The sequence below is a fragment of the Triticum aestivum genome, chromosome 6D, assembly GCF_018294505.1.
Source record: "Triticum aestivum cultivar Chinese Spring chromosome 6D, IWGSC CS RefSeq v2.1, whole genome shotgun sequence".
NCBI lineage: Eukaryota > Viridiplantae > Streptophyta > Magnoliopsida > Poales > Poaceae > Triticum > Triticum aestivum.
This window is the reverse complement of record NC_057811.1, coordinates 104,441,809-104,585,987: the sequence shown is the minus strand read 5'-3', so window position 1 is coordinate 104,585,987 and position 144,179 is coordinate 104,441,809. Positions and strand designations below refer to the sequence as shown.

Here is a 144,179-nt window from a genome sequence, read left to right as displayed (position 1 = left end):
TTCAAGGTTTAAAATGGACTTTTTCCTTTTCCTGGTCCGTGGACCAAAACGTCTACTTTTTGGCTGAGCCGTAGACTAGTTCACGAGTAACGTGACGGCCGTCAGCGACACGTACTGAACGTCCCGTGCGTGTGGTCAAAGTCGCCCACATCCGGCTCGAGAGTAGTCGAGTCATTCTCGAAGCCTGCCGCCGCCGCGGACGGCTTGCCCAAATCCAGCAGTTTACGGCGAGCTGCGGTAGCTCCGGCCGGTGAGCACCGGAATACGCTGGGCTCGAGTTCCTGCTTGATGTCGTAGACAGGTAACTGAATCCGGCCCGAATGGAGATCTAGCGAATTCAAGGATTTATTTGCCACAGCGGCGACGGCTGACGCCGAGTCCGGCGGCCCTTACTAACCTGCAGGTTTCCGCGGTCCTCTGGCGGCGCTCCCGCGAGCTCGTTTCGCTTCTGCTGCTCCGGCCTACTCAAATGCCAGCTCAGGTTGCGGGCAGAAAAAATCGCCGGCGACGCCAATCTTCTCCGACAAGGTCTGCTGAATCGACGGACAGGGTGAACCCCGAGGCTCCGGGTTTGACAAAGTGGTACGCCGTCAATCCTTGCTCTTCCTATTTTTTGCAACTGCTGGGATGGTTTCCTCCAGTTCTACGCGCTATGTCTTCTGCTAGTTAGTTGTCGTAATGAATATACAATGAAAATGGACTTGCTAGTTCACATATGTAGCTCAGATCAGCCGGCGCTTCAAACCAACTGCGGTTCCCCTAATTTGAGGAGGCATAATTAGATGGGTTCTTGTTTGTGAATTCAGATTACGACTTACGAGTGCGCCACCAGACAGAACGCCTTGTGCCCTTGTCCATCTAGGATGAGTGCATTAGAGCAGTATACTGGCAAGTATGCAGAGGAGCCAACTAAGAGTGTAGTGCAGTCATAACTAGGCTTATTTTCGACTCGCTCGGTGAGGCGTGTGACTTCTACAATTTGTATTCTTGGAAGATTGGGTTCGAAATAAGATATGGAAAAAGCAGGTTGAATGTCGAGAGAACCAAATAAATGCAGGTTGAATGTAACGAATTCTGATTAGTGCTCCCTCCGAATCAAAATAAGCGTCGTAGTTTTAAACTACTGTGGCATTTATTTTGGATCGGAGGGAGTAATTTCTTTTTCCCACAACTGTAAGGTTGTACAATTGATTTACTAGTGTGATCCTTGACAGTGTTATTTATTCCCGTGCAGGGGAGGGAAGCCCGATGCAGAGAACATCAGGTCGTGTAGGTGCGAATGCTCCGCTTTGATATGGCTCCAATGTGCGCCTGAGAACAGTTGACACATAACAGAACATAATGAGAGCCACAATCATTTCATGTTTCTCACGATCATAGTGAAGGTGCACTGGCTGTCTCACAAACACATCGATGTTCACACGAAAGACCTGATTAGGCAGCTAAGGGAAAACAATGTCAACCTTGGTAAGGTGTATAGCATAATTGGAAGTTTCTTTGGCTCCGTTGAGAAGGTACAATTCACCAAGAGGACGCTCAGGAACATATGCGGCAAGATAAGCCGTAGGCAAGCTGACTTGTACTCAAGAAATATGTACTCAGAATCAAATGTGATAATTGTGTTTTAAATTCTGTAACATGTACTCTGACGGTTTTCTGGTGTGTTTCAGTGAGCACTGCCCCACGCTTATTCCTCATGGGACGTGAGGCTGTACCTTGCCATTGAGTAATCTTTGTTCTCAACTTGTGTGTGTGACGGATCTGAAAAAATTCCGTACGTCTGCAAATGGTTGGGATATAGCAGACTGCTATCACATGTTGTATGTTAGAGCATCTCCAGCCGCGCCCCCAACAAGGCCCCTCAGGCGATTTTTCGGCCGCCGGCGCCAAAAAAACGGTCCAGTCGCGTCCCAAGGGTCCAGTTTTCGCCGGCTCGGGCTGAAATTGGCACCGGCGGACCCAACCCGAACCCGGCGCGCTGGGGGCGCTCGGGGGCGCCGGGCAAATCGTTTTTGGCGCGACGAGCCGCGGGCCCCCCTTGCCAGCGACTCGATTCTCTTCTCGCCGCTTCGTCGTCCTCATCGCCTCGTTCCCCGCAGCGAATCAATGCCAAAGCTGCGCGCGCTGCCGCGCCGGTCAGCCTCCATTGATGCCGCACGGGCGGCACAGTGAAGGCCGGGCGACGCGTGTCCCCTCGCCCGCCACGCGTAACGCGCCGGCCACGCGTACTACGCGGCGCCTCCGCCTATATAAGCCGACCACCAGCGCGCCGGAGACACGCACAGATCCTCCACCGCCGACGGCCCATTTCTCCCCCTTCCTCCCTCGCCTCCTCTCGCCGTCTCCAGTGCAGAAGAATGGCCGATGTAGCGACCATACCTCAAATGGCCTATGCTGCTGTGCACCAGTGTCATCCCTGGATCAGTAATGCTGACACGCATAGTACAAATGGAGGATTTATAACAGAGTAGCAATCACACACTTATTACATCGAATAACTCCGAAGAGTTTAAGTATGATAAACATGGCTTAAGGCCATCTAATAACGATAACAGCGGAAGACTTGGAAGATAAGTGAGTCCATCAACTCCAGCGGCATCACTGAGTATAACACCACGACCTAAGGCACCTTACTCGTCGTCTGAAAAGTCTGCAACATGAAACGTTGCAGCCCGAAAACGGGTCAGCACATAGAATATGCTGGCAATGTAACACATAGAGAATAATGAACAATAACAATGCTATACTACATGCATATATGGCTGGTGGAAAGCTCTATGGTTACAGTTTTGCGAAAAGCCAATTTTATCCTACTTCAAAGGAATAAATTTTATTTAACTATCATGGTCGTTGTGAAACATTGAGATGGTTGACAGCATCTCAATCCCAATTAAAAAGTCATCAATAACCCAACAAAATTAATTAAAAGTAACATAGTGTTGAGATTCACATGATATCCAAGTACTACATACTCAAGTTGTCCATAACCGGGGACACGGCTAACCATGATTAGTTTGTACACTCTGCAGAGGTTTGTGCACTTTTCCCCACAAGACTTGATCTCCTCCGTTGGATTACTCGCACTACATGGTGTTTGAGTAACGGATGACCAAGACACAGTCTTTCAGAAGTGTTTGCACCTTACGTATGGGTAGACAGTTACACCTACTTTCCCCTACATCTGCTAGTCTACCACTGTAAGAGTTCACACAACTTAGTCAACTATGCTAGAGCCCATAATAGCTTGTGGCTGCACACGGAAGTTTCTAGCATGAATAATCTCATGATCCCTTTGAACCTGGGTGGCGGTCCAAAAGAAAAACAGGCAATCCTGGAATACCCAGGTACCTCAATCCACCCAGATGTGAGTTTAAGTTGCCACCTTAAGTAAACCATTAATTAACAATCTCACATCTGTCATGAATTTCACTCAAACCCAATCCACGTCTACGAGCATAGCATGGCAATAATAAAAGCAACGTAGAAGTAACTCCCAAGGGTTTGAATAGAAAACAGGTAATAGGTGCTACCTCAACTACTTCCCAATACCCACAATTTAATTAGATCCTAATCATGCAAGTGTTTGAAAGAAACAGATCTAATGCAATAAAAACTGGGTATGAACGGGATATGATCAAAGTGTTACTTGCCTTGCTGATGATCCGCAAAACCTAGCGATTCGAAGTAACAAGCGGCACACTCCGGGTACTCTATCGCAAACAAACAAGCATACAATCAGTACTCATCTAATGCACAGGTAAAACTCGAATGAAAGATCCAACCAGAAAGTTCAACTTAAGAACTCCGGTTTGAAAAAAGAATCAACTCGAAAGAAGCAACGAAAGTCAAACGGCGAAAGAAAGAAACTTCGTTTGCTAATCTGGATCTAGGTCAAATTTTACTGTAGCAAAAACTTGTTTGAGTAGGTTAAACGGAAAGAGAATTTCGAGACGAAACTCTAGGCGCTTGAATCGCCTGATTCCGATAAACGAGCGAGAAGTTAAACAGATTCGAAAATTCGATCAGAAATCGAATCTGAGATAATCGCAGAAAAATCCGACGAAAAAGAAGAACGGACAAAAAGTTAAAGAACGGACGTTCGTTAACAGAGAAAAACCGACGAACTCGTTCGTTAAGACGAACGGTTCGATGAACGCTCGAAAAATAATAAAACCGAAAAAAACCGATCTAGGGTTTTTTTTAACGCAGGTTTTTATAAAAAAACGAAAACCGGTAAAGTCAACGGGCGGCGGGCAGTACCTCGTCGGGCTCCGGCGGGGCGGCGAACTCGGGCGGCGGGGTGCGGGGTTCGGCGAGGGGCAGGCGAGGCGAGGGCGGCGGCTCCCGGCGGCGGCGGCGGCGGCGAGGTGTGTTGCGGGCGGCGGCGGCGCTCGGCGGTGAGGGCTCCGGCGGCAGTGGTGGTGAGAAAAAAGAGAGCGGGGTGGCGGTGCCTTGGGGAGGGGGCAAGGGCGGCGGGCGGCGTAGCCGGCCGGGACTCGGGCGGCGATCCCGTCTCCGGGGCGGCGGGGCTGGGCCGTCGGCTGGGCCTTTGGCCCAGTCGGCGCGCGGGCGGATTTTTTTAAATAAGTTCCGTGGAAAATATTACGTAGAAAAATAAATAAAAATCAGAAAAATATGAAATAAATTTTCCCCGTCTAGTGAGAAAATCTAGAATAGGGTGAACATTTGTTTTAAATCAAAATAAATATTTTGAAAACATGCATTATTTTTAATGCAATAAAAATTGCAAATAAAATCCAAATAAATTCCAAATAATGATTTTAACATTTTTCCTCCAGTATTTCAATTGTTTTGGAGAAGTCAAATTTTCTCCTCTCGTTTATTTAAAATGAAATATTTTTCCGGAGAGAAAAATATTTAAAACCAAAATCCTCGTCTTATTATTTGATGAAAATCAAATTTGAGAATTCGAGAAAATCCCCAACTCTCTCCGAGGGTCCTTGAGTTGCTTAGGATTTATCGAGGATTTGTCAAAATGCATTAAAACATGATGTGCAATGATGATCTATGTATAACATACCAAATTGAAAATTTGGGATGTTACAGCCGAGCGCTTCCCAGGCGACGGCGCGGCGACGAATGGCTTCGGGCGCCGCCATCTTCACGAGGACGAGGCTCGCCTCCTTTTCGAGGCCGAGTACCCGGTCCCGCCGGACATGCGGGTGCCCGGGGCGTGGAGGATCAGCGTCGGCGGCGTGCCGGTGCCACCACCACCCCCAGGGCGGCGCGGCGTGCGGAGATCGCACGTATCCGCGCGTCCCTGCCGCGGGCGGCGAGGGAAGGCCCGCGGTACACCCCCGACAGCCCACTCTGGGAGCCCTACTTCCGCTTCCGCCACGCCGAACAGCTCGAGGCGACGAACGGTGTCGTGCCCTCCGGCAGGCTCAACTCCGAGGGCTGGCGCCGGTGGTGGGGCGTGCCCGGCCGCACGTTGGAGGCCGTCCTCGAGTACATCGAGGGGGGCAACACGCCGCGCCTCGAGTACCCCTCTCCCCCGTCCTTCTCATGCCGCCGTGGGAGCTCCTGGACGCCGAGGCGCATGGAGCGGCCCGGGGCGTCCTCCTTCTCGCCCGGCCGCTCGTCCGGCTCTCCCTGCCTCCACCCCGGGACATGCCTGTCAGCGCGCGCACCCGCAGCAGCGACTCCACCCCCCCCCTCCGGCCGCTTCGTCCTCGTCGAGCCCAAGCCGGAGCCCGGCCTCCCCCCGGCGTACGAGGAGATAGCCCGGCGCGGCTTCTCCGACGAGGAGGCCCTACAGTGGGCGCGGGACGACTACTACCGCGACGAGATGGTCCGGCAGCGCCGGGCCCTGGAGGAGATAGAAGCCCGCAAACGTGGGCGCGAGGACGAGCACGCCGTCGTGATCCTCGACAGCGACGACGACGAGGACGCCCCCGGACCGTCCAACCCGCCGCGCCAACCAGGGGAGGGATGCAGCAGGGACGGCGGCGGCAGAGGCGGCGGCGACGACGACGGCGGCGGCGGCGACTACACGCGGTTCTACAGCCTCCTCGGCATGTAGAACTGCAAGGGCGGGCGGCGGGCGGCGAGGAGCGGCGATGGAGACGGCGAGGAGCAGCCCCTAGTAGTTTTTTTTTGGTAAAATATGTTTAAATTTGAACGAACTCGCCGATGTTTGCGTTAAATTTGAGCCGTGTTTGCGCCGTATTTAAGTTTTTCAAAAAAATGTGGGCGCCTTGACTGGGGGGCATCACGCCCCCAGCGCACGGTTTAGCTCCGGTGCGGCTCCAGGGGGCGATTTTTAGCCCCTCCTGAGGGGCCAACGGCTGGAGATGCTCTTAGGCAGGGTGTGTTGTGGACATGTGGCATCGCTGGTGCTAACCATATTGTCCAAGTGTCAGTGCGGGATGCTTGTGCGTCGTATGGTTCAAATTTTGAATTGCAGGTTATGTAAATTCATCAGGAAAAGTGCAGGCATTGCCATCGGTCAGGCACTATAAGATTGAATGGCATGGTGATGCTTTGGTAGGCAGAGGTAGGCATTTCAAACCGAGTAAAGTATAATTCTTGAAATGGCACCGTCCAAGACAGAGGAAGCTGCAAGTGAGACGAATGTGAGTGCTGCCGGCGCCGAGAAGGATGCAAGGCCGGAGCAAGCAGGCAAAGCTGTGTGCAAGGTGATTATCGGCGTGCTTTTGTTTTTTGTCAAACTCGGGCAATATCTAAAAACTGGATAAGCTTGCGTAGGTTCTTTTTTGAGGATAAGCTTGTAGCTTGCGTAGGTTTCGGTGCGGGGGACGAGCCGAGCGAAAGTTCTTTTTTCCTTCTGAGAAATCGCCGAGCGAAAGATGATGGGGACGGGCCGTATGGTGTGGCCGTTAAGATGTCCTGCAGTCGGGACGGCTCAGCCTGGCACAGGAAAATGTATGGGCCGCGCCGATTTTCCTGGCCCGTGGACGACTTAACGCCTGCAGTTACATTAAATGCGTCAGCTTTTCCTCAATTTTCTGGATCGCTCCAGCCCGAATACTGCGTTGAATACGCTGAATCGCACTGATCCACATGTAAGCGAACGGGAGAGATATCGGGACCATCTAAGCCCGGGCTCAGAATCGAATTATCCCAAAAAATGCTCTATCTTCTCATGTGCCCATGATTAAAAAATCATTGATGTTGTGTATGCACAATGGAATGGAAAATCCTACAAGGCGCACGTTGTGCCAAGCTGTCGAGGCTTCCCGTAGGTTTCACGAGCGAGCGACATGATCTAGGCCGGCCCATTAATGGTTGCAGCGATCCCGGTTTTGGGAACCTTCTAGAGGTTCCTAGACGGTTTTTCTGGTTATGGGAACCTTCTAGGAGGTTCCTCAACCTTTTTTTTTTCGTTTCTGCTTCCTTTTTCCACCTTTTTGTTTCGTTTTCCTTCAGTTTCTGTTTTTTCCTTTTTCCAATTGTTTGTTTATATGTTCGTGTTTTTCAAAATTATTCACAAAATGTCTGCGTTACCAAAAATGTTCATGTTTTCAAATTTGTTCAGGAGTTTCAAAAATGTTTGCGTTTGCAAAAAAATATTTTTCTTTTAAAAAATTGTTCGTAATTTCTAAAAAATTGTTCGTGTTTTCAATTTATTTGGGGGAGTTTCAAAACAAATGTGCGTGTTTCCCAAAAAAAAATCACGTTTTCAGATTTTGTTAATAGTTCCAAAAATGCTCCAATTTCAAAAAATGTTTATATCTTCAAAACAATGTTCATATTTTTAGAAATGTTTGAGTTATTTCAAAAATTGTTCACAAAATTTGAAAAGTGTGCACATTTCGTGAAACATTCTTTTTTTGAAAAAAATTGATTTTTTTATAAACATGAACAAAAATTGTTCGTGTATTCGAAATTTGTTAGCAAATTTCAAAAAGTATTCATGTTTCTATAAATTGTTCACATGTTCAAATTTGATCGGGAGATTTAGAAAAATGCTCATGTTTGCAAAAAATGTTCAAGTATTTCTAAATTTGCTCATAAATTCAAACAATTTTCGGGAATTTCGAAGAAATGTCCGTAAATTTGAGGAAAAAATGTTCTCAAAATAAAATAAAATGTTCAATTTAAAAAAATGTTCGCCTTTTCAGAAAAATGTTTAATTTTTTTAAAAATTCATTTTTAAAGACTTGTAAAAAACATTTCGAAATTTGAAAGAAAAGTGTTTAATAAATGCAGTAGCTACAGTACTCCTAAATGTTTTTACTTAGCTACAGCATGTCCGTACGAGTAGATAGTTCTTAAAGGAAAGTGCTACTTATGCGTCAACAAAGTTTGTTTGGTCTGTTGGCTAGCATCGTGCGCACGACTGCTGGGTTTCATACCGCACAAGGGCACAACTTTTTTGGGTTCTTGATACCATGCTAGAGTGCATACTCACTACTGGGCCGTCCCAAGGTGGACTCCCCTGTGCGTTTTTGCTCGACAATACGTCGAGGAGGTCCCTAATGGAATGCCCAAGATCAACTCTGCATCCATTGAAAGAAACGTTTGATGCCCCAAATCCTCCTTCCACGTAGATACCATGTGGCCCATAAAAGAAATGCACACACGTAGGGCCTTATCAGCCAATTATGCCAGTTTTGACCCACCATGCAGAGAATGGCCCAGGGTGGACTCCCCTATGTGTTTGCTCGACAATACGTCGTAGAACACGACACATAGGAGGTCCCCAATGGAATGCCCAAGATCAACTCTGCATCCATCCATTGGAGGAAACGTTTGATGCCCCAAATCCTCCTTCCAGGTAGATACCATGTGGCCCATAAAAGAAATGCACACACTTATGGCCTTATCAGCCAATTATGCCAGTTTTGATCCACCATGCAGAGAATATATGTGGCGTCATGGGGCCTTGCTCACACGTTTTTGTGTCTTTTTTCCCACTAGTTTTGCGAAGGTTTTGGAACATTTTTTATTTTTAAAACCCTAAACCCTTGAGGAAATCTGGGAGCAGTTTTGAAATCCGGGACTTAAATTCATGAATATTTTTGAATTTAGGAACATTAGTAAATATTATCCGCCCAATATTGCAGATAAAGGAGGAGCAAAAAGAGGCATTGATGATGGGGACAAAACTTGTCGAGCATGTAGCAAGTGAGATATACAAGGCGTCACATGGATGGAGATATGGTGTCCGCGAGCTCGGTGTCTAAAGATCGAAGATGAAGGCTTTGTTAATGTTCATGCTAGAAGCTCTTGTAGTGTTTGTTTGGCTCCCCGTTTCACCCTTATCTTTTGGTGATGTATATAAACTATGCTTTCGCTGGAACCTGGTTAAATCTCGATGTCGTCAGTTGCCCCGCTTGGCTTTGCTGGGGCTAGTCTAGCTTTTGGGTTCATCTTGTACTCGGGCTATTTGATGTAATGGATGTTAAAACACTGGATGCTGCTGTTTTCATTTATTCTTTAGTTTGTTATTAGGAGAACCATATGGCTTCATCAATGGAAATCGGAGGGGAGGCCCTTCTTATGCTAAAAAGAAGCACCGGCTGCACCACGCCCATTGTCTTGTCAGACATGCTGGCTCCTATTGATGGCGAGTGGGCGAGATCGGGGGGTAGTCGGCAGAGGACCTAGCATAGAGGAGTTTAATCTTTCGATTGCATATTTTTGAAATGATATATTTCACTCTTTTAAAATAAACTTCCACACAACTTTCACAAGTTGATATTTCAATTTCATATTGTTTTCATTTTCAGAACCCACATTTCATATTTCACTCTTTTGAAACAAACTGTTACACATTTTCAAATAATCAATTTCACAAATTGAGATTTCAGTTTCATATTTGGGGTAAATAGGTTTGGAGTGAAATAGGTTGGTTTCACATTTTTCTAGTGAAAAAGAGGTTTGTTTTACATTTTTCTAGTGAAAATAGGTTTGTTTCACGTATAGAATGTGAAATGTCAAAAATTAAACGTGTTTCAAATGTATCAAGGATTGATCTTATTCTGACGGTCTTGGCACATGGAGTTCAAATATATAAAAAAATCAGAAGCAGGTTTTTTGTTTAAGAGAGATACGAATCATCCAAAATATGGAAAAGAAAATTAAAGTGATGGATTTCACAAAGAGAGCGAGAGTCTGTGCTTCAGCTAGAAAAGAGAGAAAAATGTGTCTTTTTTCTGACTATGGTAGAAGCCGCACAGTGATTTGACTTGAAATACGTACAAGGTGAAATGCGCAATACATATATATATACAGTGGACCCCAATCGCACAGATCTTAGAGAAAATGAATGATGAAAGATGTACCGATAGGTAATGTTACCGTGCACCCCAGAGAAAAAAGGTAATGTTACCGCGCAAAGTGACTTTGCGGTCACGAAGAGAAGTAGGAGCCCGTCAACTGAGGATCGTCTCCACCCAAGTGGCCAAGTGGGAAAGCGCGAGGTGGACTTTTCATAGAAAACAAACGAGAAGATTTGGAGTAGCTCGGCGGCTCTCAGATAACGAGAGCTCTCAGGCCTCCAAAAAAATCCTAAAATGGAACGATGACAGTGAGTGTGAGTGGTAGGTGAGCAGCTGCAATCCTGAAAGAGAAGATCGCATCCGAGTAGGAAGGAGGGTGGCAGCAAACTTTTTACACCAACAGCCACAGCCACAGCCAACGACCAACGTGCGCCGCCGCTATCTGCACGTGATCCACACCCACCCACACGAGACTTTCCTGCCTGGGTACCGCGAGACTTTGCTGGGCCACGACCACCAGAAAGACGACATCACCGAAGAAAATCTATTCAACAGAAATGGCAAGTTCCCTTTGCCCACGATAGAGGTTTGGTTGGATCAGAATGAGCACTCCCGTTCTCAACTTGTCATGCTCTTCCTTCTTCATTAGACCTCACCGCACAACAAGAATCTGGTTTCCACGCTAGCTTTCACCACAACACCGTGCAGCCAACTCTGCTCTCCACACAGCAGTTTCACCAAGAAATTCCTTCCACATGCCTTCCCTTGGCTTGGCTCTGATGCTGCTGGCCACTTTGATCTCTCCGACCAGCTCCTGCACCGAGCAGGAGAAGGGCTCCCTTCTCCAGCTCCTCGCCGGGCTCTCGCGGGACGGCGGCCTCGCCGCGTCGTGGCGGAGCAACACTGACTGCTGCACATGGGAAGGGATCACCTGCAACCAAGTTAGGAAGGTCACCGATGTTTCGCTGGCTTCTCGAGGCCTCGAGGGGTCCATCTCGCCGTCCGTCGGCAACCTCACCGGCCTCTTGCGCCTCAACCTGTCGCGTAACTCGCTGTCCGGCACTTTGCCGCTGGAGTTGGTGTCGTCCAGCAGCATAATCGTCCTTGACGTCAGCTTCAACCGCCTGACAGGAGCGCTGCATGAGCTGCCATCCTCAACCCCTGCGCAGCCTCTGCAGGTACTCAACATCTCAAGCAACTTATTCACAGGACAGTTTCCATCCACCACATGGAAAGCAATGGAGAATTTGATCGCACTCAATGCCAGTAACAACAGCTTTACTGGGCAGATACCAACGACGCCATGCGCGAGTGCGCCATCTTTGGCCGTGCTTGAACTCAGTTTTAACAAATTCAGTGGAAATATCCTTCCAGGGCTCGGTAATTGCTCCATGCTGAAGATGCTCAGCGCTGGCTACAACAACCTCCATGGGACTCTTCCACGCGAGCTCTTCAATGTCACCTCGTTAGAGCACCTCTCTTTGCCTAACAATTGGTTAGACGGAGCGGTCAATGGCGTCGGCAAGCTAACAAATCTGGTCACCCTTGATCTTGGGGAGAATGGTTTCAGTGGCAATATTCCAGAGTCTATAGGTGATCTGAAGAGATTGGAGGAGCTGCATTTGGAACACAACAATATGTCAGGGGAGCTGCCAGCAGCTCTAAGCAACTGCACAAATCTCGTAACAATTGACCTCAACACCAACCGCTTCAGTGGAGAACTTAACAAGGTCAAGTTCGCGAGCCTGTCCAACCTAAGAAAATTAGATCTTCTTTTCAACGACTTCACCGGCACAATTCCAGAAAGCATATACTCCTGCACCAACCTGACTGCACTACGGCTATCTTACAACCAATTCCATGGTCAATTGTCAGAAAAAATAGGCAATCTGAAGTCCCTCTCGTTCCTATCGCTTGCTAACAACTCTCTTACAAATATCACAAGAACACTTCAGATCCTTAGTAGTTCCAAGAGCCTCACCACCCTTTATATTGGATGCAACTTCCTGGATGAGACCATGCCACAGGATGACAGCATTGATGGTTTTGAGAATCTTCAGGTTCTTTCCATGAGTGAGTGTTCATTGTCTGGAACAATACCTGATTGGTTATCAAAGCTCACAAATTTAGGGATGCTATTTTTGCAAAGCAATCAACTAACTGGACCGATACCTGACTGGATCAGCAGCCTAAACTTGCTCTTCTATCTAGACATATCAAACAACAGCTTTACAGGGGATATTCCAGCTGCCTTAATGGAGATGCCAATGCTGAGATCAGACAAGACTCCGCCAAAGGTCTTCTTTGAGCTGCTTGTTTGGAACGAGAACACATTTATGCAGTACCTGATGCTCAGTGCTTTTCCTAAGGTGCTTAATCTAGCCATCAATAATTTCACTGGTGTGATCCCAGAGGAGATCGGACAGTTAAAAGGACTCATTTCTCTCAACCTGAGCTCCAATAGATTATCTGGAGAGATGCCAGAACAGATCTGCAACCTCACGAACCTGCAGGTGCTTGACTTGTCTGGTAATCAACTCACTGGTACAATTCCAGCTGCACTGAAGAATCTGCATTTCCTTTCCAGATTCAATGTTTCTAATAATGACCTGGAAGGCCCTATTCCAAACGTGGGCCAGTTCAGCACATTTCCGGATTCTAGCTTTGGTGGAAACCCAAAACTGTGTAGCCCTATGATCACAAACCATTGTGGTTCGGCAGAAGCAGGTCCAGTCTCCACAAAACGCATTGGTAATGAGGTTATCTTTGCGATCGCCTTTGGTATTTTCTTTGGAGTAGGAGTCCTATATGATCAGATAGTCTTAGCAAGATATTTTGGCTAAAGCCTTGTAATTGTTCTCACCGCCCAAACCATGTGAGCTCAAGTGGTTCTCAGTTCAGCAAGACAATGTCAGTGGCTCCTGCCCCAGCAAGATCAACATCCCTGGTAAATCCAGTATCTCGAGTTAGGCATTCAATCTGTACAGCATGTAAATGAAAATAGTTAGCGAGTGAGGAAATATCAAGAGTGTGTGACCTACTAATATTTTTGTAGAGAATATATAACCAGTCTTTCACTATTTACTTTGTTAAAGGTGATTGAATGTTCATCCAGGATCAGTGATGAATATATATCATGCAAAATTGCCAGGGGCACCATACAACCATGAGAAATTTGCAGTTAGCATACTAACATGCAGTTGAGATTTAACCAATAAAGCAGACTGGCAAGTTAATTAGATTAAATAATTCATCATGGACAAAACAGGACGGAATCCTAATAGCGATACAGTTGCCATCTAACTCCAATCAAGTCGAGGATCGCAGTTCTCCACAGCAAACAACAAGCGCTGAGAGAATATTTCAGAAATGTACACGAAGTTACGAAACAGAGATGCTCGAATTGGTACTACAATGTTGCACGAATTAAGCAGCTGCTCCGTGATTTGCACAAGAGCTTAATTCGAGGCATTTACAGCCGGGTGACAGGACGTGCCCACTGGCCTGTGTCAGCCCTCCTGCCTGCCTGGTCTCCGATCAACGATGCTGGAGCGCCAGCGGCACCGAGCCGCCGCACTGGGTCGCTGCCTGCAAGGATTTGCCTCTGCTTTGTCTTCATTTTTTTTTCCTAAGAGGATTCTTCTTCATCTTCGTGTGATAGGAAGTGGGCCGAGCTATGAATATGGGCCAAGACCACTGTTTCCTTTTTTCCTTTTGAACTCTACAAAGACAACGTCATTTAATCTTAGAAAAAAAAAGGCAACACTATTTATTTATTTTATATTGTGCCGAAACACCGACACTTCCGTGTAATTTAGTGACGTGGAATGAAGCAACACGAAGAAATAATATCAAACATCATGGACAGCAAATTTCATGACCAACCTTTCAGCCAAAAGCTGTACTAACAATACTGCATGGCAAATTTCAAAAAGGAAAAAAATTGCACAGAAAATTAAAAATATGATGATAAATAGTTGAGATCACTTGAGAAAGACCCCAGCAAGATCAAGATCCCTGACAAACTTGATCTCCTGAATCCTTGTTCTGTGACCAACCTTCGGTCTAACCTCTGGATTTAATAAAAAAAAGGTAGAAACTGGAACGAACTGAAGCGATGGACCAATCGGCGGATAGGTGGAAATAATCTTTAACCATGTACTTGGGAATTGATTAGAAGGTGGGCAACTTCAGCGCTGTGTAATGATTTTCAGTTTCAGAGGTTGTGCAACTCTTTATTCGATGTTTCTAATTCAGCCACAAGTTTACTTTCTGTAATATGTAATTCAGCTTAGTACTCCCTCCGTCCGGAATTACTTGTCGCAGACATATTTTTAGTTTTAGATACATCCATTTCTATCCATTTCCGCAACAAGTAATTCGGGACAGGAGGGAGTATCATGCAATCATCTGAGTTGCATCTACAGTAAAGAAATCAAAGCAAATGACAATACATCATGTAGTCCAACTATGTGACTTCTGTTTCTCTTTTCACTGAGTGACGCGGCTTCTTTGGGTTTGCAGGGATTGAACTTCAAGAACTTAATGAACCTGTAACACTTTGGATAATGGAGTTTAAAAATATTGGCAGATAATACTCTGCCATCTTCATGTCAGTTCAGTTTTGTGGGTCCTACTCAGTGTGTACTCACAAGGAACAGAGTGCCACCCACTTGAAGCTTCTCTCAATCAGAATAGAAATATTATTAGCCAAATATGCACTGACATGTTTTTTTAAAGGACAGACCCAGTGCATAGAAGATCCCACACAAGGTGGGGTCTGGGGAGGGATTATAAGAACCTAGTCTTACCCCTGCAAAGTGCAATGCAGAGAGGCTGGTTCGAACCCAGGACCTCTTGGCACAAGTGGGGAGGACTTCACCACTGCGCCAGGCCTGCCCTCTCACTGACATATTTTTTTTCTCAACCATAAATGAAACATTAGTGGCCATGTGTACAGTGATATTCCTCTTTCTTTGTCATTGTACACTGATCACTGACAGAAGAACAGGTAGGAAGGAAGCCCAGATTTGACAAGATAATTATCACCTGGTCCACCCTAATCTATTGATCTGCTTGGACTGCACTATACCAGTGGACTAATCAATCTTCAACATCAACGTCAATGAGATTTATATTATTAACCCTAATCTATTATCAGCTGGGCATGCCACTCACCTTCAACGTCAATGAGATTTATATAGACTACTAATTAGTTCTTATTAGATCGACTACAACTTATATTTTGGTCGGCATTCTACCATAAAGTTGAATGAGGCAGAAGCAAGAGATTAACTGGAAGTAATATCTATTTCCTTTTCAAAAAAATGCTTCGAGAATGAAGAGAAAGACGCCATTAATTTTGTACATTAACCTATTTATTTAATATAGATGATGTATTTAAGACACTATATTCTTGTATTATAGTATATTCTATGTCGTTGGGTGAGCATTGTTTTCTTTGCCCCCCTCAAGGTCAAATCCTGGCTCTGCCCCATGAAGGCGTGATTCCAGGCCATTGCTCTTTGGTCGTTCATTGTTGAAAAAATAGGATTAGCCGATTAGGGAGAAGGGAGAACCAGAGGTATGTCTGTATCTGTAGGTTAGCTTAACTCCTATGTGATTTTGCTATGACAATTGATAAATATTTATAAATGACAATTAATATTGAGTCTTCATCGTTGCAACAGGGTCACTGATTGGACATTGTTTAGTGTGGATATTATTCGTATTTGTGAGTTTGGCGTGATAATAAGTAAAATTTTATTGAGTTGATTCATTAACTTTGTAGCTTTGCGGTAGTTTACAATTGCTTCATAATTAGTAAGATTATTATTTTGACGTTCATATTAAGGGGCCCGTGTTTCTAGTTTCACTCTGGTGTTGGTGTCCCGGATTAAGGGATGCACACCACGTCGGTCCGTCATTCATGGGCCAGCCCGAGGACCCATCAGTAACTGAAGAATGGGCCCCGTGTGCCCTGGCACTCGGCGTGAGCAAGATGGAGTTCTCAGAAGACTTGGCATACACTTCAAGGCGTATTTAAATAAAAGGCATGTTTATCCCTAGATGGTAACCGACCATGTGTAAACCCTAGATACACCCGGTGCCTATATAAACCATGGGGTTTAGTTCGTAGAGGCATGATTTCAAGGTCTTAGAGCTTAGAACTCATTCATACGATCTCGAGGTAGATCATATCGTACATTGTACCCCATCACAATCAATAAATAAGAGCAGGACGTAGGGTTTTATCTCTTTGAGAGGGCCCGAACCTGGGCAAACACCGTGTTCCCCTTCTTCCTGTTACCATCTAGCTCAGATAATCAACTAGGGACCCCCTACCCGAGATCTGCCGGTTTTAGCACCGACATTGGTGGCCCATGCAGGTCCTGCTGCGCGATCATAAGAGCTCGATGCCGAATCTTCGGATCAATGATAGCATTGGCTGTGGGGATATCTTCGTCCCCAACCAGCTTTTCGCCTTTGGCAGCATCTTGTTGCACCCCGACTGGACTGGCCATCTGAGCCAACTTGAGAACCTCGCCCCGGGCCAGATTATCCGATTCGGCAATATGGAGTACGTCGCGGATCCACGCGGCGAGCTCGCCTTCTCAGGATGGGTAGCAGACCTACCTGAGAGCTCCACTGATGTCGTCGACCGAGCACCAAATTTGATCTCAGAGCAGGTTCATGATGCAATTTGTACCTCGGATTCGGCCTCAAGCTCGGATCCAAATACTACCTCGCTGGCTCAAGCATTAAGCCCTACCAGCGTAAACCCCGAGGCTGCGTCAGGCAGTACTTCGGCTAAACTCCAGATCAGCCCCGCCTACTGTCAAGAGATGGGCAAAGCCGACCTCACCGCTCTTAACAAGATGTTGGATTGAATCCAGAGCCTTGGCACCTCAGACGAGCAGATCGGATGTAAATCCGAAGGTGCGGAAACTTTCGTCCCACCCACCTAGTCGCTACGGTCTAAGACTTAACCGGCGTATTGGACTACACCTCCGAGGAGGCCATCGACATGGACGAGGATGCCGATGATATGTCATACAAGGCATCACCCTCACCAACCGGTTATACCGGCAACTGGGCGGCTACTTCCACCCACGACGTCTACATGCTAGATACTCCTAAGGATGATCAAAAAGATGAAGAGCCCCCCAAACGCCGACGTTGAAGTCGTAATAAAGGCACGGGCAACGGGGCCACTAGCCATTGAGCTACTGACAACGGGGACACTACCGATAACAATGCCACCCCAGACGGCGACGACACCGGCGACGGTCCCGGCGACGGCGCCGCATCCAACGGGGACGATGACGACCCCGAGGACTACGACTACTATCCTGAGTCCGAGGAAGAATTAAGCCTCGGACCGATGAATTTGATATCCTCGAGGAACCACTAGATGATCCTCGGCTCCAGGCTTTCCGCCCGCGGCTAATTAGCACCGCCAAAAGCATGAAGCAAAAGTCCCAGAAGCTTCGAGCCTAACAAAACAAACTGAATGACAAATGGACCTAGGTCCTCGGTGCCAAGCAAGAGCTCGAGGAAATAATCAATATGCTCCGCGAAGGGTGTTGCTCCCAGAATTCGACGAGGTCACTGGAAGACCGCTGTCAAAGCGTGATTGGGCCAAAAATCTCGACCGTCCTCCTCGGGGCCAAGACAGGCCAACTGGTGGATATCCTACCCCCCCCCCACCCGAGATACCTCACCGTCACGACAAGGATCCACTTCCGCCTCAGTGTGATTCACATAAGAAATCAGCACCAATGCCAGCCGCCCCGCCCCGATCCATCTACAGATCAAAGGAGCGTCCACTAGCCGAACAGGCACGATATCTGGCTTGGTTGGCTAAATACGGTAATCCATGTGATTATACACGAAATCGAACCGCGACGACATCTGACGTTCGGCATGCTACCGCTCAGATCCGAGGAGCAGCCCATCCCATGTGCTTCACAGATGAGGTGATGCAGCACCAGTTCCCAGATGGGTTTCAACCCATCAACATCGAGCAGTATGACAGAACTACAGACCCAACGGTATGGATTGAGGACTTCCTCATGGCCCGAGGCGATGACCTCCACGCCATCAAATACTTACCCTTGAAGCTTAAAGGATCGGTTCGGCATTGGCTTAACAGTCCACCTGAGAACTCAATTGGCAGATCGAAGGACCTTGAGGACGCTTTTCGAGCTAACTTTCAGTGGACCTACGTCTAACCTCCAGATACCGATGACCTCAGTCATGTCGTACAGGAGCCAGGGGAGTCAGCCAGAAAATTCTGGAAACGGTTCTTGACCAAGAAAAACCAAATAGTCGACTATCCGGACACGGAAGCAATAGCCGCCTTCAAGCACAGCATCCGCGACAAGCGGCTCGCTAGAGAGCTCGGGCAAGAAAAGCCTCGGTTGATGGCAGCCTTCACACACCTAATGACTCGATTTTGTGCAGGTGAGGACAGCTGGCTGGCTCGTCGAAGCAACCACACTGGCAATCCAGGAACCTCCAAGGTACGTGATGAAAGCGGTAACATGATATATTGTACTCAACATGATATATTGTACTCATGTCAAAAAGGGAAGGGTATGGTCACCCCGCTACATCAAGTCAGCACTGCTTAGACACAACAAATGGTCGAAACTCCGATCACGTTTGACCAACGAGACCACTCGGCAAGCCCCCGTCAGCAAGGCACGACCGCATTGGTACTGGATCCCATTGTGGACGGGTTTCATTTAACCTGTGTCCTGATGGATTGCGGCAGCAGCCTCAATCTGATCTATGCCGACATTGACAAGGAAATGCATATCGATCCGACAAGCATCAAACCCAGTAGTACCATATTTAAGGGTATCATGCCGGGAGTGGAGGCATGCGGCTTGGGAAGCATTACATTGGAGGTAGTATTCGGCACGCCGAGAACTCTCGAAGTGACGAGTTAATCTTCGAAGTAGCACCCTTTCAAAGTGGCTACCAGGCACTCGGGCGAATCTTGGAACATTTGAGCTCTCGAGAGGCTTGGGCGGTGGAGAGGAGAATGGAAGCGTAAATGGAATCAATTACCCTCTCCCTCTATATAGGTCAGTAAAAGGCCAAGGTCACCCTGCCTCGCAAAAAAAAATCGCCAGTTCCCAATACATCATGTAGTATACGCGCGCGTGGATTAAGGCGTTTTCGTTGGCTAAGCTAACGGAGACTTCTATCCCGTTGAATGATAAGTTAGGTCAAGGAGGCTCTTGTTAAAAGATATCCCCTATTTTTTGGGGTCAATTGTCACATAAATACACACAGTTACAATAGAGAAAGCCAGAAGGACCTCGAAACCAAGCATGTCCTTGGAATCGAAAGCCGGCGTAAGAGACAAAAGTCGTCCACTAAGCCAAAGACTTAAAATGATGAAGTTGTTCCATGGAAGACACCAGATGTCCTCGGCTTGAAGACTAGTTCAGGGGCTACTGTTGGTGTCCCGGATTAAGGGGTGCACACCACGTCGGCCCGTCATTCATGGGCCTGGCCGAGGACCCATCAGTAACTGAAGAATGGGCCCGTGTACCCTGGCCCTCGGCGTGATCAAGATGGAGTTCTCCGAAGACCTGGCGTACACTTCAAGGCGTATTTAAATAAAAGAAATGTTTATCCCTAGATGGTAACCGACCCTGTGTAAACCCTAGATACCCTCGGTGGCTATATAAACCGTGGGGTTTAGTCCGTAGAGGCACGATTTCAAGGTCTTAGAGCTAGGAACTCATTCATACGATCTCGAGGTAGATCATACTGTACTTACCCATCACAATCAATATTACAAGAGTAGGATGTAGGGTTTTACCTCTTTGAGAGGGCCCGAACCTGGATAAGCACCGTGTCCCCCTTCTTCCTGTTACCATCTAGCTTAGATCTTCAGCTTGGGACCCCCTACCCGAGATCCACCGATTTTAGCAACGACACCTGGGCCGTCAAAATGTCAGGTCCGGCCCTGCCCGTCGCGTTCCAGGCAAAGAGAAAAATATTTGATGGGGTTAACTGCATATACCTCTGTGCTAATTAGCAACTGGAAATGAATTGAAGTGACGCTACACATACTGAAGAGCATCAAAACATTATCAACCAAAACACTTGAAAGCAATTTAAACCCATAGGAAATTTTCCTATGCTGGTTATTTGATTTGTATGATTATATAATCTAAAGAAAACACTAGGAGTATTAAAGATTGTCTTGTCCTTATCATGGATTAGAATAGATGAGGCTGCTTCTCATTCAATCTTTAGAAAAAAAAAAAGTAAGACACCACTTGTTTGTTATACACAATTAGATAGATGGAGCAGAAATTTAACCTCCAGCAGATTCAGTTGCAACTACTAGATGCTATTGTTTGTGTTTAAGAAAAAAGATGTAACTCTCATTAAATAGGTTATAAAAAGTTCAGGCCAGAACAAATCAAACCCAATTAACCCCAACAATATACCTGATGTTGATGTTGTGGGTAGGTGTGCATAGCTTCAGCATTGTCTTTATACATGTGTTAAAATATAACGACATGACACTGACTAGATGAAATTAGAAAGCTAGGACAAGACATCTGGGGAAATCATGTGATCAAGCTAGCTTGCATGGCATCTACCTTGCCAATAGAAGTGATGGTAGTCCGGATGCTGAGAAGAAGAACTAGGTTTTGAGCAGCATAAACAGGCTACGCAAGGCCATATGGAGATAGTTACAACCCATTATGCCATGGTCACTTGCAGATCATAGTTACAAGAAACTATGTGCAATGACCACTCACTGCAGATAGCTACTCCCTCCTGTAACTTTTCATAAGAGCATGTTAATAGTACAGCCAACTGATGGCTATATGATGTTGTCATATCATCTGTAGCCAACCTTATAGCCGGCAAGTACAATATTTAGATATAAAGATGTGCTACTTTATTAATACATGGCCCACCTTTCATCCTCACATAGTGCCTAGGAGCACGTGCTACAGCTGGCTCTTATTCTGTAGCCGGCTCCTCTTCTCTCTCCTATTCTCTCCCCTCTATGTCAACAAAAAAAATATTTTAACTCTTATAGCCTTCTTACATAAGCTTATTGTACTTGCTCTAAGACGTTTTTAGAGTCCATGAGGTATAAAAAACGTCTTATATTAAGTTACAGAGGAAGCATTTTTTACTGTGGTTGCACCTATTCCATCGACATGATAACCTAAATTGTAAAAAACTGCATACAATGTTCAGTAAGAACCCTTCACGGACCTCCACATGCTCTTGTCCAAATCATGTACGTGTATCGACCCTGACATTGATGACAGAATGTAATTGTAAAACTGGTTAGAAGAGGTCAGATTAAACATTAGCACACCAATTTGTGCTTGGAAGTCAAGCTCACAAATAAATTACAGTGGATATACAATACGCCAATACCAACTAATTCTTGACTCAAATTGACGCTAACATCAATGATGGAATGTAATTGTAAAACTGGTAGTAGAAGAAGTCAGATTAAGTATTAACACACCAATTTGTGCTTGGAAGTCAGACCCATGAATAAATTACAGTGCATATGCAACTCACCAATACCAACTAATCCTTGACCCATTCCCTCAAAAAAAAACTAATCCTTGACCCAAATTTTGTTTTCATCATGATGACCAGAGCAGATCTAATGAAACGGAGACCAGAGCTTTCTTTCACAAGAAACTAGTGCTTTATCTGGCAGACCAAAGCTTAAGCCTCTGGTTTCCATGCTAATTTCTTGAGAACACCATGCAGCTACTCAGTCGCTCAAGCTGGAATAGATTTCCCATACCTTTCGTCGGTTTGGTTATTGTGCTACTGGTCTCCTTGGCTTCTCACACCAGCTCTAGCACGGAGCAGGAGAAGAGCTCGCTTCTCCAGTTCCTCGCTGGGCTCTCGCGGGACGGTGGCCTCACGGTGTCTTGGCGGCACAACACCGATTACTGCACATGGAAAGGGATCACCTGCAACCAAGATAGGAAGGTCACCGATGTTTTGCTGGCTTCTCAAGGCCTTGAGGGGTTCATCTCGCCGTTCCTTGGCAACCTCACTGGCCTCTTACACCTCAACCTGTCGCGCAACTCGCTGTCCGGTGGCTTGCCATTGAAATTGGTGTCATCCAGCAGCATCCTTGTTATTGATGTCAGCTTCAACCGCCTGACAGGAGGCCTGAGTGAGCTGCCATCTTCAACCCCTCCACGGCCTCTGCAGGTACTGAACATCTCAAGCAATTTGTTTACAGGAAGGTTTCCATCCACTATATGGGAGGTGATGAAGAGCCTGGTCTCACTCAATGCCAGCACCAACAGTTTTACTGGACAGATACCAACTACCCCCTGTGTTAGTGCGCCATCTTTTGCTGTGCTTGAACTCAGTTTTAACCAATTAAGTGGAAACATCCCTCAGGGGCTCAGTAATTGCTCCGTGCTGAAATTGCTCAGCGTTGGCTACAACAATCTCAGTGGATATCTTCCAGATGAGCTTTTCAATGTTAGCTCGTTAGAGCACCTCTCTTTACATAGCAATTGGTTAGAAGGAGATCTCAATGGCATCAGCAAGCTCATAAATCTGGTCACCCTTGATCTTGGGGGGAATGAGTTCATCGGCAATATTCCAGAGTCTATAGGTGATCTGAAGAAATTGCAGGAGCTGCATTTGGACCACAACAACATGTCAGGGGAGCTGCCAACAGCTCTAAGCAACTGCACAAATCTCGTAACAATTGACCTCAAGAGCAACCACTTCAGTGGAAAACTTACCAAGGTCAACTTCATAAGCCTGCCCAATCTAAAAAAATTGATCTTCTTTTCAACGACTTCACCGGCACAATTCCAGAAAGCATATACTCCTGCAGCAAGCTGACTGCACTAAGGCTATCTTACAATCATTTTAATGTTCAGCTGTCAGAAAAAATAGGCGATCTGAAGTCCCTCTCATTCTTATCACTTGCTCATTGCTCTCTTACAAATATCACAAGAACACTTCAGATCCTTAGGAGTTCTAGGAGCCTCACCATCCTTTATATTGGGTTCAACTTCCTGCATGAGATCATGCCAGAGGATGACAGCATTGATGGTTTTGAGAATCTCCAGGTTCTTTCCGTGAATGATTGTTCATTGTCTGGAACAATACCTGCCTGGTTATCAAAGCTCGCTAATTTGGGGATGCTATTTTTGCAAAACAACCAACTAACTGGATCAATACCTGACTAGGTCAGCAACCTACACTTGCTCTTCCATCTAGATATATCAAACAACAGCCTTACAGGGGAAATTCCGAGTGCCTTAATGGAGATGCCAATGCTAGAATCAGATAAGACTGCACCAAAGGTCTTCTTTGAGCTGCCTGTTTGGAACAAGAACACATTTATGCAATACCTCATGCTCAGTGCTTTTCCTAAGGTGCTTAATCTAGCCATCAATAATTTCACTGGTGTGATTCCGGAGGAGATCGGTCAGTTAAAAGGACTCGTCGCACTCAATTTAAGCTCAAATGAGTTATCTGGAGAGATCCCTCAAGCAATCTGCAACCTCAGGAACCTGCAGGTGCTCGACTTATCTATTAACCATCTTACTGGTGTAATTCCAGCTGCACTAAATAATCTGAACTTCCTTTCTGAGTTTGACATTTCTAATAATGACCTAGAAGGCCCCATTCCAACCGGGGGGGCAGCTTAGCACGTTTCCGGATTCGAGCTTTGATGGAAACTCAAAACTGTGTGGTCCTATGACTCTAAGCCGCTGTGGCTCAGCAGGAGCAGGTCAAATCTCCGTTTCCTACAGAAAACAGTTCAGATGTAAGGTCATCTTCGCGATCTCTTTTGGTGTTTTCTTTGGAGTCGGGGTGCTATATGATCAGATGGTTTTAGCTAGATATTTTGGCTAAACCATGGCAATTGTTATCACCGCCATGAACTGTGACATAATCTAAGTGGTTCTCAATTCAGCAGGACCAAGACAGTGGCTCCAGCTCCAGAAAGATCAACATTCCTGGCAAGCCTGGTATCTCTAGTTATTGGCATTCAATCTGTGCTCCATGTAAACGAAAATGATTAGTGAGTGAGAAACGTCAACAGTGTGTAACTATTTGTTCAGTATTACTAAGATACATATTCGAGGAGTGATAGAGTGCTTTTCCTAGGCTCAGGGTTGGATACATAACACGCAAAACCGACACTGACACCGGAACCATACAGCCATTGGCAATTTGCAGTTTAGCAAACTAATTAGCATGAAGTTGAGATTTAACCAATTAAGCAGACCGTGCATTAATAGATTATAATTAATCATAGGCAGAACAAGATGGAACCCTAAAGCTCGATGGAGTTGCATCTAACCCCAACCCAATCCAGGATCAAACAACATGCGCTGAGAGGAAAATTCAGAAATGTCCACGAAATTATCAAACGGAGATGCTAGATAGCACTACAATGGCGCACGAGTTAGGCAGCTGCTCCGTGATTCCTGCAGGAGATTATTTCGATTCATTTACCTCGAAATTCGGGAGCAGACCAGCAAGCAAGGGTCACGGGATGCGCCGGTCGGGCCTGCGTCGAACACCTGCGTGCTTGGTCTCCGGCCACCGCACGCGGACGCAGTGGCGGATCCACCACCGGGAAGAGCCAGGCGGCCGCCCCGCCTACCTACCATCCGGTGGCGAGCAGATTTCATGGCGGCGGCGAGCAGTTTTCATGGCGCCGGCGTTACTTCCTGCCTCGCGAAGCGATACGTGAGCAAGGGCTGTTTATTTTTTTCTTTTGATACAAGGCAAGGGCTGGGTGAGGGAGAGAAAGGAGTCTGGGCTGGGCTGGGCTGCAGCGTCTGGGCCCAAATGGACACGCTGCCGGACACCAAACATCGATCCAGTACTCAACATTACTGTGTCTCAAAAACAAAAATACTCAAAATTATCACCCACTTCCTTGGCGACAGTGAGAGAACTACCATGTCGTGCCGTCAATCCCCTCAAAAGAAATATGTCGTGGCGTCAAGAAAAAATTACTATGTCATCATTTTTATCATTAAAATGGATATTAATCCACTCTTCATCAATAAGAAAATATCTTTTGGTTCTAAGAAACAAATGAGAGAGCATGGATTAAAAAAAAATCCCTCCTTTTTTTATCTTTTAGTTCTGTAGAGCGAACATTTTAATGAAAGAAAAATAAAAGGACTTAGCTTATATTGACCAAAAAAAGGTTTTCACCCCGCTTTATATATAACGCAAACCGCCACAAACACAACCAGTTCCAATATAGGCAGCAACAAAGCACACGGACAGAGTACACACACGAGTCATACAAAAGGGGGTTCTACTAAGGCATCAGCTCAACAAGCCCTAAGAAATAAAAGCAATACAAGCCGCGCAGGGGCTCCGTGGAGCTAATCCGGGTTTGGAGGTGGCGACGGAAGCGGAGGCGTCAAACGAAGTGCCAAGGATCTAAAGCCGGCGGTGATCGCATCGATGGCAGCTCTCTCCTGGTCGCGGCTAAGCGACTTCCACAATAGGAAGAAGCCACGGTTTATAGATCGCATCAGAGGGTTGCCGCGAGGGAGCGCGCTCAATTAATTACAAGCTTGTTTTGGATCATCCACAACGTCCAAGCTAGCACCCCGATCGCCAGCCACCTAATATGGCGAGATCCATGGGCGGAACCTTGGAGCTCCTCATATAGACTACATCATTGATGGCACGCGTTGCCACCCCCATCAATTTGGAATGTTCTTAAATATAGAAAGACATGAATCATGAGCTTTAACTACATTTGCAGCTATGACCCATATATTTGTTAGCAGAAGAGAAGTGAGTTGTGAATTTAATTGGTTTGTAAAGTATTGCGTAGTTTGGCGGTACATGGCTTTTTCTTTCATCTAATGGGCTTCAATTGGTGCGAGCAATTGCATAACATAACAACATGTGAAGAGCTGGCCAAAATGAAGTCATGGGTATTGTGGTTTGAGATTTGGGAATAGTATTTGTCAAACTCACATGTAAATCAGATTAGGTGGGGTCTTGTAGATATGTTCATTGATTTGAATTGGGGGGATGAATTATTTGATTATTTACAATTTGCCTTCTATATTATTTGTGATTGTGGATTTCAATTATTCAGAATATGTTTCTTTGACTTGTGAATACATTTATTGATTGTTGTCCCATTTCTAAATCTAAATACTATTAACTTGTGATTAGTACACCATGTATCAGTACAAAACGGAAGTACTCAAGTGAAATCTTGCAACAAATCAATAGTATAGTCCAGCTCTTCTATGTTAAGGACCTAAAATATAGCTTTATTGATTGGCTTATACAGTGTCCGAGGAGATCATCTCAAACCTCTATATATAGTATAACATGTATTCAAATCATTTCTCTAACCTCATCCATCACTAGCCTCACTTTATGGCCTCCTATCACTTCTTCCTTCCATAACTGAAAATGAATACGAGAGCCGTCATAAGAAATTTATAATTTCATCAATCATAAAGTGAATAAGGAAGAACTTCAAATATAAATATGGCATTATCTGAATAGTGGGCATTTTCTAAAGGTATACGTAGAGACAGATGGGGGCCACGACTTAATTGAAATAAATTGGTTTGATGATATCAGAGTCATTGTGAACCAACTGATTAGTACTCAAATCCCGCCTTCAAAATGGAGTGACCAAGGCAAGCTCAAATTTGTAGACTCCTTTTTTTATCACAACCTGTGGAACTTTATCGACATCCGCAAAGAAAAACCTTTTTTTTGCGATACCGCAAAGTAAAACCTGACTATGAAAGAAAAGAAATCTGTTGTTTAGTCTGAATCAAGAGATTGGTCCTACACATTCCATATCATGCGAGTATGGCACACCTTGAAAACATGGAGCTGTGGCATAATAATTGATTGATGTGGATACCAAATATCATCAACAGTAATCACGATATTTTGTGGACGGAATGTGAAAATCATTTCAAGGAATTGAGACCAACCCTGGGAATTCTCCTACTATCTTCCGTATCATGAAAGTTGAGATCACATTTAAAAACTGCAGATTAGTAAAATGTGTATTGGGCACCTGGCGGTTAGAAATTGACTCAGCACAGAGTCCCTCTCACCCTTTGATTTATCACTACGGATAGTAGAAGTACCATACTGATGTGATAGGGTTCAAGACAGCTGATCACACATCCTCTTCGTGGAGCAAAATATAATGACCTTTGATCCAGGCTCCCGTGATCTCAAGACATGATCAAGACGCCTCCCTTTCTCGATAGGTGTGGCAACTTCCACATACCACAAAGTGTAACAAACTAGGAGTACTTCTAAACAATGAGGCAAAATATACCTCAATCAAGAAGATAGCATTTTTTTCCTTGCAGAAAAATTCATTTTTTATTACCTGAGTGATTGACTTATTTGCAACCAGCTGATCATTGTTCCCAATGTTAACCTGGACAAGGTTAGTGAGAAAATCTGAAGATACTTTCCTCACCTCTTTTGGCCAAGTGGCAATGAACATAAGCGTTTGCCATTTAGGTTGCACTTGTTTCACATTTTTTTCTTAGTTGTGGCTCAAAACCCATATCAAGAACAAGATATACTACTTGACTGAGGCTCGCTTTTCCCATTTCTAGAATATCATTCAGCCTTCCAGGAGTTGCAACAACCATGTCAGCACCATGCTCTAAATCTCTTAGCTGAGGGCCTTTTGGAGCACCACCATATAGACACTACCAAAGAAATTTTATGATTAAGACGATATTCTATTATGGCTATATATATCTATGTAGTTTACAAAAACGGAAATACCATTTCTTAGGTACGAGTAACATTAGCATCTAGCAATGTGGATAAACAAGTGTATTAGGTGGTCTAAGAGTAGAGCAATGTAGTGCAGACATAAAGATAGAAGGAACATACAGTAGATGACATTCTCGATGTGATCTACCAAACTTGATTGCTTCATCTTGAATCTGTGTTGCCAATTCCTTGGTTGGAGGCAGAACTGACACGGTTGGCCAGCTGGCCATCCCGGGGAGAGTACACTGAAACCTCAGCATTACAGTTTTAAAATTGTCAAACATCCTACTGACATGTAAATTATTGGCATGTAATTCAGGAGCTGTAGGAATAACTGTGAAGCACAGGTAGCCCCGGTGTCATATCAGTCGATGATGATGGGCTTGTTGTGCTCCACGGAGGAGGCGAGCGCAATGTCGAGCTTGTCCGTGATGTCGATCTCCCCCATCTCCGCCAGCACCGGCGAGTCCCAGAAGTATGCCGCCTCCACCCTCACCACTCTTCCTCCCGTCCCCGGCGCACGAACGCCGCCTCACGGGTGTGCGTGCGGTGTTCAGAGTTAAGGAATCTGTCCGCCGTTGCCATCTCCTCTCACAGTCTCTCTCCCTCTCGATGGTGACGGCCGCTGCGGTAGGACGGTTCCATCTCTCGCAGCGGCCGATCCCGAGGCCTTTCTCGGGTAACGCTCGGTGAGAGTGTGTCAGTTACTTGGGCCGGGAGAAAAGGCCCAATCAACCACATGGCTCATATTGTGCCCGTGGAGAAGCAGCCCTCTAGGATGGCTGGCCCAGGAAAAAAACATTCGGTGTAGGCCGGAATAAAGAGCATATCTAACGGCTGAAATCATCCAAATCACGTAAATGGATGGTTAGAAAGGCCTAGGTCGTGAGAGGGCTCGAAAAGGGCTCGGTTTTACTGTCCTAAATTAGGGAAGTTAGAGTGGCACCACCCGCCATCAAGAACCTCCCTGAAGCAGCTCCAAAGAAATTGAGCTGTAGCGCACGAGAAAAAGATGTGGTTGAAATCCTCCTTTGTGTCGCACAGAGGGCGGTAGCCGTCCCGGGGCCATTGCGTTTGAGAATATCCATCCCTGAAGGTGTGGCACCCAAGTTTTTATTTGGATTTTTTTTGAAAAGATTTTATTTGACTTGAGGGGAGTGATTTAAAAATTTTTCTTCAAGAGAACTCTCCCTCTCATATATTTTCTTTATGGCAAAAATTTTATTTGGATTCACCCAAGATCTGCCTTTGACCTTGGGAGTTCTTGCTCTTCATTTGGACTCAAGACAAAATGTTTTTTTTTCATTTGGGAAAAGAACTTTTGAAAACCTTTTTCTGAATTTGCACTATGGCTTTTGGAAGGTACTTTGCCACTTTCAACTATTCCTTCTTGCCATGGCATAAGTGCAAATCCTCTCTCCTAAACACTCCCTCACCTCTGGATCATGATTTACATCAAATCCAGCAAGTTGAACCTCCCCATGTATTTATTTTCCATTCAAATTCTATTCAAATATTTTCTGCCTTCTATTCTACCTCTTGGAGATTTACAAAGGAACTCCATTTTCTGTTTGGACTTTTACCACCAAACTTCTTTCCCCTCCTAGTCCTTTGAACCCTCAACCTAGAACCATGAAGATCCACTGGTCTCCAGTTCAAAATTTTCAAACTACATCAGCTGCAAGTTTGGACCAGATTTGGCAAATTTGGTGAAATTCATTCAAAACCTTCTCCAAAAATTCCAAATAAATTCATGCAGCCCCTGGGTGCTTTGAGTAGTCATCTCACCAAGTTACAGCTCCAGCAAAATTTACCTCTTTACCAAAACCTACTGTCGAACACCTGCAATGCATGGTCACTGTCAAGTTTCAGTAACTTCAGAGTTTCAGTTCAGTGCTTGCTGTCGTTTTCTTCAGAAACGGGCATCGATCTCGCCAGTACCGCCGCGTCGCCTTGCTCCTCGTCCTCGCCCACTTGTTCCTGCACCGCACGAGCGCCTGGCACCTTGCGGGCGTCGGCGACGGGCAGCAGGAGGTGCGCCGCCCCGTGACCGACGCCGGCGGCGGCTTTGCGGACGCCAGCGGGAGATACGGCGCCGACGACTCCACCCAGCGCCGCCCAAACCACCGGAGCCCGCCGCGTGGCCGTCCACTCCCCCGAATGCACTGCCGCTCTCGTCGTGAACCGCAGGGCGCGGAGCGCGCTCTCTGCCGCCGTTGAGCCTGTGCGGTCACCTCACCGTGGGCAGACGCCATTACGCCAGGGCCAGCTCCGTTTAGCTGCAAAACGAGTCCCGTAACATCCACCGATGCTGCCCGACCGCTCAAACCCTCTGCCAACCCACTGCTCCGCCGTAATCGCTCGCCGGAGATTCTCCGTTCACGGCCACCCCGTCGATCTGCCTATAAATAGAGGTCCCGAGCTTCAACTCGAGCACCCACCAGCCCTGCACTTCCTCTAGAGCACGCCTAGCCACTGGAAGAGCCCCGAGGAGGTCTCCTTCCTCGACTCCGGCCGCCGCGACCCGCCACGGGATCCAGCCCGATTCGCCCCCGTGTGTGCTCCGCAGCCTCCATTCTCTTGCCAGTAACTTCACCATGCATCTCTCGTTCTGACCCGCACTTCAATTTGAAGCTTGCAGCCCTCCACCGGAGTTCCCCATCCTCACCCGAGCCGCCGTCCGCCGGAGATAGTGTCGCCGTCGACGTGGTGCTCCCCGTTGGACGAGTCCACCACCCACCGACGCGGAAGAAGACACCGAAGCTCTTGGTACCCTCCGTTTCTCCTAACTCGCCGTGGTTCGACGCCGGCGTCCACCGCCGTCTTCGGGCGCCGGCGAGCCTTTTCAAACCTGACATGCGGGCCCCGCGTGTCAGCCTCTGTTCTATTTCCCCGAACCGTTTTCTGTTGACGCCTTCGGGCAAAATACGTCTTCTCTCTTGCGCTTGCGCATTTCCAAACGAACCGTTTTCTGTTTTCTCAGTTAAAACCCTGGAACTTTTCTGTTTCATTACAGAAAGGTCCCTGGACAGAAACCTTTATAACTTTTTAATAAAAAGGTATTTTTGAGTGATTCTTTTTCTGACATTCTTAAAATTTTGTCTAGTTTTTTATGGGATTTATTTGGGAAATATTTGGCAAAGTTTCTGTGCATGTGTTGGTTTTCACGTTAGTACCCGTTTCGTGATTGCCGTAGGTTCCGGGAGAGGTGACGGAGCCGCGAACTTCGCCGAGCTAGATTCCGACTTCTCCGAACCAGGCAAGCATGTTTGGACATTTGATATGGCAGAAGTTTTGCATGTTCATGTGAAAGTTTGTGTGTGGCATATGAGTGTCGGTAAATATCTCGTTGCTCGTAAGGCAACGACCCGGTTGTTCCGAAGTTGCGATGACCTCTGATGAGAGGTGGCCTAATCATGTAGTGACATGAAGGGCAGCAAGGTGGTACTGTTGTAGCATGCCAGCCTTGCGTCATCCGACTTTCTTCGACGTTAACATGGTTGGAGCCACGTTATCGATCTTTTCCCGCATGTTCCAAAGTTGCGATGACCTCTGATGAGAGGTGGCCTAATCATGTGGTGACATGAAGGGCAGCAAGGTGGTACTGTTGTAGCATGCCAGCCTTGTGTCATCCGACTTTTCCGACGTTAACATGGTTGGAGCCGTGTTATCGTCCCTTCCCCTTTCCGTGCTACCACATGTCTCATTGCCAGGATACGGTTTAGTAAGTTGGTAACCTCTTTCCGTGTACACACCAAACAGAGAGGCCGGGATGATGGTACCTTGGCCCAGGATTAAAGCCAGTCATTCGGTCAGGGGGCATGGGTGTTTCCGGTTGGGACCGAGAGGGGGGGCACCCCCTTATAGCGCGCGTATAGAAATTTGATCCCATGCTACGCGAGGTTGTAGCCTCCCCGACTCAAGGTTTTTCTTGAATGTTGCCGAGGGTGATCCCTGGCTTCGGATGGTTGAATTGGGTGTGTACTGGTTAGACGTGTTCCTTCCAGAACACCGTAGACGGAACTAGTCCCCGTGACTACTGAAATCCGTTGGCTGTGGTTAAGTACAAACTCTGCAGAGTCAATTCTTTCCAAATCATCGTATCCATGATCAGTAGTGTATACATTATATCCATATCTATCCATGTGAAAAACTTGTCCCCGGTGAACAAGCTCAAGTGGTAAAATCTCAGGTTTTATTGTTATTCCAGTGGATGGACAAGCTTTATTTTGTGTCTCATGCTTGTGATAATTTATGTCTCCGAGCTGTTGTAATAATGAAATGTGATATAAGCCCTTTAGGTGACGTCGCGCAGACGTCCGACTGTGGCGTGTACTCGTTTCTCACTTTCGATATAAGCCCTTTATGTGATGTCGCTCAGACGTCCGACTGCGGCATGCACTGCCTTTACTTTCTGTTATAAGCCCTTTATGTGGTGTCGCCCCGACGCCCGACTGTGGCATTATCATTCCGCATTTTCCGCTCGAGGAGTCTTTCAGACACTCGTTTGGCACCTGTATTATTATTCCGCATTTTCCGCTCGAGGAGTCTTTCAGACACTCGTTTGGCACCTGCATTATTATTCCGCATTTTCCGCTCGAGGAGTCTTTCAGACACTCGTTTGGCACCTGCATTATTATTCCGCATTTTCCGCTCGAGGAGTTTTTCAGACACTCGTTTGGCACCTGTATTATTATTCCGCATTTTCCGCTCGAGGAGTCTTTCAAACACTCGTTTGGCACCTGCATTATTATTCCGCATTTTCCGCTCGAGGAGTCTTTCAGACACTCGTTTGGCACCTGTATTATTATTCCGCATTTTCCTCTCGAGGAGTCTTTCAGACACTCGTTTGGCACCCGTATTACTATTCGGCAGTTTCCGCTCGAGGCGTCATTCAGACCCTCGCTTGGCACCCAGTATTTATTATCTCTATGTCTGATCGCACTGGTTAACTTATTCATGTGTTTCATGTTTGCATTTGTTATACCTTATGTCCGAACTGTCTTGCGAGTACTTTCATAGTACTCACCTGGCTTGTTGATTTGGCCAGATGTTGACGAAGGCGATCTCTTGGATGAAGAGTTTGATAGCGCGTCCGATGCCTAGAGGAGTCCCAGTCAGTCCTGCGCGATCCCGGATTTTGGTCACTTGTATTGTATACGCTTCCGCCACCCGCAATAAGTCTTCTCGAGTCTCACTCCGACGCTCGAAGAGCTGTAGTCTTCTGGAGACATATCACTCGCCTCGCGGTGATATCTCCACCATCGTCATTATCGTGAGTTAGTAGTCTGCCACCCTATCCGCCGTATTGTTTTATCGGCGTGCATGTAATAAATTGTTGGGCAGTCTCTGCTCAACTTTGTATTATATTTAGTACTCCTGGTATTTTTTTCTTCTGTGACCAATGTATTGTCTATCAGTGAGAAGGAATTCTTCCTCGCTGGTCCGTAACAGGGATTGGTTTCTCAATAATTATTTTATTGAAAAACCGGTCGTGACAAGCTTGGTATCAGAGCCAGGCTGACTGTAGGAAGCCACTAGGTGCGACCGCTAATCAGTGATTAGCGTCTTTTGTGCTTCTTCAGCATTTTGCAATTGTAGCTATTTTCTGTTGGTCATCATAAAATTTATGACATGACTACTCAGAATTTTTGCCTACTTTTGTAGATGGCTGGCAACAGCTGTGAGAATCGAGTGTTCACCAACGTGCCCGAGGGGTTTGTCAAGCTCCTCGTCTCCATCACCAAGCTCGCGATCGGGCCAGCAGCTCGCCCGGAGTTCACCCTCTATCAGCACAAGCTCAGTGACGACGTGTCTATGCACCAGGCTGTGGTGCAGTTCAAGGGAGGACGTTCAGCTGCACGCCACTTCCGTTTTGTGGGAAGGGCCATGCCTACGGAGAGGCATGCCATGCAGATGGCTGCCCGGGAGGCGATAGCTCGCCTTCGGGACATCCTTCCTACGATGAAGACTCGTCGCTACCGCTACCTCCCATGCCATGTGCCTTACACCAGCCACTATGCGTTCGCCTGCCATCGGGGAGAGCGAGATGAAGCCATCGAGATGGTTGTGGAGTATCTCAAGGCTCTGGAGGAGTCTTTCGACAACCTCGTAGATGATCTTGTGGCTGCCCGCATGGACTTAGTCCGGGGCGGTCCTGCCAGCAGGAAGGAGCTTCTCCACACGGCGCCGCCTCTGACATTCGTCTCGTCTTCAGCCTCGTATGCACCGGCCGTTTTGGCCACTGCTCGCCGTCTGCCTACCACTGAGGAGTTCGACCGAGTCATCGCTCCTACTCCAGTCAGAGCCGCACCGCCTGCCGCACGCGCTCTACCGCCAGTCGCCCCCGCACCATCACCGCAGCGCAGCGTCGCACGCCAGGAGCCAGCTAGAGAGGAGGAGGTTGATTCTCCTGGACCGCTGAGCCTTGCCCTCGGCAAGGGGAAGGAGATCTTCACCATCTCCGACTGAGAGCACCGAGTAGCCGCGTGTTATGCCTGCTTGTTTGATGTGTTGTTTTTATCTGTACGCTAGTTTGTGTTGGTGTGTTTGCTGCCTTCCGGAGTAGTACGCTAGTTTTTAATAACATGTCAGGATTGTGTACGCACAACCTGAGTGCTGTATCTTGTGTTTGCTTTCGCATGTAAGATTTGTGTTAAGCACTTCTTCTCCGTGAAAATCATTTGTGTTTCTTGAAAACCTTGAAGCCTTTTTGATTATTGCCTTTGCAAGGGTTTTCCTGCGCTACACGGTTTTTCTCATGGGTTTTGCAAATGATACCCCAGACTGGAAAAATGTCTCGCCCTTGGACTCGCTCTATGCCCAATCAGCCAGAAGAGGTTTACGGAACACAGACCAGCAACAATTTCACTCAGGGTCAGTCCAGCCAACAGGACAGCGAAGCGGCACTATCTCAAGTATGCCGTCTCTTCGAGCAAAGCCAGCAACAGCACCAGGAGATGATGAACCATGTCATCAATATGGGAAACCACCGTGAACCCTATCAACCACATTCCAAGTTATCTGAGTTACAGAAGACTCGCCCCTCAACTTTTGCTCACACCGACAGGCCACTGGAAGCCGATGATTGGCTTCGCGAGATTGAAAGGAAACTGATTATCGCTCAATGCTCAGATCATGAGAAGGTGCTTTATGCACCACACTACCTTACTGGAGCAGCCGCAGCATGGTGGGAAAACTTCCTACACATGCACCCCAGGGAACACAACATCACCTGGGAAGAATTCAAGGAAGGCTTCCGTGGGGCACACATTCCCAGGAGCATCCTAAAGATCAAGAAGAGAGAGTTTGATGACCTGAAGCAAAGAGGCATGACCGTCACAGAATACAACGGCCAGTTTACCCAACTGTCTCGTTATGCCTACGACGAGCACATGACAGAAAACAAGAAGATGGAAAAATTCCTGGACGGCCTGGCACCAGCATTAAGATGCCAACTGATTGTACACACCTTTCCGGATTTTAAGACGCTGGTGGACAAGGCCATCACCCTGGAGAATGAGCGCCGTAGTCTGGAAGATATCCGCAAGCGGAAGAGGGACAAGACGACTCTTGCCCGCAGCAACCGAGGCAAGACTGAGGTCCCAAGGACAGACACGAGGAGATCCACGACTACTGAGCCAAGACCCGTCGGACAATTTCATGCCAGAGACAAGGAGTTCACATACCGTCCAGGGGTCACCTGCTATGCTTGTGGTCAACAAGGGCATTATGCTAAACAGTGCCCGAAGCCAAGAGACTCGGCACCCAAGCCGAACAATGGTGGAAACAATCCAGCCCCCAAGCGCAACAACTTCAATCCCAGCAACAACCACAGGAAGGGTCACTTGAACCATGTGACCAGGGAAGAAGCGCAGAATGCCCCAGACATCGTGCTCGGTACGTTCCCTGTCAACACAGTACCTGCCACGGTTTTGTTTGATTCTGGAGCTTCCCATTCGTTCGTTTCGAAGAGTTTTGTTTCGCAACATGGTTTTCCGATACTCCCCTTGGAAAAATCTATGATCATCAAGTCCCCCGGAAATAAGCAAATTGCTCAGGGTTACTGCCAAGGAGTGGTCATTGAGTTCGAAGGACTACCATTCCACGCGAATCTCATCGTGTTGGAAAGTAAAGGACTGGATGTCATTTTAGGAATGGACTGGTTGACCACCAACAAAGGATTCATCGACTGTTTCAATCGGACAGTGATTCTCACTCACCATCACGGCAAGACTATAAGAGTTTCCGCTCAAGAAAGGCCACGATCACAGAAACCAAAACTGAACAAGATGGACATCGCAGAATTAAGAAAAGTGCCAGTGGTATGCGAGTTCCCTGATGTGTTCCCGGAAGAACTACCAGGCATGCCACCAGACCGAGAGATCGAATTCAGCATCGAACTAGCACCTGGCACCGCTCCCATTTATAAGAAGCCATATAGAATGGCACCCTCAGAATTGGTGGAGTTAAAGAAGCAGATAAAAGAATTATTGGACAAGGATTTATTCGAGCCAGCTCCTCACCTTGGGGTTCGCCTGTGTTGTTCGCCAAAAAAAAGGATGGGACTTTAAGGCTGTGCATAGACTATCGAGCCCTCAATATGGTCACCATCAAAAACAAATATCCGATGCCACGAATAAATGATTTGTTTGACCAGCTCGCACAGGCCAAGGTATTCTCGAAAATTGATTTGCGATCGGGATATCACCAATTGAAGGTACGGACGGAAGATATTCCCAAGACAGCTTTCACTTCCAGATATGGGTTATACGAGTTTACGGTGATGCCGTTTGGACTAACAAACGCCCCCGCATATTTCGTCCACCTCATGAACAAAGTATTCATGAAATTCATGGACAAATTTGTGGTGGTATTCATTGACGACATTCTGGTTTACTCAAGGACACCAGAAGAACATGCTGAGCACCTCAGAATTGTTTTGGGAGAATTGAGGAAACATCAGTTGTACGCCAAATTTAGCAAATGCGAATTTTGGCTAAGAAAAGTTGGTTTCTTGGGCCATATATTGAACCAAGAAGGCGTGGCCGTAGACCCAGAAAAGGTCAAGGCCATACTGGACTGGAAGCCACCCGCGAATGTTACAGATGTACGGAGTTTCCTAGGAATGGCCGGATATTACAGGAGATTTATTGAAGGATTCTCCACTGTGGCAAAACCTATAACACAGTTACTCAAGAAGGACAAGAAATTCGTATGGACGGAAGCATGTGAGCAGAGCTTCCAAGAACTCAAGAAGAAGCTAACAACCGCACCAGTCTTAACCGTACCAGACATACACAAGAGCTTTGAGGTGTATTGTGACGCGTCCCGAAAAGGTCTCGGATGTGTGCTAATGCAGGATGGCAAAGTTGTCGCATATGCCTCCAGACAGCTGCGAAAACATGAGGAAAATTACCCAACACATGACTTGGAACTAGCAGCAGTTATACATGCACTCAAGGAGTGGAGGCACTTTCTGTTGGGAAATCGCTGTGAAATATATACAGACCATAAGAGCCTCAAATATATTTTCACACAGCCAGAGCTGAATTTACGCCAACGACGCTGGTTGGAACTGGTCAAGGACTATGACGTCGGTATTCACTACCACCCAGGGAAGGCAAATGTAGTGGCCGATGCCCTTAGTCGAAACCCCAGCCCGGACAGTGACGGTCAGCAAAGTTTGAGGCCTGAGTTTCAGCGAGAGTTCACTCGGCTCAACATGATGTTAGTCTCTGAGGGCACCATATCGAACCTGGAGATACAACCCACCCTAGTGGAACAAATCAAGAAGGCCCAACAGGGACACCCCAGTATCGAAGGCATAAAGAAGAAAATGAACCGTAGTAAGACTTCAGAATTCGTCACGGACAGTGAAGGAACATTATGGTACCGGGACAGGCTTTGCGTACCTAACATTGAGGAACTCAAGCAACAGATCTTGACGGAAAGCCACACCGCCCCATACTCGATCCATCCTGGAGGAACCAAAATGTACAAGGACATCCAGGAAAGATTTTGGTGGCACGGTATGAAAAGAGATATAGCCACATTCATTGCTTGTTGCGATTCATGTCAGCGCATCAAGGCCGAGCACCAAAAGCCAGCAGGGCTACTCCAGCCTAACAGGATACCGGAGTGGAAATGGGATGAAATCGGAATGGACTTCATTGTCGGATTACCCCGATCGCAACGCGGAAATGACGCCATATGGGTCATCACAGACCGACTAACCAAGGTTGCACACTTCATTCCCGTGAAGACTACCTACTCCACACAAAGACTGGCAAAACTCTATCTCTCCCGTATAGTTTGCTTGCACGGAGTCCCAAAGACTATAATATCTGACCGAGGCACCCAATTCGTCTCCAAATTTTGGGAACACCTACAACAAGCTCTGGGCACACAACTGGCTTTCAGTACAGCATACCACCCTCAGACAGATGGACAAACAGAGCGTGTAAACCAAATCCTAGAGGATATGCTAAGAGCCTGTGTACTCACCTATGGATCCAGTTGGGAAGAGAGTTTGCCCTATGCCGAATTTGCGTACAACAACAGTTACCAAGCCAGCTTGCAAATGGCACCCTTTGAAGCATTGTACGGACGGAGGTGTCGTACCCCATTGAATTGGTCAGAAACAGGTGACAGCCGTATCTTCGGCCCAGATATGCTTAAGGAGGCCGAGGAAAAAGTTAAACAAATCAGGGACAGACTCAAGACAGCACAGAGCCGACAAAAGAGCTACTATGATCAGAAGCATCGTGAGGTCAGCTTTGAACCTGGTGATTCCGTATACCTCCGAGTATCTCCTATGAGGGGTCTGCAACGGTTCAAAATAAAGGGGAAACTAGCCCCAAGATTTATTGGACCATTTTGTGTGAAGGCACGAAGAGGCACGGTAGCCTACCAGCTAGACCTACCCAAGGAGCTGTCAGACGTCCATGACGTATTCCACGTCTCGCAGTTGAGGAAATGTGTAAGCAACCCAGAAATACATGTACCTCATGAGGACACTGATATACAACCAGATCTCACCTACAGAGAAAGGCCAGTAAAGATTTTAGAAGAGTCTGAACGGAGGACCCGTCAGAAAACGACAAAGTTTTTCAGGGTTCAGTGGAGCAACCACACTGAGGATGAAGCTACATGGGAAAGGGAGGATTTCCTTCGAGTAGAGTATCCATATCTATTTGAGGATCAGCAGAAATCTCGAGGACGAGATTTTTCCTAAGGGGGTAGGTGTTGTGGCACCCAAGTTTTTATTTGGATTTTTTTGAAAAGATTTTATTTGACTTGAGGGAGTGATTTAAAAATTTTCTTCAAGAGAACTCTCCCTCTCATATATTTTCTTTATGGCAAAAATTTTATTTGGATTCACCCAAGATCTGCCTTTGACCTTGGGAGTTCTTGCTCTTCATTTGGACTCAAGACAAAATGTTTTTTTTCATTTGGGAAAAGAACTTTTGAAAACCTTTTTCTGAATTTGCACTATGGCTTTTGGAAGGTACTTTGCCACTTTCAACTATTCCTTCTTGCCATGGCATAAGTGCAAATCCTCTCTCCTAAACACTCCCTCACCTCTGGATCATGATTTACATCAAATCCAGCAAGTTGAACCTCCCCATGTATTTATTTTCCATTCAAATTCTATTCAAATATTTTCTGCCTTCTATTCTACCTCTTGGAGATTTACAAAGGAACTCCATTTTCTGTTTGGACTTTTACCACCAAACTTCTTTCCCCTCCTAGTCCTTTGAACCCTCAACCTAGAACCATGAAGATCCACTGGTCTCCAGTTCAAAATTTTCAAACTACATCAGCTGCAAGTTTGGACCAGATTTGGCAAATTTGGTGAAATTCATTCAAAACCTTCTCCAAAAATTCCAAATAAATTCATGCAGCCCCTGGGTGCTTTGAGTGTCATCTCACCAAGTTACAGCTCCAGCAAAATTTACCTCTTTACCAAAACCTACTGTCGAACACCTGCAATGCATGGTCACTGTCAAGTTTCAGTAACTTCAGAGTTTCAGTTCAGTGCTTGCTGTCGTTTTCTTCAGAAACGGGCATCGATCTCGCCAGTACCGCCGCGTCGCCTTGCTCCTCGTCCTCGCCCACTTGTTCCTGCACCGCACGAGCGCCTGGCACCTTGCGGGCGTCGGCGACGGGCAGCAGGAGGTGCGCCGCCCCGTGACCGACGCCGGCGGCGGCTTTGCGGACGCCAGCGGGAGACACGGCGCCGACGACTCCACCCAGCGCCGCCCAAACCACCGGAGCCCGCCGCGTGGCCGTCCACTCCCCCGAATGCGCTGCCGCTCCGTCGTGAACCGCAGGGCGCGGAGCGCGCTCTCTGCCGCCGTTGAGCCCGTGCGGTCACCTCACCGTGGGCAGACGCCATTACGCCAGGGCCAGCTCCGTTTAGCTGCAAAACGAGTCCCATAACATCCACCGATGCTGCCCGACCGCTCAAACCCTCTGCCAACCCACTGCTCCGCCGTAATCGCTCGCCGGAGATTCTCCGTTCACGGCCACCCCGTCGATCTGCCTATAAATAGAGGTCCCGAGCTTCAACTCGAGCACCCACCAGCCCTGCACTTCCTCTAGAGCACGCCTAGCCACTGGAAGAGCCCCGAGGAGGTCTCCTTCCTCGACTCCGGCCGCCGCGACCCGCCACGGGATCCAGCCCGATTCGCCCCCGTGTGTGCTCCGCAGCCTCCATTCTCTTGCCAGTAACTTCACCATGCATCTCTCGTTCTGACCCGCACTTCAATTTGAAGCTTGCAGCCCTCCACCGGAGTTCCCCATCCTCACCCGAGCCGCCGTCCGCCGGAGATAGTGTCGCCGTCGACGTGGTGCTCCCCGTTGGACGAGTCCACCACCCACCGACGCGGAAGAAGACACCGAAGCTCTTGGTACCCTCCGTTTCTCCTAACTCGCCGTGGTTCGACGCCGACGTCCACCGCCGTCTTCGGGCGCCGGCGAGCCTTTTCAAACCTGACATGCGGGCCCCGCGTGTCAGCCTCTGTTCTATTTCCCCGAACCGTTTTCTGTTGACGCCTTCGGGCAAAATACGTCTTCTCTCTTGCGCTTGCGCATTTCCAAACGAACCGTTTTCTGTTTTCTTAGTTAAAACCCTGGAACTTTTCTGTTTCATTACAGAAAGGTCCCTGGACAGAAACCTTTATAACTTTTTAATAAAAAGGTATTTTTGAGTGATTATTTTTCTGACATTCTTAAAATTTTGTCTAGTTTTTTATGGGATTTATTTGGGAAATATTTGGCAAAGTTTCTGTGCATGTGTTGGTTTTCACGTTAGTACCCGTTTCGTGATTGCCGTAGGTTCCGGGAGAGGTGACGGAGCCGCGAACTTCGCCGAGCTAGATTCCGACTTCTCCGAACCAGGCAAGCATGTTTGGACATTTGATATGGCAGAAGTTTTGCATGTTCATGTGAAAGTTTGTGTGTGGCATATGAGTGTCGGTAAATATCTCGTTGCTCGTAAGGCAACGACCCGGTTGTTCCGAAGTTGCGATGACCTCTGATGAGAGGTGGCCTAATCATGTAGTGACATGAAGGGCAGCAAGGTGGTACTGTTGTAGCATGCCAGCCTTGCGTCATCCGACTTTCTTCGACGTTAACATGGTTGGAGCCACGTTATCGATCTTTTCCCGCATGTTCCAAAGTTGTGATGACCTCTGATGAGAGGTGGCCTAATCATGTGGTGACATGAAGGGCAGCAAGGTGGTACTGTTGTAGCATGCCAGCCTTGTGTCATCCGACTTTTCCGACGTTAACATGGTTGGAGCCGTGTTATCGTCCCTTCCCCTTTCCGTGCTACCACATGTCTCATTGCCAGGATACGGTTTAGTAAGTTGGTAACCTCTTTCCGTGTACACACCAAACAAAGAGGCCGGGATGATGGTACCTTGGCCCAGGATTAAAGCCAGTCATTCGGTCAGGGGGCATGGGTGTTTTCGGTTGGGACCGAGAGGGGGGGCACCCCCTTATAGCGCGCGTATAGAAATTTGATCCCATGCTACGCGAGGTTGTAGCCTCCCCGACTCAAGGTTTTTCTTGAATGTTGCCGAGGGTGATCCCTGGCTTCGGATGGTTGAATTGGGTGTGTACTGGTTAGACGTGTTCCTTCCAGAACACCGTAGACGGAACTAGTCCCCGTGACTACTGAAATCCGTTGGTTGTGGTTAAGTACAAACTCTGCAGAGTCAATTCTTTCCAAATCATCGTATCCATGATCAGTAGTGTATACATTATATCCATATCTATCCATGTGAAAAACTTGTCCCCGGTGAACAAGCTCAAGTGGTAAAATCTCAGGTTTTATTGTTATTCCAGTGGATGGACAAGCTTTATTTTGTGTCTCATGCTTGTGATAATTTATGTCTCCGAGCTGTTGTAATAATGAAATGTGATATAAGCCCTTTAGGTGACGTCGCGCAGACGTCCGACTGTGGCGTGTACTCGTTTCTCACTTTCGATATAAGCCCTTTATGTGATGTCGCTCAGACGTCCGACTGCGGCATGCACTGCCTTTACTTTCTGTTATAAGCCCTTTATGTGGTGTCGCCCCGACGCCCGACTGTGGCATTATCATTCCGCATTTTCCGCTCGAGGAGTCTTTCAGACACTCGTTTGGCACCTGTATTATTATTCCGCATTTTCCGCTCGAGGAGTCTTTCAGACACTCGTTTGGCACCTACATTATTATTCCGCATTTTCCGCTCGAGGAGTCTTTCAGACACTCGTTTGGCACCTGCATTATTATTCCGCATTTTCCGCTCGAGGAGTCTTTCAGACACTCGTTTGGCACCTGTATTATTATTCCGCATTTTCCGCTCGAGGAGTCTTTCAAACACTCGTTTGGCACCTGCATTATTATTCCGCATTTTCCGCTCGAGGAGTCTTTCAGACACTCGTTTGGCACCTGTATTATTATTCCGCATTTTCCTCTCGAGGAGTCTTTCAGACACTCGTTTGGCACCCGTATTACTATTCGGCAGTTTCCGCTCGAGGCGTCATTCAGACCCTCGCTTGGCACCCAGTATTTATTATCTCTATGTCTGATCGCACTGGTTAACTTATTCATGTGTTTCATGTTTGCATTTGTTATACCTTATGTCCGAACTGTCTTGCGAGTACTTTCATAGTACTCACCTGGCTTGTTGATTTGGCCAGATGTTGACGAAGGCGATCTCTTGGATGAAGAGTTTGATAGCGCGTCCGATGCCTAGAGGAGTCCCAGTCAGTCCTGCGCGATCCCGAATTTTGGTCACTTGTATCGTATACGCTTCCGCCACCCGCAATAAGTCTTCTTGAGTCTCACTCCGACGCTCGAAGAGCTGTAGTCTTCTGGAGACATATCACTCGCCTCGCGGTGATATCTCCACCATCGTCATTATCGTGAGTTAGTAGTCTGCCACCCTATCCGCCGTTTTGTTTTATCGGCGTGCATGTAATAAATTGTTGGGCAGTCTCTGCTCAACTTTGTATTATATTTAGTACTCCTGGTATTTTTTTCTTCTGTGACCAATGTTTTGTCTATCAGTGAGAAGGAATTCTTCCTCGCTGGTCCGTAACAGGGATTGGTTTCTCAATAATTATTTTATTAAAAAACCGGTCGTGACAGAAGGTAACCATTCGTGGATCCATTGCCACATAAAATTTAGCTCATATTCACGAACCCACATATTTTTCGGCTAAGGCACGAGTCATTTGTCAAAACTAGTGACAAGCACAGAACCGTCGAGGCCATCTACCTCGAGAAGCTCGTGTTGTTTATATAACTACATTTTAAAGGTAATTACCATCTTATCAGAATATATACTCTCTCCTTCCATCTATATAGGGTCTAGTGCGTTTTTCGAGGCTAACTTTGACTAAATGTTAGAGCAATAATATATGGCATGCAACTTACACAAAGCATACCCTCAATTTCGTATATGAAAGGAGCTTCCAATGATATAATTTTCACATTATACATCTCATGTACTATTAATCTTGTCGATAGTCCAAGGCGGTCTTGAAAAACGCATTAGACCCTATATAGATGGAAGAAGGGAGTAACTGTTATCATGCTTGTGCTAATACATTCATAATTTTGTAGGTCTCGTTTGAAATTGTGAGAAAGTAATATGGTATCAAGTGAGCATATCAAGCGACAAGAATCCATGTGAATAGTTTCTAAGATCTTTTTTACGTTCTTGGTAGTTGAATGTCATGAGTTTTGATTAAGTGGACCTATATTTGTACCTAAAAATTTGACCTTAAAAGCTCGCCCGGCTAACTTCATTTCCTCTATCTGCCACTGCGCGTGGGTGGGAGCGTGGGTGGCGCCGAGACATCGCACCAGGTCACTCTGTGCGTGTAGATTTGCTTCCATTTCGTCTTCGTGTGATGTGGCGGTTGGACCTACATCGGTAGATTTGCTTCCGTTTCGTCTTTGTGTGATGTGGCGGTTGGACCTACATCGGTCCACCTACCTCTGTCTACTTGGTCTCTGGACAATGGACTGGGGGGGCGACGAGCCGCTGCCCGCCGCACTAGGTCGTCGCGTGCATTGATTTCCTTCTGCTTTGTCTTCCTAATGATTATTTTAGGGATAGCTCGGCACTGGATGTGGGCCAGGTCTGAATGTTTGGGCCAAGACCACTCAACTGTTATTTTTCTTTCTCTTTTAAACTCTATACATACCCCAAAAAAAAAACTCTATACACTAGAAGACAATGATTCTATTCTGTGCCCCCAAACAGATCCTTTCATGGCACTTCCGTGTAATTTGGTGACGCAGAATGAAGCTAACACGAAGAAATAATTACAAACACGCTGAACTGTAAGTCTGTAATTCATGCCCAAAACTGTGCTGATAGGTGATAGGCAAATAGCTGAGGTCATTTAGCAACGAAGCATGCACTTTTCTAAAAGACCTAACATAGGGGAACATGTTAGTAATTCAGCAAACAGTCCTTTTTAAATCAATTCAGCAAAGAGTTTGCCCAAATTCTTTAAAGTGCATGCGCACTTTTTAGGCGAAACGAGCGGTCTCGCTCTCACAGCGCATGCATGCGTTAATTTATTTGTCTGCTAGTGCATATAGGCGTGCTATTAAATGTGTTCACACTGCTCCTTTAGTTTGAGAAAAACAGATCCATCTGTATTTATTTTGGGTTTTCAAAAGTTCAAAAAGTTATATCTTTCAGACCGCCCGTTGGAATTCAAATCCGCTTTCATCATCGGAATCCTTGCGGCGAGATATTTGAAACTAGATCCCGCATGGGTATGTTTCAACAAATTTTTTTCGATACCAACTTTGGGGCTATATAGTGCAACTTTAGTACTGCATGGTGCAACTTTTTCCAAAACCAATTTTAGAGCTGCATGATCCAACTTCCGATGAGGCTACAACATAACAACCATAACAACCGACTTTTGTGATGTGCAACTAGTCTACTATCCCGGCCAACCACCTTGTAGAGATGTGCAACCCTCCTCCCTACTTGTGGATGCCTATTGTTGGCACACCCTGCACCACCTCCCCTACCAGCGATATGTGCAACTTAGTATGTTGTTCAAGCCAACTGTCTACTTGTCGATGTGCAACACTTTCCCCTGTCTACTTGTAGATATGTAGTTTCGGTTGGCGGGGGCAACAAACGGAGTTGCACATAGCTTGCTATGCAGTTGGCCAAAAGGTGCACATCTCATAGGTAGGGATAGTTGGATGGTGTTCCACATTAAGGATAGTGAAAAGTTGCATATAGACATGGCGCTAGAGTTGCAAATCTCACTAGTAGGGGTGATTTGGACCGGTTGCTAGAAGAGAAAACTACACATCCATGGGGTGCGGTGAAAAGTTGAACAACACTGTTAGATAGTTGGTCGTGGCAGTATTCGGAGTTGCATATCCACTGCTAAGCAGTTGGCGGATGCAGCAAACAGTGAAAGCACATTCACATGCAGGGGGAAAGTTACACATCAATTACTAGGCAGTTGGCCTGAGCAATAGACGAAGTTGCACATGTCACTGGAAGGGGTAGTTTGAGGGGGTGGTGGTGACATCAATGAAAACCGCACGTCCATGGGGTAGGCGGGAATTTGCACATCCACTGTCAGCTAGTTGCACATCGCTTCTAGGCAGTTGCACAAAATGAGGGACTAAATTGCACACACAAAAATTCATCGAAACATACCCATACGGGATCTAGTTTCGAAGAGCACGTCAGGAGGATTTCAACAGTGAAAATGGATCTTAATTTCGATGCACAATTTGAAAGTTATGGATTTTTGAATTTTGTAAATCATGAATTAAATGGTAGAAAGCCATCCGTGCCCATGCAGTAAAAGAAGGCGCAGCGGATGCATGTGGATCATTTAATACACATGTTCGTTGGCTATTTCTTGTTTAACTAGTTGGGACCTGAAGAATCTTTCCTAATCAGTACAAGGGGACAAAACACTTTCCATAAATTATCGGCTACCGCGAAGCGACAGCGAGCCAACAGCTACTCGCTAGACGCGTCCAAGAGTTTGTTGTCTGTAATCTGTAATTTTAAAGCTGCATTGACAGTGAAGAACCTTTTTCCCCAAAAAGAGATACAGTAAAGAATGTGTTCACATAAATTAATGGTTATGATGATAAATTGTAACTTAAAAAAGAAAGATTGATAATTTTGATTTGATTGGGGTGCGCTAGACCTAGGTGACACTTGAGGGCCCCTTTAACAAGCTAGTATGATGGACTCTTTCTCATAAATAATAAATTTAATACCATAAATAATAAATTTAATATCGTTGTAGGCGTATAACCCATAAGAATACATGTACTACACTTGATCTTAGTCAAAAGGCCGAGAAAGGTATTCTTTGAAATGATGCTCTGCCTCTCCAATTATAGCACTTGCGACCGACTGAGTTATTTGCACGGGCGATGTGGGACTAAGCAAATTGGAAGCAGCATCCTACCGTTTACCGTTTGGAACATGGAAGCCAACAATACGGTACCAGCCAGCTTTTTGTGCAGCCCAGTAACTTCTCAGACAGATTGTGAAGCGAACAATATGATACCAGGCAGGCCGTATGAGATTCTCAAAAAAAAAAAAGGCAGGACATATGCACAAGGTTGCATAGTGCCAGCGACTTGTTTGTTTCCTCTCCCTTGGAATTGAATCACAAGACATCGATCATTTGCCTCAAAGAAAGGGAAAAAAAAGACATTGATCATCGACAGATGAGCAAACTGTGAAGAAAATCATAGGCTGCTTCCATGAAGAGCGTCAAAACGACACCATCTGAAAATTCGGACGTCTGAACTATCACCCCCAAGTAAATACAAATTCTTCAGACCAACTGTTCAGCTAACTGGCAAGCAACCAACCTATCACAATTCACAGCCAGTTATCCGGCTACTACAAGTCTTCACACGTTACCCGGTCTGACTGAGCCCGCCCCGCCACGGCCTCTGACTATGACGGCAACTGCACCCGCGAGCGATGATCTGTTCTAAGTGCCGTAGACGAATGCTTCTTGGCGGAATAAATGGTATGACACGACCTCTTTTTGCTCCATATAAACGAATTTGAAAAAGGAAGAAGGCTTTAGCTCCAGTTGCTCCGTGCTCAGGACGCTCGAGCACGAGCTGGGCATACCCATGTCACACACCGTTCTCGATCACTTGGCAGAGTTCGCCGTCTGTGTTGCCACGGACTCGCCGGTGACTTGACGTCCTGAGGTCGAGCAAGACGGTACAGCTGGAGCAAACTGCGTTCAAATTATCTGTAGCAAAGTGAAGTGAACATATATTGGTTAAATGCAAACACGTCTACATTATGGTCAATCACAAATACTTGTACAGAGACTACGAAGGAGTCGGCGTGCAGCTACACATACAGTAAAGATCATCAAAACTGGATACAATACTATTCAGCTAGATTTTCAATCCCCGGATCACAACCGGATTGTGTTCAACAGACCATGTCTACGGTCCACATAAGCATCACACCAAGTCACCAATCAGCCTGTCACTACTATTCCTCGGTCCTCACGCGATACAGAGGCCCACCCAGATCGGTTCCATGGCAACCACAAATCCCAGTCCAAGGTCAGTAGTGAGTAATAATGCACCAGTGGAGACGCCAAGACAGCATAATCGAAAACAACAGCAACAGAATCCTTGACCCAAACTACTTCGTAACTACTACGGCTGCAAGGGGCAAAACCATATAATGGGAGCAAGAGCCTCTTCTTTGTTTGTCTCGTGCTATTTCTCCATAAGGCCATTGATGCCTTACCTAGCCAGTGCACAACTTAAGGATCTGGATTCCGTGCTAGTTTCATGATAAACCATGCAGTCACTCCATTTTTCATTCAAGACACACAACACCGAATTGCGCATACGTTCCCTTGGCCTTGCTCTTGTGCTACTGATCTCCTTGGCCTCTCCCACAAGTTCCTGCACGGAACAGGAGAAAACCTCATTTCTCCGGTTCCTCGCTGGACTCTCATGGGACGGTGGCCTTGCTGCCTCATGGCGGAACAACACGGATTGCTGCAAGTGGGAAGGGATCACCTGCAGGCAAGATAGCATGGTCACCAAAGTCATGGTGGCTTCAAGAGGTCTAGAGGGGCACATCTCGGAGTCCCTTGGAAACCTCACTGGGCTGCAGTACCTTAACCTCTCTCACAACTCGCTGTCTGGTGGTCTGCCACTGGAATTGGTGTCGTCCAACAGCATCACCGTTCTTGATGTCAGCTTTAACCAGCTCAACGGAACACTCCACGAGCTGCCATCTTCAACCCCTGCATGGCCTCTGCAGGTACTGAATATCTCAAGCAACCTATTTGCAGGACAGTTCCCATCCACCACATGGAAAGCAATGGAGAATCTGATAGCACTCAACGCAAGTAATAACAGCTTTACAGGGCAGATACCAACTCATTTCTGTAGCAGCTCACCATCCCTCGCCGTGCTAGATCTGCGTTTAAACAAATTCAGTGGCAACATCCCCAAAGAACTTGGTGACTGCTCCAAGCTGAGAGAGCTCAGGGCCGGGTACAACAACATCAGCGGACAAGTCCCAGATGAACTCTTCAATGCCACTTCGCTGGAATGCCTCTCTTTTCCTAACAATGATTTAAATGGACTTATTGATGGTGCGCACATAACCAACCTCAGAAATCTAGTAACACTTGATCTTGGAGGGAACAACTTCAGTGGCAAGATTCCAGATTCCATAGGCCAGCTCAAGAAATTGGAGGAGTTCCATTTGGACAACAACAATTTGTCAGGGGAGCTGCCATCAGCTCTAAGCAACTGCACAAATCTTGCAGTACTTGTCCTCTCGAGCAACAAATTCAGTGGACAGCTCACCAAGGTCAACTTCTCCAACCTGCCAAATCTAAGGACATTAGATGTTTACTACAACAACTTCACCGGCACAGTTCCAGAAAGCATATACTCTTGCAGCAATCTGACTGCACTGCGGGTATCTACCAACAAATTAGATGGGCAGCTTTCACCAAGAATAAGTGATCTGAAGAGCCTCACCTTCCTATCACTTTCTACAAACCGTTTCAGAAATATCACAAACGCACTTCAAATCCTTAAGAGCTGCAGGAACCTTACCACTCTGCTTATCGGCGATAACTTCAAGCAAGAGTTCATGACTGAGGATGACAGAATTGATGGCTTCGAGAAGCTCCAGGTTTTGGACATCGAAGATTGCCAGTTGTCAGGAAAAATACCTCTATGGATATCAAGGCTCACAAATTTGGAGATGTTACTTTTGAATAGAAATCGACTCACTGGACCAATACCAGGATGGATCAACTCCCTAAGCCATCTCTTCTATATGGATGTGTCAAACAACAGTCTTACAGGACAAATCCCGTTAACCTTGACGGAGATGCCAATGCTAAAATCAACTTACAGCACAACGCATTGGAACCCAAGCGTCTTTGAGCTGACAGTTAATAGTGGTCTATCACTTCAATACCGTACCATTACATCTTTCCCAAGTGTGCTGAATCTAAGCAACAACAACTTAGCAGGTGTGATTCCCCCACAGATTGGTCAGTTGAAAATGCTTGGTGCACTTGATTTCAGTTTTAACAAGTTATCCGGGCAGATCCCACAAGCGATTTGCAACCTCACAAACTTGCAGGTGTTAGACTTGTCCAACAACAATCTTACAGGTGATATCCCAGCTGCATTGAACAGCCTGCACTTCCTTTCAGCATTCAGCATTTCGAACAATGACCTACAAGGGCCTATTCCATCTGGAGGCCAGTTTAATACATTTCAGAATTCTAGTTTCGATGGGAACCCAAAGCTATGTGGCTCTGTTCTCACTCAAAAATGCAATTCAGCGGAAGAACATCACATTCTGTCAGCAAAACAAACTGACTACAAGGTAGCCTTTGTGGTTGCATTCAGTGCATTCTTTGGTGTAGGAGTGCTGTATGATCAGTTAGTCTTGTCAAGGTATTTTGTCAAGTCCTAATTCGCTTCACACATTGGTTCAGTGCATTAATATTAGGCTGTTACTCAGGTTTAGCAACACGTCCAACAAACAAGCTTCTCCTGTAGGTGTGAATCACAATTAGGTTAGCAAAAAAATATGCCAGGGCGAAGAGCGATTTCATTCTGCGGAGGTGTAAAAGTATGTAACAATGTAAGATGATTTGAGCTGACGCACATATGATTCCATCGAAAACTCAACCATGTCAGCATTCCTATAACATAGTCCATCACATCAGAATATGTGCTCTTCAATCTTTATGTACTAACAGCTTTAATTTCATCATTTGCTTTGCTTCCTGGACAATAAACACACAGTTGAGACTTGAGACTTAACCAACTAAGCAGATTGGCAAGTTAATAGATTAATTAATCATGGGCAAACTAGGATACAGTTGACATTTCAGGTATAACTGAACAGGGTTGACATACAAGTTGGTATTTCATCGATAAGTGCAAAGTTTCGCCTCAATCCAATCCAATCCTGGATTGTGATCCTATAACTGTATCAGCCCTATAAGGCTATAACTTGATACAATTGCCATCTAAACTCCAATCCAATCCAGGAGCGCAATCCTCCGGCAACCTACATGCACCGAAAAGAAAATAAGAAATTTCCTGGGAATTGTCAAACAGAGATGCTAGATAGTACCACAGTGCCGCACGAATTAAGCAGTTGCTCTCTGATTTCTACAAGAGCTTAACTCGCACCTCAGAAGCCGGGAGCAGAGGGCAACCAGCAAGCAAGGGGTCACGGCATGCGCCGGTCGGGCCTGCGTCGAACACCTGTGGGCGTGCTTGGTCTCCGGCCATCGGACGCGGGCGGAAGCGCGCCGGTGGCGGCTGGTGCCGACCCGTCGCTCAGGGCCGCCGCGTGCGCAGATTTGCTTCTTTGTTTCTCTTCGTGTTGTATAAGATTTTTTGTTGAGAATCTCTTTTTTTTTTGAGAATCTCTTCGTGTTGTAAGATGAGCTGGGCACTGGAATTGGGCCGAGCTCTGAATATTTGGGCCAAGACCACTGAACTTTATTTTTTTCATTTGAACTCTACAAAGGACCGAAAAAAAGTTCTTAAAAAGAAATTGTCTCAAAAAAAAGTTCTTACAAAGAAAAATAATCATTCTTTTTTGTGCCCAAATACAGATCGTTTCATATAGACTTGTTTTATTATTTTTTCAGTTGGAATTACTGGTCTATTCCCTCCGTGTCTAAATATAAGATTTTTAGAGATTTCAATAGGGGCGTAGGAAGCGGAGTTTCTGCGCTCGAGCGCAGGTGAGCGCATTATCTGGTCGTACGTTTACGTTCATTCGAGACGATGCATTCAATGTTGCGGGCCAGTGCGGTCGGGAGGTTATCCGAGTAAGCGAATGGTTACGCGTGACAGTGAACCTGGGCGGTGGGCCATGTAACAGAGGACGGACGGCCGCCGTAACGCTCCTGGAGTTGAGCCGTGGACCTGGAAGCTGCCCGACGTCCTGTTCCGTGGTTCGGGAAAGTACCTTTTTCGTCCAGCCCACGTACAGTAGATGTTAGTTGCTACGGCGAGCGGTGGGAGCTGCCGAGTCCATCCACTCACCCGAAGAACAGAGCTGGCGGCGGAGGAAGCTGCCGTCGTCCATCCACTACACCCACTTCTACGATCCAGTCCGAGTAAGCTGCCCTCGTGGCGGCCATGGAATTCGTGATGCAACCCATACGCAGGTGAGGGGCCGTTTCTAAGATGCTTGAGGGTGTTTGTGCGAATCATTGATTGGATTCTTGTAGCGACTAATCCTCTTTTTGGTTTGTGCGTCGTCAGGACAACAGTGCTATAGGAGGTTAACGACAGCGAAATTCCCCTGGAGCCACTGAGATACCCGGTGCCAGTGCAGCTGGTGGAGTAGCAGCAATCGATGGTGGAAGCAGGGAGCGCGGATGGCCAGATCTGCGCTAAGCAGGGGAGGATGGCGGCGGAGGGAGCGGATCCTCCACCAGCGTCTGGACTGTCGGCTTGAACGGTGAACCCGCAGGCCCCAGGCTAGCGGAAAAAGGTGTGAATCTGAACCCATTTTGTTCAGTGGTGGTGCTGTACAGATCTACCGGTTGCTATTCGGTTAGTTGATCTGCAAGATTATGCTGCCTGCTTTAGTGTGTATGCTTGGTGGTGACAGTGTAGGATTCTTTGGATTTCAAACCGCCGCCTGTTAAATTTGGTTTCGATTTAAGATAGTTTGGTTGCATTAACAGAGGGAACAGGGGATATAGGTTTGTGGTGGGTGTCTGAGCCTGATTGCAAGGGTCATCCTGTATGATGGAACGCCAACTTAGCATTTGCAAAACAACCCTGGAGCACGCGTGGGGATTTTTGTGTGTGCTGCGTTTGAAAACAATGCGTAGGAGCTATTAAACAGGGCCTTCATAGTGATGAAAACATACAGGAGGGAACACTTTCTGTAACTAAGCATAGGTTAATACTTAATACATGCAATTACTCTGTAACTAAGCATATGTTAATACTTAATACATGCAATTACGATTTACCTGTATCTCATACGGCACTTCCGATAAGATTTTCAGAAATTTGTGGCTGTTACAGACATGGTCGAGTACCCTCCTGATGCAAAATATGGATTTTCTCTGGCTGTTGTTGGTGTGCAGGGTGCGAGTTGGTGCTGCTGCTCCAGGAAGAACGCGTGTCCGAACCGCACGCCAGCATTGGAGAAAACGATCTGGCCTTTTGAAGATAATCCGGGTAATAATGTGGTCGTTCCAGTGCTAGGAACGAGTTTTGACTCGCTGGCGAAGTGTATGATTTCTACACTTTGTACTAGTTAACTGCCCGTGGATTGAAATGGGGCCATACATACTTTATTTTTTTATTCTTTATTTTTTGCGGGCGACATATTTTAGGGGTTTAACATCAATTGTGTCAAACATGTACCTCATAATACAATCCAATCTTTTTTGATAGATATTATATTTAAGGATTGAGAAACAATTCATAAGGAAATATAAATATACTCTTCAGTTATTTTCACATTAAGAGGATGGCCACAGCCTGGATAGAACTAAGAGAATTTACCTTCTAGAAATTTTGTCAACATAGAAATCGATGGATTGGCATATCAAAGAAAAGTGAGCCTCTTCTGGAGATAGATAGAACATAAACTAATTTACAGTCTCAAATCTCTTCTCCAGATGAAGCATCATCGGAATGACTTGGTCCTAGTGTAAAAAGCATCCAATGTGAGGCGTTGAGTTAACTAAACAAACCTACAAAGTCAATTGTCTATCGACCAACAAAAGGGGGAAAGGGAAGTACCATACTTTTCATGAAGAGGCATACATTGCTCATTGTCCCTCAAATAGTTCCATTGTGGACCATCTATTCCATGTTTTTGCATCTTTAACTTTGTTATTATACTCGTCCTATAGACCAATGCCAAGCTTTTTAAAGCAAGATTCAACATCATCCTGACTCCTGTGAAGGTGCGACTTCAGCATCAGAGTCTTCTTGATCAATTCCATCAGCAACTGATGGTTCTATTATTTGTTAGACACTTCGTTCGTTTTAGCCTTTTCTACAAAGGAATCAAACCAACTGCTCCAGCTTACACCTTCAGGTTCTTCAGGATTTTCTTGCATAACCATATTTTGTTGACTCTTCTCATCCTTTCTAACCATGTAGACCATTCAAGAGCCCCCATCTTCTCCAGTTCTGTCACTGCCACTATTTCAAACCGGCAAAGATTTACAAATATAAAACCAAGTTCAAGCTGAATTATAGTTGTTGGTTCAGGTCAGCATTTTGAGTACCCCGTGGATAAATTCAGAACAAGAAATCATAATGGCTATAATAAGTTCATGCAAAAAGAGGGGGGGATATAGGCTGGGCACAAGCTGCAGATATAGCATGTACTGCGTATTTGTAAGACTTCCCTACATCAGATGCTTTGAATCTGGAGAATTCCCCTTGGCATTGAAATAGTTATTGTTTCCATAACATACAACCATCAGGGTGTTCCATAAGTATTTTATCCATTTACGAAAGAGACTCTCGGAGCTATCATATGACTTCGGTCGACAAAGCAGCAATTCCACGACATGCTGCTTTATGTCGCTGAGTAGTAGCTACTTTGTCCTGCAATTCAGAAGCAAAAGAAAGTGAAAAGTACCTATTAAGGCGGAAGAGGGAAAGGTGGACTAAAGTAATACTTTAAAACAAGGTTGGATAGTTTAAGGTTCTGTTTGACACTTAACTGTATGTTGTAAAAAGGAATCAAATATGCAATATGCATATCGCGGTGAAATAAATATTCTTATGAATTGGTGAAATAAAAATTCACATCATGAGGTCATCCTCGACATCTTATTGATTTCGTCTCCTCCAAAGTATTTCATCTTCCCAAGAGTCATAAAGCTCATATTGCACAATTGTGCTTTTGGAAGGAATAGATGATGTCTCTACAGGGATAAAATCTTCAGGGAGAATTGCCATCATATCTCTTTTCAACACTTTCAGCCTTTCAGGTACTTGAAATACTTTCCTTCTAAAATGGCATGTTCTGCAGGAATGCATGGGATGAACACAGATGAAGACGCAATCAGTGGTAACAACAAAGCAGTGCTTTTTTTAACACAAGGAAGGCGCCAGCAAGCGCCAAATTTTGATTCAACTCATAGGCAGTGTACAACATGTATTACATATCCCTGTATCTGGAAATTGAGAAAGGAGAGCAAAACAGGGCAAGAGCCATTGGTATGAGCAGAATGAGTACAATTGAAAACAGGTTCTACTCTTGAGTTGAGTACCTGATGAGCACAGTTGTGAGCAATTCCATTAGTATTCCTAGAGATGTGGTAAACAGCAAAAGAGAATTGTGAAGTGTCTTGAAAGAACTCGCTAATAGGTTGTCTGCATCTCCAAGTAATGATGGGGCTGTTGATATCTCTGGATGCAACCACCTTGGCCAAAGAAAGATTGTCTGTAAGGAAAGTAATCCGCTGAAGTTGAAGCCTACACGCAACCTTTGCAGCAAACTGAAGTGCAAGAGCTTCAGTGACGAGAGGCGAGGCAGCAGAGTCAGTAGAAGCTTGGATCATAATCATCGAATCCCACTGACCTGGTATGTTCTTTTTCTTCCAAGAAGCTTCAGGAAAAATCTTGGTACCTGCAATTGCTAGATCAGACTTGAGTGTACAGCCTTGCTGGACATTTTCATGGCATTGAGGGAACATGGTAGAAGACTCATCAGGAGGAGTAGGTTGGCTTCCTGGATTGTGTTGTTGGGTGTCCTGCATAATTTGAGTTGATGCAATGGCAAGCGCAGCCTGATGAACCTGATGCAGATACGAGGTTTTCCTGCAAAACAGAATATCGTTTCTTGCTTTCCATAAACCCCACAAGAAAGTAAATATGTTAGGAATCGAAGCTTGTGGGTGATTCATGTTAATTAGAGCCAAAACAATATCAGCAACAGAATTACGAGGTTGTGCAAGAAGGTCAGATTTTATATACCAAGGATGTCCAAATTAAGCGGCTCTAGAAGAACTGCAAAGAATCAACAATTCAGATGGCAGGGTTATTTCCCCCAGCTAAGAGGAAGTAGATTGGATGACCGACAACCAACAGGCGGAAGGCGCCATACGAAGATTTGAGTAAGAGGTCCAGATTTTGCACTATCTGTTAGAAACAGGGGCACAAAGTGGACCACCTGCCCGGATAGAGGAGACATGTTGAAGCAGCCGCACAAACAGCAAGATGCAAGAATTGCAGGGTGGAGGGGCACAGGAGGAACAACTGCACTAGGGCTGGTGAACTGTGAATGCAACTAGGAGGCTGAAGAGTTGTAGGCTACAGGTACTGACGATTAAAATCTTTGACAAGGAGAAATTTTTGTAGACTACATTGTGGAATGGAGGGAGTAGTTTTCATGCCGATGACCTTATGTGATGCGGATGTCTTGGAATGAATTGATTTTTTTTGTTTTGCTTTGAAATGTACGCAGTCATTGTGATTGCAAGCAGATCGTGTGTTTGCCTTGTTAACAGTAACGAAATTTTGATGCACATGTGCTTGTCGTCAGGTTCGTTGGGGGAGTACTGTAATGTGAAAATTTAATTTTCATAGCAGCATTTAGCGGATGGCCCATGTGACGTTAGTCCAGAATATGCGTCCTTACGGCCCATGACATTAGCAGACGTTTGAGCCGTCCCACCTCTCATTGACGACGTTGCAATTATGGCTCGTGTCGTGTGTTCTAGTGGGCCCATGATTAGGTGGCCGGCCCTCATTAAGTCTGAACTTTCACGTGGTCTGTTGGGGATCTCGAAGCAAAGAAACGGTATGGATACCGAGCGCAGCTGAGCTCGAGCGCATAATAGCACTTTCGCTACATACAAATGTATATAGACGTATTTTAGAGTGTAGATTCACTCATTTTGCTTCATATATAGTCCGCATTGAAATATCTAAAAAAGACTTATATTTAGAAACAGAGGGAGTAGTGGAGTAAATAGCTACTATAAGCTTTATTACTGTTGCTTATCCCCGACCATGTTATATGATCAAACGGTTCTCAGTTGAGAAAGGCACCAGCGTGACCAGCACACAGCAAACTTGGTCTCTTGAAAAACCTTCTGTCTCTTGCGAGAATTCAAAGCTTGTAGCCTCGACTAGGGTGTCCGTCATCCGGGTGAATTCAATAAAAAATACTCCCTCGGTTCGTAAATATAAGTTTTTTAGAGATTTTATTATGGACAACATACAGATGTATAGATACATTTTAGAGTGTAGATTTATTTATTTTGCTCCGTATGTAGTTTATGGTGAAAAAAGACTTATATTTAGGACCGGAGGGAGTATAAAACATCAATTTCTGGAGGTAAGGTGATGAACCTGCAAAGGCTGGCTATTGAAGCAACGTGTAATCAGGCAGCATCCTGAGATAAGACAGTGAAGGCTCTCTGTCATGTTCATGTTCTTGTGGTTGCAGAGCGGCAGCCACTTTGATTTCTCTCAATTGGAATCGGAACAAATTTGTCACTCCCTTAAATGTTCTCCTCTCCCTTCGAACTGAACCACAGGAAACTGATCATCAACAGATGAGCATGCTGGAAAGAAATCGTAGGCCGACTCTTAGTACAAGTTATTTCTTAACAAACAGTTATTCTGCAACTAGTCAGATTCCAATCTATCACAATCAGTTAGCCTGCTGCTGCTGACAAATCCTCCCGCCCAGAATGAAAACAACCACACATGTATGACAAACCAGGCAATCAAACACCACATGAAAACATGGCACCAGATCACCCATAAACCACATCAATTGATCTGGAGGTGCACAAACTGGCTCGCCAAGCCAAGGGACGGCATGTTTGTCGCGCGGCGCTCAAGGGGCTCGAGCATGAGCTGGGTATCCCATGCCACACACCTTCCTCGGTCGCTTCTTGGCGCAACTCACACCCCACAATCCCTGTTGCCATGGACCTGCCGGTGACTCAACGTCATGGGCACGAGCAAGACGGCAGAGCTAGAGCAAACTGCGATCAGATTATCTGTTGCAAAGTGAAAAAACTGGTTAAACATGTGGTTTTATAGGAAACTAATAATGATATGCTTCAGGTTAAATGCAAACTATTTCACTTGAATTTTGGAACTATCACATTGCTTCCTAAGAAGACGGATGCTGTGAGAATTGAGCAGTTCAGGCCGATCTGCCTTCTCAATGTTAGTTTTAAAATATTCACCAAGGTCGGGACTAATAGGCTCACATAGATTGCGCATTCTGTGGTGCGGCATTCCCAAACTGCTTTCATGCCGGACAGAAACATCCTTGAACGGGTGGTCGTCCTTCATGAAACGCTCCATGAAATCCATTCCAAAAAGTTAGATGGTGTCATTTTTAAGGTGGATTTCGAGAAAGCGTACGATAAAGTTAAATGGCCATTTCTCCAACAGGCAATGCGTATGAAAGGTTTTGATGAAGTCTGGCGACGCCAGGTTGAATCATTTACGCAAAAAGGGAGTGTGGGAATTAAAGTGAATGACGATATTGGTCATTACTTCCAGACACATAAAGGCCTAAGACAAGGAGATCCGATGTCTCCTATCTTGTTTAACATTGTGGTTGATATGTTAGCCATCTTGATAGGAAGGGCTAAGGAGAATGGTCAAGTGGGTGGCTTGGTACCTCATCTAGTTGATGGAGGTGTATCCATCCTTCAGTACGCTGATGATACAATCATCTTTATGGAGCATGACCTAGCCAAGGCGAGAAATATGAAGCTGGTGTTATGCCTTTTCGAACAATTGACCGGGTTAAAGATAAACTTTCATAAGAGCGAGCTGTTCTGCTTTGGTAGAGCCAAAGACGAACAGGAGGCTTATCGGCAATTGTTTGGGTGCGACTTGGGGGATTTACCTTTCTCGTACCTAGGTATTCCAATCCACCATAGAAAGCTGACCAATAGAGAATGGAAATGCATCGAAGACCGGTTTGAGAAGAAACTGAGTTGCTGGAAGGGCAAGCTCATGTCATATGGAGGCCGATTAATTCTGATCAATTCGGTGCTCACGAGTATGCCTATGTTTCTCTTATCGTTCTTTCAAGTCCCAGTTGGTGTTAGGAAAAGACTGGACTTCTATCGATCGCGTTTCTTTTGGCAGGGTGATGATCTCAAAAGAAAATACAGACTTGCAAAATGGGATATCATCTGTCGACCGAAAGATCAAGGGGGTCTGGGTATTGAGAATCTTGAAGTTAAGAACAGATGCCTTCTTAGCAAGTGGCTGTGGAAGCTTTCTTCTGAGACTGATGCCATGTGGGCCCAAATTCTTCGCAGCAAGTACCTACAGACAAAGTCCCTGTCCCAGGTCACAGTCAGGCCAACTGACTCGCCTTTCTGGAAAGGCCTGATGAAAGTTAAACAATCGCTGTTTAATAGGACAAAGGTTGTTATTGGCAACGGCGCTAGTACACGCTTCTGGGAGGATACTTGGCTCGGCGAGACACCCTTGGCCATTCAATATCCGTCTTTATATCGTATTGTTCAACGACGTGAGGTGTTCGTTGCTACGGTGTTTCAATCCACCCCCCTTAATATTCAGTTCAGACGGTCGTTAATGGGCAATCGTTGGGAAGATTGGCTTCATCTAGTTCGGAGACTAATGGATGTCCAGCTTTCTCAACAACCCGATGAATTACGCTGGAAACTGACTAGGTCTGGAGTATTCACGGTTAAATCAATGTATATTGATGTAATTAATTCGAGCTCCATTCCTACTTCCAAGCATATTTGGGCTGTCAAAGTTCCTTTGAAAATAAAAGTGTTTATGTGGTTTGTTCATAAACAGGTTATTTTAACCAAGGATAACTTGATTAAGCGTAATTGGACAGGACCTACGAGGTGTAGCTTCTGTGATCGGGACGAGACGATCAAACATCTCTTTTTTGATTGCCCGTTTGCCAGAGTACTTTGGCGGACGGTTACACCGAATTCTGTTACTACGTTATTTGGGACATGGCTCACTGGGATTGAGCCTGAATTAGCGAGACATATTCGTGTTGGAGTTTGCGCTTTGTTGTGGACTATCTGGACTTGCAGGAATGATTTGGTTTTTAACAGAACATCACGTATTCACTTTTTGCAGGTTATTTTCGAGCCACGGCTGTGATCCGTTCATGGTCGCTACTCACTCCGATGGAGGCCAGGGAGCATTTGGTTACTGGATCTATCCGCTGGGAGATGGTAGCTCGGGATATCTTCAACCGGTTTGGATGGCGGTCATGTAATAGGATAGGCAATTAGTTTACCTATCTATCGTTAGCCAGCCGGTTGTGGCGTCTTATCTTGGCTAGTCTGTGTGTCCAGCCTCTTTAGCTCTGTGTGAGCGGTCTTTTTATTACTTTTCAGTCGGAGACTTTGGAACCTTGTTGGAACCTTTTATTTCAGTAATAAGATGGCCGTATGCATCATTCTGATGCAGAGGCCGGGGAGATCCCCCTTTTCGAAAAGAAAAAAAAAGGTTAAATGCAAACTGTTAGGAATAGCAACTTAGTATTATCAGGAGGCAAAACGCCATCATATATACATGTACAGGGGAGGCGAAAGGCCAGAATGCAAAAGGCCAAAAGCCAACATAAATATAACTCTAACACCCCCCGCAAATTCATGGTGGATCCACAACATTGAGTTTGGAGAGATAAAATTCATGTTGCGCTCTAGTCTAGGTCTTCGTGAAGAAGTCCGCCAGCTGTAACTCGGAAGGCACATACTGAAGAGCGATAACATGGTTCTGCACACCAGCGCGCACAAAGAAAGCATCAACACCAATATGCTTGGTAAGCTCATGCTTCACTGGGTCCCGCGCAATACTGATAGCACATGTACTGTCTGACAAGAGTGTAGTAGGTGCAGTAATAGTAACACCAAAATCCTCGAGTAACCAGCGTAACCAAGTCACCTCTGCTGTGAGAAGAGCCATAGCTCGCAACTCAACCTCTGCACTCGAACGGGAAACTGCAGTCTGTTTCTTCGTCTTCCAGGCAATGAGAGAACCACCAAGAAAGACACAGTAAGCAGAAAGTGAACGGCGATCCGAAGGATCACTAGCCCAGGTAGCATCCGAATAGGTCTGGAGCTGTAACGAGCTGGAACGAGGAAAGAAGTGACGGTGAAAGATCGTGCCACGAAGATATCGTAGAACACGAAGGTGACTATAGTGAACTGAAGTGGGAGAAGAAACAAACTGACTCAGGATATGGACAGGATAGGAGATCCGGATGAGTGACAGCGAGATAGACAAGACTCCCAACAAGATGACGATAACGAGTCGGATCGGACAAGGGCTCACCATCAGTAGCACGAAGGTGAACATTAAGCTCCATAGGAGTCTCAACAGTGTGCTCATCACTAAGAGCCGCACGAGCAAGAAGATCCTGGATATACTTTTCTTGGGAAATAAAAAAGCCATCAGAGGTGGAGGAAATCTCAATCCCAAGAAAGTAACGAAGTGGACCAAGATCAGACATAGAAAACTGCTCACTGAGACGGGCCTTGACAAAGCTAATGTACTCAAGATATCGCCGGTGATGATCATGTCATCAACATATAGAAGAAGAAGAAGAGTGCGACCACGAGTAGAAAGGTGGACAAACAGTGCTGGATCATGGACACTGGGTGAAAAACCAGCTGCAGTGACAACCGAGGCAAAACGCTCAAACCAGGCGCGCGGGGCTTGCTTAAGGCCATAGAGAGAGCGACGAAGACGACAGACCAGGCCATCAGGAACTGAATACCCAGGTGGTGGCTGCATATAAACTTCCTCACACAACTCACCATTAAGAAAAGCATTCTTAACGTCAAGCTGAGACACGGACCAGTGGCGAACAGAGGCCACGGCGAGAAGTGTGCGAACAGTGGTCATATGGGCCACATGAGCAAAGGTCTCATCGTAATCACGACCATGCTCCTGCTGAAAGCCACGAGCCACAAGACGAGCTTTATAACGCTCAAGAGAACCATCAGAGCGAGTCTTAATCTTATAGACCCACTTACAAGTGATGGGGCGAACACGAGGAGGAAGAGAAACCAGATCCCATGTGCCGGTGCATTCAAGAGCAGCAATCTCCTCTGCCATGGAAAACTGCCATTCAGGATGAACAATAGCATCTCGATAAGAAGCTGGCTCAACAACGGTCGAAAGACCATAGCGAGAAGGAGAATATCGATCAGGAGGTGGACAAGGCCGAGAACGAAGACCATAAGTCGGCTGAGAGGAGGAAGACGACACATCAGAAGTAGAGGGCACATCAGTAGACTCATCCACAACACGTTGACGACGAGTATAATGGAAAGGAAAGGATGGGAGAGGTGGAATCACTGGAGGTGGAGACGGGGAATGTATCGGTGATGAAGATGGAGAAGAGGAAGGTATCGGTGATGAAGGTGGTGATTCATGCGATGAGGGAGGAGAAGAAACCATAGGAGAGGACGGTGTCGGATCTGCAATAGTGGGACGAGGAGAAGGAATACTGGACACAAAGGGAGGTGTATCCGGAAAGGTAAGAAAAGAGATGTTCTCCGTGGATTGCCGAGGAGGATGGCCGAGGGTAGTAGGGACGAGACTCATCAAAGGTGACATCCCGGGAAATACGCATCCGGCGATTGGCAGGATCCCAACACCGATAGCCCTTATGCTCATCACTGTATCCGAGAAAGACACACTCAACAGACTGAGCGGTCAGTTTGATGCGTTCACGAGGGGCAAGCAAAACATAGCAAACACAACCAAACAAGCGAAGCGCCGAATAATCAGGAGAACGACCAGAAAGACGCTCAAGAGGAATACCACCCTGTAGAGCAGCAGATGGCTGAATGTTGATGGGATAGGTGGAAGTGGTAACAGCCTCAGCCCAGAAGTGAGGCGGAAGAGAGGCAGCGATCATCATCGCACGTGCCGTCTCAAGAAGGTGACGATGCTTGCGCTCAGCCACACCATTCTGAGCATGAGCACCAGGACAAGAGAACTGAGCAAGAGTACCCTGCTCAGCAAGGAATCCTCGCAGAGCATGGGAGATATACTCACCAGCTGAATCTGCACGAAAAACGTGAATAGGAGTAGAAAACTGGGTATGAACCATGGCAGCAAATTTTTTGTATATAGATAAGACCTCACTACGGGAAGACATGAAATAGATCCATGTGTACCGAGAAAAATCATCTATAAAGATAATATAGTAACGATGACCCCCTTTAGAAGCAAAGGGAGCCGGACCCCAAACATCAGAGTGAACAAGATCAAAAGTGCGCTCGGACACTGACCCACTATGAGGATAAGGTAGCTGAATCTGCTTGCCAAGCCTACAACCTAGACAATCCAACGAAGCATTACCGGAGACAGACCCCAGAACACCGCGATGAACCAAAGAGGAGAGACGAGAACCACATAAATGACCAAGACGATGATGCCACTGTTGAAAAGAGCAGGTAGATGCAGTAACAGGGGCTGTGAGACTAGCGGCGGTGGCAGCAGAGGGAAGACGAAGTCAGTCAAGCTCCCAGAGACCATCAGAGCGTCGAGGGCCAGCACCAATCAGAGCGCCCGTGCGACGATCCTGAACAGAACACGAATCAAAGTCGAGAATGACCCTACAACTAGAATCTACAATCTGACCACCAGATATGAGCTGCATGGTAAGTCGAGGAACATGAGCTACAGAGGGATCATGAAATGAAGAAGTGCTAAGAATGCCTCGACTTGCTATAGGGAGGGGAGTGCCATCAGCCGTAAGAACGCGAACAGGAGACTCGACAGGTCGAACAGAGGTCAAAGTGGAAGAATCATACGTCATATGAAAAGACGCTCCAGTATCAAGAATCCATGGGGATGTACCTGAATGGGTAGAACGTGGTTTCTCATTGCCAGAAGAGTCAGTCACGGAATCTGCAGAAACTGTTGGTGAAGAATCCCAAGCATCAAGCAGGCAACGTAGTTGTGCAATCTCACACGCAGACAGCGACAGGGCAGAGGTTGAGGTAGAAACACTTGTCGACGATGAGCAGTCGCCACCCCCCATGAAAGCCGCATGTAGAGTCGACCGAGAGTAGCGAGTCGACCCAGAGCCGCATGTGGAAACCACTGGGGGAGTCGACACAGAGCGATCACCACCACGCACGAAAGCCGCGGGAGGAGTCGACTGTTGGAAATATGCCCTAGAGGCAATAATAAATGGTTATTATTATATTTCTTTGTTCATGGCAATCGTCTATTGTTCATGCTATAATTGTATTGTCCGGAAATCGTAATACATGTGTGAATACATAGACCACAACATGTCCCTAGTAAGCCTCTAGTCGACTAGCTCGTTGATCAACAGATAGTCATGGTTTCCTGACTATGGACATGGGATGTCATTGATAACGGGATCACATCATTAGGAGAATGATGTGATGGACAGGACCCAATCCTAAGCATAGCATAAAAGATCGTGTAGTTTCGTTTGCTAGAGCTTTTCCAATGTCAAGTATCTTTTCCTTAGACCATGAGATCGTGCAACTCCCGGATACCGTAGGAGTGCTTTGGGTGTGCCAAACGTCACAACGTAACTGGGTGACTATAAAGGTGCACTACGGGTATCTCCGAAAGTGTCTGTTGGGTTGGCACGGATCGAGACTGGGATTTGTCACTCCGTGTGACGGAGAGGTATCTCTGGGCCCACTCGGTAATGCATCATCATAATGAGCTCAATGTGACTAAGGCGTTAGTCACGGGATCATGCATTGCGGTACGAGTAAAGAGACTTGCCGGTAACGAGATTGAACAAGGTATTGGGATACCGACGATCGAATCTCGGGCAAGTAACATACCGATTGACAAAGGGAATTGCATACGGGATTGATTGAATCCTCGACACCGTGGTTCATCCGATGAGATCATCGTGGAACATGTGGGAGCCAACATGGGTATCCAGATCCCGCTGTTGGTTATTGACCGGAGAGGCGTCTCGGTCATGTCTGCATGTCTCCCGAACCCGTAGGGTCTACACACTTAAGGTTTGGTGACGCTAGGGTTGTAGAGATATGTGTATGCGGAAACCCGAAAGTTGTTCGGAGTCCCGGATGAGATCCCGGACGTCACGAGAGGTTCCGGAATGGTCCGGAGGTGAAGAATTATATATAGGAAGTCAAGTTTCGGCCACCGGGAAAGTTTCGGGGGTTACCGGTATTGTACCGGGACCACCGGAAGGGTCCCGGGGGTCCACCGGGTGGGGCCACCTATCCCGGAGGGCCCCGTGGGCTGAAGTGGGAAGGGAACCAGCCCCTAGTGGGCTGGGCGCCCCCCATGGGCCTCCCCCCATGCGCCTAGGGTTGGGAACCCTAGGGTGGGGGGGCTTCCCACTTGCCTTGGGGGGCAAGGCACCCCCCTTTGGCCGCCTCCCCACCCTAGATGGGATCCCTGGCCGGCGCCCCCCCTCCCAGGGGGCCTATATAAAGGGGGGGGGGAGGGAGGGCAGTAAGACAACAGCTTTGGGCGCCTCCCTCCTCCCCTGCAACACCTCTCTCTCTCGTATAAGCTCGGCGAAGCCCTGCCGGCATCCCGCTACATCCACCACCACGCCGTCGTGCTGCTGGATCTCCATCAACCTCTCCTTCCCCCTTGCTGGATCAAGAAGGAGGAGACGTCGCTGCACCGTACGTGTGTTGAACGCGGAGGTGCCGTCCGTTCGGCACTCGGTCATCGGTGATTTGGATCACAGCGAGTACGACTCCGTCATCCACGTTCATTGGAACGCTTCCGCCTCGCGATCTACAAGGGTACGTAGATGCACTCCTTTCCCCTCGTTGCTAGTATACTCCATAGATGCATCTTGGTGAGCGTAGGAAAATTTTAAAATTATGCTACGATTCCCAACATCGACGTGGGGCGACAATCACCAGGTGCGGAAGTCATGGAAAGAGTAGATGAAGAACGACCAACACCATGTAGAGAAGCGGCTAGAGGAGGCGGTGCAGCTGCCGAAGGAGCCGATGTAGAGCGGCCAGCAGCACCAGTGGATGTCGCAAAAGGACTGGTGCTGATGTAGAGCGACAACCACCACCTCCAAGCGGGCGAGCACCAAGCACCGAGGAAAAGCGCATGTGCAAGATGAGATCAATATAAGGAACACCGTCAATAAACACCGGGCAGCGAGGGGGAGGCGTACCCGACGAAAGCATTGTACCTCTCTTTTTCTTTTTACTTTTTTTCTCTTTTTTATTTACTTTTTTTTCTCACATTTTTTTACACAACGACAGAACTTCAGGGCGTCAAGTGAGGGAGCCGAACGAAGCCCACCAGCAGCACAAAGCAGAACGGAAGCAGGGAGCACGCACACAGGTAGGTGGATCGATTCACGACCCTGCAGTCAACGCACGCGAGTGTGAGATGGGTAACCGGCTCGGGAGAGCAGCAAGCGGTAGCGGCGGAACGGCGGCTGGCGCTGGACCAGATCGTGCGCGGGGCAAGAAGAAGGATGGACGGCGTCGGCCAGGCCGGGCGGGCGGCGACGGCGCACCAGGCGGGCGGGCTGCGGTGGCGGCACACCAAACGAAAGAGCGGGCGGCGAGATCAGAGACGAAGTGGAGCAAGCCGGCTGCTGGAGCAGTTGTTTCGATCCGGATCAGCCAGAGCGGCTCGATCGTGAGGAGCCTAGTCCTTTGGATATGCAATAGTTGGAGACGGAGTGGATCAAGCCTTGCAGATCGAGCGGCAGCCAAGTCCCGATCGGCAGCGGACAAAAAGCAGCCTGAACAACGGGGAGAAGGCAGCAGCGCTGGCCGGAAAAAATAGCGGCGCGGCGTGGGATTAGACGGTAGCACGAGTTGCGCGTGCCAGAAAAAAGAATCTAAGCTTTAATACCATGTTAGGAATAGCAACTTAGTATTATCAGAAGGCAAAACGCCATCATATATACATGTACAGGGGAGGCCAAAGGCCAGAATGTAAAAGGCCAAAGGCCAGAATATAACTGACAAACATGTATACTCTGACGGTCAATGACAAATACTTGTACAGAGAGACTGCAAAGGAGTAAGTGCAGCTACACATACGGTAAAGATCGTCAAAACTGGATACAACACTATTCAACTAAACCTTCACTCCCTGAATCACAACCAGATTCTGTTCGACATACCATGTCCACTGTCCACGTAAGCATCACACAAGTCACAAATCAGTTTGTCACTACTATTCCTCAGTCCTCACGCGCTACCGAATCCCAACCAGATCGGATTCATGGCAACCACAAATCCCAGTCCAAGGTCCGTGATAATGCACCAGTGGAGAAGCCTCGACGGTAGAATTGAAAACAACAGGAAACAGAATAATCGACCCAATCTTCTTTGTGGTGACTACAACTGCAAAAGGGGCAAACACATAGTATAGTGGAAGCAAGTGACACTTCTTTGTTCATCTATTTGCTTTCTTCTTCATAACACCATCAATTCCATGCTAGTTTCAGCAGAAAGCATGCAGTCACTCCATTTTGCATATTAGACATACCTTCAGTTGGCCTTGTTCTTGTGTTGCTGATCTCCTTGGCGTCTCCGACCAGTTCATGCATGGAGCAGGAGCAGACCTCCCTTCTCCAGTTCCTAGCAGGTCTCTCACATGATGGTGGCCTCGCCGCCTCATGGCAAGATGGCATGGATTGTTGCGAGTGAGGAGGAATCACCTGCGGGCAAGATAGGATTGTCACTGATGTAGTGCTGGCTTCAAAGGGACTTGAGGGGCACATCTCGGAGTCCCTTGGAAACCTCGCCGGGCTGCGGTACCTTAACCTCTCTCACAACTTGCTGTCTGGTAGTCTGCCGCTGGAATTGGTGTCATCCGGCAGCATCACCATCCTTGATGTCAGCTTTAACCAGCTCAATGGAACGCTCCACGAGCTGTCATCTTCAACCCCTTCACAGCCCCTGCAAGTACTGAACATCGCAAGCAACTTATTTGCAGGACAGTTTCCATCCAGCACATGGAAACCAATGGAGAATCTGATCGTTCTCAATGCCAGCAATAACAGCTTTACTGGGGAGATACAAACTCTATTCTGTACCGCCTCACGATCCTTCTATGTGCTTGATATATGTTCCAACAAATTCAGTGGCAGCATCCCACCAGGACTTGGTTATTGCTCCAGCCTGAGAGAGCTCAGTGTAAGATTAGGGAAACCACACGTTGTGGTGCCTTGTATTGATCAATATATATAGGTTACAAGGCAGAGTTCGTATCGTACAATATACGGACACCTATACAAGGACTACACATATACAACCGTATAACTATACAAAAACAATACGGTTATGTATTCTAACACCCTCCCTCAGTCGTAAACGGGCGTCGGCGAATGTTAATACTGTCCCGAAAATCCAAAAGAGAGGAGATGGCAATCCTTTGGTGAAAATGTCCGCAAATCGAGAAGAACTCGGAACGTGAAGAACCCGGACCTCTCCTGTGGTGACACGGTCTCGCACAAAGTGTAAATCGATCTCCACATGCTTGGTGCGTTGATGATGAACGGGATTCTGTGTCATGTAAACAGAGCTCACATTGTCACAAAACACCACAGTGGCACCAGTCACCGGTCGATGAAGCTCCTGAAGAAGCTGCCGTAACCAACATGTTTTAGCCACGCCATTTGCAACTGCCCTGTATTCGGCCTCGGCGCTGGAGCGAGAGACCGTGTGCTGCCGCTTAGCAGACCACGACACCAGGTTAGTGCCAAGAAAGACGCAATAACCTGAGGTAGACCGGCGAGTGTCAGGGCAACCTGCCCAATCAGCGTCAGAGGCCAGCAATTTGTTGGAGCTGCGTCGAAACAAAGTGAGGCCATGGCCGGTGGTGTCGCGGATATAGCGAAGCACACGCTTCACAAGGAGCAAATGATTAGCCCGAGGATCATGCATATGAAGACAAATCTGCTGCACAACATAAGAGATGTCCGGCCGAGTGAACGTGAGGTACTGAAGACCGCCTGCAATACTACGATACTCGGTGGGATCTGCAACTGGATCACTGGACTTGGCTGAAAGTTTGGAGGTAGTATCAACGGGAGTAGAGATGGGTTTGCACTGCAACATGCCAGCTCTGTCAAGAAGATCCAATGCATACTTCTCCTATGAGAGGAACAAACTGTCCTTGCTGCGTGTGACAGAGATGCCCGGAAAATAATGAAGATCACCCATATCTGTCATACTGAATTCGGTACGAAGAGAGGCAATCAAACTGTGCAACAATGTCGAGGAAGATGCAGTCAGGATAATGTCATCCACATAGAGCAGGAGATAGGCCATGTCAGCACCACGCCGATAGACGAACAACGAGCTGTCGGACTTGGAGCCAATGAAACCAACCGATGCAATGAACGAAGCAAACCGCTGAAACCATGCTCGAGGCGCCTGTTTCAAACCATAGAGTGATTTGTTGAGATGACAAACCTTATCAGGGAAACGAGGATCAGTGAACCCAGAAGGCTGACGAGCATAAACAGTCTCGATGATAGTGCCATTGAGGAACGCATTCTTGACGTCAAGTTGATGAATGGACCAGTCACTAGAGAGAGCAAGAGAGAGCACTGTTCGAATAGTGGTTGGCTTAACGACCGGGCTGAAAGTTTCATCAAAATCGATACCTTCTCGCTAAATAAATCCACGAAGCACCCAACGAGCTTTGTAGCGATCCAAAGAACCATCAGACTTCATCTTGTGACGGTAGATCCACTTACCAGTAACAATGTTAGCATTGCGAGGTGGATCAATGAGGTCCCAAGTGTTGTTGGAGAGAAGAGCACCATACTCCTCAACCATAGAGGAATGCCAATTTGGATCCTTTAGAGCACCACGATAAGTCTTCGGTATTGGAGATAGACCCTCAACATGAAGATCAAATATCTTTTTCGGCTGCACAATGCCCTGTTTAGCACGAGTGGCCATGGCGTGGGATGGTGGCGGTGGAGGGGCCTGCGGCCGGCGGGTCCGGGGTGGATCCACAGCAGCAGGAGCCGGCGACGGCGTTGCCGGCGGTGACGCTGCTGTAGTAGGAGAAGGACTCCCAGTAGGACCGCCATCGAGGCTCCTGGCAGGGCGCTCGACAGAAGCCCGTGCCCCAGGCGACCGTGGGGCCGCGTCCGGGGTCACCGTGCCTGGCACGGTGAACGGCATCAACAAGACCGGCTGCTCGGTACCCTGCAAAAAATCATAAGTGTGTAGGGAAGGAGTAGGAGTTGACGAAGATGGAGTGGAGGCAAAGGGAAAGGTTGACTCATCGAACACTACATGACGAGAGATGATGATCTTTTGGGTGGAACGATCAAGGCAACGATAGCCATGATGCCGTGATGGGTACCCTAGAAACACGCATGGCACGGAGCGAGGCGCAAGTTTGTGCGGAGCAACGGCTGTGGTGTTGGGGTAACATAGACATCCGAAAACCCGAAGACCAGCATAGGCAGGATCTACGCCAAGTAAGGCACGAAAAGGAATACGATCCGAGATTGCCTTGGAAAGCAGCCGATTATGCAACATAACGGCGGTGTGAAGAGCTTCAACCCAAAAACGAGGTGGCATACTAGCTTGGATAAGGAGTGTGCGAGTAATGTCATTAAGAGTACGAATAATGCGTTCGGCTTTGCCATTCTGAAAGTGTATGGACATGAAAAGCGGAGTGCAATTCCATGGTGCTGGGCAAACGAATGGAGGAGTGAATTATCGAACTCACGACCATTATCACACTGAATAGCCTGCAAGCGTGAGCTAAACTGGGTGAGCGCTAAAGCATGAAGGGACGACAAGTGCGAGAAAGCTTCGGACTTAATCCGTAGAGGGTAAACCCATGCATACTGAGTAAAATCATCGAGACAAACGAGATAATACTTAAAGCCAGAAATACTCTCAACAGGAGATGTCCACAAATCACAGTGTATTATTTGAAAGGGAGTAGTGGTTACACGATTGGTGGAAGAAAAAGGAAGACGAACATGACGACCTAACTGACAAGCATGACACAAACTACTTTTATTCTTTTTCTTAGGGATAATCGAAGAACGAGCTAATGACTCCATGACGGGCCGCCCAGGATGCCCAAGCCGATGGTGCCAGAGTGCTGCATCGACGACGAGGAAGGCGTGTGGCTGGCTGGTAGAGGAAGGGCGGATGGAGTAGAGAGCTCCGAAGCTATTGCATCTGAGAATCTCGGTCCTGGATAGAAGATCCTTCACAGAAAAACCAAGAGGGTCAAATTCGACGGAGACACGATTATCAATGGTGAACTGACGAACAGACAAAAGGTTTTTAACTATGTTAGGAACTACTAAGACATTACGAAGGTAAAGAGGACGAGAGGTGGTGGAAATAGGAAGACGTGCATGCCCGGTACCGGTGATTGGAAGAGTGGAACCGTTACCGACAACGACAGCACGACGAGAGGAGGAGGGGGGAGACACGGAGGTGAGCATACCGGGATCGGACGCGAAGTGGGAGGAGGCGCCGGTGTCCATCACCCACTCCCTGGAGGGTGCTTGTAGCCCCATGGTTTGGAACTGATGCATGAGCGCGGCCTGGTCCCATGAAGCCGAAGTTGATGCCGGTGATGATGGAGCCGTGCCGGTGAGACCGTAGGAAGCAAGGCCGTACGGGTTCTGGGCGTAGAACGCATGCGGCGACGGGGTGTGCCGGGGCGCGTAGCTGGGAGCAGGGGCATAGCCGGGTGGCGCGCGACCGAGCAGCCCCCCTTGGCCATAGGGCCACATCTGGATGGCGCCGTTCCAGGGATGCTGCGGTGAGGGCCAGGAAGGAGTGGCAGCCTGCGGGGTCGCGGGCGCCGGGATGATCTCATTGGTGACTCCAGCGGCGGCCTTCTTCTTCTTCTTTCCTTTTCCAGGAGCCTTGCCAGGGTTGCCGGTGTTGGTGAAGAGGGCCGTGTCCGAGTTGCGGGCGCGGCGGTTTTTGCGTTTCATGTCTTGGAGCGCAAGCAACGAGCAGCACTGCGCGAAGGTCATACCGGGCATGAGGGAGATCAGATCGGCGGCGGACTCGTATTGCTCGGAGAGGCCGTTGAGGCAGTGGACCACCATCTCGGCATCATCAACAGGGGCACCAAGATCCGCAAGCCCATCGGAGAGGGACTTGACCTTTTGAAGATAGTCGGCCATACTCATCTCTCCCATCTTGACATCGCCGAGCTCGGCCGTGAGGTGGAGTTGACGATTGATCTTGTGGTTGTTGAAGAGACGTTGATGCTGTTCCAGAGATCGACAGCGAGGGGATCGCCGCCGGGCGTCATGACGGCGTCGAGGATACTGAGCGAGACAGACCCATAGAGCCAAGAGACGACGGTGGCGTCGAGGAGAGACCACTTCGGGTTCGGCGCATCGGGAGCATCGAAGTCGAGGTGATCCAGGAGGGCGTACTTGCGACAGGCGGCGCGGAAGAAGGTGCGCCACTGCTGGTGAACGCCGGTGTCGAGCGCGAGCTCGACGGGAACATGGCCTTTGATGGAGTGGAGGCCGACGGCCTGGGCGTGCAGCGAGGTTAGGGAGAAAGACCCCGCGCTCGTCCCGGATCCATCGACGGCGGTCGCGAGAGGCAGCTTGGCCTTGGCGGCCTCGGCGTTCTGGCGCTCCTTGGCGGCGGCCAGCGCCTGGTTCGTCGCGTCGGTGTCGGGCTGCGACATGGATGCGGCGGTGCGGGCGCGGCGGCGAGAGAGGAGGTGGTGGCTTCGACGGCAGCGGAAGGAGGAGAAGGGCGGCACAGGCTAGGGTTAAGTTTTTAGGCTCTATACCATGTAAGATTAGGGAAACCACACGTTGTGGTGCCTTGTATTGATCAATATATATAGGTTACAAGGCAGAGTTCGTATCATACAATATACGGACACCTATATAAGGACTACACATATACAACCGTATAGCTATACAAAAACAATACGGTTCACTCAGGGCCGGGTACAACAATCTCAGTGGAAAAATGCCAGATGAACTCTTCAATGCTACCTCGTTGCAATACCTGTCTTTTCCGAATAATGATTTAAATGGAGTTATTGATGCACAGATAATCAACCTCAGAAATCTCGTAACACTTGATCTTGGAGGGAATAACTTCAGTGGCAAGATTCCAGATTCTATAGGACAGCTCAGGAAATTGGGGGAGTTCCATTTGGATAACAATAAATTGTCAAGGGAGCTGCCATCAGCTCTAAGCAACTGCACAAATCTCGTAACGATGGACATCAAGGAAAACAATTTCAGTGGACGGCTTGCCAAGGTCAATTTCTCTAACTTGCCCAATCTAAAATCATTAGATGTTTACTTGAACAGCTTCACTGGCACAGTTCCAGAAAGCATATACTCTTGCATCAATCTGACTGCACTGCGGCTAGCTCACAACAATTTAGATGGGCACATATCACCACAAATGGGTAAGCTGAAGTACCTTACCTTCCTATCACTTGCTGATAATTCTTTCAAAAACATCACAAACGCACTTCGGATCCTTAAGAGCTGCAGGAACCTTACCACTCTGCTTCTCGGCGGAAACTTAGGGGAGAACTCATGCCACAAGATGACATACTTGATGGTCATCAGAATCTTCAGGTTCTTGCAATAAATGAGTGCAAATTGTTGGGAGAAATACCTCGTTGGTTATCAAAGATAACAAACTTGGAAATTTTAGTTTTACATGGCAATCAACTTACTGGAACGATACCTGGCTGGATCAGCAGCCTAAACTTCCTCTTCTATCTAGACATGAGAAACAACAACCTCACAGGGGAAATTCTAACAGGACTGCTAGATATGCCAATGCCAAATTCAGAGAAGACAGAAGTCCATTCGGATCCAAGGGTCTTCGAACTACCAATTTATAAAGGTCCATCACTCCAGTACCGCATACCCATTACTTCCGCCACATTGCTAGATCTAAGCAACAATAAATGAACTGGTGAGATTCCTATGGAGATTGGCCAGTTGAAATCCCTTCTTTCACTCAATTTGAGCTTCAACGACCAAACAGGACAGATCCCATTGTCAGTATGCAACCTTACAAACCTGCTGTGTAACATCCCAAATTTTCAATTTGGAATATTATATACAGATCATTTATGTATATCATATTTTATTGCATTTTCGTTTCGCAAGCCTCAAAATTCTAAGCAACTCAAGGACCATCGGAGAGAGTTTGGGATTTCACTGTTTTTATATTTGAATTTTTATCAAATATTGAAAGGACGATTATTTGTTTTAATTATTTTTCTCTCCGAAAATATTTCATAATTAAAATAAATGAGAGGAGATAATATGACTTCTCCAAAATAAATAAAATATTGGAGGAAAAATATTATTCGGATTTTACTGCTATTTTATTTGCATTAGAATTTTTTTTTGCATGTTTTCAAAATTGCATTTTAGGGCCAAGAAAATGTTCATCTTGTTCTAAATATTTTATTTAGATGGTGAAAATTTGTTTTGGCATTTTTAGTTTTTTATTTATTTTTCTAGGATTTATTTTCAGCGGAAGTGTTTAAAAAAAACTTCAGCGCCCGACTGGGCCGAAGCCCAGCCAAGCCAGGCCGGCCCACCCCGTCACGGCCCCCTTCCCCGCGTGCCCCGTGCCCGCAGCGGAATCCGCCGGAGTCCGGGAGTCCGCCGCCGCCCCGGTGCCCCTTCCCCAATCCGACCCCGCCCCTCCCCCTTTATATGCCGCCCCACCCCGCCGCCACCACCCCGTCCCGCCCACCGCCCGCCGCCGCGCCGCCGCCGCCTTCCGCATCGCCGCCTAGCGCCGCCGCCCTCCGCCGACGCCGCCGACGCCCTCCGCCGACGCCGCCGACGCCACCCAGCCCCGCCGGATCCGACGAGGTAGCCGCCGCCGCCGGTTTTCTTTAGAAAACCGGTCCGTTTTTTTAGAAAACCTAGTTCGTTTTTTTAATAGACCGGTTTTATTTTTTTTCTCGGTTTAGTTTATTTAGCGGACGTTCGTCCGTACGTTCGTTTTAACGAACGGTTTTCGCTCGTTAGTTACAGACAACGAACGTTCGTTCGTTAGCCTGTTCGTCAGTTTTTCTTTTTCTCGGGTTTTTCGCGATTATTTTCGATCGCGATTTCTGATCCGATTTTCGTTTCAGTTTATCTTTTCGCTCGTTTATCGGAATCAGGCGATTCAAGCGCCTAGATCTTCGTCTCGAAACCCTCTTTCTGTTTAATCAACTTGAACAAGATTTTGGTACTGTAAAATTTGACTTTAGTTCAGATTAGCAAACGGATCTTGTTTCTTTCGCAGTTTGAGTTTCGTTGCTCCGTTTGATTTGATTCTTTTTGCAAACCGGAGTTCTTAAGTTGAACTTTCTGGTCAATTCTTCTTATTTGAGTTTTGCCCGTGCATCTTTGCTTGATTGCTTATGTATGCTATTGTTTGTTTGCGATAGAATTCCCGGAGTGCGAAGCATGCTACTACGAGTCCCTAGGTTTTGCGGATCGTCAGCAAGGCAAGTAACACATTGATCATACTCTTTTCATACCCAGTTTTTATGCATTAGCTCCAATCCTCAAACACTGCATGATTAGGATATGATTAACTTGTGGGTATTGGGAAGTAGTTGATGAGGTAGAACCTATTGCCCTGTTATATTCAAACCCTTGGGAGTTACTTCTACGTATTGCTTATATTGCTATGCTATGCTCGTAGACGTGGTTTGGGTGAGTGAATCCATGACAGATGTGAGATGATTAATTAATGGTTCAACTTAAGGTGGCAACTTTTATACACATCTGGGTGGATTGCTTGTCGGGCACCTGGAGAATCCAGTGTTGTCCTAGGATATCCCGGAGTACCCGTGTGATCATTCTAAGGTCCGCCACCCAGGCTCAAAGGGAGCTGAGATATTTTCATGCTAGAAACTTCCGTGTGCAGCCACAAGCTATTATGGGCTCTAGCATAGTTGAGTAAGTTACGTGAGCTCTTGAAGAGGTAGACTAGCAGATGTAGAGGGATGTAGGTTGGTATAGTCTACCCGGAGTAAAGAGTTAATGTTTCTGAAAGACTGTGTCTCGGTCATCCGTTTCTCAATCACCATGTAGTGCGAGAAATCCAACGGAGGCAATCGAGTCTTGTGGGGAAACGTGCGCAAACCTCTACAGAGTGTACAATCTAATCATGGTTAGCCGTGTCCCCGGTTATGGACATCTTGAGTATCTAGTACTTGGATTATCCTAAGTATCTCATCACTCTAATTTAACATTGTTGGGTTGATAATTACTTTTAATTGGGATTGAGTTGGAGGAACCTTCTCAATGATGTTTCAACTACCATGATAGTTAAAATAAAACTTATTCCTTTGTTGTAGGGAAAATTGGCTTTTCGCAAAACTGTAACCATAGAGCTTTCCACCAGCCAAATATGCATGTAGTGATAGCATTATTCTGTTCTTGCTCTACTGTGTTATATTGCCAGCATATTCCATGTGCTGACCCGTTTCGGGCTGCAACGTATTATGTTGCAGACTTTTCAGACGAGGAGTAAGGTTCGTTAGGTCGTTGCCGTGCAGCTCAGCTATGCCGTTGGAGTTGATGGACTCACTTTATCTTCCAAGCCTTCCGTTGTTATCGTATTAGATGGCCTTAAGCCATATTTATTGTAATAAGTTCTCTTTTGAGACATTTGATGTAATAAGTGTGTGATTGCTACTCTGTTATAAATCCTTCGAGTACTGTGTGTGTCAGCATTACCGATCCAGGGATGACACTGAAGCACAGAGACTTGACCGTTTGAGGTCGGGTCGCTACAAGATGGTATCAGAGCACACGCTGAGTGTAGGACACGACCACTAAGATAAAATCCATAGGTCACTCTTCTCTACTCATTTCTGACTCCTCTCCATTTTCTACTCTTAGGATGGCGGATTCAAGGAACAAGTTTGCACAACCGGATGAAGACACCCCTTTGGACGCCACTTGAAGGAAGTCACTAGGTACCTGAACATCGGAATACCAAGCTTCACCGGGACTTACAACGCCACTTTACCAGAAGAGGAGCGCTGGATGATTCAAGTTCAAGTACCAGGAAGGACGTTCTCGCCAACCACTAAGCCCATAGAGTTTTCTTTTGAAGCACCAACCTGAAGCCTAGGCAAGAGCATGGCAGCCCACATTACCATGAGACGCATTGGAGAAGTCTACAACAAGGATCTCAAGGACACTATCTATTAGATATGTGGGCGCCGAGATGAGCAATGGGAGATGATCAGCACCAAGAAGGACAGATCCATTGCAGCTTTCATCCAGGAGTAAAACCAACACATTCGACGCCAGGAGAACCAGATGTGCACAGATATGATAGATTTGAAGAAGGCGAAGACAAGGATCATCGAGCTGGAAGAAGAACTTAAGTCTACACGCGATGGATATGAGGAGGAAATTGCAACACTATTGGAGAAGAATGACGACTTGATAAAGAAGATCGGAGTATTCATGGGAGACCCCACGCCAGGAGGAGAGGACGACGATTCCGCTTGCCCGGAGAACTACATCATCATCGACGACACCGACTCCGACCCCAGTGAAGATGACTTTGAAGACGAAGCTGGAGCAGACATCATGGAGTCTTCCACCGATCAAAATTTCTAGATGACCACCAAATGATTAGTAGTATTCCCCCATGTATATAGTAGTAGTTAAGCACTTTTTACGATAGTTCTAGACCGTTTGTATGCCCTTGCTTGATTGATTGAGTGAAATGATTGTGTTTGTCTCATGTGCATATGGGTAGTGCTTTCTCACTAGACCCCTTTTCTATTCTAATCTCTCCCCTCTAAACCCGCCAGATGCCTCCGAGACGTGACACCGGATTTGCCTTCCCGCCAGAGCTCACTCAGTTGATCCAGCAGCAGAATGCCTTGATGCAATTGTTAGTCTAGAACCAAGGCAACAACAACAACAACAACAAACCCGCCTCCAGTTGACAACTTAGCTCGCTTTCTGAGGTTGCAGCCGCCGGTGTTTTCCAGTAGCACCGAGCCTATAGTTGCAGATGATTGGCTACGCCGTATTGGAAGGGAGTTGACCACCGCAGGTTGCACAGATGCTGAGAAGGTGCGCTTTGCCGCACATCAATTGGATGGACCAGCAGCCTCATGGTGGGAGAACTATACGGTCACTTTCCCCATAGCCAACGTCACTTGGGATCAGTTTCAGCAAGCTTTCCGCACGGCCCATGTCTCAACTGGAGCTATGAATATGAAGAAGCATGAGTTTCGCAACTTACGCCAGGGGAACCGTACTGTAGCTCAGTACGTGGATGAGTTTAGCAAGTTATCTCGCTATTCCCCTGATGATGTGGCCACGGATGCCGCGAAGCAGGAGAAGTTTATGGAAGGGCTAAATGATGAGATGAGCATGCAGTTGATGGTGGCAACATTCAACAACTACCAGGAGTTGGTAGATAAGGCTCTTATGATTGAAGGGAAGCAGCAGCAGATTGAGAGCCGTAAGAGGAAGTATGGGCAAGGAAGATACAACTCCGGAGCTCAGCAGAAGCCTCGTCTAACCCCGAACTCGGGAGGACTAGTTCATAACCATGGAGGTCATAACCACACCGGAGGAAGTTCGCATAACCACAATGGTTCTAAGAATGGGACTGGGAACAGAACAAGCAACAATCAGAACCGCTCCAATCCAGCCACACCCGCCAAGAGAGACCTAAGTCACATTACTTGCTTCAAGTGCGGGAAGACTGGACACTATGCCACGGAGTGCCCTGAAGCGAAGAATGGAAACGGTAACGGGAGCGCTGGGAAGAAGCCCAATCCATTCAACAAAGGACAAGTGAACCACGTTAACGTGGAGGAGGTTGAAGAGCAGCCAGACGCGGCTATCGGTAAGTTTTTGGTTAAGTCTTTTACCGCCCTTGTTCTTTTTGATACTGGTGCATCACATTCATACATATCAAGGGGATTCGTGGATAAGTTTAAACTACCAACCCAAACCCTTAGGACCCCTCTGTTAGTGAGTTCACCTGGAGCAGAGTATATGGCTAGCCGATGGTGCGACCAGATACCCTTAACCATTGGTAGCCATGTTTTCCCACCAGACCTAATAATTTTGGAGTCACAAGGATTGGATGTGATATTAGGCATGGACTGGATGTCAAAGTATGGAGGAAGCATTGACTGTGCTAGTAAGTCGATTTATCTCACCACCCCGGAGGGAAAAAGGATCAAGTATGTATCTAGGCACGCGCTTAGGAGGAGCCAAGTAAATTCCCTCTCAAGAGTTGTTCAGGAGGAAGTACCTGTCGTAAAGGATTACCCAGCTGTATTTCCAGAGGAATTACCAGGCATGCCGCCAGATCGAAACATCGAATTTTTGATAGAAGTGTTGGCAGGCACCGGGCCTATATCGAAGCGACCATACCGGATGCCCGCAAATGATCTGGAGGAGATTAAGAAGCAGATCAAGGAGTTATTGGAGAAAGGTTACATTCGATGAAGTTCATCACCGTGGGGAGCCCCAGTGCTCTTGGTTGAGAAGAAGGATGGATCCTTGAGAATGGTTGTTGATTATCGGGCATTGAATGAAGTGACGATTAAGAACAAATACCCACTGCCAATGATCAATGATTTCTTTGACCAGTTGCAAGGAGCTAAGGTGTTTTCGAAGATCGATCTGCGATCAGGGTATCACCAGCTGAAGATTCGAGAGAAGGATATACCAAAGACAGCATTCACCACACGGTACGGGTTATATGAATATACGGTCATGTCATTTGGATTGACTAACGCCCCTGCTTACTTCATGAGCATGATGAACAAGGTGTTCATGGAATATTTGGATAAGTTTGTTGTGGTGTTCATTGATGATATAATGGTATACTCGAAGAATGAGGAGGAGCACAAGGAGCATTTGCGTTTAGTTCTCGAGAAACTCAGGTGAAAGGATCAATATAGTTGACTAGAGGGGGGGGTGAATAGGCAACTAACATTTTTTAGCTTTTCTTTACCAATTTAAACTTTGCATCAAAGTAGGTTGTCTAGATATGCAACTAGGTGAGCAACCTATATGATGCAACAACAATAAGCATACACGCAAGCAAGATATAAGGCACAAATAAACTTGCACAAGTAAAGGCACGAGATAACCAAGAGTGGAGCCGGTGAAGACGAGGATGTGTTACCGAAGTTCCTTCCCTTTGAGAGGAAGTACGTCTCCGTTGGAGCGGTGTGGAGGCACAATGCTCCCCAAGAAGCCACTAGGGCCACCGTATTCTCCTCACGCCCTCACACAATGCGAGATGTCGTGATTCCACTATTGGTGCCCTTGAAGGTGGCGACCGAACCTTTACAAACAAGGTTGGGGCAATCTCCACAACTTAATTGGAGGCTCCCAACGACACCACGAAGCTTCACCACAATGGACTATGGCTCCACGGTGACCTCAACCGTCTAGGGTGCTCAACACCCAAGAGTAACAAGATCCACAAGGGATTAGTGGGGGGATTCAAATATCTCTTGGTGGAAGTGTAGATCGGGGCCTCCTCAACCAATCCCTAGAGAATCAACAAGTTTGATTGGCTAGGGAAGGAGATCAGGCGAAAATGGAGCTTAGAGCAACAATGGAGCTTGGAGGTGGAAGAGGTGGTCAACTAGAGGAGGAAGACACCCCTTATATAGTGGGAGAACAAATCCAACCATTATCCACCAACTCAGCCTGCACAGCGCGGTACTACCGCACCGGAGACGCAGTACTACTGCAGGGGCACATGGTACTACCGCACCTGAGGCGCGGTACTACCGCAAGGGAACGCGGTACTACCGCAGAGCCCCGCGGTACTACCGCCCACGCAGCAGAGACCAGAACAGCCACCCAGCACTACGGCAGAGGGCGGTAGTACTGCTGGCGCGGTACTACCGCACCCCCTTGCGGTACTACCGCAAGGCAGGGGCTGTCCAGGGATGGGAAGGCACGGATATAAAAAATTACATCTGTGGCTACTTCCGCAGAGTTGGAGTCGATGCAAAAACCCGACGCGGTAGTACCGTAAGCCAGCCGCGGTACTACCGCGCTAGGTGCGGATGTAAAAAATTACATCCGCCCCTTACAGCCGCGTAGTTGCGGAACTAAGCAGGGACCACGGTACTACTGCTTACCAGAAGCGGTACTACCGTGGGGCCTTGCGGTACTACCGCAAGGTCCTGCGGTACTACCGCTCTGACGAGCGATACTACCGCACTTCCTAGTTCGGCAGACAAGAGCTATAATTTCATAGACATGGAACACTTAGGATGCTCCAAAGGCAAGAGGAAAGGAGGTGCAAGGGACGATGTGTACGTGATGAATCCACCCAACCTTTCCAAAGCGGACCCGCTCTTAATAGTATGGCTTCCCTACGACTCAATACCACCGAAAAGAACCGAAGAGAAACGCCGTCTTCTATAGCCTTTGAGGGGAACCCAATCATCTTGTGCCTAGTCAATATATCTGAAATATTTGATGCACATGATTAGTCCGCAAAAGCATTGTCATCAATCACCAAAACCAACTAAGGGATAAAATGCCCTTACATCAGGGAACATCAGTTGTATGCCAAGTTCAGCAAATGTGAGTTTTGGTTGAAGGAAGTCGGATTCCTTGGACATGTTATATCAGGAGAAGGTATAGCAGTAGATCCCACCAAGGTTCAGTCAGTCACTGAATGGTTGGCACCCACTTCAGTTAGCGAGATCCGCAGTTTTCTTGGACTCACAGGATACTATCGGAGATTCATTGAGAATTTTTCCAAGATTGCGAAGCCAATGACGGAGTTATTGAAGAAGGATACCAAATTTAAATGGACGGAAGAATGTGAGGCGAGTTTTCAAGAGTTAAAGAAACGTTTGACTACAGCCCCAGTGCTGATTCTGCTGGATATACGCAAGGATTTCCAAGTGTATTGCGACGCCTCTCGCCTAGGACTTGGAAGTGTGCTTATGCGGGATAGAAGAGTTGTTTTGTATGCCTCACGACAACTAAAACTGCACGAATTGAATTATGCCACGCATGATTTGGAGTTAGTAGTTGTAGTGCATGCGCTCAAGACTTGGAGACATTACCTTATTAGAAACTGTTGTGATGTGTACACGGATCATAAGAGTTTGAAATACATTTTCACACAGAAGGAGCTGAACCTTGGGCAGAGGAGATGGTTGGAGCTTATAAAGGATTATGACATGAAGCTTCACTATCATCCAGGCAAGGCCAATGTCGTAGCAGACGCTTTGAGTCGGAAGAGTTATGCTAACACCCTAGTAAGCACGGGATTGCCAAAGGAGTTAGCAGAGGATCTCAGGGAACTTCGATTGGAGATTGTTCCTAGAGGTTTTGTTGCAACAATGGAGGTTCAGTCTACATTGTTAATAAAGATTCGAGAAGCTCAAAAGGATGACAAAGAGATAGCCGAGATAAAAGAGAGAATGAGCAAAGGAAAGGCCAAAGGTTTTCGTGAGGATGAGCACGACACCTTATGGTTTGAAGACCGTGTTTATGTGCCTAATAACACAGAGATCAGGAAGTTAATACTTCAGGAGGCTCATGGCTCACCATACTCGATACACCCCGGAAACACCAAGATGTATTTGGATTTGAAGGAAAGTTTCTGGTGGACTGGTATGAAGAAGGATATTGTCGAGTATGTAGCTGTATGTGATGTATGTCAGAGAGTGAAGGCAGAGCATCAAAAGCCAGCAGGATTGTTACAGCCTATGCCGATACCCGAATGGAAGTGGGATAAACTTGGCATGGATTTTATCACCGGATTGCCCAGGACCAAATCAGGATATGATTCTATATGGGTAGTAGTTGATCGCTTGACCAAAGTGGCTCACTTTATCCCAGTGAAAACCACCTATACAAGTGCGAAGTTGGCCAAGATATATATGACCAGGATCGTATGTCTGCATGGAGTTCCGAGGACCATCGTATCAGATAGAGGAACACAGTTTACTTCAAAGTTTTGGCATCAGCTGCACCAGACTTTGGGACAAGGTTGGAGTTCAGTACAGCATTCCACCCGCAGACAGATGGACAGACCGAGAGAGTCAACCAGATTCTGGAGGATATGTTGAGAGCTTGTGCTCTGGATTATGGATCTAGTTGGGATGACAATTTGCCCTACGCAGAGTTCTCATACAACAATAGCTACCAGGCCAGTTTGAAGATGGCACCGTTCGAAGCCTTGTATGGACGAAGGTGCAGAACACCGTTGATGTGGGATGAAGTTGGAGATCGACAGTTGTTTGGACCAGATTTGATCAAGGAGTCTGAAGAGAAGGTTAAGTTGATTCGCGATAGACTAAAGGTAGCTCAGTCCAGGCAGAAGAGTTATGCAGATTCAAAACGCAAGGAGGTAACCTATGAAATTGGAGACAGAGCATATCTGCGAGTGTCACCTCTGTGAGGAGTGAAATGTTTTGGAGTCAAGGGAAAGTTAGCCCCGAGATTTGTAGGACCGTATCGTGTTTTGGAACGTATGGGAGAAGTTGCCTACAAGTTGGAGTTACCTGAAGGATTGTCAGGAGTTCATGATGTGTTTCACGTTTCACAGTTGAAGAAGTGTCATGATGAGATGGCCGATATACCACCGAGAGATACAGTGCCTCTAGAAGCGATTCAGTTGGTTAGTGATCTGACCTATGAGGAGAAGCCAGTCAGGATTCTTGAATTTGCCAGTCGAGTTACCCGCAGAAAGGTTATCGAGTTTTGCAAAGTTCAGTGGAGCCGCCATACCGAGGATGAAGCCACCTGGGAACGAGAGGAAGATCTTCGCAAAGACCACCCACACCTACTTTCTAGCCAACCCGAATCTCGAGGGCGAGATTCATCTTAAGGGGGGTAGGTTTGTAACATCCCAAATTTTCAATTTGAAATGTTATACATAGATCATTCATGCATATCATATGTTATTGCATTTTCATTTCGCAAGCCTCAAAATTCTAAGCAACTCAACGACCCTCGGAGAGAGTTGGGGATTTCACTGTTTTTATATTTGAATTTTTATCACATATTGAAACGAGGATTATTTGTTTTAATTATTTTTCTCTCCGAAAATATTTCATAATTAAAATAAATGAGAGGAGATAATATGACTTCTCCAAAATAAATGAAATATTGGAGGAAAAAAATTAAAATCAAATATTTGATTTTATTCGGATTTTACTGCTATTTTATTTGCATTAGAATTTTTTTGCATGTTTTCAAAATTGCATTTTAGGGCCAAGAAAATGTTCATCTTGTTCTAAATATTTTATTTAGACGGTGAAAATTTGTTTTGGCATTTTTAGACTTTTATTTATTTTTCTAGGATTTATTTTTGGTGGAAATAAATAAACTTCAGCGCCCGACTGGGCCGAGGCCCAGCCAAGCCAGGCCGGCCCACCCCGCCGCCACCACCTTCCCCGCGCACCCCGTGCCTGCACCGGACTCCGCCGGAGTCCGGAATTCCGCCGCCGCCCCGGTGCCCCTTCCCCAAGCCGACCCCTCCCCCTCCCCCTTTATATGCCGCCCCACCCCGCCACCACCACCCCGTCCCGCCCACCGCCCGCCGCCCGCAGCCGCAGCAGCAGCCGCCGCCACCCAGCCCCGCCAGAGCCCCGAGCCCCGCCGGATCCGACGAGGTAGCCGCCGCCGCCGGTTTTCTTTAGAAAACCGATCCGGTTTTCTTTAGAAAACCGATCCGGTTTTTTTTAGAAAACCTAGTTCGTTTTTTTAGAATAGACCGGTTTTATTTTTTTCTCGGTTTAGTTTATTTAGCGGACGTTCGTCCGGACGTTCGTTTTAACGAACGGTTTTCGCTCGTTAGTTTCAGACAACGAACGTTCGTTCGTTAGCCTCTTCGTCAGTTTTTCTTTTTCTCGGGTTTTTCGCGATTATTTTTCGATCGGGATTTCTGATCCGATTTTGTTTTAGTTTATCTTTTCGCTCGTTTATCGGAATCAGGCGATTCAAGCACCTAGATCTTTGTCTCGAAACCCTCTTTCTGTTTAATCAACTTGAACAAGATTTTGGTACTGTAAAATTTGAATTTAGTTCAAATTAGCAAATGGATCTTGTTTCTTTCGCAGTTTGAGTTTCGTTGCTCCGTTTGATTTGATTCTTTTTGCAAAACGGAGTTCTTAAATTGAACTTTCTGGTCAATTCTTCTTATTTGAGTTTTGCCCGTGCATCTTTGCTTGATTGCTTATGTATGCTATTGTTTGTTTGCGATAGAATTCCCGGAGTGCGAAGCGTGCTACTACGAGTCCCTAGGTTTTGCGGATCGTCAGCAAGGCAAGTAACACATTGATCATACTCTTTTCATACCCACTTTTTATGCATTAGCTCCAATCCTCAAACACTGCATGATTAGGATATGATTAACTTGTGGGTATTGAGAAGTAGTTGATGAGGTAGAACCTATTGCCCTGTTATATCCAAACCCTTGGGAGTTACTTCTACGTATTGCTTATATTGCTATGTTATGCTCGTAGACGTGGTTTGGGTGAGTGAATCCATGACAGATGTGAGGTGATTAATTAACGGTTCAACTTAAGGTGGCAACTTTAATACACATCTGGGTGGATTGCTTGTCGGGCACCTGGAGAATCCACTGTTGTCCTAGGATATCCCGGAGTACCCGTGTGATCATCCTAAGGTCCGCCACCCAGGCTCAAAGGGAACTGAGATATTTTCATGCTAGAAACTTCCGTGTGCAGCCACAAGCTATTATGGGCTCTAGCATAGTTGAGTAAGTTACGTGAGCTCTTGAAGAGGTAGACTAGCAGATGTAGAGGGATGTAGGTTGGTATAGTCTACCCGGAGTAAAGAGTTAATGTTTCTGAAAGACTGTGTCTCGGTCATCCGCTTCTCAAACCCCATGTAGTGCGAGAAATCCAACGGAGGCGATCGAGTCTTGTGGGGAAAAGTGTGCAAACCTCTGCAGAGTGTACAATCTAATCATGGTTAGCCGTGTCCCCGGTTATGGACATCTTGAGTATCTAGTACTTGGATTATCCTAAGTATCTCATCACTCTAAGTTAATATTGTTGGGTTGATAATTACTTTTAATTGGGATTGAGTTGGAGGAACTTTCTCAATAATGTTTCAACTACCATGATAGTTAAAATAAAACTTATTCCTTTGTTGTAGGAAAAAATTGGCTTTTCGCAAAACTGTAACCATAGAGCTTTCCACCAGCCAAATATGCATGTAGTGATAGCATTATTCTGTTCTTGCTCTACTGTGTGATATTGCCAGCATCTTCCATGTGCTGAACCGTTTCTGGGCTGCAACGTATTATGTTGCAGTTTTTTCAGACGAGGAGTACGGTTTGTTAGGTCGTTGCCGTGCAGCTCAGCTATGCCGTTGGAGTTGATGAACTCACTTTATCTTCCAAGCCTTCCGTTGTTCTCGTATTAGATGGCCTTAAGCCATATTTATTGTAATAAGTTCTCTTTTGAGACATTTGATGTAATAAGTGTGTGATTGCTACTCTGTTATAAATCCTTCGAGTACTGTGTGTGTCAGCATTACCGATCCAGGGATGACACTGAAGCACGGAGACTTGACCGTTTGAGGTCGGGTCGCTACAAGATGGTATCAGAGCACACGCTGAGTGTAGGACACGACCACTAAGATAAAACCATAGGTCACTCTTCTCTACTCATTTCTGACTCCTCTCCATTTTCTACTCTTAGGATGGCGGATTCAAGGAACAAGTTTGCACAACCGGATGAAGACACTCCCTTTGGACGCCACTTGAAGGAAGTCACTAGGTACCTGAACATGAAATACCAAGCTTCACCAGGACTTACAACGCCACTTTACCAGAAGAGGAGCGCTGGATGATTCAAGTTCAAGTACCAGGAAGGACGTTCTCGCCAACCACTAAGCCCATAGAGTTTTCTTTTGAAGCACCCACCTGGAGCCTAGGCAAGAGCACTGCAGCCCACATTACTATGGGACGCATTGGAGAAGTCTACAACAAGGATCTCAAGGACACTATCTATCAGATATGTGGGCGCCGAGATGAGCAATGGAAGATGATCAGCACCAAGAAGGACAGATCCATTGCAGCTTTCATCCAGGAGTTAAACCAACACATTCGACGCCAGGAGAACCAGATGTGCGCAGATATGATAGATTTGAAGAAGGCGAAGACAAGGATCATCGATCTGGAAGAAGAACTTAAGTCTACACGCGATGGATATGAGGAGGAAATTGCAACACTATTGGAGAAGAATGGCGACTTGATAAAGAAGATCGGAGTATTCATGGGAGACCCCGCGCCAGGAGGAGAGGACGATGATTCCACTTGCCCGGAGAACTACATCATCCTCGACGACACCGACTCCGACCCCAGTGAAGATGACTTTGAAGACGAAGCTGGAGCAGACATCATGGAGTCTTCCACCGATCAAAATTTCTAGATGACCACCAAATGATTAGTAGTATTCCCCCATGTATATAGTAGTAGTTAAGCACTTTTTTACGATAGTTCTAGACCGTTTGTATGCCCTTGGTTGATTGATTGAGTGAAATGATTGTGTTTGTCTCATGTGCATATGGGTAGTGCTTTCTCACTTGACCCCTTTTTCTATTCTAATCTCTCCCCTCTAAAACCCGCCAGATGCCTCCGAGACGTGACACCGGATTTGCCTTCCCGCCAGAGCTCACTCAGTTAATCCAGCAGCAGAATGCCTTGATGCAATTGTTAGTCTAGAACCAAGGCAACAACAACAACACCAACAACAATAACCCGCTTCCAGTTGACAACTTAGCTCGCTTTCTGAGGTTGCAGCCGCCTGTGTTTTCCAGTAGCACCGAGCCTATAGTTGTAGATGATTGGCTACGCCGTATTAGAAGGGAGTTGACCACCGCAGGTTGCACAGATGCTGAGAAGGTGCGCTTTGCCGCACATCAATTGGATGGACCAGCAGCCTCATGGTGGGAGAACTATACGACCACTTTCCCCATAGCCAACGTCACTTGGGATCAGTTTCAGCAAGCTTTCCGCACGGCCCATGTCTCAACTGGAGCTATGAATATGAAGACGCGTGAGTTCCGCAACTTACGCCAGGGGAACCATACCGTAGCTCAGTACGTGGATGAGTTTAGCAAGTTATCTCGCTATGCCCCTGATGATGTGGCCACGGATGCCGCGAAGCAGGAGAAGTTTATGAAAGGGCTGAATGATGAGATGAGCATGCAGTTGATGGTGGCAACATTCAACAATTACCAGGAGTTGGTACATAAGGCTCTTATGATTGAAGGGAAGCAGCAGCAGATTGAGAGCCGTAAGAGGAAGTATGGGCAAGGAAGATACAACTCCGGAGCTCAACAGAAGCCTCGTCTAACACCGAACTCGGGAGGACTAGTTCATAACCATGGAGGTCATAACCACACCGGAGGAAGTTCGCATAACCACAATGGTTCTCAGAATGGGACTGGGAACGGAACAAGCAACAATCAGAACCGCTCCAATCCAGCCACACCCGCCAAGAGAGACCTAAGTCACATTACTTGCTTCAAGTGCGGGAAGACTGGACACTATGCCACGGAGTGCCCTGAAGCGAAGAATGGAAACGGTAACGGGAGTGCTGGGAAGAAGCCCAATCCATTCAACAAAGGACAAGTGAACCACGTTAACGTGGAGGAGGTTGAAGAGCAGCCAGACGCGGTTATCGGTAAGTTTTTGGTTAAGTCTTTTACCGCCCTTGTTCTTTTTGATACCGGTGCATCGCATTCATACATATCAAGGGGATTCGTGGATAAGTTTAAACTACCAACCCAAACCCTTAGGACCCCTCTGTTAGTGAGTTCACCTGGAGCAGAGTATATGGCTAGCCGATGGTGTGACCAGATACCCTTAACCATTGGTAGCCATGTTTTCCCGTCAGACTAATAATTTTGGAGTCACAAGGATTGGATGTGATATTAGGCATGGACTGGATGTCAAAGTATGGAGGAAGCATTGACTGTGCTAGTAAGTCGATTTATCTCACCACCCCGGAGGGAAAAAGGATCAAGTATGTATCTAGGCACGCGCTTAGGAGGAGCCAAGTAAATTCCCTCTCAAGAGTTGTTCAGGAGGAAGTACCTGTCGTAAAGGATTACCCAGCTGTATTTCCAGAGGAATTACCAGGCATGCCGCCAGATCGAAACATCGAATTTTTGATAGAAGTGTTGGCAGGCACCGGGCCTATATCGAAGCGACCATACCGGATGCTCGCAAATGATCTGGAGGAGATTAAGAAGCAGATCAAGGAGTTATTGGAGAAAGGTTACATTCGATGAAGTTCATCACCGTGGGGAGCCCCAGTGCTCTTGGTTGAGAAGAAGGATGGATCCTTGAGAATGGTTGTTGATTATCGGGCATTGAATGAAGTGACGATTAAGAACAAATACCCACTGCCAATGATCAATGATTTCTTTGACCAGTTGCAAGGAGCTAAGGTGTTTTCGAAGATCGATCTGCGATCAGGGTATCACCAGCTGAAGATTCGAGAGAAGGATATACCAAAGACAGCATTCACCACACGGTACGGGTTATATGAATATACGGTCATGTCATTTGGATTGACTAACGCCCCTGCTTACTTCATGAGCATGATGAACAAGGTGTTCATGGAATATTTGGATAAGTTTGTTGTGGTGTTCATTGATGATATAATGGTATACTCGAAGAATGAGGAGGAGCACAAGGAGCATTTGCGTTTAGTTCTCGAGAAACTCAGGTGAAAGGATCAATATAGTTGACTAGAGGGGGGGGGGGTGAATAGGCAACTAACATTTTTTAGCTTTTCTTTACCAATTTAAACTTTGCATCAAAGTAGGTTGTCTAGATATGCAACTAGGTGAGCAACCTATATGATGCAACAACAATAAGCATACACGCAAGCAAGATATAAGGCACAAATAAACTTGCACAAGTAAAGGCACGAGATAACCAAGAGTGGAGCCGGTGAAGACGAGGATGTGTTACCGAAGTTCCTTCCCTTTGAGAGGAAGTACGTCTCCGTTGGAGCGGTGTGGAGGTACAATGCTCCCAAGAAGCCACTAGGGCCACCGTATTCTCCTCACGCCCTCACACAATGCGAGATGCCGTGATTCCACTATTGGTGCCCTTGAAGGTGGCGACCGAACCTTTACAAACAAGGTTGGGGCAATCTCCACAACTTAATTGGAGGCTCCCAACGACACCACGAAGCTTCACCACAATGGACTATGGCTCCACGGTGACCTCAACCGTCTAGGGTGCTCAACACCCAAGAGTAACAAGATCCACAAGGGATTAGTGGGGGGATTCAAATATCTCTTGGTGGAAGTGTAGATCGGGGCCTCCTCAACCAATCCCTAGAGAATCAACAAGTTTGATTGGCTAGGGAAGGAGATCGGGCGAAAATGGAGCTTAGAGCAACAATGGAGCTTGGAGGTGGAAGAGGTGGTCAACTAGAGGAGGAAGACACCCCTTATATAGTGGGAGAACAAATCCAACCATTATCCACCAACTCAGCCTGCGCAGCGCGGTACTACCGCACCGGAGACGCGGTACTACCGCAGGGGCACATGGTACTACCGCACCTGAGGCGCGGTACTACCGCAGGGGAACGCGGTACTACCGCAGAGCCCCGCGGTACTACCGCCCACGCAGCAGAGACCAGAACAGCCACCCAGCACTACGGCAGAGGGCGGTAGTACTGCTGGCGCGGTACTACCGCACCCCCTTGCGGTACTACCGCAAGGCAGGGGCTGTCCAGGGATGGGAAGGCACGGATATAAAAAATTACATCCGTGGCTACTTCCGCAGAGTTGGAGTCGATGCAAAAACCCGACGCGGTAGTACCGTAAGCCAGCCGCGGTACTACCGCGCTAGGTGCGGATGTAAAAAATTACATCCGCCCCTTACAGCCGCGTAGTTGCGGAACTAAGCAGGGACCACGGTACTACTGCTTACCAGAAGCGGTACTACCGTGGGGCCTTGCGGTACTACCGCAAGGTCCTGCGGTACTACCGCTCTGACGAGCGGTACTACCGCACTTCCTAGTTCGGCAGACAAGAGCTATAATTTCATAGACATGGAACACTTAGGATGCTCCAAAGGCAAGAGGAAAGGAGGTGCAAGGGACGATGTGTACGTGATGAATCCACCCAACCTTTCCAAAGCGGACCCCCTCTTAATAGTATGGCTTCCCTACGACTCAATACCACCGAAAAGAACCGAAGAGAAACGCCGTCTTCTATAGCCTTTGAGGGGAACCCAATCATCTTGTGCCTAGTCAATATATCTGAAATATTTGATGCACATGATTAGTCCGCAAAAGCATTGTCATCAATCACCCAGGCTCAAAGGGAACTGAGATATTTTCATGCTAGAAACTTCCATGTGCAGCCACAAGCTATTATGGGCTCTAGCATAGTTGAGTAAGTTACGTGAGCTCTTGAAGAGGTAGACTAGCAGATGTAGAGGGATGTAGGTTGGTATAGTCTACTGTGTGATATTGCCAGCATATTCCATGTGCTGACCCGTTTCCGGGCTGCAACGTATTATGTTGCAGTCTTTTCAGACGAGGAGTAAGGTTTGTTAGGTCGTTGTCGTGCAGCTCAGCTATGCCGTTGGAGTTGATGGACTCACTTTATCTTCCAAGCCTTCCGTTGTTATTGTATTAGATGGTCTTAAACCATATTTATTGTAATAAGTTCTCTTTTAAGACATTCAATGTAATAAGTGTGTGATTGCTACTCTGTTATAAATCATTCGAGTACTGTGTGTGTCAGCATTACCGATCCAGGGATGACACTGAAGCACAGAGACTTGACCGTTTAAGGTCGGGTCGCTACATGCTAGCACTAAACTTCTCTAACAACAACCTCACTGGTGCAATCCCAGCTGCATTGAACAGCCTGCACTTCCTCTCAGCGTTCAGTATTTCTAACAATGACCTAGAAGGTCCTATCCCATCTGGAGGTCAGTTAACACGTTTCAGACTTCCAGCTTCGACGGGAACAACAAGCTCTGTGGCTTCGGCTAAAGCACGTCCAGCCAACGTTGTGTCAATCAAACAGACTGACTACAAGGCAACCTTTGCGATTGCCTTCGGTGCATTCTTTGGTGTAGGGGTGTTGTATGATCAGATAGTCTTATCAGGATATTTTGGCTAGTACTACTCCAGTTTTTATATCAGTTTATTTATCTCAGAGTTGAGATTAGGCTACTATTCAGGTTTCGCAACATTCCAGAGAAACTCATCTAGGTGTGAGTCATCATTATGTATACTAGTAGAATCTAGGGTGAGGAGTGATTCCAGTTGGTGGAGGTGTAACAATGCAAGACTGTTAGTACTGAAGCATTATAAATGTATCTGAAACTCGTCTTGTTGGTGTTCCATCATATTTATTATTTTCATCCAGGAAAACGAATTATTTACTGCAACTTTATCTACCACAATTTACATTGCTTCCGGAGCAATAACATCACGCAGTTGAGTCATGATAAATCCTTGGGTATACCCTATACGAGTAAGTAACCACTGCTATCACAAAACAGCACGTTCCAAAATCCCTCACGAAATCATCTTGTGATAACAGAGCACATCCCAAGGTCTAAATAGTAAATACGCATCGAGAATTTCAAAGCATAGTGTTTTCGCAGGATGTACCTCGGCAGAGGACGCCCCTCTACAGCTGTCCTAGTCTCCAGCTTCTGTCCACCGGCGCACGCCCGACCGCCGGGGGTCGACTCGCCACGAATTGCCGCTTCACGCCCTCGCGGGGAACTGCGGAGCCAGAGGAAAGTGGCGGAACGTGCCCCTCGGCCCTGAGTTGATCCATTACATGCCTCGCGACCAGCTGGGTTTCGGGGAACTGCGGAGCCAGAGGAAAGTGGCGGAACGTGCCCCTAGGCCATGAGTCGCCGCCTATGCGAAGCTGGTTTTGGGTTTCGTATGATTTTTTTTTAGAACAATGGATTAGGCCGATAGAAGATGGACCGGGCACGGCTGCGGGCCGGCGGTGGGTGGACAGACTTAAGTCGGGTCACTCTGCTCTAAAAACAAAACTCACAAAGGTGGCGGCTCCGGCGATCTACCTCGACGACGGCATGCGGCGGGTGCCGGATTCAAGGAGCACGGGACGATCCCTGTTGACGTGCCACAACAACAATGGCTCCGCCGGTGGCAGGCCTCTTCTTCGGCTCACAAAGCCCTAACAAGATAAGTCAGGGTTCAGAAAAGGAAATCTGGCATGTTCATCAAGACGACACATGGGCCTCGGAGGTAGTATGTTCCTCGTCCTTATTGTTCGATGCAGAACATGGTATTCACACATTGCTCGTCCATTTATCAGCATATATAGATTCAAAAGAACATGCAGGTCTGATAGCTTCATTATCTCGATGACAAGGGGTACAAGGAAAGCCTGAACCTGAACCTGAACCTGAAAGGATTGTATAACACTTGATACAGAAGAAAACCCAACAGTAATGCTAGAGCTACAGCTAGGACAGAGCATCAGCATTGTGAGGACCCCAGTACTAACTCACCAACAGAGGGCAGTGCACTTGAATTACCCCAACAGAGGGCAGTGCACTTGAATTACCGAAGGATTGAAGCTTGTCGATGGAGGATATGGGATGAACTAGAGGAAAAAGAAGAACTTTACGCCTAAGCCGAAGCCTCCTATCCTAGCCAGGCCGAAGGCTTCCGTCCGGTTCCAAGCCAAGTTGTGCGCAGCGGCCTTCCTCTGTAGTATATGTAGTCTGTCTCCTTCGTGGGCTGGGCAGTGGTCGAGAGCCCAGCGAGGCCTAGGTTGCTGACATTCACAACTTCATCTCAAAATAAAGCAAAACTGCATGAAATGGAAATGTGATTCTTAACTTAACACCAATCATTCAACTGAACTAATTAACAATCCGTGCTGCGCATCGCCAGCTGGTTCCGCTCTAAGGACCATATCCGCACAAGCATCAAAAGATCAGAGCCAAGTAATCAATGATTTTGCTACTCGCCTGCCATTATCTAAAGAAAATCTGCCACTCTCACGCGCTATCCAGTATTCCAGTTTACTTTGAACTGCTTCCGGGTTCAGATGGCAACCACCAAATCCACAATAATAGTGCGCCAGTGGAGCCAGGAGAATGGAAAAAAACAGCAGCAAACGTAAACATCAGACAATAATAGTGCGCCAGTGGGCAACTAAACACCTCAGGTCAAAGAAGATGGAAGAGACCACATATCCCCCACTTGGCATCGTTCACATATTGACAGATAAGTCAATGATTGCTCTTGACCGAAAGCGCCTTTCACAATAATGCTTCCCATGTAGTACTATTATCATAGTGTCAAGAATGATCTTACATTTTGGGACGGAGGGAGTACTATCTGTTAGAGTTATATTTATTATGGCCTTTGGCTTTTCGCATTCTGGCTTTTGGCCTTTCCTTGTACATGTATATATGATGGCTTTTGCCTCCTGATAATATCAAGTTGCTATTTCTCTAACATGGTATTAGAGCTAGGCCTTTTTTCGCACGCGCAACTCGTGCTGATCCAATCTTCTTCTTGCAATCTCCTCCTTTCCGCTCGATTCCGGCTGTGTTTCCATCCGCTACTTTTCTGATCCAAATCAAGATCTTGTTCACGATCTGCTGCGTTCCTCCGCTGGCTCGGCTCCTGAAACTCGGCCCGCTGCCGTTGTCTTCCCAGGCTGTCGCCGCCGGCCACTCGTCCGGCCTAACCGCCTCGGCCAAGTCCAAGCCTGCCGCTTGTTGACCTTCCCTGCATCGGCATCGAGCCATCCCTCGAAGGAACTACCAGTTCGCCCGCAGCTCGTGCTCCGGCCCAGTGGCTGCGGCAAGGTCCAGTTGCCGCCCGCGGCCCGTCCGGCCCCGCCCTCCCAGCGGCCTCGCCGCGACTCCAGGCCAGCGGCCATCGGGAGCGGTCATTCCGCGGACGCCGTTTCCCGTCCCGATCCGACGACTCCGTCGCCTGCTGCGACTCCAGGCCCGTGGCCCCGCCGCGGCTGCTTCGCCTCCTGCAGGCCAGCTGCCCCACCGCGACTCCGTCGCCTGGCCTCACCCGCCCCGGCCCACTCGATCCCGCCAGTCGCCGTCTTCTCCAGGCCGTGGCCCCTCTGGCCGGCTGGTTCCGTGCTGGTGTGCCCGTCTGTTGGTACTCTGCCCGCCTGTTCGTGCCTCTGCTAATTGCAATTGCATCAGTTGTCTGATGAACTGGGCTTTTCGAGTGGCCTGTGCAGATTGGGGTTAAAAAAAAGAGAGAGAGAAAAGAAAAAGAAAAAAAAAGAGTAAAAAAAACTGATATGATGTTTTCGTCAGGCCTACATTTTCGACGCTGCCCGCAGATTTTCGTTGGTGTTCCCTTTATTGATCCCGTCTCGCATATGCGTCGTTGCTCGGTGCTTGGTGCTTGTCCGTCTGTGTTGGTCGCTATTCGTCGATTATTCTCGCGGCTTCTGCCTGTGAGGGTGGTGCCGGCTCTACGTCGACTCCCCCGGTGGCTTTCACGGGTGGTGGCGATTGCTCATCGCCGGCTGGTGTTTCTACCTCGACTTCTTCCGCCGTGTCCTTGTCTGCACGTGAGATTGCGCAGCTACGATGCCTGCTTGCTGCTTGGGAGTCTTCACCGACAGGTTCTGCAGATTCCGTGATTGACTCTTCTGACACTGAGAAACCACCTTCTACTCATTCAGGTACATCCCCATGGATTCTTGATACTGGAGTTTCTTTTCATATGACTTATGATTCTTCCACCTTGACCTCTGTTCGACCTGTCGAGTCTCATGTTCGTGTTCTTACGGCTGATGGCACTCCCCTCCCTGTAGCTAGTCGAGGTATTCTTAGCACTTCTTCATTTCATGTCCCCTCTGTCGCTCATGTTCCTCGACTTACCATGCAGCTCATATCTGGTAGTCAGATTGTTGACTCTAGTTGTAGGGTCATTCTCGACTTTGATTCGTGTTCCGTTCAGGATCGTCGCACGGGCGCTCTGCTTGGTGCTGGTCCTCGACGCTCTGATGGTCTATGGGAGCTTGACTGGCTTCGTCTTCCCTCCACTGCCACCGCTGCCAGTCTCGCAACCCCTGTTGCTGCATCTACCAGCTCTTTTCAGCAGTGGCATCATCGTCTTGGCCATTTATGTGGTTCTCGTCTCTCATCCTTGGTTCATCGCGGTGTTCTGGGGTCTGTCTCTGGTAAAGCTTCATTGGATTGCCTGGGTTGTAGGCTTGGTAAGCAGATTCAGCTACCATATCCTCACAGTGAGTCAGTCTCCGAACGCCCTTTTGATCTTGTTCACTCTGATGTTTGGGGTCCGGCTCCCTTCGCTTCAAAAGGGGGTCATCGCTACTATATTATCTTCATAGACGATTTTTCTCGGCACACTTGGATCTATTTCATGTCTTCTCGTAGTGAGGTCTTATCTATATACAAAAAATTTGCTGTCATGGTTCATACCCAGTTTTCCACTCCTATTCGTGTTTTTCGCGCAGATTCAGCTGGTGAGTATATCTCCCATGCACTACGAGGGTTTCTTGTTAAGCAGGGTACTCTTCCTCAGTTCTCTTGTCCTGATGCTCATGCTCAGAATGGTGTGGCTGAGCGCAAGCATCGTCACCTTCTTGAGACGGCGCGTGCGATGATGATTGCCGCCTCTCTTCCGCCTCAGTTCTGGGCTGAGGCTATTACCACTTCCATATATCTCATCAACATTCAGCCATCTACTGCTCTACAGGGTGGTATTCCTCTCGAGCGTCTTTCTGGTCGTTCCCCTGATTATTCGGCGCTTCGTTTGTTTGATTGCGTTTGCTATGTTTTCCCTGCCCCTCGTGAACACACCAAACTGACCGCTCAGTCTGTTGAGTGTGTCTTTCTCGGATATAGTGATGAACATAAGGGCTATCGGTGTTGGGATCCTGTCGGTCGCCGGATGCGTATTTCCCGGGATGTGACCTTTGACGAGTCTCGTCCCTTCTACCCGCGTCCATCCTCCCCGGCCTTTTCCACAGAGGACATCTCTTTTCTTACGTTTCCAGATGCACCTCCCTCTGTGCCCAGTATTCCTACTCCTCGTCCTACCATTGTAGACCAGACGCCATCCTCTCCCATAGTTTCTTCTTCTTCCTCATCACATGGCTCTCCACCTTCATCACTGAGACATTCCCCTGCTCCACCTTCATCACCGATACATTCCCCGTCACCGCCTTCATCACCGATACATTCCCCGTCTCCACCTCCAGTGATTCCACCTCTTCCCTCCTTTCCTTTCCATTATACTCGTTGCTCACGTGTTACTGATGTGCCCTCTACTTCTGGTGCGTCGTCTTCCTCCTCTCGGCCGACTTATGGTCTTTGTTCTCGGCCTCGTCCGCCCCTGACCGATATTCTCCTTCTCGCTATGGTCTTTCGACCGTTCTGGAGCCGACTTCCTATCGAGATGCTGTTGTTCATCCCGAATGGCAGTTTGCGATGGCAGAGGAGACTGCTGCCCTTGAGCGCACCGGCACGTGGGATCTGGTTTCTCTTCCTCCCCGTGTTCGTCCCATCACTTGTAAGTGGGTCTATAAGATTAAGACTCGCTCTGATGGTTCACTTGAGCGTTATAAAGCTCGTCTTGTCGCTCGTGGCTTTCAGTAGGAGCATGGTCGTGATTACGATGAGACTTTTGCTCATGTGGCCCATATGACCACTATTCGCACACTTCTCGCCGTGGCCTCTGTTCGTCACTAGTCCGTGTCTCAGCTTGATGTTAAGAATGCATTTCTTAACGGTGAGTTGCGTGAGGAGGTTTATATGCAGCCACCACCTGGGTATTCAGTTCCTGATGGCATGGTTTGTCGTCTTCGTCGCTCTCTCTGTGGACTTAAGCAAGCCCCCCGCGCTTGGTTTGAGCGTTTTGCCTCTATGGTCACTGCAGCTGGTTTTTCGCCCAGTGCTCATGATCCAGCGTTGTTTGTTCATGTTTCTGCTCGTGGTCGCACTCTTCTTCTTCTATATGTTGATGACATGATCATCACTGGCGATGATCTTGAGTACATTGCCTTTGTAAAGGCCCGTCTCAGTGAGCAGTTTTCTATGTCTAATCTTGGTCCTCTTCGTTACTTTCTTGGGATTGAGATTTCCTCCACCTCTGATGGCTTTTTTATTTCCCAAGAAAAGTATATCCAGGATCTTCTTGCTCATGCAGCTCTTAGTGATGAGCGCACTGTTGAGACTCCTATGGAGCTTAATGTTCAACTTCGTGCTTCTGATGGTGAGCCCTTGTCTGATCCGACTCGCTATCGTCATCTTGTTGAGAATCTTGTCTATCTCGCTGTCACTCGTCCAGATATCTCCTATCTTGTCCATATCCTGAGTCAGTTTGTTTCTTCTTCCACTTCGGTTCACTACAGTCACCTTCTTCGTGTTCTACGATATCTTTGTGGCACGATCTCTCACCGCCTCTTCTTTCCTCGTTCCAGCTCGTTACAGCTCCAGGCATATTCAAATGCTACTTGGGCTAGTGATCCTTCGGATCGCCGTTCACTTTCTGCTTACTGTGTCTTTCTTGGTGGTTCTCTCATTGCCTGGAATACGAAGAAACAGACTGCAGTTTCTCGTTCGAGTGCAGAGGCTGAGTTGCGAGCTATGTCTCTTCTCACGGCAGAGGTGACTTGGTTGCGCTGGTTACTCGAGGATTTTGGTGTTTCTACTACTACACCAACTACACTCTTATCAGACAGTACAGGTGCTATCAGTATTGCACGGGACCCCGTGAAGCATGAGCTTACCAAGCATATTGGTGTTGATGCTTTCTATGTACGTGCTGCTGTGCAGGACTATATTATTGCTCTTCAGTATGTGCCTCCCGAGTTACAGTTGGCGGACTTTTTCACGAAGGCCCAGACTAGAGCGCAACATAGATTTTACCTCTCCAAACTCAGTGTTGTGGATCCACCATGAGTTTGAAGGGGGTGTTAGAGTTATATTTATTATGGCCTTTGGCTTTTCGCATTCTGGCTTTTGGCCTCCCCTTGTACATGTATATATGATGGTTTTTGCCTCCTGATAATATCAAGTTGCTATTTCTCTAACACTATCTTGCTGATCAAATCTTCGGAAGCCTTCAGCAACTGTTGTTCAACTCTTTCTCAACTTTTTATTTTTCCAAAAAACTGCTTCCTTTTCTTGGATTCACGTCTTTTCCTGTTAAGCAAAGAATGCATCAAGAAGTGATAATATTTATCAGTATTAGTAAGATTTATTTAGTGAAGGTGGTAACGGAAGATGTCTGCTCAAGTTTAATTGCGATATGCTGTTAAAATTCAATAAGGATTCGGTCAAGGATGGCCAGAAAAGATATGTTTTGCACGGTCAGTTTCAGGAAAAATGGGCGATTGACTTGCCATTAGAGTATAGCAGGCAGCCAATAGCCAAACACTGAAACGTCAGTGTGAACTAAGAAGCTGCTGGGGGGCTGGTGTGTGATTTCGTTGACCCCAATTTTATTTCTTGCCCCTCATTTCTCTTTCATGATTAGACCACCATTCATGTCTTACCCAACTACAGCACACCTTAAGCATCTGGCTTCCACGCTTATTTCAGCACAAAAACCATGCAGCCACTCCATTTTCCATACATGAGGTACAGCAGAAAATTAATTTTCTTTGCCCTTGTGCTGCTAATCTCCTTGGCCTCTCCCGCCAGTTCTTGCACAGAGAAGGAGGAAGGGGTCCCTCCTGCAGTTCCTCAGTGGTCTGTTGTGGGACGGTGGCCTCGCCGCGTCCTGGAAGCAGAACGACACAGACTGCTGTGAATGGGAAGGGGTCACCTGTGGCGAGGATGGGGAGGTCACAGATGTCTCATTGGCTTTGAAGGGCCTTGAGGGGCGCATAACACCATCCCTCGGCAACCTTGCTGGCCTTCTGCGCCTCAACCTGTCCCACAATTCGCTGTCGGGTGGCCTACCACTAGAACTGGTGTTGTCCGGTAGCATCATCGTCCTTGATGTCAGCTTCAACCGCCTCGCAGGAGACATGCAAGAGCTGCCATCTTCAACCCCATCACGACCTCTTCAGGTACTGAACATCTCAAGAAACTTGTCCACAGGACGGTTTCCATCATCCACCACCTGGGAGGTGATGGACAATCTGGTTGTGCTCAATGCCAGCAATAACAGCTTCACTGGGCTAATACCGGATAATTTCTGCAGCAGCTCGTCATTGTTAGCTGTAGTTGAGCTCTGTTACAACCAATTTACAGGCATCATCCCTCCTGGACTCTGTAACTGCTCCATGCTCAGAGTGCTCAAGGCTGGACACAACAACCTCCGCGGGACTCTCCCAAATGAACTCTTTGATGCTTCCTTACTGGAGTACCTCTCACTTCCTAGCAATGTTCTAGATGGAGTGCTAGACGGTGCTCAGATAATCAAGCTCAGCAATCTAGTTACACTAGACCTAGGAGGGAATAATTTCAGCGGCAAGATTCCGGATTCCATTGGTGAGCTCGAGAGACTAGAAGTGTTGCATTTGGACTACAACAACATGTCAGGGGAGCTGCCATCAGCCCTGAGCAACTGCACAAATCTGGTAACAATTAACTTCAAGAGCAACAACCTCAGCGGAGAACTTAGCAAGGTCAACTTCTCCACCCTGCCTAGGCTCAAAACTCTAGATGTTCTGTACAACAACTTCAACGGCAGAGTTCCAGAAAGTTTGTATACCTGCAGCAATCTGACTGCATTGCGGCTATCTGGCAACAACTTACATGGGCAGCTCTCACCAAGAATAGGCAATATGAAGCACCTCACCTTCCTTTCACTTGCTATAAACTCTTTCACAAACATCACAAATGCGCTTCACATTCTTCAGAGGTGCACCAACCTTAACACACTGCTTATGGGAAGCAGCTTGAGGGGCGAGTTAATGCCAGAGGATGACTTCATTGATGGTTTTGAGAATCTTCAGGTCCTCTCCTTAAATGATTGCTCGTTGTTAGGTAAAATACCTCTTTGGATATCGAAGCTAGCAAAATTAGAGATGTTGATATTATCTGAAAATCAACTCACCGGATCAATACCAGCCTGGATCGAAGACCTAAAGTACCTTTTCTATCTAGACATATCAAACAATAGCCTCACTGGAGAAATTCCAACAAACCTGCTGGATATGCAAATGTTGCAGTCAGAGAAGACTACAACCAGTTTAGACCCGAGGGTCTTCGAACTACCAGTTTATAAGGGTCCATCACTTCAGTACCTCATACCCATTGCTTTCGCCAAAGTGCTGGATCTAAGCAACAATAAATTAACTGGTGAGATCCCTCCGGAGATCGGCCAGCTGAAATCCCTTCTTTCCCTCAATTTGAGCTTCAATGCCCTAAGAGGACAGATCCCAATATCAGTATGCAATCTCAGAAACCTGCAAATACTGGACTTCTCGAACAACAATCTCACTGGTGCAATCCCAGCTGCACTGAACAGCCTGTACTTCCTTTCAGCATTCAACGTTTCTAACAATGACCTAGAAGGTCCTATCCCATCCGGAGGTCAGTTTAACACATTCCAAAATTCTTGCTTCGATGGGAATCCAAAGCTCTGTGGCTCTATACTCACTCACAAATGTGGTCCAGCTTCAACACCTCCACCCACCACCATGGCAACCAAACAAACTGACTACAAGGCCGCCTTCGCGATTGCCTTCAGCGCGTTCTTTGGTGTAGGGGTGTTGTATGATCAGCTAGTCTTATCAAGGTTTTTGCGCTAGGACTGTCCACTTTCCATATCGGTCTATCTCCGCTTCTTTGGGATCAGGCTGCTTTTCGGTTTAGCAAAATGCCCGTCAAACAAGCTTCCCGAGGTTCAAGTCATAACTAGAGTTACAAAATTATTCTAGTGCGAAGCATGATTCCATTTCGTGGAGATTTACAAGTATGTAAAAATGTAAGATTGTTGGCTGAAGCTTTCTGTACCTGTAACCCATCCCATATTGTTGGTGTGCTGTGTATTTTCTTCTCCTTTCAGGAAAACGAATTCTGCACTGAAACTTAAATTTTTCACAGTTTACTTTGCTTCATGCAAAATCAGTATACTACTACACTAAATAAGCAAGATGAACTGATGTAGTATGGTGCATACGACGAGTCACTGCTATCACAGAACAGCATGCCAAAAATCCATCACAAAATCTTCTTAGAACAAGCACAACAGTACACTGAACAGGTTTGGTAAGCAGCGTATCTCGAAAAATAAACCGTCCGCGGCAGGTGTTTTTTTGGAGGCCGTACCTCCGCACAGCGCGTCACCGGACTGCTGTCCTCCCGACGGCATCTGCCCGGCGGCGCGCGTTGCGAGCTCCACGATTCCGGGGTTCCGGGCCGTTGCCTCGCCCTCTCCCTCGCGGGGAACTGCGGAGCCAGAGCAACGCGACGGAGCGTGCCCCTGAGTACATACCTAGCCACCGGGCACCCCGCTCCGCAGCACGGATTTACCGAGCCGCCGCCCCGCCGGCCGCCGCATTGCCAAGCTCTAGTAGTACGGATTTATCGGTTTTCATCTGTTTTGTCTTTTGTTTTTCAGTTACTTTGTTCTTCATCTGTTTTCTTCAGGTTTTTCTTCTTTTTTTCATTTTTATTCAACACATGTTTACTCTTTTTTCACATGAATGTACATTTTCCGTATACATCAGAAACATTATGCTAATGCACGTTAAAAAAAATTCAACACAAGATTACATTTTTTTCCAAATATATATTTTGATGTCTATTTTTTCTCATAGACATTGTACATTTTTTATACATCTTATCTATTTTCTATACAAGTTTAAATTTCTTAAATAATATATGATTAACATTTTTCAAATATATGTGTTTGATGACTACCTTTTCTTCATACATATTGTACATTTTTTAATACATCAGAAACATTTGTATACAAGTTCATATTTTTAAAATACATGATTAATTATTGTTTTCAAATTTATGTTTTGATCTGAAACATTAATACATGTTCTCATTTTTCGTATACATCAGGAACATTTTTTTATACACGTTTAACATTTTTAAAACATATTTGAACATTTTCAAAATACATAATTAGCATTTAAAAAAAATTGTGTTTCATGACTACTCTTTTTATACACATTGTATATTTTTTGTATATATCAAGATTTTTTTAATCAAAATACATTTAATTTTTTAAATACATGACTATTTTTTTGGTACATGATTAACATTTTTGTATAGAACTAGAAAAACAATACCCCCTCCGATCCATATTAATTGACACAGAAAGAGATTCCACACGTTCCTCTTTGGCTCGATCTCACATCGATCCCGAAAGAGATTCCACACGTTCCTCTTGGGCTCGATCTGACATCGATCCCGAAAGAGATTCCACACGTTCCTCTTGAGCTCGATTTGACATTGAGACCAAGGGTAGCGGATTTAGGGTCTGATCTGACATCGAGATGGAATATTCTCACGGTCATTCTGGCCCTGATACGACATCATGTCTGAGGAGAGCGGCTACGGGATCCGACCTGAGGTCAATCCTGGTAGAGGTTTCTCACACTCTCCCAAACTTTAATGTGAATCCACGACTAGGGAAAACGGCTCCTGGACCCGATCTGACATCGATCCGGGGGAAGGCTTCTCACCCTCCTCCTCGGCTAGATCCGACATCAAGGCCAAGGGAAGCGGCCCGTGCTGCTCTTCGACCTAGCACGAAACCAGGCCCAAGAAGATCAGTTCTTCGTGAAGATCCACATTGTACTCCATGCTAATGAACCTCATGATCCGACCTGGAGCAAAGGACTCGACCTGAACGAGGTGGCTAGCTGAGTTGGCGACGTAGTTGACGCCGCCGAAGACAAGCATATGGCCTGCCACAAAGTGCGTTGGTTTCAATCTAAGCGTTGATCTTGACTCTCATCGCGACGATCACCTAGCGGGACCTGCATTGGCCACCATTGACAGAGCTAAATCAAGAATATCTCAGGGTAAGCTAGGCATCTAGGAGCAATGGCAACAAAGACACATGGTTTCCGCAGGTTCAGACTCTCCGAAGAGATAATACCCTACATCCTCCTTGTGTTTATTGCGTTCGAGTGCGTACAGAGGTAATCTACCACGGGATTGTATGATCTAACTTGTCTGTTACGAGCATGGCCCCTTAGTTTATATAGGTACCAGAGGGTCCTAGGGTACAAGATCCTAGTCAGCTACGTATGGGGAGGCATGGTCCTCCACAAATCCAGCGTCTTGGAGTATACGTCAAGCCTTCTGGATCTTCCTTATAATCATCATGGGCTACCCGAAATGGCCCAGGACGCGACCGACAAGGAGTCCTCAGCCCGGCCCACCAGGCTGGGAGTCAACATGGTGAGAGGCCCCTTAGTGGGACACCATTAGCTCCTCCTCGACATGTTTTGGGTACACACAATGGAGATCCACCATGTGCACCTCGTCGGCTTGCTCCGCCTCAAGGTGCTGGCTGGCCTCCCGATCTTTCTGTATTGGCCACCCACGGGTCAACGAGCGTCAACTGCGGCAAGCTGTCGGGGAAGTTGCCCCGGGCGTTGGCGTCATGGAGATGCATCGACATTAGGTCATACCATCGCGCTGCCTGCATCGCTAAGTGGCAAGATCCCGTCCAAATCTTCTCATGTGTTTCGCAGTTGGTGATCTCCAATCCCCCACCGATGCTGTCGCACGCCGATGTATTTCATCTGCGGTGACGACGACGGTGGGAGGTAGGGGAAGTGGGAACCACCGTCGCGGGAGGAGGAAGTGTCACCGCGGCCACGGGCTCGGGACTGCGCGGATCCGCGCTTCTAATCGATGGCGGGGAGCGAAGGAGGCTAGATCCAGCCATTTTTTACGGCGGGGGCTTGGGTTGCGGTGGAATGGAAGAGGAGAGGTGAGGAGAATTTTTACTCCACGGGTGGGCGACCGGGTATATTTAAGGGCCACGGGACGCCAGGGTTAGATGCACTTTAGAGGAGAAAACGTGAATTTATCCTCCTCTAACCGATTATAAGGATTGGTTGGAGATGCTCTAAGCCATGATTTTTGTTGTTGAGGACCGAGGGAGCCATCTAGGTCTATGTTATGGGGTGTGTCTAGGGCACATCTAGATATGCTCTAATTATTGCACATCTAAGTGAGTGAATCAAGCATAAAGAGAAAAAGAAAAAAGAGAAAGAAACTATTCACACGAATCTCAATGTAAGATCAATGACATATGACTTAAATGTGCAATACTTATGTCACATCTAGATGTGCTTTAGCAAAACTGTTATGATTATCACAGTAAGTTTTCCCAAATGGTAAGTGCCACACGTGTGGCACGAAGTAACACCGCCCTGATGATTTTACAACTAGATTGCCCCCCCCCCCCCCCCCCCCATCAGGGTTCGTAGTGTTTGCATATAAAAGGTAAATGAAGTAAAATCACGTGTATATTCTCAACTTCTAGAACCACTGTATCCGAAGCCATGAACAATAAAAAGGAGTGACAAGTCCTAGACAGAGAATGGTAAAAATAAAAGCTGAATGCGAGAAGAGTCTGAATCAACGACAAGAAATCTATAGCATCCACAGGAATACAACCAACAAACGATCGGGTCATGGTCTTCTTGAGCCAAGTGGGTAAGCACATACGAGTACTACTCAACTATTCACCTAAAAAATGAAGCAAAGCTAGGAGTATTCTGTATTCAACTATGCTGAATCCCGTTCTGGACAAGCATCACAACTACTGATATATAGGTGCCACGGCCACGCGGTTTACTTGAACCCCAGCTCGGAACCCAGAGTCCCAGATGGGAACTCACGCTCTTCCTCCGTTGGACCGCTGCTGCACTACCCAGCCAGGGCACGATTTAACACCATCAGGTTTCCATGCTAGTTTCACCAGCAAACACTGTTCCATTCCCCCTACATGAAACACAGCAAAAAAGAAAAATCACCAATGGCTTCCCTTCGCCTTGCTTTTGTGCTGCTCATCTCCCTGGTGTCCCCCACCAGCTCCTGCACACAGCAGGAGAAGATCTGCCTTCTCCGATTCCTCGCGGGGCTCTCGCAGGACGGTGGCCTCGCGGCGTCATGGCGGGACGGCGAGGATTGCTGCGAGTGGGAGGGGGTCACCTGCGGCACAGACAGGGCGGTCGCCGGTGTCTCGCTGGCTTCTAAGAGCCTCGAGGGGAACATCTCAGAGTCCCTTGGTAGCCTCGACGGCCTGAAGCTCCTTGACCTCTCGCACAACTCGCTGTCCGGTTGCCTGCCGCGGGGATTGGTGTCTTCTCCCAGCATCGTTGTTCTAGATGTCAGCTTCAACCGCCTCAGTGGAGCACTGCACGAGCTGCCATCATCGACCCCTCCCCGGCCTCTGCAGGTACTAAACATATCGAGTAACTCGTTCACTGGGATGTTCCCATCCACCATATGGGAATCAATGGAGAATCTTATCGCGCTCAATGGCAGCAATAATAGCTTCACTGGGCAGATACCAACTCATTTCTGCAACGGTTCACCATCTTTCGCTGTGCTTGATCTGAGTTACAACAAACTCCGTGGTAGCATCCCCCGAGGACTTGGTGATTGCTCTGTTCTGAGAGTGCTCAATGCTGGCTACAACAACCTCAGTGGAACCCTCCCAGATGAACTCTTCCGTGCTACCTCGTTGGAGCACCTGTCTTTCCGTAACAATGAGTTACATGGAGTACTGGATGGTGCGCACATAATCAACCTCGGCAATCTCGTGACCCTGAATCTTGGAAGGAATAACTTCAGTGGCAAGCTTCCAGATTCTATAGGTCAGCTCAAGAGAATGGAGGAGTTATATTTTGACCGCAACAACATGTCAGGGGACCTACCATCAGCTCTGAGTAACTGCACAAATCTTATAACAGTCGACTTCAAGAGCAACAAATTCAGTGGAGAACTTAACAAGGTTGATTTCTCCAACTTTCCCAATCTGACAACTTTAGACCTTCTGTACAACAACTTCACTGGCACAATTCCAGAAAGTATATACTCTTGCAGCAAACTCATTGCCCTGCGGCTATCTGCAAACAACTTGCATGGACAACTGTCGCCAAAAATAGGCGATTCGAAGCACCTAGCCTTCCTTTCACTTGCTTTCAACTCATTCGTAAATATCACAAATGCACTTCACATTCTACAGAACTGCAGGCAGCTTACCATCCTGCTTATCGGGGATAACTTCATGGCAGAGCTCATGCCTGAGGATGACATAATTGATGGCTTTCAGAATCTTCAGGTCCTGGATATAGGAGGTTGCCAGTTGTTAGGTAATATGCCATTTTGGATATCGAAGCTACCAAACTTACAAATATTAAACTTAGCTAACAATCAACTCACTGGATCAATACCAGCCTGGATCAAAACCCTAAGCAACCTGTTCTATCTGGACATATCAAACAACAACCTCACAGAGGGAATTCCAACAACACTGATGGATATGCCAATGCTGAAGTTAGAGAAGACTAAAGCCCATTTAGACCCAAGGGTGTTCAAACTAACTATTTATACTGCTCTATCACGACAATACCGCCGATTGAATGCTTTCCCTAAAGTGCTGGATTTAAGCAACAATAAATTCACTGGTGAGATCCCTTGGGAGATCGGTCAGCTGAAATCCCTCCGTTCTCTCAATTTGAGTTCGAATGACTTGACGGGACAGCTCCCACAGTCAATATGCAATCTCACAAGTCTTCTGGCACTAGACTTGTCCAATAACAATCTCATGGGCCCAATCCCATCTGGACTGAACAGCCTGCACTCCCTTTCGGCGTTCAATATTTCCAAGAACGACCTAGAAGGTCCTATTCCATCTGGAGGCCAGTTTAACACATTTGAGACTTCGAGCTTTGATGGGAATGCAAGGCTCTGTGGTTCAATGCTCATTCAAAAGTGTGATTCAACAGAAGCACCTCCAGCCACCACTATGTCAAAACAACGAACGGGCTATAAGGTTGCCTTCATGATTGCTTTCAGTGCATTCTTCGTCATAGGGGTGTTGTATGATCAGGTAGTCTTATCAAAATATTTTGGCTAGTACTACTCCTGTTTACATATTATCTGTCATGTCAACTTCATTCGGATTAGGTTGCATTTCATGTTTAGCAACATTGTCCAGCAGAGAAGCTTCTCCTCTAGATGTGAGTCATAATTAGGTTTCTGGATATAATATGGGGTGAAGAGTGACTCCATCTGTTGGAGATGTAAAATTATGTAACAATGTAAGAAGTTCAAACAAGTATTCCAAATGTGTCGAGAACTGTAGTCTAACTTTGATTTCATATTTCCTTTACTTACTTAACAGTAAAAAAAATCCACAGTTGAATCTAAATTTTCAGGCGTGTGAGTGAGAAAACAAGATTAACTGATGAAATGTAATCCATGAGTACTACCAGGAAGGTAAGGCACTAGCCAGAATGCATGTAGTACAGAACATCAACTGACCGGAATTTGTAACTAGGGTAACAAAAAATCTCAAACAAGACGCTTGCTACTGCAACCAGAACATCAACTGACCGGAATCTTTTCCAGGAAGATTTTATTTCGTAGGATTCACCTCGGAAGAAGCGCGTCGACGGACTGCTGATCTAGCCCCCGGCATCCGTTCGCCGGCGACCTTGCACTTGCAGCCGCCGCTGCGCCGGGTCGGCGCGAATCGCTGCCTCACCTTCGTGAGGAAACATCGGGAGCGGAGCACAGTTAAAGAGATGCGCCACTCGGGACTAACCCCTGGCTGGACTGCCGCCACCGGTGCGGCGAGCCGCCGGCGCACCAGGTCGCTGCGCTGGGGAACTGTCTCAACTTTTTGCCCCTGAGAACAGGGGAATTTCTTTTCAGACAAGAGAACAGGGGAAGGGGCGCGCCTATGTCTCGCTTGAGTGAGACTAGGGCAGCCTCGCCTGAGGGAGCGCGAGACTGGGCCGCCCAGCTGAGGCCACAGCCTCGGTTCTTTTTCACGTATTTTTCTTTTCTTTTACTTTTTTTGCGAGAAAACTTATGATCTTCTCCATCCATCCCGTAATATATTAGACATTATTACATTTAATATAACGTCTTATATTACGGGACAAATAAAGTATTCATCATCAATCATTGCAGTACAATGACCACCGGAAACAATAAAAATACTGGAGCAAGCAGAAAGCATGCCACCGTCATCACCCCTTCCTCTTTGGAGCCGGGCAAAGCTTGTTATAGTAAACAGTTGATAAGTCATTGTGCTAAGACCGCGTAACATCAACACTCTAGAATAGCAACCACCGCCGATGAAGACAAGCATAGATCAAAATGACCCAACCAGAAGACACACTGACATAGAAGAACAAAGATCGGATCCACCTAAGACAATCACCGCCCGAATCCTGCAAGATTCACCGAAGACACTGATGAATAATTAGGCATTTTCCCATTTAGTTTAATCCAGAAAAATAATGGATAAAACATGAATAGCAATATATTGATGAAACTAGAAACTAGCAACAATTCGTTGAGACTAGTCATGCAATCAAAATCATAAGCAAAATACATCATATGCATGTCAATTGCTATTAGCAATAAACCAAATGCTAGCCCTAACAATGAGGATAAGATGGCATACGGCGCAGCAGCAGAAGGTGCAGATGTCCCGATCGTCATGTCGCTGAAGAGGTCGTTGACGTCGGGGAAGAAGTCGTCGTTGGGGAACTCGTCGTCAGTGATGTCGCCGTTCGCAGCCACGATGAACAAGACTCCAGCAGTCGCGTAAGGACGCTCCCCAAAAACCTGATCGCCCCTCTCCCGTACCGGATCACAAGAGGCGGGGTTTCGGAGGCCTGCTGTTTCACTTCCCGGTGCACGCCAGGAAGAGAGATGGGAAAGAGATAGGCGGCTCAATGCTTTGGAATGAGATGAAAGGTTGTTGTGCTGCTTGGAACAACAGAGGAGCGACCTCTTATATACGTGAGAAGAGTTGAAACTGGCCTTCATTAGTAGAAGAGAAACCGGTGCAATAAACACCATTAAACAGACGCACTAAAAACCATTAAGGAGAGAAGAAACGAGCGCACTAAAACTCACACGAAGTGTTCAGTTTCTTCTCCCATTTATGCGTCAATTGTTTCAACTTTCTTCTCGCGTGATAAAACAGCGCATACACGTGGCATTGGTCAATTTTCCACACAACCTTGTCATGCATGGATGGGCCACATGAGCCTCTGGGATTTACTTTGAATTATTGGCGCAAAATATGAATTATTATATGGGTTATGCCCAATAATTCCAACAATCCCCCACCAGATCCCAGAGGCACATAAATTTGCCTACCATTCCAAAACATTGTTTATATACCGGTGTTTCGGTGGAGACTGTTAAGTTGAACTTCCACCTAGAACTCCACGCTACACTCGTTCACAACTTGAACAGTGGACTACGCCTTGAACTGCAAGTTTTGTGCAAACAAGTTTCACGTAAAAGCCTTGACCGATACTAGACCGCTGAAAACTTTCCCGCGGGTAGGAGCATATATGTCATACTCCGGGGCCTCTTCATGAGTTTTTAGAGAACACCCAACTCTCACAGACCGCGACGTTTAACAGTCTAACTCATATAGGTGTGTTCTTTCTAGATGTTCTGTAGGACAACATCTTTGCCTACCCAAGCCATTCAGAACACATTAAGATAAATATCAGCCTACCATACAGATTAGGAGAGAATTGCATCATGGCGGAGTGGATTTTTGTCAAATAAATATTCTCCTCTCAGTTATCCAATAGCTTGTCTCGCCAATTCTAATTCACGGGATCTCCGATCACAAAGAATGGGTTACCACCATGAACAACTTATGTAGTGGGTCTCAATCCCATCTCCTTCGATGCATTGTCTATCACATTTCGTGATAAACCCTTTGTGAAGGGATCTGCCAGATTCTTCGATGTGTTTATATAGTCCAACGCTATAACTCCGGAGTTTCTCATGAACCTGACAGATTTCAGTCTCCTTCTCACGTGTCTTGATGACTTCTTATTATCCTTAGAACTGTTTACCTTGACGATCACTGTTTGATTATCACAGTTCATTAGAATAGCTGGTATTGGTTTTTCAACCACCGGCAAGTCCATCAAAAGTTCTCGAAGCCATTCTGCTTCAACTGTTGCCGTGTCTAATGCTATGAGTTCTGCTTCCATTGTTGACCTTGTTAAGATGGTCTGCTTGCAAGACTTCCAGGAAACAGCAGCACCACCAAGTGTAAACACATAACCACTTGTCGCTTTAAGCTCATCAGCATCAGATATCCAATTTGCATCACTATAACCTTCAAGTACTCTTGGATACCCGGTATAGTGAAGCCCATAACTCGCAGTACCTTTCAGATAGCGTATTATTCTCTCAAGTGCATGCCAATGAACATCTCCCGGGTTTGAAACAAACCGGCTTAGTTTACTCACAGAAAACGAGATGTCAGGCCTCGTAGCACTAGCTAAATACATAAGCGAGCCAATGATTTGAGAATATCTCAATTGATCCTTTGTTTCTCCTTCGTTCTTCCGAATCAAAACACTCGGATCATAAGGTGTCGGAGAAGGTTTGCAATCTGAATATCCAAAGCGATCCAGAATCTTCTCCACATAGTGAGACTGCAAGAGAGTGATCCCACCATCACCACCTCTTAAAAGCTTGATGTTCAAGATAACATCAGCTACTCCAAGGTCTTTCATCTCAAAGTTTTGATTCAGAAAATCTTTCACTTCCTGAATGACCTTGAGATTTGTTCCAAATATAAGTATGTCGTCAACATACAAACATAATATAACTCCCTCGCCCCCACCATGGCGATAGTACACACACTTGTCGGCTTCGTTTGCAACAAAGCCCATAGATGCCAAAGTTCATTAAAACTTCTCGTGTCATTGCTCAGGTGCTTGTCTCAAACCATACAAAGATTTCAACAATTTACACACTTTTCCTTCATGACCATCTACTACAAAACCATCGGGTTGTTCCATGTAAATTTCCTCCTCCAACTCTCCATTTAGGAAAGTAGTCTTAATGTCCATTTGATGAACGAGAAGATTGTGTGAGGTAGCCAATAACAGTAGTACTCCAATAGTGGGCAATCAGGCCATAGGCGCATAAGTATCAAAGAAATCTTCACCTTCTTTTTGGGTATATCCCTTGGCTACAAGTCGTGCTTTGTACTTTTCAATTATACCATCGGGCCTAAGCTTTTTCTTAAACACCCACTTACACCCTACAGGTTTACACCCATAAGGACGATCAGTGATCTCCCATGTCCCATTAGCCATGATAGAATCCATCTCACTACGCACAACTTCTTTCCAGTAGTCAGCATCAGAAGATGCATAAGCTTCTGAAATAGAAGTGGGAGTATCATTCACGAGGTACACAATGAAATCTTCACCAAATGACTTTGTGGTCCTTTGTCTCTTGCTCCTTCTAGGAGCTTCATTGCCATCCTCCTCAGGAATATCTGTGTGTTTCTTCTCGGAATGTTCCAATGGAACAGTAGGTCCAGGAGTTATCTCTGACCTCTGACTAGATGAGCTAGGCATATCCTTCATAGGAAAAATATCCTCAAAGAAAGTCGCATCATTCGACTCCATGATGGTACCAACATTCATGTCAAGTACCTCAGATTTCACCACTAGAAATCTATAGCCAATGCTATGGAAAGCATAACCCAGGAAAACGCAATCAACTGTTTTTGGCCCAAGTTTACGCTTCTTGGTAATTGGTACATTGACCTTCGCCAAACAACCCCAAGTTCGTAAGTAGGAAAGTTTAAGCCTTTTCCTTTCCCATTCTTCAAACGGGGATATCTCTTTATTCTTCGTGGGAACTCTATTTAGGACATGACTTGCAGTCATCAAAGCCTCCCCCCACCATTCCTTGGAAAGTCCCGCTGTATCTAACATGGCGTTAGCCAAATCAGTTAGAGTTCGGTTCTTTCGTTCGGCAACCCCGTTTGACTGGGGAGAGTAGGGAGGCGTCCTCTCATGTATTATACCATGTTGCTCACAAAATAAATTGAACTCGTTGGAAAAATACTCTCCACCGCGATCCGACCTAAGCCTTTTGATCTTTCGATCGAGTTGATTCTCTGCTTCGGCTTTATAGATTTTAAAGTAGTGCAAAGCCTCATCTTTTGTTTTCAACAAATATATCATGCAATATCTAGTAGAGTCATCGATTAGAGTCATGAAATATCTTTTTCCACCTTTTGTCAACACACCATTCATCTCGCAAAGATCTGAATGTATGAGTTCAAGTGGTGCCAAATTCCTCGCCTCAACAGTCGTATGAGACTTGCGAGGTTGCTTTGCTTGCACACAAACTTGGCACTTAGAACCTTTGACAATTGTAAATTTCGGGATTAAACTCAAATTTGCTAGCCGCGTCATGACACCAAAGTTAATATGACAAAGTCGTGAATGCCAAACATTTGATTCGGTTTCACTGCAAACATGATTAATAACTTTAGTGCAAAAGTCTGACAAAGATAAGCGGAACAAGCCTCCGCTCTCATAGCCCTTCCCAACAAATTGTCCACACTTAGATACTACAACCTTATTGGACTCAAATACCAATTTATAACCATCTCGACACAAACGAGAACCGCTGACGAGATTTTTATTTATAGCAGGGACATGCTGCACGTTCTTCAGTCGCACGATCTTTCCCGAAGTAAACTTCAGATCGACCGTACCAACACCATGAACAGAAGCATGTGTCCCGTTTCCCATCAGCACGGGTGCAGTTCTTGCGACCTGATAAGAAGAAAACATGTTTATGTCAGAACACACATGTATATTGGCACCGGTGTCAATCCACCAATCTGGAGAATGACATACTGAAAGAATGGTAGGAAATTTACCATACCCGACATCTTTCATGTCAACATCGCCAATAACAACATTAGCGGTCTTGCTATTGTTCTCATTCTGACGCATGTCCCAGCGGTCCTTGCAGGATGAAGCCCAATGTTCTTCACTGCCACATACATGGCGCTTTCCTTTCTTCTTATAAATATCCTTCTTCTTCTTGAAGTTGACAGGTTGTGGGGCTTTGTACTTGCCATCAAATTTTCCTTTTCTTGCATAGTTTTTGTTCTTGGGTTTGTGGGTATGGAAATTTCTCTTTGTACCAAATTGGCACTGGAATTCCCCTCATGGAACGAGCACGTGTGTCTTTTACCCTCGCCTTCTCTTCTACATCAAGAGTGCCCATTAGATTGACAACAGTAAACTCTTGCCTCTTATGCTTCAAAGAGGTAGCAAAATTCCTCCATGAAGGAGGAAGCTTGGCAATGATGCCTCCGACAATGAATTTGTCCGGTAACACACAATTGAGATGCTCAAGTTCTTTAGTGAGCGACTGAATCTCATGAGCCTGCTCAACAACGGAGCGGTCATCAGTCATCTTGTAATCATGGTACTGTTCCATGATATACAACTCACTTCCTGCGTCCGCGACTCCAAACTTGGCTTCGAGCGCATCCCACATATCTTTACCGACCATGATGGTCATGAATGGGTCGACAATCTTGTCGCCAAGAACACTCAAGACAGCACCTCTGAAGAGGGTGTCTGTAGCCTGGAAAGCTTGCTCCTGCTCAGCAGTCAGCTCTCCCTCTGGCTTGCCTTTAGAGGCGTGAAAACAGTTCATGGTGGTAAGCCAAAGAACTGCCCTCTCACGCCACCTCTTATAGTTCACGCCCTCAAATGGTGCGGGCTTGAGAGTTGCAGCAAAAGCAATAGGAGAAAATTGCCTACACATTTCAGGTTTTTGGATTGATGAATAATTAGGCATTTTCCCATTTATTTTAATCCAAAAAAATAATGGATAAAACATGAATAGCAATATATTGATGAAACTAGAAACTAGCAACAATTCGTTGAGACTAGTCATGCAATCAAAATCATAAGCAAAATGCATCATATCCATGTCAATTGCTATTAGCAATAAACCAAATGCTAGCCCTAACAATGAGGATAAGATGGCATATGGCGCAGTAGCAGAAGGTGCAGATGTCCCGATCGTCATGTCGCTGAAGAGGTCGTTGACGTCGGGGAAGAAGTCGTCGTTGGGGAACTCGTCGTCAGTGATGTCGCCGTTCGCAGCCACGATGAACAAGACTCCAGCAGTCGCGTAAGGATGCTCCCCAAAAACCTGATCGCCCCTCTCCCGTACCGGATCACAAGAGGCGGGGTTTCGAAGGCCTGCTGTCTCACTTCCCGATGCACGCCAGGAAGAGAGATGGGAAAGAGATAGGCGGCTCAATGCTTTGGAATGAGACGAAAGGTTGTTGTGCTGCTTGGAACAACAGAGGAGCGACCTCTTATATACGTGAGAAGAGTTGAAACTGGCCTTCATTAGTAGAAGAGAAACCGGTGCAATAAACACCATTAAACAGATGCACTAAAAACCATTAAGGAGAGAAGAAACGAGCGCAATAAAACTCACACGAAGTGTTCAGTTTCTTCTGCCATTTATGCGTCAATTGTTTCAACTTTCTTCTCGCGTGATAAAACATCGCATACACGTGGCATTGGTCAATTTTCCACACAACCTTGTCATGCATGGATGGGCCGCATGAGCCTCTGGGATTTACTTTGAATTATTGGCACAAAATATGAATTATTATATGGGTTATGCCCAATAATTCCAACAGACACACCTTCACACGTCCTCCGATAATGCTAGACACATCACCAGGATGGGGGCTGGACGAGGAGAACCTTATTCCATTTGTAGGGAGCCACTGTCATCTTATCTTCCTGAGCAAGCCACAAAACCTTAGCAAAACTCAAAGAAACAAATAAAAACAGAGCCCTCCCGTCGGCAAGGGATGAGAACCACCGCGTCCCATGGCCCTAAAGCCACAAGAGAGGACGCAGGTGGCGGTGCTGGCGGAGGCAGAAACCCTATCCACCCTGTTCGCTTGGAGGAGAGGCAAAAGGGTAAGCCCCCCTCATCGTTGCTATTTGCGAATTAATTGATATGCCTTTTTACTTTTGCGTATACTTCCAAATATTCTAAATATATACATGTATATTACAAAATACACTATATATTAAACATCTGTAAAATGTTAATCTATCATCTGTAAAATGTTAAATGTGTGTAGATTTTTTCCTAATGTATACCAAAAATACAATGTGTATGAAATAAGTTGATCATGTATTTAAAAAAAATAATCAAAATTTGTAAAATGACAATCATCTATTTACAAAATGGTAAATGTGTTTTAAAAATGTTCCTGGTGAACATAAAAAAATATTGAATGTGTATTTAAAAATTGAACATAAAATCATAAATTTTAAAAATGTTGATTTTGAATATAAAATATATTAATCATAATTTCGAAAATGTTAACTATTTATAAAAAATGTTCCTAATATATACCAAAATTGTACAATGTGTGAAAAAGTAGTCATCAAACAAAAAAATTTGGAAAAAATGTTAATCATCCATTTCAAAATATTTAAACGTGTACAAAAGAAAGTTCCTGATGCATACATAAAATCTAGAATGTGTTTTAAAAATTTGAAGACAAAAAATAATATTTTAAAAATGTTGATTATGTATAACAAAAGGTTAATTTTATATTTGAGACATGTAAACACATGTATTAAAAGCATTTCCTAATAAATTTACATTATTTATGAAAAAAATAGTGATCAAACATAATTTTGTAAAAAAGTTAATAATATATGTTAAGAAATATTAAACATACATAAAAAATCTTCATGATTTATATTTAGAACATACAGACATGTATTAAAAATATAGACATGTGTTTAAGTAAAAAATGGTAAAACCCAAAGAAACGGAAGAAAAATTAAAAAAACTTGAAAGAAAGGGTGAAAACCAATGAGAAAAATGAAGAAAACAAACAAAAGCAATACAAAACTGAAGAGAAAAGAAGAAGACTGATGAAAACAAAGAATGAAATAAGAAAAACACAAGAAAGAAATAAAGAAAATAGAATAAAAAATAGAAAACAAAAAACAAAAAAGACTAGGGAGAAAAAAGCAACAAGGAAAACGGAGAAAAAAGTGCAAGAAAGAAAAGACCGAGGAAGTAACAAAGGAAAACCAGGAAGAAGAACAAAGGTGAAGGAAAAAACCAAACCGAATAGTGAAAACGGGAGAAGAAACCCAGCAGAAAAAAGAAACCCACGATCCAAACCCGACGAGTGGCGACCGAAAAAAAAGCAAGCAAAGATAGGCAAGCCTAGTAGCTACAGCACGGGATAAACCTTATAGGGAGACGGAAGAAGCACTCGCACTAAGTGAGAGATAGGTTTTGTGTAGGGGAAGTGTCTCTTATTCGTCTTAGGATTTGGGGGCCACCTGCGAGCATCAAAGGTCGCGGCTTCGCTAAGGCCATGCTTGTCGCGGAGCAAGGTTGGTCAGCCCATGTACGCGTGTGTTCGTTGTTTTTTTCTCGGTCCCTACCTGTTGCTGGGTTTTTTTCCTGTGTCTTTATTTGTTTCCATTTTTTCTTTTAGTTTCATTACATTTTTTATTTTCACATTTGGATTTTTTATTGCGGTTTCTTTCATTTTGCACATTTTTATATAATTTTTATACTATAAGCAACATTTTCTAATACGTGAGACAGTGTCTAGGAGTGTCCATTTGAAGCATTTATTTGTGCATACATGCAGCCATGTACCTCACTTTGTCTTGGAATTATCAGGTCACATGGATATATAATTGATGGGGATGGAGGAAGAAAAAAGAAGAATGGAGAAAGAGAAAAGATGGTTCGAGGTGGGTCAAATCCTATTGGGTCAATGTTTTGCCAAATCCATGTTTAAAAAGGCTTTGGGAGGTCTGGTTGGATCAATGTTTTGCCAAATCGTATTCGGGGCCTTTAGTGTGCCTGGTACTATTCATTTTTGTAACGGGCGCCCAACCCCTCGTCATGTTTGGGCCGGCCCATGTTGACTTCTTTTTTCCTGTTTCCAAACTGCAAAAAGGGCACGAGAGCTGCTATTCGATCCCGCCACGAGCGAGTTTAGTGTAAGACGCAACAACCACCCGACCACTTCACTTTTTGTGACTACTAAAATGTTTTTGATCTTTTTTTCCTTTTTCTGTCCAATTTTTCTTTTTTTTCGAGAAACTTCCTTTCTTAATGAATCTTTTCTGCAAAGTCGATGTATTTTTTTCAAATTTAATGAATTTTTTTAAAATTCGATAACTTTCTTTCCATTTTTTCTTTCCTTTTTCAAATTCAAGAAACTTTCTTTATTCATGAGTTTTTTTCTGCAAAATCGATGAACTTTTCTCAGATTCGAAGAAACTTTTTCAAATTTTGATGAATGCTTTTCAAATTCGATGAAATGTTTTCAAATTCTATAATTTTTTTAGTTCGATGTGATTTTTTGAAGTTTGATTAACTTTTTTAAATTCGATGAACTTTTAAAATTTTGTGAAATATGTTTCAAAATTGATGAACGTTTTTTTAAAGTAATGAACTTTCAAATTTGTGAACTGTTTTCAAATTCGTAATTTTTCGATCCATGTGTTTTTCAGGTTTGCGAACGAAGGGATGAACACCAAAAAAAGGGACGAACGAACGTACCTACGTGAATGGAAGGGAAGGAGCGAGCGTACTAGCTAGTCCAGCCCACGCGAGGCTGGTGCGAGCGCTGGCCAAGGGAACCGGTGTCGAATAGGAGGTCTCCAATGTTTTTTCTGACCGATGAATGACCAGACTGGCCTTTGGACGTTTGAGAAGGACGACCGTGGATGTTCTTAGTCGCTACAGTTCCACTTTCCTCGGTCTCTGCAGTTGGTGCAAGTGGGCCGACCCAGCTAGGGACGCCCGCGAGCGTCGACCATCTTGGTATTACTTGGGCTCATCATCTACGGAGTATCACTTATTTGGGGATTAACGACGTGCCAACATTGGAGGCCTTGGCGCGAGGCTTTGTCACTGGCCAAGGGTTTGGATATTTCTCGGGTCCTGGTATCTTTGGACTGTGCTACGGTGATTAATTATATTGAGACGAATCAAGGAGGATGACATGCAGCCATTATTCACGAAATCCGTGCTAGCAAATTAGATTTTTTTGGAGTGTGATTTCATGTATGAGAGAAGGTCTAGAAATTATGAGGCTCCCATAGTCCGACCGAGCTAAATCTCCTGTGGGAGATTAAACTACCAATGAAGATTCGTATCTTCTTTTGGCAATGGATCCATGGCCGCCTACCTTCGGGTACGGAGGTGCTTAAATGTAATGGCCCTCGTGATGGGCTATGCCCTTTATGTGGAGTGCCATAGGACTTCAATCACATATTCTTCTTTTGCCCAACAGCGATTCTCCTCTGGAGTTGTTTGCGGGACATGGTGGGAGGGAATTGGTGCCATAATAACCTTCCGAACATGTTCCGGGAGGTCCTAGGCTTTCCTCGCGGGATGCGCCCATCCCTTTGGGTGGTAGTGGGCACTCTCGCATGGGCTTTATGGACTGTTCGCAATAAACTAGTGATTGAGCATGTGATTCCGCTTCATGCGACTCATGCAATATACAAACTGTGTGGCTACTTACAGCTTTCGAAACCGCTTAGCAAGCGGCGGGATCGGGACAACATCCACTTCATCATGGCGAACTTCGTTCTACCGTTGGCTCCATTGCTCCACCGCCTCCACCAACACCGCCAGAGCCAGATTAGCTAGTAGTTCTCGGTTACTTGCAGGGGTTTGTTTTGCTGTGCCCCTGGCCTGACTTATTTGGTCCTTGTTGCACTTTCATCTTCGTTTTTCGTTTGAACCTTTGAACCTTAAACCTTGATGTCGTTGGATGTTTGGTGCAGTTGCTTTATTACTCCCTCTGTTTTTATTTACTCCGCATATTAGTTTTGGTCAAAGTCAAGTTTTACAAACTTTGACAAAGTTTTTAGACAAAAATATTAACATATACAATAACAAACCAATACCATTAGATTCGTTGTTGAATGTACTTTCACATCATTTAGATTTGTTATGCTAAATATTTATATTCTTTTCTATAAATTTGATCAAATTTTACAAAGTTTGACTTCAGTCAACTCTAATATGCGGAGTAAATAAAAACGGAGGGAGTACAATATAAAGCGAGGAAACCCTTTTTAGTCAATTATGAGGCTGATAGTATAGCTTAGTTTTCTTTATCTCTAGGTGTAGGTAGACATGTGTGGTTCCTTCAAGGCGAGCGATACGCGCCGGCGGACCGGCCGAAATCCCAGCCGGTCACGCGCGAGCCCTCTGATTTGGCTTCCTGCAGCCGTCGGATGCCTCCTTTCCCAATCATTTTTTCTCTGGCTTGGTCAACGCATCAGTTTGTGTCGGATGCCTCCTTTCCCAAACGTTTTCTTCCCTGGCTTGGTCAACGCAGCAGTTCTTGCCCTCAGCCTTCACGTGCGCACTCCCGCGCGATAGCAGCAGTTCCCTGTTTCCCTCCTCCGCACGGCCGCCGGCTGCTCAGACCTCGCCTCCTTGCAGTGTTGCCCTCTGTTTCTCGCCGAAGAAGCCTTCCCAGCTCGTCGATTTTGGTTGCAGCTCTGCCGTCAAAACCGGATGCAATTTCCTCGACTGTCCGGTTGTAACTCCTTGCCATCGACGCTCATGGTTGCAGCATCCCGGTGTGCCATCGCCCTTGCCGCCGAGCTCGCTGCACAGGGTTCTACAAACAACGGCCACATGTCAACCATGAATGGATGTAGCAAAACGTTTCATCCGTTGTAGCAAAACCCGACGACGGTTGCAGCAAAAACATCACCGCCGTCGTCGCGGGTCGCAGGTCCGCCGTGCATGTATGTAGCAAAAAAAATTGTTGGTCGTAGCAAAAACCAATAGCGGTTGCAGCAAAAATGTCACCGCCACCGTCGCCAGTCGCACCTCCGTCGTGGATGGATGTAGCAAAAAAAATTGTTGGTCATAGCAAAAACCAATAGTGGTTGCAGCAAAAATGTCACCGCCACCGTCGCCAGTCGCACCTCCATCGTGGATGGATGTAGCAAAAGGTTTTGTTGGTCGTAGCAAAAACCAATTGCGGTTGCAGCTCTGTGCTCTATGGTTGCTGCAACAAAACATTGTGACCTAGGTGGTCACCGGTTCCAGCAAAACTGGATCGTGCTTGCAGCTAAAATGATTGTTGATTCCAGCAAAAAAATAAATGCAACAAAAAATCATGGCGGCGATCGCCGTCGCCGCTCAGCACTATCCTCTCCTATTTTGCAGCAAAAACAAAAGTTGGTTCCAGCAAAACTGCTGGCTGGTTCCAACAAAAAAAACAAATGCAACAAAAACATGCAGCCACCGTCGTCGTCATTGAGCATTATCCTTGCAGCAAAAAACAAAGCCGGTTCTAGCAAAATCAAAAGCGGGTTCCAGAAAAAAAAACCAAAAAAGGTATAAACTTATTCGCGGCCACCGCCGGCGCCGTCGACCACCATCGTCGGTCACCGACATCAGCGGGGGGTAGCAAAAAGCGAGCGCGCACAGTGGTTCCGATGAGCACCTGCAGCAGCGCGTGGCAGCATATGTGTGGAGGCCCGTGAGGGAACCCAACCGATGAGATGGGGGAGAAGGGAGAAGGAGGGGATGGGGAGGGAAGGGAGGTTGCAGGACGGTGAGGTAGTGCCGCGGTTGGGCCAGCTCGTCTCGGCGGAGGCATAAGACCACGACGGAGGCGCTGGGCTATGAGCAGGAACGAAGGAATGGTGGAGAAGATACGGTGAGGGATGGATAAGGCAAGGGAATAAAAGAATAGAAGGAGGGCAGCTTGTGGGTCCAAGGAGACGCGTGGGACAGCGCGTCGCTTCGGCCGGTTTGCCGGCTGCAAGCGTTTCCCTTCCTTCAAACACATGATAAAGAAAACAATTACGTTGAACTTGTTTGAATAAAGAATCGTTGTACCCTAAAAAAATGCAGCTCTCTCCGATTTCGCCTCTTGCACGGACGAAGACGACGGTTCTCCCCAAAGAAAAAGAAGAACGAATGAAGGCGACGGAGCTAGGGTTCCCACCGCACTATTCCAACCCAACCTAGTCAACCGACGCGAAACCGATTCCCCTCTTGCGCATCACCTATGCCTTCCTCCCCTCCGCCGGTCCGCCGGTCAACGGCGAGTCCACCCGCGGAAGCTATCCTCAATGGGTCGTCCTCGACACGGTCACCGGCGGCGCCTGCTACCGCCACAAGAGCGATGCCAAGTCCTCGGCTGCTTCCACCAGGGCCGCCGCCAGCGTCGTTCTGGACAGCGAAACCGACGCGGAGGTGGTCGTCGAGGTATCCTTCTCGCTCGTCAACCCGCCGGATGTCTCCTCCTGCGCCGTCCGCTGCCACGGTCTGCGCGATGATGATGGCCTGCCGTTCCACGCCTGCGTCGTCAGCGCCCAGGGCAACGTCGTGCTCCTCTACATCATCCTGGACCGCACCAGGGCTTTACTTCGTGTACAACGTCGGCCAGGGGAGTCCGTTGCTCGAGGTGCAGGCCCCGTCAGATTCCTTCCACGCCATTGATGCGCTGGGCATCTTGCCCATGCCCAATGGCGGCAGAAGATCCGATGGCTATGTGGTGGCCACCATCAGCCGCGTGATAACCGATGGCATTCTGAAGTATCAGCTCCTTCGCTACTGGTCCAAGACCAAGGATTGGAGCTCCAAGCTGTCTCCTCTAGAATGCGACTGCGGAGACCATGACCTAATTGATCCGTTGAACCATAGCACACACAAGGTAATCGTGGTGGGAAGCTCGTTGGGCTGGGTTGATCTCTGGCGGGGTATTCTGGTGGGGCCAATAGCTCCTGTGCGACGTTTTTGATCAGAATTGGAAGGAGTGCGACATTGTTGGAATGAATGGCTGTGATGCGACACATTTGAGCGTGTAAATAGCCCAGGGCCACACGGGGTGTTAAATGTGGTTAAATTGATCGTCAACGGACAAGCCCGTTTATGTTAGGACATGTGGGTCCAACTTAATTGGTCCTCAAAATAGCTGACCGTGCCCTGCCGCCTGACCATGCCGGGCCCGCCACTCTGCCCCCCTTCTTCTCCGGTGGCGGCGGATCTTGCATTCTCGGTGGTGGCAGCGGAGCCCTCGTTCTCAACAGCGGCGGAGCCTTCGTCCTCAGAAAATGGTGAGTGAATTCGAACCCTAGTCGCCCTCCTGTTCCTCTCTCGGGCCCGTAGATCTCAGCTCGTTTCCTTTGTTTTTGCTTGTTGAATCGATAGGTTGTGAGGGGAGCCCGTGGGCATACTGAGATGGAGCCGCCAGATTCAACTTCGAATAGGTAATGCGCCTCTCTCCGATCCAATTTTGCATGCAATTAGGGCCTCGTCTGCTCTTTCTCACGTGCTCACACTGTCCGCCACTGTCAGAGGGGATGCTGCCGCTCGGACCTTCGAATTGACAGTCAATTTCTTTCCATCAAAGGCAAAATTAGTTGATGGTAGCATACAGAACATTGAGAGAGACACAATTGTTAAATGGGAGGTTGAGTTTACAGAGATTGATCCACAAGTTCTACAAAACATGGGAGAGACGGCAGTGAAGAAATGGGTGGAAAAAATTGGGGAGAATATTGTTTGGGGTCTAGAGCAAGAAGTATCACTGTTGCGGTTTGATGATTGGAAAGGAGAGTATGTGAGAATAGAAGATGGTGAACAGATTGTTGAAGAAATCGATCGGCAAAACGGCTAGACAAGCAAACGGGCTAATTTTTTTGCCGAGCTCGTTGATCTGAACATTTTTTCGAAGGTTGGATATGTGCCATCACAATTGGCTGCGCAGATGGTAGATGATGATTGGGCTACACAGAGGCCATTGATTCCCATGTGTACTGAACTTACAGTAATAGCCGAAGAGGGACAGGTGACTAGAACTGAAACTGAAACTGCAACAACTGTTGATTGGAATGTAGTTGAATTAGATGAGCCTACTGATTTGGTCATTGCACCAATGCCTGACATTGAGATGGCCAAACTTTTTGGCATTCCAGTCGATGACAGAGATAAGCAGGAGAGGGGCGAATCTAGTTTGCCTGCTAATGCTGATGAAGAAGTAGATGGACAGTTGATGGAACAAGCTGCAAATGAAGTAGATGATGCACATGATGATGAGCTGGTGCATGTGTATGACAAAGAAAACCCTATCATTGAAGTAGGCAAGTTGGTCCCAAGCATGAAGGAGTTTAGGATGTGTTTCAAGACTTATGCAGTGAAACATGAGTTTGATGCCAAGACTGTTTGGACTGATAGAAAGAAGTTTTATGCGAGGTGCAGAGGATTTGATGGTAGTGTGAAGCCTTACAAGTGGTACATATCTGCTAGACTGCAACCTGATGGAAGTACTGTCAGGGTTAACCAAATCCCCAATCAACATACTTGTATTACAAGTTCACAGAGAGTATCAACCATGACATCACAACTTTGGGTTGTAGAAAAGGTCACCCCAATTTTAGCCAAAACACCAAACACTACTGCCAAGAAACTCAAAGTAGACTTGGAAAAGATGTACCCCATTAAATTGAAATATACCACAGTGTGGAAGGCAAAACAAAGGGCAATGAAAAATTTATATGGTGATTGGGCAAATACATTTAGGATGCTTTACAACTTCAAAGCAGAGGTGGAAAACAGGTCACCTGGCAGTGTTGTGGAGATAGATACAGAGGTATCAGTCGAAGGTGAAGTCAAGTTCTCTAAGTTTTCTATGGCTTTGAAGCCTTGCATCGATGGGTTCAAAGCAGGGTGCCGTCCATATTTGAGCATAGACTCATCATTTTTGACATGCAAGTGGAATGGTCAGTTGGCAGCATGCAATGCTCTAGATGGACACAACTGGATGTTTCCTATTGCTGTTGGCTTGTTTCAGTCAGAAACAGAGGCTTCATGGACATGGTTCATGATCCAGTTGAAAAGATGCCTAGGGCCAGTGTCACCTTTGGCTATACACACAGATGCATGTAAGGGGCTTGAAAATTCAGTGAAAAATGTTTTCCCACATGCTGAGCAGAGGGAGTGCGTCGGTCATTTGTGGATGAATTTGATCAAAAAATTTAGAGGAGAAGAATTTGGGCGCATGTGGCCAGCAGCAAGATCTTACACTAGACAGACACACAAATATCATCTTGATAAGATAATGGCAGCATGTGATGAGTTTGGTCCATGGCTGAACACCTACCATTCTTTGTTATGGTACAGGTCAGCATTCAACACTGCCATCAAGTGTGACCACATCAACAACAATTTGGCAGAGAGTTTCAACAACAAGGTGAAGGAGTTAAAAGATTTGCCTGTGCATGACATGGTTGACCAAATCAGGATCATGCTCATGCGGTTGTGGGAATTGAGAAGAAGGATAGGTGATTGTCTGCAAGGTGATAAGCTTCCAGCAGTGGTACAACAGGTGGTCAATAGGAGCAGATGTCTTTCACATTTGTTTGTTGAAAAATCTTCACCTTGGGGTGCTGAAGTTAGAGATAACAAAACTGGAAGGAGACATGTTGTTAACATTGAATTGCATGATTGCACTTGCCTCGAGTGGCAACACACTGGTAAACCATGTGAGCATGCCATTCTTTTCTTAGCATCCCAACCGAAGATAAACATGCACCCATATTTGCATGAATATTATTCGGTAGCAAGATTCAAAGCTGCATATGCTACTCCAATTCCAGCACTTACAGATCAGTCTCAGTGGCCTGAAGTGGACACTGAATTTTCCATGTGTCCTCCCTTGACGAAAAGAAAGACTGGCAGGCCTAAACAGAGTAGATTCAAGGCATGGTTTGAGAAAGGTGGGAGTAGTAAGAAGGGAAAGAAAGATGGAAAGCCAAAAAGGGCCCAAAAAGGTAACAAAAACATATGCAAGTTGTGCCAGGAACTTGGGCACAGAGTGGGATCTGTCAAATGCCGTTACACTCCTGATAAGCCAAAGTATGTTCTGTTTATTTGTCTGTGTTTTGATTTGGTGCTTTTTTTCAATTACTATATCTATAACATTTTCCCAATGGCCAGGAGGAAGCGAGCAAGTCAGCCCCTTGTTGTTGAACAGTGTTGGCCAACAAAAAAAGCAAGAGTCAATGGCGGTAGAAAGAAGAGAAGTGTGCCTGAGCCTGAGCAGACTAAAGAAAATCCTGCTGCAGTCAACATTCAGACTAAAGAAACTGATGTGGAGGTGCACACCGAAGAAACTGAAATTGCAGTCAACATTCAGACTAAAGAAACTGCTCTCGAGGTTGAAACTGAACCTGAGCGTGTCGAGGTTCAGACTGAAGAAACCCATGTTGAGGTACACACCAAAGAAACTGAAACTGCTGTCAACATTGAGACTGAAGACACTGATCATGAGGGTGTTGGCGAGGTGTTGAAAAGACCAGTGAAGAAAACCAAGATGATCAGTGAACTTGTGTGTGTAGTAGAACCAAAAACAAGAAGTGCTAAGGCGAAGAAGGGCACACGACGTGGTGGGAAGAGGTAGAACAGAGAACAGTTTAAAAATTTGGGGCATGTAATAATATTTGTAACTTGGTGCGTACTGGTAGTCACTATGTATCCCCGTATTTCTATTCGAACTTGTTTGTTGGTACCTTGTCTAAACCAGCCAAATAAAATTCAAATTTAAATTCAAATTTGGGCTCAAATTTGAATTAGGGATGGGGTATTGATGTTTTAATGCTATCTAAAGTACCTCAACTGAAATATGTTTGCTTGCTGATCATTCCGAGCCCTTTTGGCAAGTTATACTCATAGTCATGAAAAGTGTGTTTCAAATGACCTCCAAAGGTAGGGTAAACGGCCTCATATTTAAGCAAGTTTTTTTGGCACCTTGTCTAAACCAGCCAAATAATTTTTCTACACATCTATTCTACCTATATAGTGTAAATCTAAAGTCTCACTATTTATTGAATTAATTTTCTATTATTTTCTTTTCTTTTTGAAAAAACAAGGTTTAATAGAAAATTATATATAAAACAAGTTTAAAACATGAAAATGAGAAAAGTAAGTTAAGATCTTTCTTAGTCAATCCAAAATGAAGTTTTGGTGAGGTTTTCACACTTTTCATTTTCAAAACCCCACCTACTCTCGGGTGCCCACTACTCTCTCCCTTGAACTCCATACTACATTGTTCGAGGAATGACAATTTTGTGAAGGATTTTTCGTAAAAATGTATGTAAACCATATTTATATTTTTTCTCGTTACTATACGACATAATAAGACGATGTGCGCAAGTTTATATTTTTTTGATTTTTTGAATTAGTTATGCTCAACCCTAATCAGTCAAAACCCCTCAAAACCTCTCAAAACCCCTCAAAACCCCTCTCAAAACCCCTCAAAACCCCGCACACTACCGGGTCGTCGATCGTTGTGCATGGACGGTTGAGATCAGGCGCTAGGGTTAGCTACAGTGTGCATCGATCCGCATGAGACGCGCTGATTGGTTGAATCAGTGTGCATCGATCCACATGAGACGCGTTGATTGGTTGAATCGGTGGGGTTTGGATCAGCCTCTCTCGTTGGGGCATCAGGACCGTTCATTTGAATCCAACGGCAAGAGTTGACGCGGTGCATGGACCAAGCCTACGCAGTGCCCTTTCCATCGTTGCATGCGTGCCCGTGCCTACCCGCAGCATGCATGCCCACCCGCAGAACTGCGCCCGTGCGTTGCATGCATGCCCTCGATGTAGCCCTGCTCCGCCACCCCTATCGACGCAGTAAGCTGTAGCATGCCTACCATTAGAACCGATGTAGCGTCGCATCAAAGCATGCACCCGGCCACAATGCAGCAGCCCGATGAAGACAACCAAAAAGCCAACGCTGCATGGCGTGCTGTGCATGGCGTGCTCCTCTTTAAGGACGCAATACTGGCATGGGGTATCGATGTGGGTATCGATGCAGTTCAAACGGTGTGCTGCCCGTTACAAGATGGGCAAATGAAGGCGTCCATTATTGTCACGTCTCCCATCGACCGAACATTGCCCTCTAGCCAGGCCCTAGCAAGATGGGCAAATTAATGGGCTATGACATGAATGCACGGGCGGCACACACAGAGAACCCGGGGCAGGCGTGTCCCCTTGACCCACGACGACACAGACGCGTGCGTGAGCCCGTCCCCCTTGACCCGCGACCGGTGGCACAGAAGGATCGCAGCCCGTTTCCCACGCTCGTGTACACACTTTCATGGGGCGCCACCAAACGCCGCCCGCCCATTAATTCTACGGGGTGAAACCACGTCGCACTTGGGCTATTTAAGTCGGGCACTATCGTCTTCCTCTCCCTCCTCATCCACACCCCATCCTCTGCCTCCTCTGCCCTCCTTCTTCCTTCTTCTCCATCAAACCCGATCGAGCCCTCGAGCCACCCCGCCACCATTCAGTACAACGCCCCCACCTACCGCTTCCCCCCAACCGTGCCGGAAAGGCTCTACCCGGCCGTAGTGTATGTAGAGAGAACCCTTAGGGTTTGGGTGATCTCGAGGTGGAGGGGCGCAAGGGAGTTAACGGAGTTCTTCCTTGCGGCCGGCTTCCGCCACCTCCCCCGCGGCTCTCCTCGGATGTACCATCTTGAGGAGGTCAACCACAACGGCGTTGTGGTTGGGCTCCTCGCCACGTTCACTAACCCTGTCGATGCTTTCCATCTCCTCGGGCGAGCGTATTGGGTTGGTTGTGAGTTCATAGCTTTCACCACCTACAATATCTTCGCCGACTTCAACGACATTGTGACGCCCCCGATTCAATAGTACACTAATCATGGACGCAAATGTGTACGATCAAGATCAGGGACTCACGGGAAGATATCACAACACAACTCTACAACATAAATAAGTCATACAAGCATCATAATACAAGCCAGGGGCCTCGAGGGCTCGAATACAAGTGCTCGATCATAGACGAGTCAGCGGAAGCAACAATATCTGAGTACAGACATAAGTTAAACAAGTTTGCCTTAAGAAGGCTAGCACAAAAGTAGCAACGATCGAAAAGGCAAGGCCTCCTGCCTGGGACCTCCTAACTACTCCTCGAAGCCGAACTCCATGTAGAATCATCCTCGGGATCTCTAGCTCCTGGACTCCAGCATCTGGTTGCGACAACCAGGTATAGAAAGGGGAAAAGAGGGAGAAAAGCAACCGTGAGTACTCATCCAAAGTACTCGCAAGCAAGGAGCTACACTACATATGCATGGGTATATGTGTAAAGGGCCATATCGGTGGACTGAACTGCAGAATGCCAGAATAAGAGGGGGATAGCTAATCCTGTCGAAGACTACGCTTCTGGCCACCTCCATCTTGCAGCATGTAGAAGAGAGTAGATGGTAAGTTCACCAAGTAGCATCGCATAGCATAATCCTACCCGGCGATCCCCTCCTCGTCGCCCTGTTAGAGAGCGATCACCGGGTTGTATCTGGCACTTGGAAGGGTGTGTTTTATTAAGTATCCGGTTCTAGTTGTCATAAGGTCAAGGTACAACTCCGGGTCGTCCTTTTACCGAGGGACACGGCTATTCGAATAGATAAACTTCCCTGCAGGGGTGCACCACATAACCCAACACGCTCGATCCCATTTGGCCGGACACACTTTTCTGGGTCATGCCCGGCCTGCGGAAGATCAACACGTCGCAGCCCCACCTAGGCTCAACAGAGAGGTCAGCACGCCGGTCTAAATCCTATGCGCGCAGGGGTCTGGGCCCATCGCCCATTGCACACCTGCACGTTGCGTACGCGGCCGGAAGCAGACATAGCCTAGCAGGCGTTCTAGTCCAATCCGGCGCGCGCCGCTCCAGTCGCTGACGTCACGAAGGCTTCGGCTGATACCACGACGTCGAGTGCCCATAACTGTTCCCGCGTAGTTGGTTAGTGCGTATAGACCAAATGGCCAGACTCAGATCAAATACCAAGATCTCGTTAAGCGTGTTAAGTATCCGCGAACGCCGACCAGGGCCAGGCCCACCTCTCTCCTAGGTGGTCTCAACCTGCCCTGTCGCTCCGCCACAAAGTAACAGTCGGGGGCCGTCAGGAACCCAGGCCCACCTCTACCGGGATGGAGCCACCTGTCCTTTCAGCCCCCTCATCAGAATCACTTGCGGGTACTCAACGAGCTGACCCGACTTTAGTCACCACATGTGTCATGTATATAAAGTATATAGTATATACCCGTGATCACCTCCCGAAGTGATCACGGCCCAGTAGTATAGCATGGCAGACGGACAAGAGTGTAGGGCCACTGATGGAACACTAGCATCCTATACTAAGCAGTAGGATAGCAGGTAAGGGTAACAACTATAGCAACAATGATAGGCTATGCAGCAGAATAGGATTAACCGAAAGCAGTAACATGCTACACTCTTCTAATGCAAGCAGTATAGAGAAGAATAGGCGATATTTGGTGATCAAGGGGGGGGGCTTGCCTGGTTGCTCTGGCAAGAAGGAGGGGTCGTCAACACCATAGTTGAACTGGGGGTCGCCGGGAGTCTCGGGGTTTACCGGAAAGAAGTAACGGAGGGGGAACACAATAAATAACAAAGCAATCAAAGCATCACAAAGCGTAACATGGCAATACGCGGTGCTAGGTGTGCCCTAACGCGGTAGTAGGTGATACCGACGAAGGGGGGAAACATCCGGGAAAGTATCCCCGGCGTTTCGCGTTTTCGAACAGATGAACCGGAGGGGGAAAGTTGCGTGTTTGCTATGCTAGGGATGTGTGGTGAACGAGTGGGCCGCGTATCCGGATTCATCTCGTCGTTCTGAGCAACTTTCATGTAGAAAGTATTTTCATCCGAGATACGGATTAAAAGATATGATTTTCAAAAGAATTTATTAATTTTTGGAATTTAATTAATTATTTAATTTAATTCGAAACTGGATTTATGACATCAGCATGATGTCATGCTGACGTCAGCAGTCAACAGGGGTTGACTGGTCAACCTGACCAGTGGGTCCCACTGGTCAGTGACACATTTTAATTAAACATATTAATTAACGTAATCAGGATTAATTAGGGGTGGTCCCCACTGTCATTGACTACTTAATTAGCTAATTAGGTTAATTAGGTAACTAATGTTTAATTAGTTTAATTAGTTGTTTAGTTTAATTAATCAAAATTAATTAAGTTAATTATTATTATAATTATTTATTTATATATTTTTCATTCTTTTTTTATAAACGTTCTCAGGGGGGCGTGGGCCCTGGCTGTCATAGGGCCAAGGGCGAATCGGGCAAACGGGCGTGCGGGCGCACGGGTGTGGTGCCTGTGCCCGAGTCCGACCACGGGCGCGGCCGTGGAGAGGCCGGCCGGCCGGAGCGCGCGGGCGCCAGAGCCGCGGGCGGCAGAGGAGAGCGGTGGCAGCGGCGGCTTGGCCGGAGCAGAACCGCGGCAGGGGACGGGCAGCGGCGGCCACGCGCGGCCATGAACGCGTGCGGGGGCGAGGGTGCGGGGCCGCGACATGGACGAGGCGCGCGAGAGTGTGCGCTAGGCGGCGGCGAGCGAGGCGCGAGCGTGGGACGAGGCCGCGGCCGTGAGCGCGCCCGATGCGCGGCAGGAGCAAGGCAGAGGAGAAGGAGGGGGGCCTCACGAGGGGTTGTAGGGCACGGGGCAGTGTGCGTGGGGTGGAGGTCGAGGACGACGCGACGGCGGAGTGGAGAAGAGGACGACGGGGCGACGGCGATTCGGGGAAGACGGTGAGGGGCTCCGGCGGTGCGGTCCTCGTGCGGCGGCGTCGAGGTAGCTCCGGGCGGGGTCCCGTGGCAGCGTGGTCGTGGACGGGCGGCAGGGCGCCGGTGGGGCGACGGGAGGGGCCAGCTCCGCGAGGGGGGTGGCGGGGAGCGGCGACGACGCGGCTTCGAGGCTCGGGGTGCCGCGGGGTCGAGCCCCCGATCCAGCTCGGGTTGAGGGGCGGGCGCCTGTGCGGCAGGCGAGACGGAGCAGGCTATGGGGCGGCGTCGGGGATGGGCGCCGGCGTCAGGGGCGCGAGGCGGCGTGGGATGGGGATCTCCCCGATCCAGATCCAGGCGAGTGGGGGGAGACGAGGGAGAGAGTGGGGTTCGTGGGGGGGGGGAGTGGGGATAGTGGTTAGGGTTTCTATCGGGTGGGTGCAGCGGGTTATAGGGGGCGGCTGGGCCGGCCTGGTTGGCCCGATGGCTAGCTGGGCCGTGGCCCAGCGAGGGAGGGGGTTTTCTCTTTCTTTTGTTTTTATTTTACTTTTGTTTAATTTTCCTTTTCTCTTTTCTGTTTTACTTTAGTTCCTCTTTTATTTTAGTTTTGTAAACTATAAAAGTAGTCCCTAATTTAGTGTTAGTAAATAGGCTACTGCCACATAAGTTTGGGCAACTAAATAAAATAGTGTAATATTTTATTTTTTGTAAAAGGCATTCAACTAATTGTTTTTGCTACTGTTTAAAATATTTTTAGAGTATTAAACCTTTTCTAAAAGTGTGGTTTCTCCACCATACTTATCTATGCATTATTTGGCTCACCAGGAACATTTTAGTTTTAACATTTGAAAACTTTTATTGTTTGTTTGATTTTGAATTTGACTTTGAATTGGTTTTGAAATAATGCGAGATTAGCAACAGTAATCGAGGTGACGTGGCATCATTAGTAGATGGTTACTGTAGCTTAATTATCCGGGCGTCATAATTCTCCTCCACTACAAGAAATCTCGTCCCGAGATTTAAGTGGTAGTGTAAGGGGGAAAGATTTGGTTACGAAATTCTAACGAATCTTCTCGGTCTTGATTGCTCTTCCCGAAGTAGTCGATCCTTTTCGTTGATGTCTTTAGTTCTCTGTTTTAAGTTCTCATGATGAAGTTGGCATCCTTTCTTTGGGAACTCCATCGTACTTACGAAAGAATAAAGGGCCTGGGAGAACAGACCTCTGCAAGGTTGACTAACTTGTTGATAACATCGGGGAAGGTGCGGGAAGTAACTCTCGAATTAAAAACCTTTAGAAAATATCGAGAGTAAGGCAAGAAGGTGTCATGAGAAGTTTCAAGCGGCAGGCAATCGTTCGATGCCTGAAACAGAGTGTGAAAGGGGTTCAAAGCAATCGGAATAAGTATTATGTCTGATGCCAGTATAGATCAGTAGGATGGTGGTCCGCGAATTACATACGAGGCCACGCGCGATGAATAAATTTGGGAACAGGGGGTGCACAGGAGAGTAAGGTTTTGATCCTGTGGAACTGTGGGTTATGGTCCCACCATGTGGTTAAAGTAGGAAGGGCGGTGACATCTTGCACGATCATGATAGTACTGCATGTCAGAGGGTAGCCTGTCAGTTATATGTCAGCAACATCGTCGGTACCAAGGGCTAGGGACGAAGAGAACCATTTTCCTGCTCGTTGAAACGAGGCGGACCAATAGGCAAAGTTCTCGTCCATCGGTGGTTACCGGAATGTCACCAACAATAGTAACAGGGTCTTACTGACAGAGTTGTACACCGAGGTGTTTGCACAAGCAGGGAATTAATACTGCTTAGAACATAATGATCACCAGAAATGTTAAACCAACCAATGGAAAGGAAAATATGATTATCAGATTTAAACAGAACAATGGAAAGGAAAATTTGTTTAAACACATATTTCAGGGGTATATCCTTCCCAAGGACAATGGTTAGAAGAGAACCATTTAGGTTAGGGAAGAGGAAGTTCATGACATTACCCAAACAACGGTGTTTGAATAATTTATAACGAAAATTTAGCATTGTGCTTCAAATGTTTTTATTGAAGATCGGAGTACCACAGACATGCTTCGAGATAGCATTGACATGGTCATTAGGTAAGATCAGGCTATGGATACACAAAGGATCCATCAGGAACAACTTATAGAGTAAGTCTTACAATTTCCTCATGGAAGAATAGCTAACCTTGCTAAAAAGGAAAACTTATAACAATAGGTCCTCCGGCCAGGTGTGTTAGGCATGACATCACCTTACCGGGTCATAAATAGACCAATGTTATAACTCTTGGAAATATGTTCCAACCATCATATCTGACCGAGATTCAGATCTAATTGGTGTCAGGATAACTCAGACTCAGGATGCCTGAGAAGAAAAGGTGCAACACAAATTGACGAGATGACAATGTAAGATTCTCGGGAGATGAACTATGGAAGCGAGTTCCGAACAAGGGTTCATCATTGAATCAAGGAGAGGTGAGGAGGTGACTGATTGACTCAGCGACAATCCATTGAGATTTCCAAAAGATGGATTTCCACAACTATGTGAACAAGGAGATAACATTAGCTAGATCGAATGACTTAATGATGTATGCTCGAGGAAAACATACACAGTTAAACATTGGTTGAAATGTGCACCCGAAATTTGGGCTAGGTAGCACTATCAATGTTCGAATGATGATTCATTAAGCCATAGACGTAGAATGAAACTATAGACCAATAACTTCAAAGCAATAGGGTTGCTAGAAGTTTAGAATTTATACATCACAGACCATTTGTTGGTATTTCGTTTAGAAACAACACGGGGACCAAGAAAGAATGGTGATGGTGAGAAGTATCAGTGTACCAAGAATTCTTAAGAGGTGGAGTAATGCTGACGGCATTCTTGACATCAAAGATGGTAATACTCCACAGTAGAACATAACATAGGTTGGATAGCAGGGAAATCAAGATACAACACAAAATATGAACAAGTTTGTGTTGGGGGGAGGCAAGAATGTTGTCGATGATAACACAATTCATCGAGGGGTAAGGATGGTATTTCTCATCCTGAATTTCGACACACAACTTGGAAGAAGTCAAATTGTTGACAATGATCACGACAAATTTGTCGAGAGGTTTTCAAGAAGATGTAATTGATCGACGATGACATCAAGTCAAAGGAATGATGAAAGCGAAAGGTTATTGGAACCACGGGTAAGACACAAACTCGAAATCAAGTTTGCTGTTCAAGGAGAAGTGATATGACGAGGAAGATCGACGCAAGATTAGCTCACTGTCGAAATTTGTGCGCTGGGAAGGTCCAGGTAGCACAGTTAAAATCGGCACGATAATGACATAGCCGAGCAGGCTAGGAATGACTTGAAGGATTATTAAACTCGTAAGCAACAAAAATTACTTAGAGTTATTATATCGGAGTGCGGAATTGATTCACTTATCGGTGTCCTTGAGGGGTTCTAACAACTCAAAACCCGTTGGAAAAATGGAATCGGCAAGAATATTAGTTGATGAAGAACTCATAAGAAGTTAAGTAGTTCCTTGGCATTCTCGAGATACCAGGTGGGTAATACTCGACGACAGACCAAAGTAGAGGTTGGACGGGGGTATTGCTCTGCAGAGGACAAGTGCTTAAACTTGCACGAGAAATGGTATTTAAAGGAGAACATGGTCGGAACCACGATTGCAAAAGGATCAATACACAGATACTAGACGATATCATATCAAGGAAATAGTTATTATTACAAGAAGCTTCTATGATAGGATCTACATCGTGTCCATGGGCATGAACACAAAGTTCAAGGTCGACTCCCACTGCTCCAATGCATACCCTTTCATTCACTTCTCATTTTTCGAAGAAGTTGTAATGTTTAAATTTTATCTAGCAAAACTCCATAAGAGTATGACTCGTGCAAACTTTCAAGTTCACACATATTAAGGAAGGCATAGGTTCAACCCATCGGGGTATTGTAGGGACATATAACACAACCTTCAGGAGTAATAAACACAGGCTCGAAAGTAGAGCATGGTTGAAAAAGCAGAGGATACAATTTACCAAAGGCATTATATATCCATGGAAAGGCTCACAAGGTTATTGAATATGAAGGACATTGTCGGATAAAATCCAACAAAGGATCTGGTGGTCCATAAAGGATCTGATGTGAGTATCGGCACAAAACCAGAGCAAGAAACAATGCAAAGACATTGAATTATAGAAACAACTGACTAACTCAGAGCTCAATTGCAAAGGAATTATGAGTTCCAAATCAAGGGATCACAAGCAAATGCTCTGATTAAGGATGGATAAGTTGAATAGCCTTAGGGGTACAATCGACGTCAATTTGATTGGTCGAGAACCAACTCATGTTTAATATGACATCTGAGCCGGAAGGATGAATTCTAGGATCTGATTGAGGATTGCGAGCATTCGCAACAAATTGAATCAACGGACTCAAAATGATAATGACAAGAGATGCCAATAAGATTGTAGACTTATGGGATTAACCATAATGCAAGCAAGTAAGAATTTCAAGAGCAATAGGCTACTCAGGATTTTCGGAAGTTCAAATAGTATTTTGAAGACTTTTGTGAAATACATGAATCAACTGGGGATGAGCAAATATCCGGTGAGTGCTAGAAATTATCCATAATGGTATTCATGTGGCAAAGAACAACAAGGCAGTAGGCAAAAAGGATTCTCGAAACAACGATGAGTATTTCGGGGTATCTTGTAATAACAAGACCAACTAGGGATGAATGTAAGAATGACAACTGCATGTAGTTATCCATAAGGGTTGACGGTGGAAGGGTAATTGCAAACGCGATGAACACAAGTTCTCGGGTTAACAGCGGGGAGTGTCTTCAGGGTCTTCACGTGCAGCAGACGATCATCAGTAATAAGGGGCTCTCCGGGTGAAAGTGATAACGAGATCCTAATGTTAGATTTAGCAAAATTCACTTAACCCGAATAGAAGAGAGATCAGAGTCCCGGAGTATAGACAAGGAGTAAAAGATCCTAATACCACCCAATGGCGACGTGGGCTCGTAAGCCACACAGCCATGTTAGTAAAAGTTTTTCAATGACTAGACTCGACTTCGGCCAAGGAGTTGGAAAGGGGGCACCTACAGGCAGTCGACTCTGATACCAACTTGTGACGCCCCCGATTCAATCGTACACAAATCATGCACGCAAATGTGTACGATCAAGATCAGGGACTCACGGGAAGATATCACAACACAACTCTACAACATAAATAAGTCATACAAGCATCATAATACAAGCCAGGGGCCTCGAGGGCTCGAATACAAGTGCTCGATCATAGACGAGTCAGCGGAAGCAACAATATCTGAGTACAGACATAAGTTAAACAAGTTTGCCTTAAGAAGGCTAGCACAAAAGTAGCAACGATCGAAAAGGCAAGGCCTCCTTCCTGGGACCTCCTAACTACTCCTCGAAGCCGAACTCCATGTAGAATCATCCTCGGGATCTCTAGCTCCTGGACTCCAGCATCTGGTTGCGACAACCAGGTATAGAAAGGGGAAAAGAGGGAGAAAAGCAACCGTGAGTACTCATCCAAAGTACTCGCAAGCAAGGAGCTACACTACATATGCATGGGTATATGTGTAAAGGGCCATATCGGTGGACTGAACTGCAGAATGCCAGAATAAGAGGGGGATAGCTAATCCTGTCGAAGACTACGCTTCTGGCCACCTCCATCTTGCAGCATGTAGAAGAGAGTAGATGGTAAGTTCACCAAGTAGCATCGCATAGCATAATCCTACCCGGCGATCCCCTCCTCATCGCCCTGTTAGAGAGCGATCACCGGGTTGTATCTAGCACTTGGAAGGGTGTGTTTTATTAAGTATCCGGTTCTAGTTGTCATAAGGTCAAGGTACAACTCCGGGTCGTCCTTTTACCGAGGGACACGTCTATTCGAATAGATAAACTTCCCTGCAGGGGTGCACCACATAACCCAACACGCTCGATCCCATTTGGCCGGACACACTTTTCTGGGTCATGCCCGGCTGCGGAAGATCAACATGTCGCAGCCCCACCTAGGCTCAACAGAGAGGTCAGCACGCCGGTCTAAATCCTATGCGCGCAGGGGTCTGGGCCCATCGCCCATTGCACACCTGTAACACCCCAAAATTTTTATTTTTGGTTTTATTAATTTTCTTTTTATGGGAAGGAGGTTATTTAATTTTTAAAAAAAACTTCTCCTTCTCAAAACCTTTCAGACAAGTATTTTATGTTTCTTTCTCAACTTTTACTTTGGTCTTGAGGGCTTTTCATTTTGTGTTGACTCAACACAACTAGTTTCTTTGGGGAAGTTTTTGAAATCCTTTCTTTTAACCCTATGACTTATGGATTGATCCTTCCCCTTTCAAAAAAATTATCTCTTGCCATGACCTAGGTTGAAATCTCCCTCCCAAGAGCCATCTTCCCACTTTGTGTCAAGTCAAGCTTCAAATCCAACAAGTTAAACTTCCCCTTGAATTTATTTCCACTTATTTTAAACCAAAAAAATCTTTTCTGTCTTCTATTTTGGCCCTTAGAGATTTACAAAGGAACCACTAGAATTCCATTGAGTTTTGATTCCAAACAAGTTCCCTGGCTAGTCCTTAGAACCCTCAAACAAGATCCATGAAGATCCACTGGTCTACAGTTCAAAATTTTCAAAATTTGCTTGCTGCAAGTTTGGACCAGATTTGTCATTTTTGGTGAAATTCATTATTTTTCTTCTCCAAAACTTCTGAGAAAAATCATGAGGCCTCCAGATACATCAAGAGACCTCTCCACCAAAGATCAGCTCCAGAAAAATTTCCCACATGCCAGAATCATTTCATCGAATAGGTGGCATGCACTGTTTCTGTGAAGGTTCAGTGTTCAGTGTTCAGTTTAAGTCACCGGTGTCGTTTTCTTCAGAACTGCGGCGTCCATCTCGCCAGTACTCGCGCTGGCCTCTTGCTCCCTGCTCCTTCTTCTTGTCCACCGCGCCGCACGGTCACCTGGACGGGCGCGAGCGTCGGCGGTGAGCTGGCAGGAGGAACACCGCCCCCGTGAGCAGCGGCAGCAGCACTCACTGCGGCTGCCAGAGAGGCGCAGCGATGGACGGCGCCGTCCAGCACCGCCCACACCACCAGGAGCCTCCGCGTGGCCGTCCTCTTCTCTGGACGCGCTGCAGAACCGTCGCCGTGGCCTGAGTGGCGCAGAGCACGCCCACTGTCGCCGACGAGCCCGTGAGGCCGTTCCGTCGAGGGCTGGAGTATCGCCCAAGTCCGACCGAGATTAACTGAGAAACGGAGTCAGTGAACCAATCCGCTGCTGCCCAGCCCCCTAAACCTCTCGTCCGACCACTGCCTCGCCGTAATCCTCACCGGAGAAATCACGTTCACGGCAACCGCCTCGGATCGGCTATAAAAGGAGGCCCCGAGCTCGACCTCGACCAAGCACCATCACTCCACCTCACCAGAACCACGCCCAGCCACTGGGGAGACCTCGGGGAGGCCTTCTTCCCCGACTCCGGCCGCCCCGACCCGCTTCGGGATCCGGCAAAATTTGCTCAAGTGCGTGCACCCCCGCCTCTCAAACCTTGCCAGTAGCCTCCTAGTGCAACCACTTCTCTAACCCGCGCCCTAATTTGAAGGTTGCAGCTCCCGTCAGAGAGTATCATCCTCGCCCGAACCACCGTCCGCCAGAGTTGAGGCCACCGTCGACGTGGTGCTCGCCGACGACCAAGTCCACCACCCACCGACGCGGAAGGACATCGTGAACCCGTAGGTACCCTCCGATCCCCCTTCCTCGCCGTGGATCAACGCCGGCGACCACCGCGAGCCTCGGCGCCGGCGAGCTCTGTTTCAAAGTTTGAATCTGACGGGTGGGACCCTCTCGTCAGCCTCTTCCCTTCTGTTTTGAAACGTTTTCTGAAAACGCCTTCGGGCAAAGTACGCTTTCCTTCTGGGCTGGCGTATTTCCAACCGAAACGTTTTCTGCTTTTTCAAACTAGCCCTGGGTCTTTTCTATTTCATCACAGATTAGTCCTTGGACTAAAACCCTTATATCTTTTAAACAAAAGATGCTTTTTAGTTGATTCTTTTTCGGTCAGTTTTATATTTTTGTCTAGTTTTTTTATAATATTTATTTGAAAAATATTTGGAATAAATTTTATGCACACTTGGTATTTACGTTAGTACGCGTTCTCTTTATACCGTAGATACCGGAGGAGGTGACGGAGCCACGAACTTCGCCGAGCTAGACTCCGACTACTCCGAACCAGGCAAGCACATTTGAACCTTTGATATGATAAGTGTTTTGCATGTTTGCTTGAATAGTTAGTTCACGGCACATTTATAAGAGCGTCAGTGATGTTATATTACATGCAAGGCAACTACCAGTATGTTTCGGAACTTGGTGTGATCTTTTGATGGGTGATAACACAATCATGTGGTGACATGAAAAGTGTTAATATGGTATTGTTGAAGCATGTCAGTCTTATGTCAATCTTTAAGCTCCCGTGTTAATGTGGATCAAGCCACGTTATCGTCCGTTCCCATTTGTGCTACCACATGTTTTCTGCAAAGAATACGGTTTAGTAAGCTGCAAACCTCTTTCCTCGTACACACCAAAGAGAGGGGCCGGGATGAGGGTTCCATGGCCCTGGATTAAAGCCAGTCATCCGGTCAGGGGGCATGGGTGTTTCCGGTTGGGACCGAGAGGGGGCACCCCTTAGAGCGCGCGATATAAATTTGATCCCATGCTACGCGAGGTTGTAGCCTCCCCGTCTTAAGGTTTTTCTTGAACATTGCCTAGGGTGATTCCTGGCAGCGGAATGTGGAATGGGTGTGTACTGGTTAGATGTGTTTCTCCTAAAATACCGTAAACGGAACTAGTCCCTTGTGACTACTGAAATCCGTTGGCTGTGGTTAAAAGTACAAACTCTGCAGAGTCAAAACCTTCCGAGTAATCATGTCCATGGTCAAGGATCTTGGTCAACTCATACATATCAGTATCAGTCTCAATGTCCGTCTCAGCGTCAGTCTCTGTGTTAGTCTCAGTGAAAATCCCCGGTGAATAAACATGAGTGGTAATCCAGGTTGAATGTTATTCCTGTGGATGGACTAACCAGTTTATTATTACGTACATGAGTATTCCCTTGAGATGATTTAAATTCATGAGCTACTTGAATCCAAATAATGAAATATGAGCCCTTTATGTGATGTCGCTCAGACGTCCGACCGTGGCACTATTGCTATTTATATAAGCCCTTTATGTGATGTCGCTCAGACGTCCGACTGTGGCACTATTGTTATTTACATTTGATATAAGCCCTTTATGTGATGTCGCTCAGACGTTCGACGGTGGCACTCTTGCTATTTACTTTTGATATAAGCCCTTTATGTGATGTCGCTCAGACGTCCGACTGTGGCACTATTGTTATTTACGTTTGATATAAGCCCTTTATGTGATGTCGCTCAGACGTCCGACTGTGGCACTCTTGCTATTTACTTTTGATATAAGCCCTTTATGTGATGTCGCTCAGACGTCCGACTATGGCACTATTGTTATTTACTTTGGATATAAGCCCTTTATGTGATGTCGCCCCGACGTCCGACTGTGGCACTATTGTTATTTACTTTTGATATAAGCCCTTTATGTGGTGTCGCCCTGACGCCCGACTACGGCATTGTTAATTTATTTCTACCCTTCGAGGCGTTGCTTCAGACACCCGATCGGTTTTCAGTTATTTCATTGGGATTTCGGGAGGACTACCGCCTGACTTCCTTTTTATTTATCATGCAGAGCAATTTTATTATCTGAGTGCGCATTACTAATCTGCTCATGTTTGCATTTGTTATATCTTATGTCCAAACTGTCTTGCGAGTACTGTCATAGTACTCACCTGGCTTGTTGATTTGGCCAGATGTTGACGAAGGCGATCTCATGGATGAAGAGTACGATAGCGAGTCCGACGCCTAGAGGAGTCCCAGTCAGTCCCGTGCGATCCTGGAATTGGTCACTTGTATTATATACGCTTCCGCTACTCAGAATAAAAGTCATCGAGCCTCACTCCGGCGCTCGATGAGTTGTGAGATTTAGGGGTCATGTCACCCACTTCACTGTGACATATCCACCACCACTTTTATTACGAGTCAGTAGTTATGCCACCATACCCCTTGTGTCATATCCGCCTTTATGTATAATATCGGCGTGCTTGTAATAAATTGTTGAGCAGCCTCAGCTCAACCCTGTATAATATTTAGTACTTCTGGATTTCTGTATCAAGGATTTGTCTACCAGTAAGAAGGATTCTTCTATACTGGTCCGATAAAAGGGTCGGTTTCTCAATAAATGTTTTATTGAAAAACCGGTCCCGACAACCTTGGTATCAGAGCCAGGCTGACTGTAGGAAGCCACTAGGTGCGATCGCTAATCGGTTATTAGCGTTTTTAGTGCTTTTCAACTTTTTGCAAGTGTAGCAATTTTCTGTTGGTCATCATAAATTTATGACTTGACTATTCGGAATTTTTGTCTACTCTTGTAGATGGCTGGCGACGACTGCGAGTCACAGGTGTTCGCCAATGTGCCTGAGGGGTTTATCAAGCTTCTCGTCTCCATCACCAAGCTCGCAATCGGGCCATCGACTCGTCCAGAGTTCACACTCTACCAGCACAAGATCAGCGACAACGTGTCTATGCACCAGGCCGCGGTGCAATTCAAGGGAGGACGTTCTGCGTCTCGCCACTTCCGTTTTGTGGGAAGGGCCATGCCTACGGAGAGGCATGCCATGCAGATGGCTGCCTGTGAGGTGATAGCTCGTCTTCGGGATGTTCTTCCTACGACGAAGACTCGTCGCTACCGCTACCTCCCATGCCATGTGCCATATACTTGTCACTATGCATTCGCTTGCCCTAGGGGAGAGAGAGATGAGGCTATTGAGATGCTTGTTGAATATCTCAAAGCTCTTGAGGCAGCTTTTGACAACCTCGTGGACGACCTTGTGGCTGCCCGTATGGACTCAGTTCAGGGCTGTTCCGCCAACAGGAGGGAGCTTCTCCACACGGCACCACCACTGACTTTCGTCTCGTCCTCAGCATCCTATGCACCTGCCATTTTAGCCACCGCTCGCCACCTGCCTACCACTAAGGAGTTTGACCAAGTCATTGCTCCTACTCCAATCAGAGCTGCACCACCTGCCGCACCCGCACCAACTCCTCAACTCAGTACTTCGCGCCTGGAGCCTATTAGTGAGGAGGAGGTTGAGTCTCCTGCACCACTGGGTCTTACCCTCGGCAGGCCGAAGGAAATTTTCACCATCTCCGACTGAGTGCGACTAGCAGCCGGGCGATGTGCCACTTGTATGATATGTTTATATGTATATAGGTTTGGTGAGAAGTAGTTTGTGTGCGCATCATGTAGGAACTCGGAGAAGTGCACTAGCCTAAATAACATGTCAGGAATGTGAACGCGCATCCTGAGTGATGTATTGTATAATTACGACTCGCGTGTAAGATATGGACTAAGCAGTCCTTCTCCATGCGCAATCAAGTATTTTTCTTGAAAAATCTGGGAGTCTTTTAAATTCTGCCTTTACAGAATTATTCTTTTTGCCACTCGATTTTTCTCATGAGTTTTTGCAAAAATACCCCAGAGTGGAAAATGCCTCGTCCCTGGACTCGTTCCATGCCTAGTCCGCAGGAAGAAAATTATGGTACCCAGACAAGCAACAACTTCACACAGGGGCAGTCAAGTCAGCAAGGCAGTGAAGCAGTATTTTCTCAAGTATGCCACCTTTATGAGCAAAGCCAGTAGCAGCACCAAGAAATGACGAATCATGTTATCAATATGGGAAATCACCGTGAACCATACCAGCCGCATTCCAAATTGTCTGAACTACAAAAGACACGTCCCCCAACGTTCGCTCACACTGATAGGCCGCTTGAGGCCGATGATTGGCTTCGAGACATTGAAAGGAAATTAATTATTGCACAATGTTCGGACCATGAGAAGGTACTTTATGCACCTCACTACCTCACTGGAGCAGCTGCATCATGGTGGGAAAATTTTCTACACATGCACCCCAATGAAAATAACATCACCTGGGAAGAATTTAAAGAAGGTTTTCGTGGGGCGCACATTCCCAGAAGCATTATGAAGATCAAGAAAAGGGAGTTTGATGACCTCAAGCAGAGAAGCATGATGGTGACTGAGTACAATAGTCAGTTTACTCAATTATCTTGTTATGCCAACGAAGAGCATATGACTGAAAATAAAAAGATGGAGAAATTTTTGGACGGTCTGGCACCAGCACTTAAATGCCAGCTGGTCATACACACCTTTCCAGATTTCAAAACACTTGTGGACAAGGCTATTACATTGGAAAATGAACGCCGCAGCATGGAGGATATTCGCAAACGCAAAAG

The 144,179-nt window shown here is 46.6% G+C and overlaps 2 protein-coding genes, 2 long non-coding RNA genes and 4 pseudogenes across 4 annotated transcripts; 6 read left to right on the top strand and 2 right to left on the bottom strand.

Annotated features, from left to right (window-relative positions):
- Positions 1 to 100: 100 nt before the first annotated feature.
- Positions 101 to 1,714, top strand: LOC123141234 (uncharacterized). Its single transcript, XR_006470211.1, has 3 exons — positions 101 to 301; positions 404 to 582; positions 1,235 to 1,714. It is a non-coding gene; the product is annotated as an uncharacterized lncRNA (long non-coding RNA).
- An 8,521-nt stretch (positions 1,715 to 10,235) lies between these two features.
- Positions 10,236 to 13,933, top strand: LOC123143873 (receptor-like protein 2). Its single transcript, XM_044562871.1, has one exon. It carries the CDS (start codon positions 10,964 to 10,966, stop codon positions 13,049 to 13,051), a length of 2,088 nt encoding a protein of 695 aa, XP_044418806.1. The 5' UTR covers positions 10,236 to 10,963; the 3' UTR covers positions 13,052 to 13,933.
- A 7,772-nt stretch (positions 13,934 to 21,705) lies between these two features.
- LOC123143872 (receptor-like protein 2) lies at positions 21,706 to 24,179 on the top strand (annotated as a pseudogene).
- A 22,538-nt stretch (positions 24,180 to 46,717) lies between these two features.
- LOC123146476 (uncharacterized) lies at positions 46,718 to 46,898 on the bottom strand (annotated as a pseudogene).
- Positions 46,899 to 48,309: 1,411 nt separating this feature from the next.
- On the top strand, positions 48,310 to 92,097 carry LOC123142498 (receptor-like protein 2; annotated as a pseudogene).
- LOC123143871 (uncharacterized) lies at positions 50,161 to 51,470 on the bottom strand. Its single transcript, XR_006471112.1, has 3 exons — positions 51,265 to 51,470; positions 50,732 to 51,139; positions 50,161 to 50,616 (listed from the first exon to the last, which is right to left on the bottom strand). It is a non-coding gene; the product is annotated as an uncharacterized lncRNA (long non-coding RNA).
- A 7,596-nt stretch (positions 92,098 to 99,693) lies between the features above and the next one.
- LOC123143869 (receptor-like protein 2) lies at positions 99,694 to 102,107 on the top strand (annotated as a pseudogene).
- Positions 102,108 to 106,026: 3,919 nt separating this feature from the next.
- LOC123143870 (receptor-like protein 2) lies at positions 106,027 to 108,958 on the top strand. The gene is made up of 3 exons (XM_044562869.1): positions 106,027 to 108,108; positions 108,494 to 108,497; positions 108,630 to 108,958. The coding sequence occupies exons 1-3, from the start codon at positions 106,027 to 106,029 to the stop codon at positions 108,911 to 108,913; spliced, it is 2,370 nt and encodes a 789-aa protein (XP_044418804.1). The 3' UTR covers positions 108,914 to 108,958.
- Positions 108,959 to 144,179: the final 35,221 nt, after the last annotated feature.

Coding starts and splice junctions, on each gene's coding strand:
- LOC123143870 (XM_044562869.1), top strand. CDS start 106,027: ATGGCTTCCCTTCGCCTTGCTTTTGTGCTGCTCATCTCCCTGGTGTCC.
- LOC123143873 (XM_044562871.1), top strand. CDS start 10,964: ATGCCTTCCCTTGGCTTGGCTCTGATGCTGCTGGCCACTTTGATCTCT.